The 105646-nt window shown below is 54.9% G+C and overlaps 2 protein-coding genes across 3 annotated transcripts; one reads left to right on the top strand and one right to left on the bottom strand.

Moving 5' to 3' along the window:
- The first annotated feature begins 13716 nt into the window (after positions 1–13716).
- Positions 13717–47737, top strand: POLRMT (RNA polymerase mitochondrial). The gene is made up of 21 exons (XM_074939230.1): positions 13717–13825; positions 15185–15277; positions 16309–17081; positions 19966–20096; positions 25891–26077; positions 27045–27194; positions 28033–28194; positions 28579–28749; positions 29850–30083; positions 32470–33258; positions 34294–34416; positions 37872–37994; positions 39145–39324; positions 40163–40249; positions 40791–40904; positions 42307–42359; positions 42989–43087; positions 43680–43752; positions 44303–44394; positions 45028–45101; positions 46618–47737. Exons 1-21 carry the CDS (start codon positions 13759–13761, stop codon positions 46665–46667), a joined length of 3825 nt encoding a protein of 1274 aa, XP_074795331.1. The 5' UTR covers positions 13717–13758; the 3' UTR covers positions 46668–47737.
- A 10558-nt stretch (positions 47738–58295) lies between these two features.
- On the bottom strand, positions 58296–102529 carry HCN2 (hyperpolarization activated cyclic nucleotide gated potassium and sodium channel 2). Of its 2 annotated transcripts, XM_074939483.1 has the most exons (9): positions 102060–102262; positions 90014–90437; positions 77354–77515; positions 71778–71996; positions 66098–66244; positions 65635–65875; positions 65071–65235; positions 63309–63550; positions 58296–61128 (listed from the first exon to the last, which is right to left on the bottom strand). In XM_074939483.1, exons 1-9 carry the CDS (start codon positions 102203–102205, stop codon positions 61114–61116), a joined length of 1761 nt encoding a protein of 586 aa, XP_074795584.1. In that variant the 5' UTR covers positions 102206–102262; the 3' UTR covers positions 58296–61113. The 2 variants fall into 2 exon arrangements, with proteins under 2 accessions (XP_074795584.1, XP_074795583.1); XM_074939482.1 differs by lacking the exon at positions 58296–61128 and having other exon boundaries at positions 62060–63550; positions 102060–102529.
- Between the last annotated feature and the right edge of the window lie 3117 nt (positions 102530–105646).

Genomic DNA, 105646 nt, shown 5'->3' with positions numbered 1-105646 from the left:
TAGCTATGTGTCTGCACGTATGTCTGCGTATAATGGGGGAGCATGTTTGTCTGCATTTGTGTGTGTGTGCATATGTGTGTGCATGTTTGTGTGGGCGTGTGCATGCGGGTGTACGTGTTTGTCTGCGTGTGTGTGTGTGCGTGTGCATGTTTGCGTTTGTGTGTGTGTGTCTGCATATCTGTGTTTGTGTGTGTGCGTACGTGTGTACATATGTGTGTGCATGTTTGTGTGGGCGTGTGCATGCGGGTGTATGTGTTCGTCCGCAAGTGTGTGTGTGCGTATGCATGTTTGCATCTGTGTGTGTGTTTGTGTGCATATCTGTGTTTGTGTGTGCGCGTAGGTGTGCACATGTATGTGTGTGCATGTGCATGTTTGTCCGCCTTTGCATGTTTGTGCATGTGTGCGTGCGTGTGTATGTACATGACTGTGAGTGTGTTTGGGATCATGTGTGCCCATGCATGGGGGTGCCTGTTGCCCTGTCCTTGGTGCAGTCACTTGCACACTTCCCACCTTATGTCAGCCCAGCTCATTGCACGCCACCAGGGCTCCTTCCATCCTCTGTTGCACCCCACAAGCTCCCTGTGTGACCCCCCCTCTCCTTCCCTTCAATGTCAGGGACTCCCTGCAACTGCCCCCTCAATCACCACCTTGTCATTTTACATCCACTTGGCGCTAGTGTGAATGGCTGGGCAAGGGGCAGTGACATGGAAACTCAAGCGTGTGTGTGTGAGAGAGAGACAGAGAGATGATGTGCACCACAACCTTCTCAGTTCTAACCTCAGCTCCGCCACTGACCTTGGGCAAGTCCTGTCACTGTGCCTCAGTTTCCCTCTCTATAAGAGATGGGCTATTCCTCACTTGGGTGACCAGATAGAAAGTGTGAAAAATCGGGATGGGGGTGGGGGGTAATAGGCTCCTATATTAAAAAAAAAAGCACTGAATATCGGGACTGTACCTATAAAATCGGGACATCTGGTCACCCTATTCCTCACCTCACTCACCCCGGGGAGAGACGTGTGCAAGTGAGTGTGTAGCTCTATCCTGACATCAGTGTGTCGTGTTTACCCCTAACACACACCTGAGCGTTCTGCCTTTTTCACACCAGCCACAGCTCTTCTTTGGCTTGTCGTTCCAGTACATTGTGAGGTGGAGATTTGTTTGTGTGCCCGACGGGTGGTGTGAAAATCGGTGCTTATGTTTACACGTGTGAGCGAGACACGGGAGCTGGGGTGGGGGTGGGGGGAGCCTGAGAAGAGAAACTCACCGAACCTAGCACAGAAACACGACACACAAAACTGAGTTTCTTTTCAGAAACAGGCTCTGGGTCCCCCTCCCTGCACACAAGCCAGCTACACAATTCCAAGTCCCTCCCTCTGGATCCTGAGACTGCTGACGGTGCATAAACTGCCACTTAGATACCTAATACTTACCTATCCTCTTTTACCACTGATCCTGACTCCTCCGCATTTGGAGGAGGCACTAGAGAGGAAAAGTTGTCCAGTGCTAGCCTGGGACCTCGGAGACCTGAGTTCAATTCTTCACTGACTCCCTTGGGCAAGTCACTTAATCGCTCTGTGCCTCAGTTTCCCCATCTGTTCAATGGGGGTGATAGCACTGCCCTACTTCCCAGGGGGGGCTATGAGGATAAATACATTAAAGATTGTGAGGTGCTCAGATACTAGGGCGACGGGTTATATAAATACCCTGGACAGACAGCTCTGGAGAGGGGGGAAGTTGGAAACCGCCAGACCGCTTTGGAGAATCCAGATCAGCATCTGCACGTCTGGTGCTGACCCCGTCTGACTCTCTGCACCTTCTGACGCACGGGCCCGACGTCTGAACCCAGGGATGCCCCTTGGCATGGTGGTCTCCGCTGTGACACAGAGTGTTTTACTGGGCCATGCGGAGCCTGTTCCTTCCCAGCAGCAGGAGATGAGCTTCCAGGAGGCCTCTACTGTCCTGTGTTGACAAACATTCTTCTCCCTAATTAGCAGCAGGGAGGGAAAGGAGCACAAATATGCCTGGGCTGACCTGACCAGTTTTTTAAGCGCCTAATAGCAGCCCGTGAGTCACTGCTTGTCACCGGGGGTATTTCTGCACCATCTGAGACAGAATTATGAGGTACTGGAGCAGGTCCTGGAATACCGGTGCTGCCGGCAGAGTGCAGCCTTGGGTATCGATGTGCTAGTCTCACACACACACACACTGCCGGGCATGTGACTTTGGCAACACAAACACACCTATACATGTGACTTGCATACACTGATCACGTGTCTCACGCATACACACGTAGGTACCCGCGCACAGACACACACACGACCGCTGGCCACGTGGTGCGTAGGCGTCATTTATGTGTGCACCCGCAACTGCTGGCCATGTGACTCGTGCGCACACCCCTGCCACAAGTACATGCACACGTGCACACAAACACAACCATGGGACTGGTGCGTGCACATGCGAGTGCTGCTCTGTCGTGCACACGGAGTTTCTGGTGGTGCGACTCTCATGGTAATTACCATCGGCTGCTGCCTCCGTGAAACAACCCCCGGCCAAAAGTCAATGTGGCACACCCTGGAGTTCAAGCCGGGTCTTGATGCACCAAACCCAGCAGCGAGGGCTGGGGGATACAGGAAGTCTACAGCCTTGTCCCTCCCAGCTGCAGCTGTCTTTAAACAGGCTTTCTCCGGAGCCAGCCCCCCAGCCAGTAGAGCAACTGCAAAGCCAGCACTGGCCCTGGCTGTGGCCGTGGAGTCCCAGGGCTCGTTCAGCAGGCTCTGGACCCTTTCTGATCCCGGGCATTATTAAGAGATATTGGCCCAAGTGGTGGAGGCTGGTTTCAGCTTCGCACCATGCAATATGTAACCTCCACTGATCAGCAGTGACCTTGACCTTGACTCAGGCCGCGTCTCCCTGTTGAGTCTGAGCAGCTGGATTGTGGCTTTTGGTGCATCTGGCTTCACTTTGTCTTTTTAAACAGCGGGCTCCCTGCAGTGCCCATTGCAGCCAATGGGCATCTTTTCTCTGGCTTGGGATCCAATCCCTAGGGCTGGCGACAGGTCCTGATTGCTAGCCCCAGGGGACTGAAGGCCTCTGTCCAGCAGCAAGAGAAGCTTTCCCAGTGCTGCCCTCTGTTGATGGGCCTTGCCCTGACATGCAGGGGAGAGGAAAGAGCGTCTAGGAAGCCCATGCAGGGCTTGATTGCTCAGCTGAGGCTGCCGGCTGGGGTGTCAGCTGCAGTGGGATTCATTGGTGATCCGGGCAGCTGTTCCCTAAGCTCTGCTAGCGGGATGGGAGCAGCCTTGGTCACTACCAAGGAGGGCTTGATTGGAAGGGGTGACCCGCCCCATCACCTTCCCAGCCCTATAGAGGGTCACTTTCCTCTCCCACTCCCTACCCCTACTACGGTCGCTGTCCGCTGTTCGGATATAGATATTCAGGCCTGTCTGTAAAGGCCAAACTCTAAGAATTTAAGTGTATTCTTGTCACTTAGCTAGTTCTAGAGGTATAAAAGAGAGAATCAAAATCACTGTCTGACTGTATAAGGCCTTTTCTCACTGTGACAGTCTGAGGCCCTGTTCTTAGGCTAAGGACTTTGGCTAAACAGCAGAGGCAGCCGTAAGCTGGGAAGCGACCGGTCAGATCCTCACATTCCAAACTAGTCTCATTGAAATAAGGTACAATTGGGCTGTGAGGAATACAGTCCTGTCCTGATAATGCCCATCACCTCCAGAGAAAGGGAAGTGCCTTGAAAATGTAACAGGAAACTTAGTTTGATAGCATCCTGTCTGGCAAGAACTCACTTATCAATAGCTGGGATGTGAAATCCCCATTTCTGTGGTGTTCTATCATCGTAGTCCCCATTTCCCTACTGTTTGTCTGTACAATCTCTGTCTGGTTCTGTGACTGTTTCTGTCTGCTGTATAATTAATTTTGCTGGGTGTAAACTAATTAAGGTGGTGGGATATAATTGGTTAAATAATCATGTTACAATATGTTAGGATTGGTTAGTTAAATTTCAGGAAAATGGTTAAGGTATAGCTAAGCAGAACTCAAGTTTTACTGTATAGTCTGCAGTCAATCAGGAAGTAAGGTGGGGGAATTGGAATCATGTTTTGCTAACGGGGGGAACGGGGACACAGGTGTAAGGCTCTGTGGTGTCAGAGCTGGGAAGGGGGACACTAAGGAAGGAAACTGGAATTATGCTTGCTGGAAGTTCACCCCAATAAACATCGAATTGTTTGCAGCTTTGGACTTTGGGTATTGTTGCTCTCGGTTCATGCGAGAAGGACCAGGGAAGGAAGCGGGTGAAGGAATAAGCCCCCTAACATCTTAATGCCATGACTTGGATACATCGCATCGGATAGGTGAGTGGCAGCCTGTAAGTCCCCCTCCCCAACAGTCCATGCAGCTGCTTGGAGGGGGTATCGCGAACTCTCATGATGGTAGTTGTGGGTTCTGGCAAGCCAGGGTAAAGGATTTTTTGGATAAATGGATAAGGAAGAACCAGGGCCCATACCAGGTGCAGGGGTCAATCTGGGATGAGATTAAAAAGGAAATGGAGGTAGTGTTAGGGGACCCAGAGGGATGGGGAGTGGCTGAGGAGCCCACCCTCCTTGGTATATGGGTAGCGGAAGAAGGTCCCTGCCCATGGGGCCTGGATGCCTTCCAGGGAAAGGAGGCACTTCAGCCTGCTTGTGAGAGGTTTGAAGTAAGGGCAGCATTATGGAAAGCTGCCAGGAATCTTTCAAGTTTGGTGCTGCTTCAGCAAGGGCTGCTGAAGGGCTGTAAATTAGTTAGGGGTGGTTAAAGATGATTTGGCACAGCAGGGTTTAAAGTCAAAAGCCGAGTTAACAGACGACCTTTAGAGACAGGAGCTGGGACTTGGTCCTGGGGGAGTGGAGAGAAAGAAGTTTCAAAGTGCAGAATGGCAGGGTTTGCAGGAGCAGGTAACAACCCCCACTCTTCTCCCAGAGCCAGACCTGGGGCTAAGGGCTCCCAACCGTTTCAACCCAGGGAGCCTGCTCTTGGCTCAGAGCTAGCTATGTCCTTTCCTTCTTCTTTTTCTCAGTTTACTTAATTTGCTGCTGGTAGCCTATACTTTAAACTGACCTGACCGGCTTAATTGGTTTCTTTCTGCCTCTTTCCCCACCTCTCCCCCTGCCTTTCCACACTTTTGTTTTTCTGAAGTTTTAATGGACGGTATTTTGGATACTTATGTGAAATGTTTCAGGTTATTTTGGACAAAGTATGAGGGAGGGCTGCTGTATTCCACTGGAATTTTTGGAGTAAAAGATCCATGGAGACAAATGTTTTACTGCCACTTTGAACAGTCTCAGGGTGGAGGCAGCTGTGTGGCAATAATGGTACTTGGTGGCTAAGTTGTTACAGCCAAATTGCACGACCTCAAAGAACTAAATGTAGGAGTAAGTGATTTAAAGCAGTGAGTGAAAAGTTACAAATCGCTTTTGCAAAAATTGATGATACAGGGTTTGGAGGAAAGCAAACATTTGGGAGTTGTGGAAATGGTGAAAGGTAACTGTTGTGAAGATGTTAAAGAGTAACAGTTGTGGTGTTACAAAGAAAAACTTCCTTCTTAATGATAAAACCCAGTTCTATAAATGTAACTGTGTGTGCAACTCTGTGCAGTCACATTGGATGGAAGCTTGGTAATTAAATTATCCAAGGGGGTCAGGTAGAATGGCTACTACCACCACTGTTCTTCTGTCCCCAGAAGCCTTTACAGCTGTTCTGAGGGAAAATGGGCCCTTTTCCCACAGAAATGGTCTAAAGGGACTGCTGCCGGCAGCAGGCGGAGAGAGAATCTGAGCAAAATTATTTGACTATTGGGTAATGTAAGCAAAATCACTACAGGAATGTAAGGGGTTTCTATTGGAACGTAACTTGGCTGCCCCTGGTTGTGTCTAGTTGTACAAGATGGGAGTGTAATCGGGTACAGTTGTGTAAAAGAGTAATTCCAGTGCAAGACATGTTAGGCAAAAGAGAATTTTGTGTGTCCATAGGAAAAAGAAAGGGAAAAGGGGAGGAATGATGGGAACACTAAGCCTTGGGGTGACTCTGGGGGATCGGACTGTCGCTTTGGTGGGTGTGCATAAAAACTCTGTGGGCATGGGGGAGGCAGTTACACCTTGTGTAAAATTAATATGGCTAATGTAATGTTATGGAGGTTAAACTATGGAAGGAATGTGCATTTTCCCAGGACGTGTGCAGTGTATATTGGAGAAGGGGTAAAAAAAAAAAAATTCAAACAAAACATGGTACTTAATTAAAATCCTATTAGGCTCCAAAAGGAGCCACAATAGGTTGTCCTTTCTTTTTCAGATCTCTGTGTGTTTTGGAGCAGGAGATGAAAGTGGAAAGTAATCAGAACTCTGGTGGAAGTGGAATGTTTCCCTTTTAAGACAGTCTCTGAGCTGCTAATAGCTTTGGATCCAAAAGCAAGCTAGAAAGCCTCTGTGTAAATTACCTAGCTGATGGGCACAAAGGAGCTGCAAATAATGAATACATCTGGTCAGCAAACAAGCTACTAGAAGACTCAGATTATGGCCTTCCAGGAAAGGGAGGTGAAAAAAACAAGTCAAGCTTGAAAATAAGGGGAACAGGTTAACCCTAAGGGGGTGGGGGTGGGTGTGTGTGTGTGTGTGTGTACAGCTAAAATCTAAAGCTGTCTCTTAGCTATTACCTGAGAATAAACTTAATGCTTGGTACAGCAGAGAAACTATTGCAAACCTGGTCAGTTGTACAAGAGGGGAAACTGAGGTACACCACCTCATGAATTTCATAAATGACCAGTGAGTGGGGTAATTCACTAGCCTGACTATAGAACAAAATAAGGACAGCCTGGAGGTAATTCTTCTGTTTTTCCTGCAATTAGCAAGGAAATTTGTGAAAGGAAGTGGTATTACTATTAAGCAATAATCTGTCCCCACTAGGGGGTGGTGGAAATTGTTTCTTTTGTTTTTCAGACACTCTACAAGCAAGCTGGCGCCAGTGGAAAAATAACCGAGAATACCACGGATCTATGTTTTGTGTTGTTTGTCTGTGGTGTTTGTCTTGTTGCTAGCATTGTTGTGTTTTAATGAACAAAAACCTCATGACATGAGTGGGGGATGGCTTCAAAAGGCTGACCTTGGGGGGGAAGATGTGTATGGGAATGCAAAATGCTCAACTAGGAGGCCAGCACCTGAGTAATAGCTACCATCATACCTGGAAATGGAACAGCAACTAAGGTGGTCCCCACAAGCCCTATGGAAATAATGAGAAGGGGAGGAGCTCACTGGGAATCAATGGAGGGGTATGCAAAATGGTGTAAATCAAGAGAAGATGTTTGGATGCGCCCCTCTCCTATGACTATGGAGGAGCAGGATCAATGATCTATGCAAGGGGTGGACAATTGGGTGTACTGTGTATAAGGTGTTTTGCTGGGAATGTACATATTACTGGGGGCACAATTACACCAGCCCATTTTGTATTGTTAACTGTACTGGTGTTACGTTGTATATGGAGATAACCTATAAGTAATGTAGTAAGCCCTCCCCACCTTGCAGTGTACTAGACAACCCGGACCCAACCTTCTCAGGCCCACTCGAATGGGAAGTCTGGGAGACTAATTGGAGTAGGTGTGGTATGCCCGTATGAGAGAAGGTGCAGGGCACTGTACTACACAAGGGGCAGTGGGACAAATGGAGTATCGACACCTTCCACCTTGAGGCCTGTCAGGAAATGTGTCGCCATATGTCCTATGCTTTTCCAGGGATACCTGCGCAGGAGGATCCCAAAAGGAAAAAAAGGGGGTGGAGTGTTAGGATATAGATATTCAGGCCTGTCTGAAAAGGCCAAACTCTTAAGAATTTAGGTGTATTCTTGTCACTTAGCTAGTTCTGGAGGTATAAAAGAGAGAATCAAAATCACTGTCTGCTGTATAAGGCCTTTTCTCACTGTGACAGTCTGAGGCCCTGTTCTTAGGCTAAGGACTTTGGCTAAACAGCAGAGGCAGCCGTAAGCTGGGAAGCGACCGGTCAGATCCTCACATTCCAAACTAGTCACATTGAAATAAGGTGCAATTGGGCTGTGAGGAATACAATCCTGTCCTGATAACGCCCATCGCCTCCAGAGAAAGGGAAGTGCCTCAAAAATGTAACAGGAAACTTAGTTTGATAGCATCCTGTCTGGCAAGAACTCACTTATCAATAGCTGAGCTGTGAAATCCCCATTTCTGTGGTGTTCCATCATTGGAGTCCCCATTTCCCTACTGTTTGTCTGTACAATCTCTGTCTGGTTCTGTGATTGTTTCTGTCTGCTGTATAATTAATTTTGGTGGGTGTAAACTAATTAAGAAAAATTGGAAAACGTCCAGCGGAGGGCAACAAAAGTGATAAGGGGACTGGAACACATGATTTATGAGGAGCGGCTGAGGGAACTGGGATTGGTTAGCCTGCGGAAGAGAAGAATGAGGGGGGATTTGATAGCTGCTTTCAACTACCTGAAAGGGGGTTCCAAAGAGGATGGATCTAGACTGTTCTCAGTGGTAGCAGATGACAGAACGGGGAGTAATGGTCTCAAGTTGCAGTGGGGGAGGTTTAGGTTGGATATTAGGAAAAACTTTTTCACTAGGAGGGCGGTGAAGCACTAGAATGGGTTCCCTAGGGAGGTGGTGGAATCTCCTTCCTTAGAAGTTTTTAAGGTCAGGCTTGACAAAGCCCTGGCTGGGATGATTTAGTTGGGGATTGGTCCTGCTTTGAGCAGGGGATTGGACTAGGGGACCTTCTGAGGTCCCTTCTAACCCTGATATTCTATGATTCTAAGGTAGTGGGATATAATTGATTAAATAATCATGTTAGGATTGGTAAGTTAAATTTCAGGAAAATGGTTGGTTAAGGTATAGCTAAGCAGAACTCAAGTTTTACTATATAGTCTGCAATCAATCAGGAAGTAAGGCAGGGAACGGGAACAGGGAATGGGGGTGGGGAAATTGGAATCATGTTTTGCTAAGGGGGGGAATGGGAACAGGGACACAGGTAAGGCTCTGTGGTGTCAGAGCTGGAAAGGGGGACACTAAGGAAGGAAACTGGAATCATGCTTCCTGGAAGTTCACCCCCATAAACATCAAATTGTTTGCACCTTTGGACTTTGGGTATTGTTGCTCTCTCTTCATGCGAGAATGACCAGGGAAGTAAGCGGGTGAAGGAATAAGCCCCTAACAGCCCTCTGCCCCCTTCTGTCCAACCGTGGCTTTCGGAGGAGCAGGACAGGGCAGTGAAAAGGGAATGCCAGCACCCTGTGCAGCCTGGTAGCGGGAACCCTCGTGATGGTGAAACGCTGGAGGAGCCCGTGCAATGCCCCTGGGTGCAGCAAATGGGTTGAGCAGTGACACCCTGAAATGCAAAACGGTGATCAGGCTAGAAACAGACAAAGAACCAACCATGTGGCACTGGGAATGGACCTCCGTGGGAACCCGCCGGGGCTCTCTGCCCTCTTGATTCCCTACAACAGGTATGATTCTCACCCTAGCTCACCGGCTGACCTCTAAAACAGCAGCCAGAGGATCACAGGCTGCTCCTGAGTACCCGGAATAGGCCTCTTGTCAGCAAACCAGAGCTCCCAGGCGAAGTGGGCAGGAAGGGAGTGGGAGAAACTTATTGATCCAGACTGGGGAACTGGCTTCTTGGAGCCTGGGGGCAGGAGAGGAGGGGAAGAAAGATCGACAGATGGGACTAAACTAAGACCCCCAGATCTGGCCACCCCGGATCTTTGGGGCTCAGATCCTCAGGCGAGTGGGGATGGACAGCTAGACAGACAGGATCAGGAGCCAAGCTTTGCAGCCTGTGTCCATCTCTAAGTCAGACAGACCAACTGATCTCGTTGTATCTTTTATGTTATCGCTGGAGATTAAAGGGTCCAAGGTTTGATTTCCTGCTGGGGCAATAACTCTCCTATAAACTCTCCCTGCTGAGGAGCGTTCATCTCCCTCCCTCCTGAGTCGGGCGATCAGGTAGAAAGGGTGAAAAATCGGGACATTTGTTTTTTTTCTGGGAGAAGGGAAAGTTGCCTATATAAGACAAAGTCCCTAATATCAGGACAGTCCCTATAATATGGGGATGTCGGGTCACCCTTATCCCAAGGGACCCAGTACAGCTTTTCAGGCGGGTGCCACGCTGGGGGCTGGGAGGGAGAGGGCAGGGGCCGGGTGAGTTAGGGGCCTGGATCCGGATGATGCAGAAGGTGCTGGGACCTGACATCTCTAGTGATTTTCCCCATGCTAGGGTTTGATGGATTGGTTTCCTTGGCTAAGGAAGGCTCTGGGTCACCAAACGAGAGCAGCTTACCTGTTGCCCGCTGGACAGCAGCTGCAGACGTGGTGTCTATTGCTGGCCCAAAGGAAGACGCTCAACTGGGCTGGGTGGCTCGATGCTGTCCCGGCAGCTTTGGAAACGGAGATTGATTTCCTCCCACCCCCAAATTATCTTTGTGCCAGCCAGGGATTCCTTGCAGCTCTGCTCACCTGCCTGCAATCAGTGTCACCTGCGGCTTCTAGGAGGCCTTCCGAGGGCGCCACCCACCAGCCCCCAGGCTAACCTGCCCACATGAGCATCCTGGGGGTGGGATCAGTGTCCGCCACCCAGCCTTGGGGCCCCACCCCCTGCAGTGTCACTCTGCGCTGGTGTCAGCCATCTGCAGTCTGGGCTGCCTGCAACGGGTGACACCAATATACCCCTCACTGCACCTGCCTGCTACTGAACTGCCCCCTACTGCACGCCGGGTCACCCCCACTGCAAGCTGCTTCCCCCTGCACTCTTCGTAATCAGCATCCCCAGTGTCCCCAGAACTGGCTGCTCAGGGAGACTGAGGTGTCAGGACCCCCCTGAGCCACCACCAGGACTTGGATGGGCCCCACTGCTGGCCGCAGCTCAGGGGACATCCCCTGAACCCGAAGCCCTGTCGGGTTGGGTTTCCAGACCTGGCAGTTTAACAAGAATTCCAGCCCCGTAAATCTCTCTGCAGCTGTGTCCCCTGCCCCACGTGGTTATATAATGGTTATAAAGGCTAATCTGATCTCTGTGCAGTGCCCAGGCCTTTGCGATCGGACCGGAGTGACCAAACCATGGCTGCCTGGCAAGGGATTGGTCATAGGGTAAGCATCCTCTTCCCCAAAAAGTGTAACTGGCTTCCACAGAGTCACTCCAGATTTGCGTTGGTGTAAACGCTCAGGGAGAGCAGCCCCCTCTGGCCACACCTGCCGTTGATGTGACTCCCAGCGTGGGTGGGTGTTGTGTTTTCACAGCCACACCCTGCTGGGTGTTATTCGATAGGTGCCTATGCAGATGCGGAAGCCCATTGCTGATTACTGTGTCTTGCCAATTAGCAAGGAGGCAAACAAGCCCTAATGAAGCTGGGCCAAGGGCTCCCATGATGCACCGTAGCCAGCTGGCTGATGGGTGACGCTTGTTCTAATTCTGCCAACAGCAGCCTGCTCGAGAGGGGTCCTTGGTAGATTTAAGGGTCTTTTGCTAAAGTGCTTCCCTCTGCTGTTCGGGGACATCTCTGTGTGTGAGAAATGGGAGGGGTGCAAAATTCTGGGGTTACTGTGGTCAGAGCAGTGGGCTGGGAGTCAGGACTCCTGGGTTCTGCTCTGAGCTCTTGGAGGGGAGAGGGGTTTAGTGGTTAGAGCAGGGCGGAGGCTGCGAGTTGGGATTCCTAGTTTTTATTCCTAGCTCTGGGAGGGGAGCGTGACCGTGAATTAACCCCGTCTACCTTGGGACAGAAACGCCCCAAGACGTTGGAAGAGCTGTCAAACCTTGTTCTTTTGGACATAATCTGGTCTGTAACTACAAGACCGCAGGCTGAGCCCTAAGGTGGGGGGCAGGTTATCTCACATCTGCCTCTTGCAGCATTTCTTGCACCTTCCTCTACTGCATCCGGTACTGGCCCCCGTGGCAGGCAGGAGGGTGGACTAGAAGGACCTTGGGTCTGATCCAGTCTGGCAAAGCTGAAGGTAGGACGTCGGGCGGGGGGGTTGTGTAACCATTAGCCCTTCCCACCCTCCGGCAGGGTAGGTGCTGGCATGCCCCTCTTTCAGCTCCCCAGGGCAGACCCTGGAGCAGACAGCAGCTCTTGTGTCACTGGAGGTGATGCTGACTCAGCTGAGGAGTGATCCTAATGAGCAAGAGGCCTCACCCCAAGCAGGTGGCGTGCAGCGTTCCTGCTCCTCTGTCTGCACCGCGGTGGCATTTTCGAGGCTTGCCTTGGCAGGAGTTTATTTGCAGGGAGGATTCTGGTGTCACCCAGGTGGATTGTTCCCCTAGAAATGGCTGGCTCAGAGGAGAGACCTGTGGAAACCAAGCAGAGAGTGTGGTTGACTGGTCAGAACAGGGGAGCAGGGCAACAGGACTCCTCCTGGGTGCTGTTACTGGCTCGGGGAGAGGAGCGTGGTCTAATGGTTAGAGCAGTGAGGCTGGGAGTCCAGACTCCTGGGTTCTGTCACTGGATCTGGGAGAGGCATGCAGTCTAATGGGTAGAGCAGTAGGGCTGGGAGTCAGGATTCCTAGAATCTATTCCCAGCTCTGCCAGTGACTCACTAAGCCAGTTTGGGCAGGTCATTTCCCTGTGCCTCAGTTTCCCCATCTGTAAAATGTCTGATAGCTCTGACCTACCTCACCAGGAGTTATGATAGTGCAGTATTTGGCTCTCAGAGCTGAGTCAGCTTCATCATCCCTCATTTTTCAGACAGGGAAACTGAGGCCCAAAGAGGGGAAGCAGCTCGCTCAGGGACAGACAGCAAGTTAGCGGCAGAACCCAAAACAAAACCCAGAGCACTCGATTTTCAGCCCGGTGTGCTATGGACTACGCTGCCTCCTCTAGGGTTTGCAAAGTGCTTGGAGATCCTCAGGGCCGATTAAAGCCGATTAAAACCCATGGGAGTCTGTGGCCCTGGGCAGAGGGAGAGGGTGTGTGCGCCCTCTGCTGGAACAGGGGTAAACTTCCAGCTCTAGATTTAAATACCGGCTTGATCTGAGGCCTTGGCAATGCAGAGAGCCGGTGAAGCAGAGGACGGGAGGGGAGAGAAGCAGGGGCTGCCAAGGAGCAGGCTCTTGCACCGACGATATGGGCGAGGCCTGGTGCTGCTGGACGTGGAGGATTTTACAAGCCAGGGGCCCACTCCTGCCCTCTTCCCTTCTCGCTAATGGAACTACACCCCCGGATTTGAACCGAAGCGACCTGCCGAGGGTGCCCGGCGCGACCGCGGGCCGGCCGGGGCGGGTGAGAGCGAAACGAAGCAGAGGAGGAGCAGCCCGGACCGAGGAGGAGGGCGGCTGAGGGGGAGAGGGCAGGGTAGCAAGCAGGAACCGTGACTGCCCTGCGAGCAGCACCAGCCATGCCAGGATCTCAAAGCTGCAGGAGGACACAGGGGCAGAGGAGGGCAGGCAGCAGCAGCTGCCATGGGAGAGGGTCACAGGCAGTGCCCTGCGCTCCCAGCGCAGGACACCAGAGGGCGCCAAAGGGCGCCCCCCGACACTGCACTGCATCCTGGGAGTTGGAGTCTCCAGCGCCGGAGACAGCCCCGCCCGGTCCGTGCCGCGGCGCGGTGCACGCCGGGATATGTAGTTCCGCGGTGCCCGGGGGTGGGGTCGGGCGGTGAACTACAACCCCCGGCGGGCGGTGCGGCCGGCGCGTGCGCGGTGGGGCCGGCGGCGAGGAGCGGAGGGACGGAGGGAGGGATGGCGGCCTAGCGTGGCCGGGGGCATGTGGCGGGTGCTGAGGCTGCGGGCGGCGCTGCTGGGCCGGGGCCCGGGCTGGCTGTGGGGCCCAGGTAACGGCGGGTCCAGGCGGAGCGGGGGGCCTGAGCCGCCCGCGCCCCTCCCCCCCCCAACGGGCACGGAGCCGGGGGGGGGAGCTGAACCCCCCCGCGCCCCCCTCCCCCCTCCAACGGGCACGGAGCGGGGGGGGGAGCTGAACCCCCCCGCGCCCCCCTCCCCCCTCCAACGGGCACGGAGCCGGGGGGGGGAGCTGAACCCCCCCGCGCCCCCCTCCCCCCTCCAACGGGCACGGAGCCGGGGGGGGGAGCTGAACCCCCCCGCGCCCCCTCCCCCCCCAACGGGCACGGAGCCGGGGGGGGGAGCTGAACCCCCCCGCGCCCCCTCCCCCCCCAACGGGCACGGAGCCGGGGGGGGGAGCTGAACCCCCCCGCGCCCCCTCCCCCCCCAACGGGCACGGAGCCGGGGGGGGGAGCTGAACCCCCCCGCGCCCCCTCCCCCCCCAACGGGCACGGAGCCGGGGGGGGGAGCTGAACCCCCCCGCGCCCCCTCGCCCCCCAACGGGCACGGAGCCGGGGGGGGGAGCTGAACCCCCCCGCGCCCCCTCGCCCCCCAACGGGCACGGAGCCGGGGGGGGAGCTGAACCCCCCCGCGCCCCCCTCCCCCCCAACGGGCACGGAGCCAGTGGGGGGGCTGAGCCCCCCGTCTGCCCTCCCCCCCCAACGGGCACGGAGCGGGGGGGGCTGAACCCTCTGCACCCCCCTCCCCCCCCCAACGGGCACGGAGTGTGGGGGGGCTGAACCCTCCGCACCCCCTTCCCCCCCAACGGGCACGGAGCCAGTGGGGGCTCAGCCCCCTCCTTCCCAGCAGCGCGGTGAAGGTGTGTTCCCAAATCCCAGGTATAGAAGACAATGGGGGCCACTGAGTCCCTGCCCCTTTCCCCGTTGCCCCTGCACAGCACCGGGAGGGGATCCCCCCTCTTATCCCATCCCCTCGTTGACAGCCATGCTGGGGACGGGGTGTGTGATTGGGGCATGAGCTGCTCCTCAGGGGTCGGGCAGTTTTCAGTCTCCTTTGCACAGTCCCCATATGGGGAGGGGGCTCCCCTTCCTCTGAAGCGGCAGGGTCCTTTGGGGAGCAGTGCGGGAGGCTGGTTCTCCACTCGGCTGCTGCAGCTGCTGTCCCGTCCCTGTGCTGCTGGGGCTTCTCGATGCCCAGTGGGGCACGTGCATGGAGCTGGGGGGCCTCCATGTGCGTGTGTCTGAGCTGTACCTCCATCCAGCCATGTTCGAAGCAGCGTACAGGGAATCACTGAAATGCTGGGCGGGAAGGGACCCCTAGAGGTCATCTCGTGGGCAGAGCAGTGACTCCATCCATCTCTTCCACCTCGCCCTCATTGTCCCTTTTCGCTGCAGGAAGATGGACCATGATGAGAAATTACTCCTCAGCCAGCGCAAAGGAGGAGGCCAGGAGGAGAGGCGCCTGTGGGAGGGCTGAGCTGCTGGAGGGTAAGTCGGAAATGCGGGGGAGAACCAAAGGCATCTGTTCCCATAAGAGTCTTCCCCCCCCTTCCCCCTCCCAGAGCAGTTTGGGTTTCCTGGTGAGTGGAGTTTATGTGCAGACCTGTAGCTTGGGGGAAAATGCCCCTGTGGCAGTGGGAAGAATCCTTCAGCCAACTTGACCTGCTGGCCAGCCCATACGTTGATGTCAGGTTTGAGGTGTGCTTTGTTGCAGGGGTTCTCAGCCTCTTCCCTGCTGTGACCCCAAGTTACAGTGGGGCAAAGTTGGGGAGCCCTCCCATCTAGCCGTAAGGAGGGGGAGGGTGGTTGCAAATGCTTCTCGTAGTGCAGTGATTCCCAACTGTTTGATACGGCGAACCACCAACTGCCTTTGGTCTTTTTTTTTTTTTGTGACCCACCATTACTTATATGCAGCCCCAGCCTTGCAACCCTAATCCTGGCCTGGTGTGGAGGGGAGCCCCCAGGGTGGGGGTTGGAGTTGGAGAGCAAACCTGCCCCTCATTCCCCCTCTGCTTCTCCCACAGCAGCAGCTGCGGGGCTGGGCCTGGCTCCCTGCTCCAGGCATCCTGACCTGGCATGGGGGGGTTGCAGTGCCGCTCAGGTTTGGCCTAGCCCCGCAGGACAGGAGCTGCCGCTGCAGGGTGGGCTTGCCTAAGTCAGGGCCCAGTGATGGATTAATCTGGCTCTGGATGTGGCAACCTTCTAGCCACCCCCTGGTAAGGGAGGACCCACTGCTGGGAAACACCGCTCTAGGGGGTCAAGGATATCTGTCTTTGCCCACTGGGGCACCTTGGCCAAGTCACTTTCCTTCAGTGAGAGCTGGGGATCACACTTGCTTCACCGAGGTGGGGAGGGATGACTCACTTGTGTCAAAGAAGAGTGTCAAGCTAAGAAGCTGGGGTGTGTGGGGAGCGACGAGATGCTTGATTGGTGTGGGAGGGACATGGATGGAAGACTGTCTGCAGTGACCATGTTCCCTTTAATTCCCTGTTCGCTCTCTGGCGTGTTTTCTCTGGCAGTGCTGGAGGCTCGCGTCAAGCAGCTCCAGGCTGATAACGTCTCAGAGGTGACAGTCGACCGAGTGGAGGTTGCCCCGCTGCGGAAGAGCAGCTTCCAGCGTCCTGCACCAAGCCCAGCAGGGAAGGAGCCTGCTCCGAAAGTCAGGGATGGGGGCGTCTCCTCTTCCGGGGGCCCGTCCCAGCCCAGCCGCTGGGTTGAAAAGCTGAAAAAGGAGAAATGGATCAAGCATAAGAGACAGTTGAAGCTGGAGCAGAAATTCTCCTCGGCTGCCTCACCCCGTGGTGCAGAACGAACTAGCACGCCAGTCTTGGAGCCAGGCAAGGATGCTGGAGCCAAAGAGAGCCAAGGCCGGGCCAAAGCCGTTACCCCAAAGGGAGGGACAAATCCAAAGGTGTCCGGCAAATCCAAGACCTTCCGTGAAAGCCCCAGGGCTGTGGTGGCTCCTGCCCGGGGCCCTCCCAAGCTGGGCTCCCCTGCCAGCCCCTGTGCTGAGCAGGGATATGAATGCAGCAGACTGGAGGAATTGCCCGAGATGGGGGAGCTAGAAGGGCCGATGGTGCAGTGGGAACCCAGGCCGCGGCTGGAAGACAAGGAGGGCAACAAGTATGGGAGCATTCAGCTCCTCATCATGTCCTTCCTGGAGAGCTGCCTCTTCCTCCGCCAGCCCGAGAGGGCCCAGCAGTGCCTGATGTTCTACCACCGCTCCCATGCCAGGAGGAAGCTGCTGGGCATCAAGATGTATGACATCCTCATGCACGGCTGGGCTAAAAAGGTACCTTATCCCGGTAACCCAGGCTGGTGTGATGGGGGCGCTCCTCCTCCAGTGGCCACAGCACACATAGATGTTTGAGCTAATGGCGCAAGCTGTAGCTGCCTGCTTTTAGATCCGGAGGTCCCAGGTTCGATCCCTGCAGGGAGCCCACCCCGGGCATGATTGCATCTCGTTTCAGCACGCACCCCTGAGCCAGGCCCACGTGTCTGTTTTGAACGGGGGATGGCGTGTTTCTCAGGGTGGAGTTTTCTGAGCCATTTGATCATATTAATTCATTATTGAAATGGTGCAATCGGGGGGGGGGGGGGTTGATTTAAATCATCAAGTGGGAAGCCTCGATTTAAATCATCGATTTTAATCAACTTTTCCGTTTGTACTTCAGTTATTTTCTAAAGAAAGGTGCGTTCTCATTGGTTGATATAACCATTAAAACATTCTAATTGAGAACAAAATAGAGCCTTGACGCTAGATTTGGTACATGTTTTTGCTACCTAGGTGGGTACACTATAATGATATACGTTTATCTAATCAATTATATCACACATTTTCAGATTCTTATTAATTAATTGTATGTTTTTAGTATGTTAGAAAAGTGATGCATTGCTTATTTACTAGATAATCAACTTTTTGCTCATGATTTGTGTCAAGCTGCGTTAGGATGATAACTGAAATTTAATTAAACACACACAACAGCATATCAAATTTATTTTCATTAAACAAAACAAGCCCTTAATACAGGATATGACTTATTGTGCCATATTTTTAAAGCTTGACCAAAAGTGTTAGATGTTTCCCCCCTACTTTTTTCTTTATATAGAAAAGCAGCCTTTCACTCAAAATTTCTGATAGAGGCTCATGGATTTAGCATATTAATTTCCTATTTAAATATTTTAAGAGATTGTAATAAGTTCAGGCCTTAACATATTTTGTATTAAATTCAGGTTTAATTTTAAACAGGTTTATTTTTAAAAAGAAAACAATTTAAATAGCAAAATCAAAAAAATTCAATTTAAATTGGACAAAACTAGATGTTTTTTTTTTAACCTTGGGAGTAATTAACTCAGGTGGGTTTCTGAGTAGCAGCTGTGTTAGTCTGTATCCGCAAAAAGAACAGGAGTACTTGGGGCACCTTAGAGACTAACAAATTTATTAGAGCATAAGCTTTCCTGAGCTACAGCTCACTTCATCGGCTGCATAGAATGGAACATATAGTAAGATATATATACATACAGATAAGTTGGAAGTTACCATACAAACTGTGAGAGGCTAGGTTTCAGAGTAGCAGCCGTGTTAGTCTGTATTCGCAAAAAGAACAGGAATACTGGTGGCACCTTAGACTAACAAATTTATTTGAGCATAAGCTTTCGTGAGCTACAGCTCACTTCATGGGATGCATTCAGTGGAAAATACAGTGGGGAGATTTATATACATAGAGAACATGAAACAATGGGTGTTACCCTACACACTGTAACCAGAGTGATCACTTAAGGTGAGTTATTACCAGTGGGGCGGCGGGGACGACGACGACACCTTTTTGAGTTATTATCAGCAGGAGAAAAAAAACTTTTGTAGTGATAATCAAGATGGCCCATTTAGTCAAACAGGACAGTCTCTACGTAAAAGAATAAATGGACACAAATCAGACGTCAAGAGTTATAACATTCAAAAACCAGCTGGAGAACACTTCAATCTCTCTGGTCACTTGATCGATTACAGACCTAAAAGTGGCAATACTTCAGCAAAAAAACTTCAAAAACAGACTCCAACGAGAGACTGCTGAATTGAAATTAATTTGCAGACTGGACACAATTAACTTAGGCTTGAATAGAGACTGGGAGTGGATGGGTCATTACACAAAGTAAAACTATTTCCCCATGTTTATCTCCCCTCCTCCTCCCCCCCCCTCCCCCCCCCCCCACTGTTCCTCAGACGTTCTTGTCAACTCCTGGAAATGGCCCACCTTGATTATCACTACAAAAGGTCGTGCCCCCCCCCCCGCTCTCCTGCTGGTAATAGCTCACCTTAAGTGAAAAGAAAAGGAGTACTTGTGGCACCTTAGAGACTAACCAATTTATTTGAGCATAAGCTTTCGTGAACTACAGCTCACTTCGTCGAATGCATCGGATGAAGTGAGCTGTAGCTCACGAAAGCTTATGCTCAAATAAATTGGTTCGTCTCTAAGGTGCCACAAGTACTCCTTTTCTTTTTGCGAATACAGACTAACACGGCTGCTACTCTGAAACCTGTTGACAAGAAGGTGTGAGGGTACGTAACTTAAGGAAATAGATTCAGTCTGTGTAATGACCCAGCCGCTCCCAGTCTCTATTCAAACCCAAGTTAATGGTATCTAGTTTACATATTAATTCAAGCTCAGCAGTTTCTCGCTGGAGTCTGTTTTTGAAGCTTTTCTGTTGCAAAATTGGCACCCTTAGATCTTTTACTGAGTGGCCACAGAGGTTGAAGTGTTCCGGAATTCAGCCCTGATGGGAAGGAGCGGCTTGCCAGCTGTGGGGACTGGGTCCTTGGCGCTGGTACAGCATAGGGAGTGGCAGATTGTGTGCCTCCCGCACACAGCCACTCAATGTGTCTCAGTTCTGGCTGGACTGGAAGGGATGAGGGGGAACCGGGGCTCCAATGCCCTTTCAGTCTGTCACCACTGGGGCCAGAATGAGGCCAGTTGGGATGGTGGTTTGTGGGTTGCTGCCAGTTGTAATGCCCACTGGGACTAGTCTGAGACCCACCACACTTGGCTCATGCAGGGCCCCTCAGAGCCATTCGATGGTGGAACCATTCAGTGCCTGGGTTCAGAACGAATCAGGTTTAATCTGGAAGAGAAATGGAGGGGCTTGGAGCTTGAATTGATCCCTCTCCCTTCTCTTCTCAGGGCTCCTTGAACCAGATTGGCCGGCTCTTCTTCATGCTGGAGGAAGCTGGCCTGAAGCCCAATCTCAGCTGCTACGCAGCCGCTCTGGAGTGCCTGGGTCGCGCTCGAACCCCTGCCACGGTCATCAAAAGGTAACTGGCCGGGTGTGCCCGGCGTGCTATGTAAATAATAACACTGCCTCTCCCTTTTCCACTGCTTCCCCCGGCTCGCTAACGGCTCGGGGAGCTGCATGGGATGAGTGGGGGAGGCCTGCCTTCTCTGTGGCAATGCAGATTTGGGGGTTGTAGCGAGCTGTGCTGTGGGGTTCCCATTGAACCAGTGGGCAATGGGCGGGCTGGGACATGTCCTCCCAACCTGCCGTGGGGGGACGTGCAGCTCCGTATCTCGCAGTGCGACACTGAACGGGAAGCAGAGAGCGGTGGCAGTGGGATGGGACGTTGTGCAGGTGCTCAGGAGGGGAGCCAAGAGGAGGAGGCCCACACATCTCAAGCCCCTGTATTGGTCCGTGCTAGGAACAGTGTCTCTGGAGCTGCTGGGGGATGGGAGGTTGGAAAGCCGTGAGCCTCTGCAAACAGCTGGATCTCCCGCCCTACATGCATTCATGGGCAGCTCCTTAGACTCCACTCAGAGCCTCTGCCTCTGGGATGAGCTGCTGTCCTGCTGGGTCTATCTAGGTGCATTCCTCCAGGGCTTTCTCTAGTTAAAGTCTCTTGTTAGCCATATCTTGGCAGGTGAGGGTGACCCTGCCATCTCCCCCGGTTGCTGCTTCACCATCTCTCAATGGCATTTGTGTGCTCTTTCTCCTGGTTGCTATGGATCGGTGCCAGACGCTGTTGTTAGCCCCAGGATATCAGTCCTCGGGATGACGGGTGTGGCTTAAAAAGGATTCGTGGTTGAAAATTAATATGTGGGAAGCACTGGATATGAGTCAAGGCAGCACGAAAGAGCTCTTAAAAATAATAAATAGTGTTTGTTTATTAAAAGAGTCTGAATCCAGGTGAATTTCTGTGGCCTGATGTCTGTCACCTGCCTCAAAATGGGGCCGTTGATAGTTTCCTTGCAGTTCTCTTTGCATGCTTCTTGTGACTCAGTGACTTTATGGCAGTCTGTATGTTCTTGGCCACCTTGCGTGTGGCAGACGCCTCTTGTTAACTTGTCCTGGGTCACCTGTTCAGAGCTCAATTGTGTTGATTTCTTACCTGCACAAATCTATAAAAACATTTGCATGTCCCTTTGCCTCTGAGCATGTCCTCTCCCCCCCGCCAAAAAAAAAAAAAAAAAAAGATTCAGAATGGACCATCCTGTATTCAGGACTGTGTGGTTTAATGGGTAGAGTTTAATGGACTGGAGACGTGGCTTCTATTCCCAGCTCTGCCACTGAGCTGCTGGATGGCCTTGTTCCATCTGACATCTCTTGTCTATTTAGACTGTAAGCGCTTTGGGGTGGGGACTTTCTCAACTCTGGGTCTGTAGGGTGCCTAGTGTGATAAAAGCCCCAACCAAGATCGGGGCCCTGGGTGCTACTGTAATACAGGTAGTAATTAGATATTTCCAGTGTACCTTTTGTGGATCACTCGCTGTAGTGGGGTGTTTATTGGCCAGCTTTGGAGAAAAGAGGTCACAGTGACTTGCACTGGTGTAAAGTCTTCCATCATGGAGGCTCCCAAAGTGCCTACAGTCTTTACGTACAGCACCACTGAAATGCAGTCACTTCTGGGGAGGAGTGCGGCAGCCAGGTGCACAACACGCTGCACTGGGAGGAGTTTTGGCAAAAGGTGCTGATGTAAAATGCCGTGGGATCTTTCCTGCTCTCACAGGACAAGGCAGGACCTCAGTTTTCTAGGTGATTGGTTTCACTCGCAGTCAGAGTTGAGGTTAGGATGGGGAACACACCGCAGTTCTCCCAGCAGCACCATTCATCCACCGTTCATCAGCCTCTGCAATGAGCTTGCCTGTCCTCGCTCAAGGTCAGCTGCCTGCAAATCTCCCTGCCTGTCACGTGCTGTGTAATGCTTGGGGGGCCACCAGATGGCACTCTGAGCCTGCAGCTTTGTCTGCACTCTGCCTTGCTGGTGTCCCAGAAATCTTGGTGGCTTTAAATTGTGGCTCTCAGACTCCCAGGATTGTAGCTACTATGAGCAGCAGTGACTGTTTAACCTTGGGAGCCGAAGGGCTCCGTGTACGGGAGAGATTCTGATGCCAGGGCTCTGGGTGGCTGCAGAAGAATCCCCAGGCATGGCAGCACGGGAATGGAGATGGTCCTAACCCAAACCACTGGGTTCGCCTCCTTAAGTCTATGCAGCAGCTGGCTTTTATTTGGTATTGTGGTGGCCTGAGTTATGCCCACAGCACCCCCAGGCTATTGTCCAGATAGCTCGATGGTAAACCCACAGTCCTGCTTGCTCTGCATGAGCATCGAAGATCCCACGGTGCTTATGAAAGAATAGTATCCAGTGTGCTGGTTGGCTGCTGCTCTCCACCCCAGAGCAGGCTGCCTTTCAGCACCCTCTATGCAAGCACTTGCCTCTGCCCTTCTAACAGGCATGGGAGGAGCTGAGTCTAGGGCTGCAGCATGGATATCCAAGTAGCTTCCCTTTGTCCCTCCCCTTTGATCTCATGACTCCATTGCAACCCAATCTCATGGGTTTCGAATAGGATGAAATTCCCTGGCCCTCGGTCACACTGACAGCTGTCCCACTGCCATCCTTCAGTTACACGCTCTCTGCCCTCTACCAGATGCCACCCGTCTGCAGCGTGGCTGGGAGCGAGCTCTGATGAGATGTGATACGAGGCATGTGTTGGAAGCAGGCTCCAGGGTAACAGTGGGATTTGCCTGCTTTGCTGTTAGAGTAGGAGAAGGATCCTCCAAGGGAGGAAGGGGCATATTCAGCTCATGCCCTTGGTCCTTTAACTCCGTTTTCCAGCCTCTGCTACTTCAGAATGACAGGTGGATGCATGTTTTTGGAGGTGATGAGACCTAGAGATTTTGGGGCTTCAGTTCTCTCTCCTCCCAAGCTTGCAGTTGGCCCTGTAACCCCACTAGGTCAGGCTGTGACTTCGTTGCATCTCTCCGGCTAATCAGGGTTAGGACTTGGTTGGGAGACCCTGCGAGAAAAATCCAGAGCGCTGCAGGAAATGTTACCAGTTCACTAGGAGACGCGCTGTCCATGGAGCCAGTGGCACCCTGGCTTTGCAGCTGGCGAGGTCTCCTGTCAGATGGGACATAAAACCGAGGACCTGACTGCTCGTGTGATCTTGATTGGTTGGAGCAGGTGTGTTAGCCCCAGTCGATTTCTGACATGGGTACATGAGCTGTGCCTCTGCCTGGCTTCAGATCCACTGTCCACCTCTTGTGCTAGGCTGCTGTATGCCGTTAAACAACTGCCATGCCCCAACACAGCAGCTGGATTTCAGTAATTGGTGATGTATCTCTTCACCTACGTGGGGCTGAATCCTGGGCCAGTGGAATTGTAGGTGTGGGGCACCTCTCAAGGTTTGACCCCTCATAGGTTTCCAAAGTGCCTTGTGGACAGTGCTGGGTAAACCAACACAGCAGAGCTGGAATGTGCTTGGCAAGGAAGGTGGGTCCTGCTGCAGGGACGAAGCCCCACGCAGGGCAATCAGGCCTTCGTATTTCCAGGCAGCATCCCGAAGCTTCGCCATAGGAGCTAGGTCTCTCTGCTCAGCTCTTCACGCATGGAACATGAAGGTTAAGGTGGATGCAGAGCAGGGACGGTAATGGATGTCATAGAATATCAGGGTTGGAAGGGACCTCAGGAGGTCATCTAGTCCAACCCCCTGCTCAAAGCAGGACCGATCCCCGACTAAATCATCCCAGCCAGGCCGTTGTCAAGCCTGACCTTAAAAACTTCTAGGGAAGGAGATTCCACCACCTCCCTAGGTAACACATTCCAGTGTTTCACCACCCTCCTAGTGAAAAAGTTTTTCCTCATATCCAACCTAAACCTCCCCCACTGCAACTTGAGACCATTACTCCTCGTTCTGTCATCTGCTACCAGTGAGAACAGTCTAGAGCCATCCTCTTTGGAACCCCCTTTCAGGTAGTTGAAAGCAGCTATCAAATCCCCCCTCATTCTTCTCTTCCGCAGACTAAACAATCCCAGTTCCCTCAGCCTCTCCTCATAAGTCATGTGTTCCAGTCCCCTAATCATTTTTGTTGCCCTCCACTGGACGCTTTCCAATTTTTCCACATCCTTCTTGTAGTGTGGGGCCCAAAACTGGACACAGTACTCCAGATGAGGCCTCACCAATGTTGAATAGAGGGGAATGATCACGTCCCTCAATCTGCTGGCAATGCCTCTACTTATACATCCCAAAATGCCATCGGCCTTCTTGGCAACAAGGGCACACTGTTGACTCATATCCAGCTTCTTGTCCACTGTAACCCCTAGGTCCTTTTCTGCAGAACTGCTGTCGAGCCATTCGGTCCCTAGTCTGTAGTGGTGCATGGGATTCTTCCATCCTAAGTGCAGGACTCTGCACTTGTCCTTGTTGAACCTCATCAGATGTCTTTTGGCCCAATCCTCTAATTTGTCTAGGTCCCTCTGTATCCTATCCCTACCCTCCAGCGTATCTACCTCTCCTCCCAGTTTAGTGTCATCTGCAAACTTGCTGAGGGTGCAATCCACACCATCCTGCAGATCATTTATGAAGATAGTGAACAAAACCGGCCCCAGGACCGACCCTTGGGGCACTCTGCTTGATACCGGCTGCCAACTAGACATGGAGCCATTGATCACTACCCGTTGAACCTGACAGTCTAGCCAACTTTCTGTCCACCTTACAGTCCATTCATCCAGCCCATACTACTTGCTGGCAAGAATACTGTGGGAGACTGCGTCAAAAGCTTTGCTAACGTCAAGGAACAACATGTCCACTGCTTTCCCCTCATCCACAGAGCCAGTTATCTCTTCATAGAAGGCCCTATCCACTCTGAGACCTATCTGTCATTCAGCTGGCATTTAGCCAGCCCCCGCCCCCTTCCCAGTTAGCTGCATGGGTAAGACCAGGGGGTCATGATTCCCCCCCCCCCCCCCAGTGCCTGGTCCTGACCCCACCTCTCCCAGGCTGAGAACCCCTGGGACAGTCTCCCATGGGTTGCACAATAGAAACTAGTTCATTTCAAATCCTCTTTGGCTCCCGCTCCCTCTGTTAACTGAAGGCATTTTGCAGGTCCCGTTTGAAAGGCTCCCTGTGGACTATGCCGGCGCTGCCTGGGGGAGCTGGCACTGGCCAGCCAAGCTGAGGCCCTGCCCCAAAGAGCCCATGGCTGGGGCACTGCAGCACAGATCATTGGGACGGGGTGTCTGTGGCATGAGGCTTCCTGGTTCACTTGGAAGTTCGGAGGCGTTTGGAAAGGGCAGAGGGGTGCATGGGATAGAGCCAGCTGTGCGGGGTGGCATGAAAGAAGGGCAAGGGATTACTGTGTCAGCAAAGCCGCCCCCTCTTCTGGCCAGGGCAGTGCTTCGAACCCATTCTATGTAGCTGCCCTCAAAATCCTGTCAGCTCCTGCCCCAGGTCTGTAGGTCTGGGCAGCGTGGCAGCTGCAAGCCTTGTAGCAAGTGACAGAGAGGTTCCAGCTCCAGTGCCCTGTCTCGGTAGGTGTCTGCATTTCACGATGGCCAGCGTCTCCCGTTGTGCTGGCTGACCCCTGACTGCGCTTGGGAGGAGGAGAGGCTACAGCAGACCTGGTCCAGAGGGACTGTTCCACTGGGGCTCCCCAAGGTGGGGCTGGCTCTGATCCACACGGTTCCTTTCTTCTCCTCTCTGGTGTGCATCTTGCTTAGTCTCTGGTTCCCTGTTTGCACCATCACTTGTCCCGTACCTAAACATTTATCCTTTTCCTGGGTAGATATTCCCTCCCTCTCCTCTGTCCCCCCTCCTGATCCATACCTGTCTCCCCAGATGTGTGCAGCAGCTGGAAGAGGATGGTTTCCACCTGGACGAGCTCTTCAAAGACACGGTCTATGAGGAGGATGAGCGGGAGATGGTGCTGAAGGCTGTCAGGATAATCAAGCCCAACTTTCAGCCGCTGTCTCTGCCCCACTCAGAAATCTGCTCTTCTCCTTTGCTCCGGGATTTCTACTCCAAGGTAAAGGGGGGCTGCTGGGCGCACGTGCCCTGGGATCCCGCAGGGCTAATGACAGTTTCCCTCCTTGGGATAGGCTGTTTGGGGCACGGAGCCTTTGTTATTGGGGTGATTGTCATAGAACTGGTTGCACGGACCACGAGCCCCTTGAGTGAACCAGCAGTGTGAATAGCACTGAGCACACACACACACGAGTCCTTCCAGCTTCCCCGAGAGGCAGAGCCAGCTTTAGAGATGGGGAGAGAGGAGCTGGGAGTATGTGACTTGGCCAAGGCCAGAGAGGGAGGCCTGTGTCAGAACTGGGATGAGAATTCTCAGATTCCACGCTCCTAATCCTGTGATCAGTCCCATTCTGCCAGGCTAAGAGCTGGGGTTTGGTCTCTCCTGCATGTCTGCTAGCTGGCGGTTTGGCTCCCAAGGTGCCTAGGTTGAGAGCCATGGAAAATGGGGCCTTATGTCTTGCGGGGGGGGGAATCCACTGCCCAAAACAGCTGGGAGTTGTGCCCACGCCAGGTGTGTAGGGTGCTACCTCATTGCTGGAAATAAAGCTGGCAAAGGCATGGAAGCGTGACATATGACTGCAGCCTCTGTGTAGCCATCAGTCAATCGCAGCATTTTCATACAGCGTCTCTTCTAGTTTGGCCAAGCGCACGGAAAGGGGAGAGGCTGCATGGGGCCAGCCCCCTGGCAGCTCCCTTGTTCTGCTCATGAGGTTGGGATTCATAATTGACAGGAGTGGCTAATGATGACCCTCATCTCGCTGTCAGCCCTGCTGAGGAGGCTGTGTGGGTGCTAGTCTGGGACCAGGATTTAGTGCCTTGCTCTGCCACAAGTCACTAGGGGTCTCTGTGCCTCAGGTCTGTAAATGAGGGAACTATTTACACCTGGGAGCCTCCAGCCGCTGAGCGACGGAAGCACCCGAACGCCCTGTACCTGAATCCAAGCACTCACCACCTCCGTCTCCCTGCAGGAAAAGCCGGTCTCCTACCCCAAGCTGGACTTCTCGGTGCGTGAGCTGCGGGAACGCTTCCAGCAGCAGCTGGAGATGGAGGCTTCCAACACCATAACCATCAGCTCTGTGGAGTCGGCCAAGCCCCTGACGGAGCAAGCCATCAAAGCGGTAAAGCCTGGTGCTCGGTGGAGCTAACGCAGGCATTGTCCTTGCCCCCCTCTGAGAGCAAGGGTTGTAATCGGAGTTCGGGTTGCTCTGTAGAAGACGTGTCTCTGGCTCGGCCAGCTGCATGTGGGAATAGTTGGGGGTGTTATGCAGGAGGTCAGACTAGGCGATCAGCGTGAGCCTTGTGGCTGGAGATCCCTGGCTATCCAGCGAAGTGCTGCCGGAGCCTTAAGCCCAAACTGTGCCGGGGTTTACAGCAATATTGGAAAGTCAGTAAATACCCACAATTCGAAGCTAAAGGACCTCACTAAAAACAAGCAGGGGACTACATCCCCCCCGGGTGTAACCCCCTGCTCCACTGGGTTGGGTTTGTGAATGACTCGCTCTGGATTATCTGTGGGCGTTCCATGCAATAACTGATGCCCTAGGGGTAGGGGAGTCGAGGCTGTTCTGTGCACTGTGTAAACAGAACGCCCAGCTGAGAGAATGCGGAGATTGAAGGCTGGAGGATCCCTTTGCTTGGGGAGTGCCCCCTGCTGGTGCATTCGGGGAAGCGCTTCCTCAACTCACTGACTCTATGGAGCTGCTGGTGGTTGCGTTGGAGGGCAAGAGAATTAGTGAAAACGTAGCCAGAGGCAGGCAGTGACAGAGAGGAGGGTGGCAGCGGAGTTCTGGCCCTGATACTTGGAAAGGGGGTGAGAGCCTGGTGTGGATCTCTAGAGACCAGTGGAATGGGGAAGCCCACTGGCAAACTCCTGTGCCCTCTGTTAGCCCACACCTGCCTCTGCGCTCTCACTGTGCGATCGCCGAGCAGCTGACCGCCTTGTTTGCCTGTGTGCAGCGGGAGCTGTTGACCACGCTGCGCTCTGAGTGGCGGAAGTCCCTCCTCCAGACCCTGCGGGAGTCTAAGATCCACATGGCGAACAGGAGGTCCTGGCAGATGAGCCTCTATCCCTACCTGTGCTTGCTGGAGGACGAGGAGTACGTGGACATCATGCTGCAGGTAAGACGCCTTCCCCGGCCCCATTAGGCCACTGTGCAGGAACGGAAGAGTCTCGATGCCACTGAGTGCCCCCGTGGCCGATGAATCAGGCTTGCAGCTGTGCCGTGGGGCACTGTCATGGGGGTATTTGCATCTGGGCCTGAAGAACCAGAGCTTGTGCTGTGAATCTGAACTAGGTATTAGATCAGGGCCACGTTTGCACCACGTGCTGAGTAGCAAGCCCATGATCTCTCCCAGCTGCTCCTTCATCCTGATCTTGGCTGTGTCCTGCTGGCTTTTGTCTGTCACACTCTCCCTTTGCTGTAGTGAGCCTGGGTGGTGCCTTAAACGCCCTGATTGATTTGCCCTTCTCCCCTAAGACCCTCGCTGCCTCCCCCTTTTCAGAGCCTCTCCAGCCTCCCTCCCCAAGGAGAGTCCTTGCTGGTTTTAGCTAAAGAGCTGGGCACCAAGATCTACAACAAGTATGCCGTCCGGAAGAAATCACGCAGCCGCCTGGTGGAGAAGATCCGGAAGATCTATGACGAGTACGTCCAGCTGCTGGCGAAGGATACCCAGGTAGGCCTGTCTTAGCTCCCTGCCCCAAGGGTGAGGGGTCCCCCAGGCTGGTGGGCCGTGGCGGCTGGGTGTGATAGAGACAAGGGCAGATGTAGCTTCCATGACCTGGCCCCGGGGCCTTGTCTCAGGCTCTCCAGGCGATCTGCCCCAGTAAATGCAAGCAGCTCTTTGTGGGGAAGCAGCCTGGGCAGCAGATTGCTTCCTGTGGGGGCAAAGGGCTGAGTCTCTGTCTGCAGGATGCAGGCTTGTCAGGCTTTGGTGTCCTGAGTACTGCTCCCACAACACCTAAGATGTTCGGGATTTTCCAGAGGCTTTGGGGTTTGCTGTCAGACTAACGCTCCCCACTGCAGGACTCTCGACAGCTGAGAGCTGGAGGAGTCCTTGACCTAGGACTCGGTAGGTTGGAGGCTGTCTCCCAGAGACTGCGGGGTCTGGAGGGCAGACTCTGCTTCTGCAAACGTCCAGGGCTTGTATCCTGGGAGGGCATCTCGGGAACTGCAGGTTCCGGAGAAGAGGCCACAAGAGCTAACGAAATCACTAGCCTGTCTGGTGTGCCTGGCAGTCTCTTCCCACCCAGAATGAGCTGTGCTGGCAGAGTCGGAAGAGTCGCTCGGGCACTGATTGCCCAAGCTAGATCTTGCTCTGGCTCAGGAGCGACTCTCTGGGTTTGTACAGCATAAGTGCTGCTGGTGAAGTTGGCTCTCCGAGCCATGTATATGAGTGGGAGGTGCAGATCTGGAAAGGCAAGTGTCGTTGCAAGTCCTGCTGGAGGTGGGCTGGCAGAAGCTGCTTGCAGGAAGGCGGCCCCTTTCCTGCCTGCACTGACCATGCCTGTGTGTTTTTGCTCCTCAGCTGTCCCTCCTGTTAACATTTACACAGCGTGGCTGCCCTGTGGGTGTGACGGGGGAGGGACGCTCCTCGGCATGGCTCCCAGACACAGCGCGCGTCCTCGGCTGCCCCTCTCCAGAAGGCGCCCAGTCCCCAGAGGCAGCCCGGAGGATAATCTGACCCAAATTCCAGACAGCTCAGTCAGCCCCAATTAATCTCTCGAGAGAAATAATTGCTGCTCATGCTGGGCCATTTTCCTCCTACTTCCTCAGCTGGATAGTTACCTGCCACGGGAGTACTGGGAGAAGCTGGAGGCTAGCTCGGGGTCCTCCCTGCTCAGCAAGGACTGCACCTGGCCTCACATCCTGATGGTGCAGCTGGGCGCTCACATGGTGGAGCTCCTCGTGCAAGTGATCAAGGTGCAGAGCAACATCCTGAACCCCAGCTTGGAGGTGAAACTCATCCCCGTCCTGTATCACGTCTACTCCTTCCGCAGCAGCCGGCAGGTAAGGGCCCCAGGGCGGGGAGGGGTCTGTAACCAGGCATCTGGACCCTCCATCAGAACAAACCTGCTAGATCATCAGGTCTGGCCTTCTGCCAGCGCCAGGTGTGGTCCCCTCATCCCTCTGGGGAGGCATCGCTATTAAACTGAACATAAGAACGGCCGTACTGGGTCAGACCAATGGTCCATCTAGCCCAGTATCCAATGCCAGGTGCTTCAGAGGGAATGAAGAGGCAACCATCAAGTGATCCATTCCCTGTCATCCACTCCTGGCAAACAGTGGCTAGGGACGCTTGGAGCAGGGTGTTACATCCCTGCCCATCCTTACTAATACCTGTTGATGGACTTCTCCATGAAATTATCTAGTTCTTTTTTTAACCCTGTTATAGTTTTGGCCTTCACAGCATCCTCTGGCAAGGAGTTTCACAGGTTGACTGTGCGTCGTGTGAAGAAAAACTTCCTTTTGTTTGTTTTTAAACCTGCTGCCTATTAATTTCATTGGGTGACCCCTGGTTCTTGTGTTATGTGAAGGAGTAAGTAATGTTTCCTTATTCACTTTCTCCACATCAGTCAAGATTTTATAGACCTCTATCATATCCCCCCTTAGTCATTTCTTTTCCAAGCTGAAAAGTCCCTGTCTTTTTAATCTCTTCTCATACAGAAGCTGTTCCATATCCCTAATCATTTTTGTTGCCCTTCTCTGTATCTTTTCCAATTCCAATATATCTTTTTTTGAAATCTGCGCACAGTATTCAAGGAATTGGTGAACCATGGGTTTATATAGAGGCATTATATTTTCTGTCTTGTTCTCTATCCCTTTCCTAATGGTTCCTAACGTTCTGTTAGTGTTTTTGACTACCACTGCACACTGAGCAGATGTTTTCAGAGAACTATCCACTCCTAGATCTCTTTCTTGGGGTCTAAATTCGCTGTGACCACTCATCATTTTGTGTGTGTAGTTGGGATTATGTTTTCCAATATGCATTAATCAATATTGAATTTCATCTGCCATTTTGTTACCCAGTCACCCAGTTTTGGGAGATCCCTTTGTAACTCTTCACAATCAGCTTCGGACTTGACTATCTTGAGTAATTTTACCACCTCACTGTTTACCCCTTTTTCCAGATCTTTTAGGAATATGTTGAACAGTACTGGTTCCAGGACAGACCCCTGGGGGACCCCACTATTTACCTCTCTCCATTCTGAAACTGACCATTTATTCCTACCCTCTGTTTCCCATCTTTTAACCAGTTACTGATCCATGAGAGGGACCTTCCCTCTTATCCCATGACTGCTTACTCTCTGAAAGTCTCTTAAATACACTGTATCACCCTTGTCCACATATTTGTTGACCTCCTCAAAGAATTCTAATAGTTTGGTGAGGCATGATTTTCCTTTACAAAAAACATGTTGACTCTTCCCCAACAAATCATGTTCATCTATTTCTCTGTTCTTTACTATAGTTTCAACCAATTTCCCGGAAGTCAGGCTTACCGGCCTGTCAGTGCCAGGATCGCCTCTGGAGCCTTTTAAAACAATTGGCGTCACATTAGCTATCCTTTAGGCATTGGGCACAGAAGCTGATTTAAATGATAGGTTACATAACGCAGTTAGTAGTTCTGCAGTTTCATGTTTGAGTTCCTTCAGGGCTCTTGGGTGAATCCCATCTGGTCCTGGTGACTTATTACTTTTTAATTTATCAGTTTGTTCCAAGACCTCCTCCAGTGACACCTCAGTCTGGAATGCCTCATACCAGCAAAGGGCTATGGTCAGGCACATGTCATCTTAGTTCTAGTTCCTTTCCTTCCTCTTCCCAGCTGCCCTGACGTGTGTGTGTGTGTGTGCCCATTGTGTGACTTGCATGCATGCTCCGTTCCACTAACCAAAAAACTTCCTCCTCTTCCTTCCCTCCCCTCTATTCAGTTCCTGGCACACCCCACAGCCTCCCCAGAAGGACAGAGGGTCATAAACTGCCCCCGACGGTTTAGACACCCAGACCCGCTCCAGCTGGGACACCCGTCTTGGCCTCGCCAGCTCCAGGGTGTTCAGAAGCTTCTGCTCCTGCAGCCCCACTCCCCGTAGCTGTGATCCTTGCTCATGTGCTGTGGGTTAAATGGATCAGCAGGTTTAGGGCAGCCATGTATGTTGGATGAACTAGAGTCTGTCAGTTTGTCTGACTCCGAAACGGGGACACTGGGGTGAGAGGCCCCTTTCCCCAGCAGCGAGCGAAGTGAAGCCACAATGCAGCGTTACAATAACTTTGCATTGTGCTGCCTGCCTGGACTCTCTTTGAACCCAGTCTGAAGGGAGTTGTAGCCCCCTGTGTCGCTAATTAACTTGCCCCCCGTCTCCCCGCAGAGCTTCACCCTTCTTTAATTCTGCCCCCCCAGATCGGGTTTATAAAGCCCCATCCGATCCTCACCCAGATCCTGTCAAATGCTGCCGAGACCACATTGACGTTCGACTCCTTTGTCATGCCCATGCTGTGCCCCCCGGTGCCATGGACCTCACCACACTTCGGGGCCTACATCCTCCTCCCCACCAAGCTGATGCGCTGCGTGGAGGGGGCCATCCAGCACCAGCTCCTGCTGGAGGAGTGTCCTCGCAGCAACCTGCACTCAGTCCTGGATGCCTTGAACCAGCTGGGCAACTGCCCTTGGAAGATCAACCAGCCCGTGCTGGATATCATCATCTCCATCTTCAACGCCAAGGGCAGCGAGAAGCTGGACATCCCGCCGCCCATGTCGGAGGCCCCCAAGCCATCCATGGCCCTCCACATGGGGCCCGGCACTCCCTGGAGCAAGTCATCCCTGAAACGTGAGCTGACGCAGTGCAGGAAGAAGACGGCAGAAATGTACAGCCTGCGGATGGACGCCCTCTACAAGCTCTCCATAGCCAACCACATGAGGGATAAGGTGTTCTGGTTCCCCCACAACATGGACTTCCGGGGCAGGACCTACCCCTGCCCGCCCTACTTCAACCACTTGGGCAGCGACATCACCCGGGCCATTCTGCTGTTCGCGGAGGGAAAGCCACTGGGGGCGCGTGGCCTCGACTGGCTCAAGATCCACCTTATTAACCTGACGGGGCTGAAGAAGAAGAACTCTCTGCGGGAGAGGCTGGCCTATGCCAACGAGATAATGGAGTTGATCCTGGACTCTGCTGACAACCCCCTGACGGTATGTAGCCGGGATGGTCTCTCTGGCTTTAGAGGGAGCCCAGAACAAGCCTGGCACTGCTAGCCCTCAGGGAGAGGCATCAGGAGCTAAGCGATAAAGCGGTAGCCTGGAATCCAGGACCTCTCGAGGCTGCTCTCAGCTCAGGTCCACGTTACAAGCTTGTGCGGGCAGAGCTGCGTCGGTCAGAGGTGCAAAGAGCTGTGATTTCCTGACCAACCCAGCTGTGCCCACAAAAGCCCCAGTGTAGACGCAGTTATACCGGCAGATCTGTGCTGTTACTGGGGTAGCTTGTTTCGCTCAGTGGGGCTGGAATAAACTCTGCTGGCAGTAGTGCAGGTTTGCCGGTAGAAGCTGTGTTCGCACTAGGAGCGCTTGGCTGGTATTGTATGTGGCATCGCTACCCTGGCAAAGCGCCCCTAGTATAGACGTGGCCTCCGGGATCCTGTGAGAGAGGATCTTGCCCTGTGCCCAAAGTGGCAGCCGGTGGGTGCCTGCCCACCCTGGGTGGCTTTATTAATATTCCAGTAGCACCCTGGGGTCCCAGTCCAGATTGTGCTAGGCCTAGTGAGAGACAGGCACTGCCCTGAAGCTCTTCCAATCTAAATACAGGCAACAGGAAGGGTTGAAGAGGGATACTGAGGCTGAGACCAGGTCTACACTAGAAACTTTTGCTGGTATAATAGTGTTAGTTAGGGGTGTGATCGGCAACATTTTTATACTGGCAAAAGCCTTCGTGTCAATGCGGTTATACTGGCAAAAGGTGGTACTGCCTATTTCGTTTGGGGAGCCGGAATATGGTCTACCAGCAAAGCCCGTTTTTGCCGCTAGAAGCTGTGTCTCCGCTAGGAGGCGCTGCCGATACAGCTGTACCGGCAAACCTTTTCTAGAGTGGACTAGCTCGCCGAGGGGTGGAGCGACTTGCCGGAGGTTGTGCCTCAGGTCAGTGGCCCCTGGTTCTGACGCAGTTCAGTACCCAGGGACTCTTCTGCTCTAGTGCTGAGATGCTCTTCCCTCCCCTCCTGTCCCCCTGCCCAGGGCAGGAAGTGGTGGATGGACACCGATGAACCTTGGCAAGCCTTGGCGTGCTGCATGGAGATAGCCAAGGCTTTGAGATCACCAGACCCCACAGCCTACATCTCGCACTTCCCCATTCATCAGGTAAGGGGCCCTGTGACTGTGACTGTTGGATTCCTCCTGCATGGGGCAGAGAGCTTGGGGAGCTAACAGAAACTCCGGGGGGAGAGGACAGAGGGATGTGGGAGACTCTGGGTCGCAGGGGTACAAAGGCTGTTGGAACTGCAGTGGTGCTTGGGTTCGACCTGTAAGCAAACAGACCCTAATTCGCTCCCCTGGCAAGGACCAAGCCACTGTCAAGTGCTTCCTGTTCCAGGGTATGGACAGGAAGGATCAGCTTGCACAAATCCCTGGTCTTTTCCTCATTAGCTGCCGGGCCTGTTATCTGGGTATTTATATGGCTGCCATCCCCATAGTATCTAAACCTCTCCCAGGGATCTGTAGATTCAGTCTCACTACACACTCCTGCGGAGTAGGGAAGCATCACTAACTATGCTGTGCAGATGGGGAAACTGAGTCACAAATCTGAAGTGACTCACCCACGAGTTTGTAGCAGAGCTGGGAATTGAATCCAGCCTGACCCTGTGTTGCTTTGAATCAGACAGGCTTGCTGCAGATAGCGGTCGTGGCTGCAGTTTCTGAAAGGCACTGCAACTGCTTGGTATATGCCCCTGGGGCGGGGGATCTCTCCTGCTCTGTAGCCAGAGGGCTTACGTCAGCTGTTCCGTGTCCTTGCTCATCTGGTCTGAGGGCTGGAGCGAGCAGCTCTGCTGGCTGGAAGGATGAAAGCCTGACTCTGGATGAGGGCAGAGATGGTTCCTGCTGCGCTAAATGACGTGAGTCCAAGTGCTTTGTGCTCACAGCAAGGCCAGGCCCCAACCGGGCAGTGGAAGCAGAATAACCCTTCGCTTGGTCTACTCACACTGCCTCCTCGCTAGCGGGAGCTGCCCTTACCATCCAGAGAGGCGCTGCAGTGGAAAGGCTCAGTTGCTCTCATTAACCTTAGGCCAGTCCTTTTGCCCTGCTCCGTTCCACAGCCTGAGTGCACCAGTCAGAGGTCTGTGTCATCAGAGGATACTGGGTCATTAGCATTTCCCTGCGAGAGGGTCTGTGTTTCTCCCCTTAGAGGCTGGATGGCCCTAATGGGAGCAGGGGGAGCACGTGTCAGAAACTAACCCTAATGACTCAGATCTCATTGAATGGGGATGGGGGCAGAATGGAAAATCAAAGATCAAGCAGAGGTGCCGGGAGTCACCTAACAGCTGACCCATCAACCTCCCATTGACAGAAGCAGTTCTAACGTGGGGGCAGGGCTGCCATGGGCCTGTGGATCCCACCTCACATGTCTGCGAGGCTGCAGGTGCCCCAGGTGGGATGGGGTGGTCCTTTCTCTTGGTGGCTTCAGTCCCCCCGAATATAGACGCTGTAGCAGGAATGGTGGGAGGTACTGAGCATCAAGGCCTCTGCAGTTCAAAGTGTGTGTTGCAGGGTGGATTGATTGAAATTACCAGGTGGAAAGTCTCAATTTAAGTCATCAATTTGAATTAACTTTTCTTTTTCTAAAAAAGAGGTGCATTCTCATTGGTTGAGATAACCATTAAAACGTGTTGATTTACAGCTAAACAGAGCCTTTCCATTGGATTTGGTACATCTGTTTTCTGCCTGGGAGGGACTGCTAGAAAAATATACATTTATTTAAGCAATTATACAGCTTAACATTTTCAGATTCTTATTAATTGAACATTTTTAATATGTTAGAAAACGGGGAATAATACATTGCTTAGTTACTAGGTAATTAACTTTTTCTTCATGATTTGGGTCAAGCTGTCTTAGGATAGTAACTGGAATGTAACAAAACACACAGCAACACATAAACATTAACACCCTTAAATGTTTTGGACACACAAACTTCTCTTATCAGAACATGTTTCAGATTTTCAACAGAATGGTTTATTAAACAGAGGGATTAACCACAGTCAGTGAACTAAACTGATTATTTCAGGTCAGCCTGGGAACATTTTCAGATAAGCCTAAATGAAAGTGACTGGAGCTTAAATTCTTACTTGCCTAAGTCTCTTGAAAATGAGACAGTCTCCCAAGTTACTTAGGTGGATCTTTTGTGCCATGTTTATAAAGCTTGACTTCAGAAGTTAGATGTTAGAAATTAGATTTCATTGGGGATTGGTCCTGCTTTGAGCAGGGGGTTGGACTAGGTGACCTCCTGAGGTCCCTTCCAACCCTGATATTCTATAATTCTATGTTTATTGCCCTGATCCTTTCTTTCAACGCAACGTTTTTGATAGAGGCTCATGCATTCAGCATATTTTTTGTTATTTAAATGTTTTAAGAGATTATAATAAGTTTAGGCCTTAACATATTTTGTATTAAATTCAGATTTCATTTTAAACAGATTTACGTTTTTAAAGAAAATGTTGTCGTTGTTTAAATAAAATAAGAAGAGTCTGATTTAAATTTAAAAAAACTATTTTAAAAATGTTGTTGTCAAAAACATAAATTTTTATCCACCCTGCCATGTTGCATTTTAACTACTCCCCACACCCCCCATTCATGCCAGGCATGTTTTTGCCCGTGTTGTCCCAGGCTCACCTAGGTCCTCTGGCAGCTGTCAATCCAACTGTTGTGGGAGATTACTCAGTGGCGAGCATCTGCAAAGGAGGCCTGATACCTATCTGGTCGCCTAGACTGCAGTGCCACACCTGGGACAGGTCAATGTTGGGTTTGGTAAGGGTCAGGGTGAGGGCCAACCAAAACCCTCAGAGCTGAACACCCCAGAGTTTTGAGATCTGGAGCAAAACTCTGGCTCAGATGCCTCTTTGGTTACAGGAAGGTTTTCCAAACAGAGGAGAGGCAGCCTGGCACAGTGGCTAGAGCACTGGTCTGGGAGTCAGGAACCCTGGTTTCTATCCCAGGCACTACCACTGACGTGTTGTGTGACCTTGGGCAATTCCCTGCCCTTCTCTGGGTCGGTCTTCCCTCCCACCCTTTTTGTGTCTTATCTGCTTCAATTGTAAGCTCTTCTGGGCAGCCTCTTACCATGTTCGTACAGCACCTAGCGCAGTGTTGCTCCTATAATACAAACAATACAGAATAATAATTAACATGTTTCCATTCTTTTCTTTTCTTTTTTTTTAAATTCCAGTGAAAACTTTCTATGGGGGTAGAGAGAGGGGCTGATTTTATAAACGTCCCATGCCATGTTTGCAACTCAGTCATTGCAGCATTGGGCTAGTGCTTGAGACTCGGACAGTGACACGGATGGGAGGTGAAAGGGAAACCAATGAGTCCTTTGTCCCTGCTGGAAAAAGTAAAAAAGCCAAAACGGTGCAAAGTCAGCATTAAAAATTCTTCTGTCCTGAGCAGTTTCCAGCGACATTGGTGAGGGCATGAGAAAATCAGTGGAAATGGGGTGCCTAACTCCCTTAGGCTTCACTGAAAATCCCAGCCTTGTTTTTTAACCAAGCAATGCTCCTTTAAATGGCCACGCTCTCAGTCCCACCCTTTGTTCTTCCTGCTCACAGGACGGCTCTTGCAACGGGCTGCAGCACTACGCCGCACTGGGGCGCGATGTCATCGGCGCCACCTCGGTCAACCTGATACCATGTGACATCCCCCAGGACGTGTACAGCGGAGTGGCCCAGCAGGTGGGACAGAGCTGATAACCCTGGCAGGTCCCTACGGTTCACCCCTCTGCTCAGACCCACCGTGGAGCTGGTGGTCAGTGTCCCCGAGCAGGACAGTGCAGTGGGAGAGGAGAGGCTGAGATAGACAGCACTATCCACCGAGCTGGCTCAATAGACATCAACTGACTGGAATCCAGCGCCTGACTGTCCCTCTCTCCTCTAGAGGGAAGCACTGCGGTGGCCACAATGAAAATCCAGATGAGATTGTGCTAGAAGTGGGGAGGGTGTGATCACAGTAGACAGAGAAGGAGCTGGGACCGAGAAATCACCAAGCCAGGAACCATTCCGAGGCTTCCTCTCTCTGGTTTTCCCCTGTGTGCAGATGGGGAGTTGGTGAGACAGGGTCTCCAAGCAGCAGGGAGATGCTCTTTCTGAGTTGCTAGCACCTGGCCGGCACATAGGAGGGGAATTCTCTTTCTTTTGGGCAACGTGGGAAACTAATCTCCATGGTACATTCAGTCCTCGGCCTCTCTTGCCAAGCAAACCCCAGTCTCTGAAGTTTTGCAATATGAAATCAGCCTGTTGGCAACTGGACTGAGACCTGCCACATTCATTCCGCACACAGAAACTATCCTTAGCTCCTATCTAGAGCTTTTCATCTGTGGATCGCCACGGTCAAGTATCGTTATCCCCAATTTTCAGATGGGGAAACCGAGTCACAGAGACCCGCTCACCCAGAGGGTCACTGGCAGAGCCGGGAGCAGAACCCGGGTCTCCCAAGGCTTGGTCCAGTGCTCGATCCACTCGGACACACAGTGGACCTGACAGCCATTGGGTGCTGTGCCAGCACAGGGGTGGAAAGGCTCCGTATCGTAATACCAGTGTCCTGAGTCGTGTCTCTGTGGTCCAAAAACTCCCTAGTTCCTTTAGCTAGTGGCCTCTGCTATCCAGGGTGGCTAGCATGGAGCACAGTGTCTGTCGTGGGTGTGGGGGAGGGGCAGACCGGTGGTCTTGGCTTGGTTTCTCCAGTCTGTGTAGAGGGGGTGCAGCCCAGCTGGGCCCTGGGGCTCCCTCGATGACCCTATTCCTATGTGGGAGGGTAGGTGGGTCCTGATTCAGCGGCGGCAGGATCACGGGATCTCCCCCTTGGTTCCTCTCCACGCTGCCCTAGGTAGAAGAATTCCGGAAGCAGGACGCCCAGGAGGGCATGAAGGTCGCCCAGGTCCTGGACGGCTACATCAGCCGCAAGGTGGTGAAGCAGACAGTGATGACAGTGGTGTACGGTGTCACCAGGTACGGAGGGAGGCTGCAGATCGAGAAGCGGCTCAAGGAGATCGACGGCTTCCCACAGGTAGGGCATTCGCCCCGGCTTCCCCTCTGTCCCATCTGACTGCTGCCACTGGTTCCTGGCTGAGTTTCGTGCAGTGCCCGTTTCCCTGGGGAGAGATTTCCCTTTTCTTCCCACCCGGCACGATCCTGCCCTCTGGGTGCTGCTAAGCTGGATCCAGGGCAGGGGTTTGGCTAGTGGGGTGGAATGGGAGCCAGCTTATAGGTGGTGGCCTTTTGCAGGATGGGGTGAATTCTTCAATCAGGTGTATCCTGTCCCTTTGGCTTCCAGCATTGTCATCTGTTGCCCAGCCTCTCTGGCAGTAATAGGCCTCAGCTAGTGTCTTGTACAATACAAGGCTTGAGAGACTGCTGCTCCCTCTGGGGGCCGTATTGGCCCCCCGGAGCCCCCAGATGTCTGTCTCCAGGCAACTTGCTGGTGCCTGGGCTGGGCTAATGGCACCTCCTGCAGAGCAGAGGGTTCCCCTCGGCACCTCACAGCGGTTCGTAGCCTAGCGCTGTCCCTGTTACTTACACGGCCAGTAATGCAGTGCAGAGGCCAGCAGGGTGCCTGGTGACTTGGCCCTCCTCTGTGGGAGAGGAGAGTTGTGTTAAGTACCAGAGCTCAGCTTCCTCTCTGCCCGCTCCGGAGCCAGATCAGGATTCGGATTCCCAGCTCCCCTGAGCTGCAGTGAGATCTTGGGTCTCAGCTAGCCCAGGTGGGAAGGCAGGTTCTCCGAGGCAGTAACCCTGGAGGGGAGGGAGACATGTCAGCAGCAGCTCATCCGGGCTGTGGTCCTTCGGGTGAGAAGGCAGGCATGCCTTCATCGCAGGGACTCCCACCTTGCCTCTGATCCACACAGGAGTATGTCTGGGAGGCGTCGCATTACCTTGTCCAGCAGGTGTTCAGCAGCCTCAAGGAGATGTTCTCAGGGACTCGAGAGATCCAGGTAAGGTCCCTGCTGCTTTTCTCTGTCTGTCTCTCTCTCTCTCTCTCTCCTTCCTGCTTTTCCCCTCGCCCCCCTCCTCTTCTTGCTCCCTGTATGCCGAAGAGTGCAGCACTGCAGAGCTCCTGGCATCCGCTCCGGGGAGCGCTACAAGCAGGCTGGAGAACAGGAGAGGAGCTGGGGGGCAGCCCCTAGAGATCCCGTGTCTCCTCCCGTCACCCCGGGGAATGCAGCCCACTCTCTAACGCCAGCCCTGCTCAGGAAGTGAATCGGGGCCACTAGATCCGGTGTCTCAAGCAGCAGGTCTCTGTCTGATCCAAGCCCCACAGGAGCATTCCTGACCCCCGCCCCCACTCAAGTGGAATGAACCCCTGGGGGATGGGACCAGAGGGTGTTGTGCCATCCATGGTGGGCTCAGAACTGCCTGTGGTGGGCGGGGACGTTATGGGGTGAATCTGTCCTTAGAACCCCTGGAGCCACCGGGGCTCTTGGCCCACTGAGTCCGTGCTCTGGGGAAGCTGCTTACTCCAGTCTGTCCCTGCAGATCTGGCTGACAGAGAGTGCCCGGCTCATCGCCAAGTCCGGGAACACGGTGGAGTGGGTCACCCCGCTGGGCCTGCCCATCGTGCAGCCGTACCATCGGGCCAAGTCTACAGTGGTGAGTGCCTCTCGGTGCGGAGACAAAGGGGTTTGCAGAAGTACTGGCAGCTTGTGAGCTGGGTTCTCAGTCTGGAACATGGGGGATCTAGATCGGTGCCCCGCCAGCCACCGCCCTGGGCCAAGGGCATTAAGGGGCAGCGCGGCAAAGTCTCCAGCCAGTGCACATGTGTAGAACCTTGTTCTGTATGTGTGTGCACACGTGCGTACTTGTGCGCAATGCTGGGATGTCTCCAGCCAGTGCAGATCTACACAGAACCTTGCTGCGTACACGCACGCAGAATACACCGTGCTGTGAAGACTCCAGCCAGCAGGGGTGCCAAATCTGGTTGTGTTACACATGCACGTCGTACAGTGAAGTCTCCCGTGGGGGTGTGTGAGCGGGGAGGGTTTGTGAGGGATGGGTATGGTGTCAGGCTGCTCTCTCTCCCCCCCCTCCCCACTGACTCACCGGGGTAATTAACTTTTCGGACTCCGGGAGATGAGCCCAGCACGAATCAGGGAAACAGGATGAGAAATGAGAAGTGGTTCCCCAGGATTCATGTGACTCACTCTCGCTCCAGTCCCACACTCCTCCCCGCTGATCCCCTTCCTCTTCCTCCTCCTCCCCCCCCCCCCCCCCCATCTGTACAGTCCTCTCAGCAGCTCTCTCCCTCCTGCTCCACCTGAGCTTCGCGCTAATTCAGCAGCTGAGATTCTTGGGGGTGGGAGGAGCTTATCCCTGAGAGGAAGAGACCAGAGGGGGGCTTGTATGAGCACCGACATGCAGGGATGAGTCAGCGGTGGGGCGGGGCCAACGTTGGAGCCAGCATCCTTGGGGGGCTGAAGGGTGAGTCAGCGGGATGAAGTCAGGATGGTATTTAAGAGTAAGGGAGCTGGCGAGTAACCAGGGCTCCCCAAAGGCTCAGTGACGAGACCCCCACATGGTACCGATGTGGGCATATCAGCAGGGAAACAGATTCCTGCTTGCCCACCTGCACGCAGAATCTGCCCCATCTCCTAGCCGCTGGCACGCCACGTCCCAGCAGTTACGGGGCAGTTCAGGGTGGTCTGGCTGTCTCCAAGCCGCTGATTTGTTCAGCTGCATTTCCCAGTTCTGCTGGTGAGATAAAGGCCTTTAAAGCCAGTGAGCCAGGCGCTGGGCACCTCCTGGGAGACATGCCGGCTGGTAGGACAAAGGCTCCTACCCATTTCCGAAGATCTGAAGTAGGCTGTTCTAATCTGGCCATGAGCTCCCTGCTCTGGGAGCTGGCTGGGCCAGTTCTGGTCCTAGACTCTGCACGGCGCATGCTGGGGGCCTGTTGCTGGCATGATCCGCTCTCCAAGAGTGGCATGCCTGGGACTCCCTGGGAATGGGTAATTGTGTCTCTCTGCAGCTGAGTCCAGTCTCTGTCTCTCTCTAGCTGAACAGCACCATGCAAACCCTGAGTCTGAACGTGCGCTTTGATGCCAACCAGTAAGTACCGGACTGCAAGTGCTCGGAGCAGATTCTACATTCCTTTCCCCTCAGCCTGAGTGATTTCCTCCCCGCTCCCCGCGGTGCAGCCTGGAGCTGGGGGAGCCCTTGCCTCCAGGCGGTTTGGAGACAAACCCCGCCCCCCATCAGCAGAGCTTGGCAGATGAGTCCCCAGTAGGAGAGAGAGACACTGATCAGGGCTGCTGCTGGTATTCGCACACTCCTGCTTTCCTTACCTCGTGCTGCCCAGTGCAATGCTCAGCAGGAGTATGGGGTGGCAGGGGAGGAAGGTCTGGAGGGAATCCAGCAGCGTCTGTGGACAGCGCTGCGGGTGCAGGGCCGTAGCACCCGGCATGGCTTTCCAGGAGAGGGAAACATCTCCTACTTGCTCCCTTGTGTCCATGGACCAGTGTGGGGGGCAGCCCCTAGAGCTCCCATCGTCCCAGGGAATGCAGCCCAGGCTCCATCCCCATCCGTGCTCAGCCCACTGGATCCAGTTCCTTCCGATCGTGCAGCCCTGGTTGGCTTTACCCTGACAGCAGGTCCTGGGTGCTCTGCCTCCCCGCTTTTCCCCTCCCCTGGCCGTGGCGGGCAGCCGGGATGTCTGACTGTTCCATGCTCCACTGCAGGAAACCGGACACGGTGAAGCAGAAAAACGCCTTCCCACCCAACTTCATCCACTCGCTGGACTCCACGCACATGATGCTGACGGCCCTGCATTGCCACCAGTAGGGACCCCAGGGGCAGGGCCGCCACTGCTAGCCCTCTGCGACTCTGCCCTCGCTCCCCAAACTTGGGGGGCGGGTGGGAGGGGACAGACCGCGGAGTAAACAAGGGGCCTCTTACCGAGACCTGGGGAATCGGGTCCTCGTCTGGGGCACAGCACTGCGGGCAGCAGGGAAGAGTATTTCAGAGCCAAGAGCTCAGCTGTTGATGGGCGGGAAGGGGTTAAAGCAATCAGCTGAGCGGGAAGTGGGGGATGTGGCCTGGGCGGTTGGGGTTCCGTCTCGGGTCATCTTTGGGGCTCCTCTAGCATTGGTGGAGGCAAATCCGCAGGGTTCAGCTGCCCTTGCCAGGGTCCAGCCCTGCTCCTACAGCTGTCAGCCCCTCCCCGCATGGGTCTGGGATCAGGGAGGCACCGTACCCAGGGCGCTAGGCGGTGCCCCAAGGGATGGCAGCCCCCAGTTCAGCTCATTCAGGCCCCGGTGCTGGTGCCAGCAGGAGGGTTTGGCTGCCCGAGGCAGGGGCCTGGGCTGACATCAGAGAAGAGGGAGGGTCTCTGCGGGCGACACCTGATCTGGCTGCTCTGCTGCCTTTCAGACGGGGCCTGACATTCGTCTCGGTCCACGACTGCTACTGGACCCACGCGCTGACTGTGGATGTCATGAACCAGGTAGAGACCAGCCCCCCTCTCCCCCACCCTGTGAGCAGAGCCTCTTCCACTGACCCAGCGCGTCCTCCTCGAGGGGGCTCGGCAGGTGCTGTCCAGCCCCTGGCCCTGGCTCACGTCTCCTCCCCCCACCCCAATGACGTGGGTCTCCTTTCCCTCCCCCACCCTGTAGTCTGATTGATTGGCTGTGGGTAACCAAGGCGATGCGCCCTGCAAGATACAGAGTGCCAAGATGGCACCTACTGTTCATGTGTCTGCTGATGCCCCTCAGTCCGCAGCCCCCTGCTGTCCCAGCCCTGGGCTCCCCATGCACGTAGCTCTGCCATTGACCCTCGCTCATAATGCACGGCCCTTCCTGGTGTGTTAGCCGTGGGCTTCCCTCCATTCCCGTCCCCCTACAGCTCTGCTGACACCCCTCATTCTCAACCCGCTGTGCTCTGCAGATGCACCCCACGTTCAGCCCCGTGCAAACAGGTTAAATGGAATTTGTCTCGGGGTGAGAGGGCTGCGTGCTGTTGTATTCCACTAACTTGTGACCTCCGTGCTCTGCCAGGTGTGTCGAGAGCAGTTTGTGGAGTTGCACAGCCAGCCCATCCTGCAGGATCTATCCAGGTTCATGCTGCAGAAATATTGCACTGACTCCCTGTAAGTACCCAGCTCACCCACCCTCTCTGGGGCTCCTTCAGGGGAACTTCCTTTGTTCACTGCGCTGTGTAAGTTACGCAGACCCACAGCCTCCGGCTTGGAGCCTATCCACGGTATCCTTCCTCCGGCTGCCTCTGGGTTGCTCTAGGACAAAGATGGCCCAGTGGTTAGTGAGCTAGGCTATGGCTCGGGAGACCTGGGTTCAGTCCCCTGCTCTGCCACAGATTCCCCGTGTGACCCTGGGCAAGTCTCTCTGGGCCTCAGCTCCCTATCTGCAAAGGAGGGTGAGATCGCTGCCCTGCGTCAGAGGGGCTTTGTGTGCCGAAAGTCCGTCGAGGTTGGCAGGCGCTCAGATACTCTGGTCAGGTGGGGGCAGCTAGGCACCAGAGAGCGATACTGAGATAACAAGGACCGCAGGAAGATACTTAGATGCCCAAGCGGCCACATAGGGAGACTCTTATCTTGAAGCTGATCTGATGGTTCCTTTGACACCGGGGACCTGTCACCATCCCCTTGGCTCAGAGCCATGTGCCCACAAGCTGCACAGAGATGTGTGTGTGATTCAGGCTGGGAGCAGAAAGGGCTCACGTTCCTATTTAACACCCCTTTGTGTCGTGGCTTTTTTTGACCCAGGGCTGAGTGGAGGGACAAGAAGTCCCTCGAACACAAGAGGCTGGTGGAGCTGCTGTCCAAGGTCCCCGAGACAGGTATTGTTATTATCCGTCGTGGTTATTACGGCAGTGCCTCCAGGCCACCCGCGAATGCTGGGCACTGGACTAACGCTTGCCTCTGGAGTTGGTTCCCGGGGTGGCTCCCAGGCGTGAGCCCTCTGACGCGAGTGATTGGAATGAGCCAGCCCCATAACCCTTTCCCAGCAGTAGCCATGTTTCTGATGACCAGTGTCTTTTTCAGTTCATCCCGCAATGGGCAGGAGGAACCTGCAAGACAGGGCACGGCGCTGTGCTCGGTGGGTGAAAGATAGAGGCTTGGTCTATACACCTAAAATGTAGGTTGACCTAGCTGCGGTGCTGGAGAGATGTAGTCAAGCTGAGCTAAGCCCCGGTGTAGACACAGCTAGGCCAGTAGAAGAATTCTTCTGTCAACTAGCCTCTCGGGGTGGGGTCACCCTTTCTGTCGCTGTAGCAAGTGTCTGTAGAACAGCGGCAGGGCTGGTGCCTCTGTAGCGCTGGTAATGTAGACGCACCTTAGCCTGCTGGATCCTACTGGGGATCTAGCTTGGTCCCTAGGGATCCGTCTCGCGCTGCCAGGAAGGCTGGGTGAGCGTCACTATCTTCCCTGTGCCTGGCTGCCAGCCCCGCCCACCCCAGCAGAATCTCCTCCTGGTCCTTGTCCCGAGGCTAGAGTGGCCACACGGCTGGCTGCCCTCTGGATGGGCCAGACGGGAGAACCCCGAGCTCGGCAGTGTCTTGCTGGGGCTGTTAGCACTGGCGATCTAGTAGGACATAACCCCCCCGCCCTGGTAGGACATAACCCCCCCCAGAGCAAGCTGCCTTTGGCTCCCACCCTGGCATCCAACTTGCCATGCGAGCCCAAGCCAGCTGGAGAGCAGAACCTAACTAGCTAGCAGAGATAACTGGAGGTCACCAAGCAAGCAGCCCTTGTCCTGACCCACTCTCTGTCCCTGGCTGGTTCTTCTGCGAGGCCTGGTGCACACAGAGCTAGAAGCATCCCTGCCCTAGTGCTGAGCCCTTTCACAGAGCAGCATTGCACCCACCACAGCCTAGGATGGGGGATAACTGATGTCTTGGGGTGGGCGTCCTAGCTTCTACCCCCCCGCTAACTCTCTGCCCCAGGGAACGCATTCACGTGCAATGGGTCGGGCAGCAGGAGGGGTCCTGTGAGCGGTGTGGGCCCCCGGCATGCTCTGTGCCCCAGGTGGGGTCAAGGAGAGTCAGTCTGATTGCTGCTCTGAGCTGCTCTCTCCTCCCTGGAGTGAGGGGGATCTTCCGGAGTGAGGGGGGATGGGATGTATTGAGACTTAGAATTTAAGGCTGCAAGGGCCAGTGGGATCGTCTAATCTGAGGGCCAGCATAACACAAGCCAGAGAAGCTCACCCAGCGATTCCTGCATCCAGCCCATATCTTGTGGTTGAGCTAGAGCACATAGTTGAATCCTTTCCCCTAGAATGCTAAGAGACGCCCCCGGTCTCCAACCTGTGCAGCCCCCGCTCTGACCTTCCCCCTGCTCCTTCTTCCCCTCCAGGCGACTTTGACCTGCAGAAGGTGAAGGAATCTACATATTTCTTCAGCTGAAACGGACGTGGGCAAGGCCCTGGACTGTCTATCGAACGCTGGCTAATTGGACCAGAGCTGCCAGCCAGCCGAGTCCAGGGTGGGGTCTGGCTCACAGCACCCCATCAGAGAACAAGGGGAGACACTGTGTCCAGCACCTCGTCCTAGGGGCACAGCAGACAGCTGGCCCAGCGAGGTATCCCCCAGGGGATGGATCGGTGTCTCCTCTTTGGAAACGGACCCTGCCTGGAGAGCAGGACCATGGGGCTGCCACTAGGAGGCAGGATCTCTGCTTTCCCTTATGCCAGGAGGGGCATGGCGCTGCCTTCGTATGGCTCTTGCCAGCCCAGCTCACCCGCTCCTCCCTCTGTGCCGAGGGACCTTGATCTGGAGATCACTGGCTGCTATTTTCCCTCGTGACTGGGAATCGCTGACCCAAAGACGAGATTGCTTCGCTCACCGGGAGCTTCTGGCCCCAAACTAAGGTGAAAGGCAAGGGGCTGATTGGGGACTGGCATTCCCTGTGACCTCAGCTTCTCACACAGCTGGGCCTCAGCAAGGGGCCCGTTTGCTGCTGGTAACTCAGGTGCTCTAGGCCAATTGACCTGGCGTCTCTTCCCCCTTCGCTCGCCCCCGCTCACTACCCCATGCGTCTGGGGAGGAGGGCATCCTGCAGATGGATCCCTCCAGGCCTGGCTTTGGACACCGTCTGGGTCACCCATGCCAGGCTGGAGTGCTGTCGGTCTGTGGAGTGAAGGGGGCTGCGGGTCTAGGATCCCAGTGAGACACCTCTCTTCACTGGACTCGTAGCTATAATGGTGCCTTTGTGGGCTAGCCGAGCATGCTTGGGGGAGCGAGCTAGAGAACTCCTCCAGGAACAGCAGCAGCTTAAACCAAAGGCCCCAGAGTGCTTTAGGGTTCTTGGCCAATAAGCTGCCTCTAGGGAATAACCACTTCCCCGGGGGAACAAGAACCTGCCAGTCCCTGGTCTCTGCAGCTGCGTAGGACTTTGCTGGGGTTGGCCAGGTGCAGCACTCAGCCCGTCACTCCATTTCTGTTCCTTTCCCCCTAGCGGAGTGGGGGGGGGGGGGGGAGAGAGACGGCTCCTGGGGTGCTGCACCTCACCTGGTTCCCCAGGGGAATGGTTATTCTGCACTGGGGGCAGCCAGTCACGACTGTAATCCGGAGGAGCCTCCCGTACTGATTCACCCTCTCTCCCCGGTACGTGGACTCCTTTCACTCGGCGTGCTTTCCAGCAGTGTCTCATTTTCAGGGATATCGAAGGTTCGGCTGCACAGTCTCTGGTGGGGCCGGTGTGTAACTGGAGCTGCATGTGAAGCACTGTACATTAAAGCCCTTTGAAACTTCTCCTATGGGGGCTGCTTTGTTAGCAAGTGTGATTGTATTCCGGTGGTGTCTGGAGGCCCCAGCTGAGATTAGGGCCAGTTGGGCCCAGTGCTGCACAGTGAGAGCACGTCCCCTGCAATCGAAGAGAGAAAGGGTGGCGGGGAAACTGAGGCACAGAGAAGGGAGGTCAGTGTCAAGAATATAGAACCCAGGGCTCCAGACTCCCAGTCCGCTACCCCATCGCTGGGCCACGCTGTGGATCTCATTGTGTGGAGGTGTGTACTATCTGCTGCACAGATGTGTACGCGTAGGGGCTGCCTTTACCAAGCAGTGCGCGTGCAGAAGTTGCACCGTGCTGGCAACACTGCACAAGGCCAGGACCCGAAGCCTCTTGAAATTAGAGCAGTGACTTACTCAGCAGGATGTAAGGAACCCAGCCGAGACTGCTCTCTGCTGTGGTGGACGGTACCTGGGCTAGATGTGAATCTGGGCTTTGGGCCTGATTCTCAGTTACACCAAAGCCTCTTCCCCCTCCCCCACACCAGCAACATCAGGGGGCCTTAAAGTGTCATTACACCTGCAGCCTGAGTGGCTTTAGGCTCACTGAGATTGAGGCCTGTTACCTCCAGCAGCACAGTATCTGCCGACAGTTTGGGGCGTCCGTTCAGCACAAACCAGAGGGGAAAGCGCCACTTCCCCCGGCACCCGGCTTTTCCTTGGCGGTCTCCCACCCAGTCCCCTCACTGTCCCCATCCCATGGAGGTTGAGTTCAGTGCAGTCCCTCTGCCGGGACGCTGATGAGCTGAGAGTTGGTCGGTGACATTTGATGTGGCCCCACTCTTCACACGTCCCTTTTCCAGGTGCACCCTGCCCTTGTCACCTCTGTTCTGGTGCAGGCAGCTCAGTGACAGACAATGATGGCACAGACCATGGTTTGGCTTGCTCTTAATCGACCTGGAGATACTTTGTTTTTTCCTTTGCCTCCAAAAGACATAAGCCATCCGCCATTTAACACCCTTCAAGTCTTTCTTTACAAATGTGCGGTTTTGTGCTAATTAAGAGATTTGCACCAGTGGCTAATAACGCCAGCGGCTCCACTTCCAATGGGCCTTAGATTCTGCCTTGGCTTCTAGGTGGGTTAATGAGGGACAGGTTCTGCTCCTTGGGATTTGAAAAACGGATCAGACCTTGAGAGAACAAGACTATGCGCAGAGACAATAGTGAACGTTCTGGAAGGGGATGTAAGTACTCATGCTTCAGGACTTAAGTCTACCTCTAATGGTGGGGGTCAGGAGGAAATGTTCCCTGGGGGCAGATTATTCCGTAACTGGCTACTACAAGTTTTCTTGCACCTCCCTCTGAATCAACTAATATTGGCCATTATTGGCTAGATGGGTTCCTGGTCTGATCCAGAGGACAGTTCCTCTCTCATAATCAGTATGTTAACCCCTCCCATCATGACCAGCCTCTTCTAACAGTCAGAAACTGGTTAGGAGAGGCTGGTTAGAAACCGAGCTGTAGGATGTGGCCACTCCTTGCCCTTGCCCGGGAGCGGGGGGGAAGCAGGTTGCCAGGTTGGTGCTTACAGATGAGAAGCTGAGTGCTGGAGAAACACGGTCTGCTCCTCAGCTGTGCAAGTAGCTGGGCATGTGTTCCAGCCGAGTGTGTGGAGATCTGAGTGACGGAGGGCTGTTGTTTCATTTGTTCTTTTGCTGGCGTGTTTGAGTTGGGGAAGGGGGGGGGGGGGCGGGCTGCAGATGCTGCCAGGAGCCGGAGCTCGGCATCTCAGCAGGCTGCACTGAAATGGGAGCCGCTGATGACTGTGCTGGATGCAATCAGAATGAATCTTGGGGGTGGAGGGGGATGCGTGAGGAAATGAAGGGAAAGTCCAGATGCCAGCATGGAGGAGGTAGGAGAGGCCGGCTGGAGGGTAGTTCTGGGCTTCTCCCCTTCTGCTCTATGGAGAAAGGTTAAAGATATGGTGGGGAACCAGCTCCCGAATCCCCCCTGCCTCCTCCGAAGGGAGTGTGACTGAGCGCATCTCCTCTCCCAAGGGTATTTCTGCATCTGCCTGACCGCCCTCCCCAGCTGAGTGACGCAAGCCCTTTGCCGCCCTCAGCCCTGCTTGGGCACCTTCACGGCTGGCACAGATCCCTCCCTCCTCTGCCCTAGGGCCATGGTAGCGGGATGCAGAGGGTATCGCTTCTCAGCCAGTCACTTGAACCTGGCTGGGGGCAGTCGTGGCTGCTGTGGGATGCAGCTTTGATGCTCTGGATTGCAGTGAGCTGATGGGCTCTTTAGGCTGCAGGGATCTACGTCACACCACCTAGCTTGGTTAGCAGCCTCAGCAGCGAGGACTAGACAACCCCAGTCAAGAGCGACCAGGGGCTTAGGCACCAAAGCCCTTGGAAGTCATTGGAAAGTTTCCAACTGACACTGGTCTGCTTTGGATCAGGCCCGTAGGCAGGAAGCTGTATGGGGCGAGGGGTGCGTGTGCTTTGGGGGCGGCAAAGACTTTCTCATGCTCTCCCTCCTAGCTTAGCAGCCTTATGGCTCTTTGCACCTTGGAAATGGGCCTTTTCCAGGGCTGATCCCAAAGCCAAGCCAAGGGCCCGGGATCTCCTGCCAGGAACCCATAGTGAAGGGGTTTTTCCTTGAAGCCATCGGCTCTGATTCCATGCCCAGCAGCCCTTATCATGTGTCTGTGAATTGTACAGGCTGGGGAGGGGAAGTTGAAAGCTTTGTAGGGATGGTGCCTCCTTGGGTTTAATTGTATCCATCTTGGAGGCTCAAAAATGCTCCACAGACTCTCCCTGTAAGAAGGACTCAGTTACTAGCAAATTGCAGCCCATGCTGGGGTGGGATGTGGCAGCATGAGGCTGTGAGGGAAGACTCGCTCCTCTGATTGAAGGCACAGCAGGGAGGTGTCTAGGGCTGCAGACCCTGATTAGTCAAGCCGGGATTCGGCCAGGGCGTGAAAGCGATTGGGGCAGACAGGGCCATGGGCGGCCAGGGCCTGGGTTTTATGCCCTTTTCCTAAGAATCCCCAGCTTGAGCGTGCTGGGGGCTCTGCGGGGAATGGACAGGGCCATAGAGGGGGAAATAGCAAACGTGCAGCAACATCACCAGTGGAGAGGTGGGAGTTGGCCAAGGGAAAGGTCCCACCTGCTATTGCCATGAAGGCTTGTCCCATTGGTGCGAGCCAGTTCACTAGCTCGCAGGGCTCCGGCTCGGGCTGTTTCATGGCGGTGTAGACTTCTGGGCTCGGGACCCTCGCACCACCTGGGGTCCTACCGCTTGGGCTCCAGCCCCATCCCCTGGACATGAACCCTGCAATGAAACAGCCCCTTAGTCTTCAGCTGCAGTGGAGACATGCCCTCCATGTCACTTGGGGGTGAGTCACTTCATCTCCCCCTTGCCTCCGGCTCCCAGAGGGCCCTACCAAATTCACAGGCCATTGTGGTCAATTTCCCGGCCATAGGATTTAAAAAAATCATAAATTTCATGAGTTCAGCTGTTTGAAATCTGAAATTTCACGGTGTTGTAATTGTAGGGTCCTGACCCAAAAAGGAGTTGTCGGGGGGGTCACAAGGTTATGGTAGGGGGGTTGCGGAACTGCTACCCTTACTTCTGCGCTGCTGCTGATGGCGGCGCTGCCTTCAGAGCTGGGCTCCCAGCCAGCAGCTGCCGCTCTCCAGCTGCCCAGCTGTCATAAGCATACAGCGAAGGTAGCATAAAATCCCTTCCTTGCCTGTAAGGGGTTAAGAAGCTCAGATAACCTGGTTGGCACCTGACCAAAAGGACCAATAAGGAGAGAGGATACTTTCAAATCTGTTGGGGAAGGTGTTTGCTTTGTGCTTCTTTTGTGTTCTCTCTGGAGACAAAGAGAGAGACCAAGCAAGTAATCCAGCTCCTACTGAATGATACATATAAAATTACAGAAATAGTAAGTAATAGCAAGGAAATGCGTTAGAGTATCTTTTGTTTTAGCTTGTGAATTTTTCCTGTGCTAAGAGGAAGATTTATTCCTGTTTTTTGGAACTTTAAAGTTTTGCCTAGAGGGGAATCCTCTGTTTTAAATCTTATTACCCTGTAAAATTATCTTCTATCCTGATTTTACAGAGGTGTTTCTTTTACTTTATAATAAAAGTTCTGTTTTTAAGAATCTGATTGGGGTTTTTAGTGTCCGAAAAACCCAAGGGTCTGGTCTGTGCTCACCTTGTTTACTCTCAAGCCTCCCCAGGAAAGGGGGTGAAGGGACTTGGGGGGATATTTTGGGGAAACAGGAACTCCAAGTGGTCCTTTTCCTAAATCTTTGTCTAACTCACTTGGTGGTGGCAGTGATACCGTTCCAAGGAGAAGGAAGAATTTGTGCCTTGGGGAATTTTTTAACCTAAGCTGGTAGAAATAAGCTTTAGGGGTCTTTCATGCGGGTCCCCACATCTGTACCCTAGAGTTCAGATTGGGGAGGGAACCCTGACACCAGCTCTGAAGGCAGTACAGAAGTAAGGGTGGCAATATTGCAGCCCCCCTAAAATAACCTTGTGACCCCCCCCCACACACAACTCCCTTTTGGGTCAGGAACCCCAGTTTGAGAAACGCTGGTCTCCCCTGTGAATTCTATATAGTAGAGGGTAAAAGCACCCAAAAGACCAGAATTCACGGTCCGTGACGTGTGTTTCATGGCTGTGAATTTGGTAGAGCCCTGCCCATAACACCTCTCTTCTTCCCAGGGGGGACTGCGAGGCTAAAACCCATAGCTGATTGCACAGCGCACCCCTGTGATGCTAGGGTCCGGATCAGCACCTCGGTAAGCAGTGGGAACAAAGGCCTCTTGGAGCAAGCTCTGTGTTTGGCAAGGGCGGTGCCAGTCCAACCTCCACGTATCACCCTGCTGGGCATATGACTGGCTCTCTTGCGGCTCCTTTCTCTGCAGCAGCCCCTGGGGTGGGGGGGATCTGGTGTAAATGACTGAACCTGTGAGTTGATGAGACTGCGCAAGCAAGGCCGACGCCTTTCTGAAATGCCCGTTGTTCCTGTATCTGACAAATGAAGTGACGTTTTAATTATTTACAACGCTTCTGCGTCTCCCGGCAAGTATTTTGTAGTGTGTTTTGTCACAGGAAGGGAGATGAAATCTCCCTGTCGCGTGCTCTTGTTCAGTCACAGCTCACACTCGTTGAGGGAGGCAGCTGATGAGCTGAGCAAGATTCTGCTGCAGTGGGAAGGAAAGCAACGAGTGAAACTCAGTCTTACTTCTGTTCCCGTCCCCCAGTTGTGGGGTGCTGAAGGGAGAAAAGTTTTGGGTGTAGTGATGACTAGGACTCTAGTTTGTTGTTAATTACCCTGTGGCGCCCCCAGTGTTCCCTTGCCACACGGGTCAGTATCACTGTCTCCCTTTTACAGGTGGAGAAACTGAGGCACACAGCAACCCAGTGACTTGCCCAAGGAGTCAGTACTAGAGTGTGGGCATTGACCCTGGATCCTTTGAATGCTGGCTCAGTGCCTTAACCATGCCGCCATCTTGCCGCTCAGTAGCTGGCAGCTTCATTTCAAAGCTGATTGTTCTAGTTGCAAACTCCAACTGGGATCAGACAATCGGGCGGTGGCCCAGTCATGTTCTGCTTCTAAGATCTGCAGCCAGGATGTAGCTCTGAGCTGTGAGAGCTCTGCGCGGCTAGTGGGAGGAAGGGGGATGGGTATATCAGTAAAGCCAGCTGGATAGGAGGTGAGGATGTGGAGTAAGAGGGTGACATGGTTTCATATTTGTCACTTTTCTGGCTGGAACTGCCTCTTGAAAGGAAAACGCCCCCATTGAAATCTCTTCTGAGCTGAGCTGGTACCTGTGAGTCACACCGGTCCACCTACCCACCCAGGCTCAGCGCCGCAGTGCTACTGAGTCATGCTTTCCCTGCCATGCTCCTGCGCTGGGAGCGACTCCCCACCCCTTGCAATAGCCTCTCGGTGCCAGGTACCAACGAATCTTTTCTCTTTCCCCCCCACTGCCCTTTGGGAGGCAGAGTAGAACCTAATCCCTGCACCCCCTAATTCACACACAGACTGAACAGCAGACAGGGTGCTCGGGAGCGTGTGTGTTCTCCATTATAGCCCCTTTTGCATTGCTCTGGTAGCATCAAGGGCCCTTAAAGTGGGTGGAAATGACCCCCTGAGACGATCCCATGCCCTGAGGGCATCCCCAGCTGACCCAGAACAGGTGCGGAGGCACAACCTGGCCCTACTCCCAGTCTCTGGTGTAGCAGGTGTGTTGGGGGCAGAGGCCGTGGACTTTGGTTATTCTCTGCTTCCCGGGGGAACTTAGGCAGCAGATTACAAATTGCAGCAGCCCCCAGGCTGCTCTGGTTTACACTAAGACCTGCCCAGCTCCAGAAGATGGGGAGCACCAAGGTGGCTTATTAAGACATCTAAACGTCCCCCAGCTCCTGTTCAGAGACAGGGTAACTGAGACTAAGCCATAGGCCTCCATTGCTCTTGGAGAGAGACTGAATTTGTCAGGTCTCAGCTCGAAGTGGCCGGGGCCTCCCCAGTGCTGAGACAGTGCCCGATCCGCTGCCCAGCAGACAGGTGGTTTGCTCGGGATGCGGTGAAGCGTTATGAATAATTGAAAGGAACCTGCACTTGCCAAATATCTGAACAAAGTACATTCCAGGATGCATTAGTCTGGCTGTTCTTATTCTAATGGCTCGCCTGCTCTAGCCTAGTTGATCACAGTGGCGCACCCGCTCGTTAGCGCTTGCTAGCAATGATTTTTTGTTTGTTTTGTTTTTTTTTTTCCAAATCCCCAGACTGTGTCAGCTGTCAGGCCCTGCTGCTGGTGCGATGGTTCCTTTCCTCTGAAGTGATACCCCTGCTCTCACTAGCTATTTAGGGGCTGGGATGCAGATCCGGAGGGGCTTTGGAAATTCCCAGCTCAAATGCGTTGGCTGAAAAGCATCTCACCGTGACACCTTACAGAGATGAGCCTAGATCCTCAAAGGTTCTCTAACCCCCATTTATGTCCATGGGAGTTGGGCACCTAAATACATAATTGCATCACCAAGTGCAAGGGGAGGGTCTCAGAGCTGATCACGCATCCTTGGGGTGTGTTTGGTTTTTTTTAAGGTAGAGTCCAGGCCAGGTGGATCAGCTGCATTCCAGCATGGCTTGTGGTTGGGCTGTACCTTACAGGTGGGAGATTAGCAGCAGGTACTGACCATGGTAACAGGCCTAGCCTGGCTATGCATCTTAAGCGGCTCTGAGAGAGCCTCGAGGGTGGGTGGTGAGGTGGTTTTTTGTTACTCACTGACCAAGTTCACAGGCAATTTCTGGTCATCTCTTCCAAGAGACTGTTGTGGGCTCAGGCGGTCCTGGGGGTCACAGAGCAGCTGTGAGCTGAATCCTTTCCAGGGCCAGAAGGGACCGTCTCTCTCATGCAGTGTTCACCTGGCATGAGCAGAGTGACTGCGACCTGAGTAAGAGCTTTGTGTGGGTCTGGGTCCCGACCTTTTCACCTCCTCCTATGGGCTACAGAACACCATGTTGCTCAGCAGGAGCCCCTCGCTCCCCTTTGCACAGGATGGATGGGTTTGTACAGCACCTAGCGCGATCCTAGTCCAGGCCAGGGGCACCTCTGTGCTATTGCACTACAGATAATAAACTGCCTTCCCGCTGCCTGCATCGTTGGTGCTGCCCCGTCCCCCCCAGCCTTCGCCATCTTATCTGCGTGTTTGCATGGGGAGGCCTTGGCACTGCAGCATCCCCTCCTGAGGCGGGAAATGTGTGAGGCCTGGGGCGGGACCAAGACTGGAAATAAACGTTCAAGGGTGAGAGTAATTAACCCACTGGACTGTGGGGTGGGACGGATTCGCCATCTCTGCTACTTTTCAGCTCAAGATTGGCTGGTTTTCTAAAAGCTCCGCTCTAGGCATTGTGGGTGGGCTGGTCTCTGGCCTGGGCCATGCAGGAGGTCAGACTAGATGAGCACAATGGTCCCATCTGGCCTTGGATGCTATATGGCACCCCCTCCCCCCCATGTTTGGGGGACCAGGGGTGTGGTCTAGCAGGAAGTGGGAGTCAGGATTCCTGGGTTCTGTTCCTGACACTGGGTGGAGAATGGGGTCTAGTAGTTAGAGAGGCAACTTGGGACTCTGGACCCCTGCGTTCTCTTCCCAGCACTGGAGGGGGGTGGTAATGGGAGCTGGTTTTCTAGTCCCAGCTCCGTGTCCTAATTTAGAGACCTCAAACAAGACATGTCCCCTTCTTAGTCCTGCCTTGGTGCAGGGGACTGGACTAGATGACCTAGCGAGGTGCCTTCCACTCCTCCATTTCTATGAGTCTTGCAGCCTCAGTTTCTCCATCTGCAACATGGGAATAAAAACCTTGTGAACTGTCATTAACCATGGGGAAACGTGGGCTAGGGGCTACAGTGAGACAACCTTGGCTGGGGCCACCCCAGCATGGCACAGCCTGGTCGTCTTCCCTGGGGGGGCAGGGGGCGGGAAGCTGTGAGATAGTGTCTCTTCTGCAGCCCGGGAGGATGGTGACGCAGCAGCCAGGGTGTGGATGGCCTTTCAGGTGATCAACCCAAGGCCTGAGCTGCTTCCGAAGCCGGGGTCCCATTTCCCAGCATTCAGTGTGTGTGTGTTGGGAGGTGAAGAATGGGTGGGCGGGGGGGGGCCTTGTTGCACAGCACAGCAGAGCCCATGCAGCAGGAGCGGTGTTAGCATTCGGCGCTGTCCTTGGAACGATCTTGCAGCTGAGCCGCATGGAGGCTGCTGTGGCCGCGGACAAGTTCTGCGCACGTTAGCGACGGGCTGATGCTGCTCCTGCAGCTGACTGGACTCAGCTGAGGGTGGGAACCGGGGTGGGGGAGATTAAAACACAGAATTGCATGGATCCCGAGGGCTGAGAGGATGGGGGAGAGCAGAGTGTCACAGTGTGCAAGGGACTGGACAGGACTGGATATTAATTACCTTCCCTGGCTGAGATAACGCACACCAGATAAGGCAGCCTGCTAAAAGCTTGGGTGAGCAGAGATTTTGGGGGGGGGGGGAGGAATTGGATAAAGGGCCCACCCAAGCAAATGGGTGTTAATAAGCCTGAGAAGCCATTAGGAACAAGAGCCATGTTAATCACCCTTCGCTTCCTCAGGCCAGAGATTGCAGCTGGTGCGTTGTTTTTCTTGTCCTGCTGGAAGAACCAAATTGAAAAAGATGGGAGGAGAGTCGGACTAGTCCCTCAGCTTTTCTAAAGGGGATGGGACGGGACTTGTGTTGCTGGGATCCCCGGTGGAGATGGGTGCATTTGGCCTTGGAGCTGCAGGCCCAGGAGTTAAGGCTCAACTTTCCTTTGTGCTGGCGATGCCATGAATCCCCACGCCGGCTGGATGCTGCCTTAGCGCACGGTGGCGTTACCCCGCGGGGAGCACACCAAACGCCAGGCTGGAATGTTCCAAGGTGCTGGACCGAGGGGTGTGGGTTTGAAATATCTGCCCTCAGGGTTTGCAGTTTGGTTCAATGGCTCTCAGCCCCTCCCACCTTACAAGTAGTTCCTGCACCCTGGGAAGTTGGTGCCTAGCTCATAGGACCTGAGGCAAGACTTAGGGAAGAGTTTCTGGCCTGGGAGGTTAGATGAGGCATCACATCTGGCCTTGGCATCTAGGACCCTTAGGTCTATAGGAGGGGGTGAGACTAGCCCTGGAGTAGTGTGTGTGGAGGGGGGCTAGTGCCACCCTGTGCAGGTGGAGGATAAAGATGGTCTTGGACCAGTGGGGACTAAAACACATGACGACATTGCAGTGGGCTGGGCAGCTCGGCGCAAAGAGCAGCGCGATCCAGCCTGGGGATTTCTTTAAATACAAAAATCCTCAAAATGAGGCTGTTTCAACCTTAACGTCTCCACCTGGCAACAGAGCTGGAGAGAAATGCAGCGGGGCAGTCCCAGCTGTCCCCCCTTCTAACAGCATACCCTACCGCGCCCGTGGCTGAGAGAGGCCAGGACTGGAGTAGCTAGGCGTGCCCCTTCCCTGCTCCCTACAGCACCTCCTCCTGGGAAAGGCTGCAGCTGGGGATGCTCCTCTCCAGAGCCAGCATCCCAGTGGGAGGAGCCACTGTGAGCACCCTGCCAGGCTGGGAGAGAGGGCCTTGATTTCTCGGCGATGCACTTGGAACTGTTGCGGCAAGCCTGGGGTGAGGAGCGGGGTTGAAAAGGGGGTAGGGGATAGACAGAAGCAGGGGCAGCCGGCTGGAGTGGAGATGAGGCGAGGAGAAGGCCAATGGGAATGCGACAGGCAGCAGCGAAAAGAGGACGGACTCCTGCGTAGCTCTGCCAGGGCTGTCATGTTTATTGCACAGGATGGTCTGGATGAAAAAAAAGTGGATTCTCCGACGGAAACAGGTGCCAGTGACACAATCCAGCCGTCTCCATAGCGACAGGGCGCTTTGATTGGCTTTTGTCACCACGAGCTCCGTTATACATTCAACATGAAAGGCGCAAGGATGCTAGGAATACAGGCGTTAGCGCACACAGCTCGCCTGCCTCTGCCTTCAAAAAGGTACCGGCTGCACGTTAGCATAAGAAGGATATTAGTATCGATAATAAGAAACACGTTGACCGTTTGCCCGCGCCTCGCCTTGTCCGCTGTGGATCAGACGTCGAGGATTAAACGCCTCAGCGCCGGCCAGGCATGACACAAATACTACTCACCAGGCCAAGGGGTTGGGCTGGCCCTGTCCCCCAACTCATCAGTGCCGGGACAGGGCTTGCTTTCCGACAAGCCTCTTCCAGGAGGTCACAGCCCCCACGGGCTGGAGTCTGCTGCCCCAGCTTTTGCTTTTAAAAATGCTTAAAAATGGACATTGTGTTTAATCACTCCCATCACCATTAGTCATCAGTGCCACCTGCCCTGGGGTAGTCCTAAGAGAACCGGGCATAAAAAAATTCATACACAAAGCACTAACGCACCTTGGCAACAAACTCAAATCAAAGGCGAGAAAAGCACTAAAAGGATCGTCCCCTTCCTAAAAGCTCAACTCCTGCTGGCCTAGAAAAACAGATGCTCTTCCTCCAACGCCCAAGTCAATCCCAGCACTTTGCACCGGCCATTAAGAAACCTCCCGGGGACTGTGCTTTTCAGATCCCCTTTAAGGGGAGAAAAATTATCACCTGCTTCAGCTCAGGTGAACCAACCTGAGTCTGAGACTCCAGGGAACATGTACTGTAAGGAGCCATCACAAAATGCAGAAGGATGGATACCGCAGCTCTTCCCGGTCTCTGGCTCTAAGGAGGGGAGGGGTTGTGCTGTAAGTACGTCCAGGCAACCCGGCAGTAAGTCCAAGTGCAGCTGCACCAGGCATCGTTTGCTTTACCTTCTGCATCTCCCCTCCCCACAGGGTCTTACCTGGGAGGAATCCAGGTAACACAAGAGATGGGGTGGCGCGAGCCCCTTCTCCCCTAGGCTGAGCTGGCTTTGGCAGTCTGGCCCCTACCTCAGTGGTGCAGTTTAGAACAACACCAGGGGGCCAGAATACGTTTAGGGTCCCTCGTAGCAGGGGAGCGGGTGGGGCAAGGCCTGGTGTCTGCTCTGGTGGGAGTCAGATATAGGCTGATTTATCACACACCTCTCTGAGTGGCACCTTGAGTTCTGCCTCCCCTAGGGATGCCAGCCTTGAGAAAGGGGGGCAGGGGGGCTGGAAAGCAGCAGTCCTGATGCCTCCCAGGGTGGGAAATCAGTGAGTATGAGATCTTCCCCCTACCAGCTGAATTCCAGCCCTGTACATGGAGGGAGGGAGAGACACCCCCCCACACACACATGCCCAGAGCGAATTCCTCTTTCCTCCTCCCCCCGCCCAAGCCCTGAACCAGCTTCTTCTCCCCCGCAACAACCCCTACCTTCCAGATGCGGACAATGCGGCGCCTCCCCACACATGCAGACGCACACGGGACGAAAGACGCACACAGCATGCCCAATGGCGAGAGACACATGCAGACACCACAGACCCTGAGTGGTGCTAAACACTGCGAGGCAGCTGGAAGGGTAGGGGCAGGAGCCCATGCTGAATTGCAGCTGGTCCTGCCAAGATGTGGTAACCCCACCCCAGCCATACACGCCCTGCACTTCAGCTACAGAGATGGGCCCAAGCTGCTAAATTCAGACCCAAGCTCTCCCAAGTTGGGTGTTTGGCTGTGGAGGGAAAGGGGGGGGTGTCTTTTGACCCTGCCTCTAATGCTGTCCCCTTGGCTGGTGTAGCCCCCAGATCGAGGGGCTGATGGGAAGTGAGGGCCCATTGCCAACCCACTCTGGATTCATCATTAACAAAGCCCTAGCCCCAATTCCACCACCCCTCATTTCCTTTCTTACTAAGCTAACGGGCATTTTGCTCCCCCCAGCACGACGGAAGCTCGCTCGGGAATTTGCTTTTGTAGGACAAAGCAGGAGCTGCAGGTGAAAGAGGCTTTGCCCTGAATGCCCTGCACCCCACACACAGCCCCAGCAGCCTGCAGACCAGGGGCCAGGCTAGAGGCTGAGTAGTATTTGTGTCCTTTGGCCTGGCACAACTATTGCCGTGATGAGGGCGGCAGGAGGGAATGGACGATGCTCACCGGGCCCGGCGCTTTCCGTTTCAATATTGCACTTGAAAAACAAACAGCCGCCCAGATTGCAAAGTGCTAATGTCAAGAGGGGGCAGCCACCCACGGAGAGGGTGCCCAGCTGCCTCCTGGAGCCTGCCTGCCCTCTCTGCTCTGCCAGGAGTTCCCAAAGCCAACCCTCTCCTCTTAGCATCCCCGACCATCTCATGCCCAGGTCTCACTTACCTTCAGTGTCACGGAGCAGCCTCTCGTAGAGGCTGGTATGTGAATTGATCGTACTGCAGGGACAACAGGGAAGGGATCCAGATGCAGATCCTGCAAGGGGCTGAGCACATGACTCTCCCGCCACTGCAGCGCCAGCGTCCCAGAGGGGGCACGTGGGGCCCACCGATATAGAGAGATGAGAGCAAGTTTGCCCTAGGACCCTCCCATGGGAGAGGGGGTGTTAATCAGTGCCCAAGCGGGCTGGCTCCAGGCCTTCAACTGTTCTCAGTGTGCGTCCTGTTGTCTGCAGGAGCCAGCTGGGATGCAGGTGCTAGGCAGCCGTGCCCTGGGAAGGTGAGGAGACGGGCCAGCAGAGCGCAGGGATGCTAATAGATAATAATACTTTGCCCATCTCTGTTGCAAGGCTCGCAAAGCACTTTAGTTCCCAACCCCTCGTGCGGTCACGTAGGTAAGTATTATTATCCCCATTTTACAGATGGGGAAAACCGAGGCACAGAGAGGTGAGGCGACTTGCCCAAAGCCACACAGCAAGTTGGACCAGAGCCAGGGACTAGACCGCCCAGTCCCTCGCTCTGCCCGTTAAACTATGTGGGAGGAGGATGGGAGAAGAAGGGGAAAAGGGGCGGGTGTTGAGCAGCTTGACATTGATTTTTCTATTAAAAACATAGAAAACATTCAGCGAGCGAGATGTGAACTGGGGCCTCCCGGCCGGGTGGCCCCTCCCTAGGCCCCCAGGCCAGGCAGCAGAGGCTGGAGGCCGCTCCTTGGAACAGAGCGAGGGAGGTGTAAGCAAAGGCATGAGGGAGCCTGATGGGACCCTGGGGGGCGGGCAGGGGGAAGACCCAGGCTGGGAGTGGGGCTAGGGATTGCACTAGTCCCTGGGGAAGGAGATCCCCTCCTCCCTGCCTCTGACGCCAAGGGGGTGGGGATGAGGCGAGGCGCCATGGAGGGAGCAGAGAGGGGCCAGGGCATGAGGCAGGGGCGATAGGATGAGGTGTGGGGGGGGGGCGAGGCAGAGGCGTCCAGCCCCAAAGGCTAGTCCAGCAAGGGCAGAGGAAGTGGCAGCCCCAGGACGCGCCTCTCCTCACGGGCCTTTGCAGACAGAATCACACGGCCACGGTGCCCGTCCCCTTCCAAATCCTCCCCCCCCCCATGCCCCGGCATCCCCGCGTGTGGCACAAGGGACGGGCTCAGGCTCACGTTGGACACAGGCCAGTGCCAGGAGGCAGAACACATGGGGTGGGGAACTTGGCGGGGCCTGGCAGGGGCACAGCCCCCTCCGGCTACTCCTCCCTATCCCGCCAGGCCCCGGGGGTGTGTGTATAGATATATATATATATAATATACAGATTTCATAATCAAGAGATTAACTAGTTATGGCTTCTATGGTGCAGTCAGTGGGTTCGGATGGACGATGCTCTTCACACGGGCAGTGGCAGCGAGCAATGGGTCTGGACTTTGGTCATAGATGATTCATCGGGGCGTGTGGAAGGCTCGATCGGACCTCCCCCGGCCCAGGGAAGGGCAGGGGGCCTCTGCCCACGCCTCTCCGGGCACAGCATGTGGTAGTGACGCCCGGCTGCTGTGCTCTGTACAGAAGGGGGGCAGGCCCCCGCTGGATCAGAGGCCCCGGTTGCAGGTTTCAAGTCAGGGGGTGGCGACCCCCCATGGTTGGCTCATTAACCCTTTGATTTCCACTCCCCTAGGGAGCGAGCCAGGGCGGGGCCTTCGCCAGTTGGAAACAAGCAGGCGGGAGCGTGGAGACAGGGTGGAGATTGCAGCTGCTTGGCAGCCCCACCGTTACCCCGCTACCCGGGATGAGCGGGCCTGGAGCAAAGGTCACAAGTTGGAAGAGAGCCTGGATTTGGCTGGGTCCGAGTCGGGGGCACTGGCCACCGAATCCTTCCGGGGGCCGCTCGAGTCCTGCTGGCTGCCGGCTGCCCCCGCGTAGACAGAGCCCGTGGACATCTGGTGGGATAGGGCCACGCGGGGCGGCACCGCCCCTCTGAGCCCGGCCTGGGGGCCCGAGCCAGGGGAGGCCGAAGCCTGGACCCCGGCCACGGAGGTGCTGGACTCGTGGGCCGAGGGCGGAGGGCTCTGGGTCATGGTCTGCGAGATCCCGTGAGGCAGGGAGGGCTGCGAGGCTGACAACGGCCTCGACTCCTCGCTCAGGCTGCTCGTGTGCAGGGCCTGCGTGCTTTTGTGGACGGCCAGCCGCTGGGGAGAGCCAGGAGCCGTCTGCTGAGTCAGGGAGAGCTGGGAGCCCGACTGACCCTGGGCGGCGTACGGGAACGTCCGGCTGGCCCGGGTGCTTTGGGTCGGAGGGCTGGACACCACCGAGGCGAAGGGGCCGGTGGAGGGGGGCCGGGGCGGCGGCTGCTGCTGCTGCAGCGACAGCTTCTGCTGCTGGAGCAGCACCGGGGAGATGGAGAAGGGGCCAGGGACGCCCTGGGCGTACTGCAGGCGCCGCATCATCCTGGGCGAACCGAGGGCCACGGAGCTCACCAGGGGGCTGGCCATCTGGGGGCAGAAGCTCATGGCGACAGCCTGCTGCAGGGAGGCAATGGCCGAGGTCACCTGGGGCTGGGCGGGCGCGTATATGGCCGTGTGGTGCTGCAGCTCTGCCTGCTGCACCATCTCCCGGTCGTACTTGACGATCTCCTGGATGATCTCGTTCTCCTGGTTGTTGAAGACCCCGGAGTTCAGGTCGTGCTGGACCTTGTGCAGCAGGATGGAGTTCTTCTTCCCTGCGGGGTGGGGAAGGGGAAAAATGGGCGGGGGGGGGTTAGTCACATCCCCATCATTGTCCTCCTGCATGCGGTCCCCGCAGCCCGGTCCTTTATCCCACCCTGACCCCTCTCCATGCATCGCTCGCATTGCCAAAGCCAACGTCACAGGGCAGCCACGGGCCTCCCTGTGTCCAGACCTTCTCCGCCCCGTGACGTTAACAGCTCCCCAGCCACGGCAGACGCCGCAGTCCTGGCACCCTACGTGGCATGATATTTTTCAGTTTATTCGATGAAAAGTGCCGTTCGGGTCGACCCCAAACTGGTCGCGAATTCGCTGTGAATCGTTCGGCCGATGACAAAAGGGAGGAGCGGGGAGGGTGCGGCTGCTTCACCGCCCCCCGCAATACCCTTTAGCCCAAGGGTCAGGGAACCCATCAGGGATGTGCGAGAGCCGGGATCAAATCCCAGCTCTGGGCACAGACCTAAAATGAACCTTTTCGAAGGACCGAAACGTCTGGAAAATGTTAGAACTGTCACTGAACAAAAGAATCATCATGTGCCCAGCTCTGGCCTATACGTGCTTGGCTCGTCCTCCCTGGGCGGTCCAGGGCTGGTCCTTACAGCCTAGGTTTTAAACGCCCCAGTGACCATAAATCAGCCTTCACTGACAGCCCCTCTCGCAGCCTTTGGCTCCCTCGCTAGCTGATCGGGACGCAGCCCCCAGCAAAGGGAAAATTCCCCCGGCTGCAGGGAAGGGGCATGGGGGAGTCTCGGCGAGCCAGGACTCCCCTGGGAAGGGTGGGACAGAGAGGAATGGGGCAGGAGGTGAGATTGAAGAGGGATTTGGGGGAGCAAAAAGGAAACTGATGAGCAGGTGTGCACAGCTCCTTAGTCCTCGGGTGCCCAGGCTGCCAGCTCTGCAGGACGCCCCTGGGGATCCAAAGAGGGGAAGGAGGCGGGAAACCGGAGGCAGGCAGAGGAGGCTCTCCAAGCCCAGCCTCTGCGAGGAGGGAGCTAATCTAACTGGCCGTTCCCAGCAGGATTTGTGGGGAAATTTTAAAGAGGGAACAAGGCCCTGAGGTCCAACGCCCGACTGAGATCCAGAGAGGTAGCCACCCCTCCCCTGACCTGAGGAGAGAACCCGACACAGATAGCTAGGACTGCAGCCCGCATACCAGCTCATACCCACACTCTCCCTATTAATGTCTAGTGTCCTCTATCCACCCCCAACGCCTCCCCTTGTCTCTGCTATCACTGCTTCTTCCCACTTCAACTGCTCCCTGGGACATTCTGGTTCCAGGGCAGCCAAACTTCTGCAGAGCTCCTGGAACTCAGCTCCAGAGCAGCAATTGGGCCTCAGGAGTCAGGCCAGAGGCTGTCCCCCAGGTGGGCCCCCTTTCCATCGGAGGCCTGAGCCCAGGAGTGATTGCACGGGGCCTGGGCAAGCCAGCGTGAGAGGGGATGGGCTCCAGGAGTGTCTCCCCCTCCATTGTGTCCCCAGCTCGTGGATCGGACCAGCATCCCTGCCCCCCCCGTACCTATGCGGTCAAGGCGGTCGATGGCGACGGTCTCGAAGGCCCGTCTCATCATGGGGTGCTCCTCCAGCACCTCGTTGAAGTTATCCACCGAGAGCGAGTAGAGGCGGCAGTAGGTGTCGGCCCGGACGCTGGCCGTGCGGCGGCCCCTCGTCAGCAAACAGATTTCTGGCGGGGGGTGAGTGAGAGGGGGACCAGGACGTTACCGTAAAACCGTGCCCGCCATCAGGAGACGTCACACGCTAACACAGCCAGCCTCACAACCCTCCTGGGAGACACAGGGAGCAGGCGCAGAGAAGGAGCGACCTGGCCAAGTCTGTGGCCCAGCCAAGAATAGAAGCCAGGAGTTCTGGCTCCTGGTCACAGCTTTAAACACTAGCCCACGGCCCCTTCCCGTGGGAACCAAGCGCTGTCCTAGCGGGGCTTGCACAGAAGGCCGCTCCCGCTTACCAAGGACGCAGCATCCAGCCTGGAGAACGGCAGTGCCAGCCCGATGCTTGCCATCCCCCCGCAGCAGTGTCCGCGGAATAAGGCCAGAGAGCACGGGGGCCTCCCGTGGGCACTCACCTCCGAAGTAGGAGCCGTCCGAGAGCTTCATCTCCTTGTTGCCCTTGGTGAGGACGCTCACCACGCCGTGCTGGATGAAGTACATCTTCTTGCCGATGGTGCCTTCGCGGATGATGTAGTCGCCCGGCTGGAAGACCTCGAACTTCAGCTTGGTGAGCATGGCCGTGACGAAGTTGGGGTCCGCGTTGGCAAAGAGGGGCATGGAGGCCACCAGCTTCCGGCAATTGAAGTTCACAATCTCCTATGGGGGATGTGGCGGGGAAGGGGGTGAGCGGGAGGAAGAGACGGACCCAGGTACTGAAAACAAAGGCAGGAGGACAGGAGGTGGGGAGAAGGGGGACCCTCGTTTCCCTCGGGCTCCTCCCCCCAGCCTGGCTCTTGGGGTAGGGCAGCCCCCGCCTCGCTCTAGGGATGACACCTGCACCCCGGGGGCCTCCTCCAGCCCCCAGAGAGGGCTCCTCACCTCCCGCAGGGGCTCGTTGAGCTCGCCCAGGATGCTGTCCTCGTCGAACATCTTGCCCTGGTACCGGTGTTCGTAGTAGTCGTGGATCTTCTGCCGGAAGTCGGCGGGCAGCTTGTGGAAGGACATGTACTGCTCCACTTGCTTGTACTGCCGGGGGACAAAACCAATCGCAGGCGTTGGGTGCGGCCGCGGGCAGAGAGCCCAAACGTCCCGCACCCCAGCGTTTGGTTCCGGGTCAGCCCATCGCAGAGAGCGGGGCTGTAGCGGGATGTCCCAGCAGCCTGGAGGTGTCTGGAGATGGGGCTTGGGGTCAGGGCCTCTCAGTTATTCAGACAGTGTGGGTGGGAGCTCTGTCACCTGGGGCCTTTAGCAGAGATTGGTGCAATCTCCGATCCCGCCCCTCCTGCAAACCCAGGGGCAGCAAAGGCCGGTTCCTACCTGCCCCCGCATCACAGCATCACCCATGGGCACCAAACCACTGGCACCCGGGGGAGCTGTGTGTGTGCTGCTGGGTGCTCTTGGGGCCCTGGTCCCTTTGCTGTCAGCTCCAGCCCCGACCCAACAGCTACGCTCAGAGACACCCCCCTCCCCCCGAGAGAACCACAAGCAGAGCCCCTCGTCTTTGCCCATCCACGCTCGCTCCCGGCCAGTGAGGGGCTCCTGCTCCAAGGACTCCAGCCAGCCGTTGGCAGGTCTCCTCCACCCCTGCATGGCCTGTCAAAGTCCCCAGCACATGAGTTCCCAGCCCAGTGGTGGCGGGAAATTGCTGCTTTTCACCAGCTCACCTTCATCAGAGACACAGCGACAGCCCCCGGCTCCCACCTGAGCCCCCCCCCCCACCTTCCTTTCTAATGAGCAGCATGGAAGGGGATCATAGATAGCTGGACAGCTACAGATGCAGGAAAGTGAGGTGCGGGCAGCTGAGGAAGGGAAAGGCCGGAGGGGGGTGGGGGGGCAGAGTTGGAATCTGCTCGGAGAATCAAGGGGTCTTGATGGAGGCTGATGTGCTCAATCAGCAGGTGGTTCTAGGTCAGGAAGTTGGTTCTGGGGGTTCCAGCTGGGTAAAGGCTCTGATCAGCACTTCATTTGTAATCAAAGAGGTGCCAGGGCTCAAGCAATTTTTTTTACTTTCACAAGCTATGCGGCAAACAGAGGCGCCGGGGGCTCTGACCTGCCCGGCCCGGAGGAGCTGGGGGCTCTGAACTGCCCGGCCCGGAGGAGCTCAGCCCTGGCAAGCTCTAGCCCAAATTAAGCCTGGGCTGTGATAAAGCAGGAGTTCTCAGCTGCCGTGTGCTAATTTCTTTGACTTTCCCACCTCAGCACCAGAGATGGGGTCACTTTCAGCAAGAATCTGACTGTTTGCCCAACCCCGGGGTCCCAGTGAGCTGGGGATACAAGGCCTGAACTCCCCCACCCCACCCCCCCAGCCATTTCTGAACCTCTCTCTCTCCAGGCTTTTGGGGGGTTGAATCCCAACTTGAAGCTGCACCCCAATCTCCCAGCTTGGCCCCTCTTTCTGCTATGGGCTGGCACTGTGACCCCCATTGTACCGATGGGGGAAATGGAGAAACAGAGAGCCCCAAGGTTAGACAGCGAGTCAGCAACCCAGGTGTCCGGCCTCCTGCTGGTAAGGAGGCGGGAGAATACGGGGGGGGAAGGAAGGTGGATGGGTGTGGGGAGTGGGAGATGGGGCAAGAGCTTGGGGAGTGCAAGGGAGCATGGGGGGGAGTTGGGGGGTGATAGGAGGAGTTTGTATCCACAGCTGAGCTGTCGCCATCCCACGCTGCAGCTCTCTGTAACTGCTGCCCATGAATTCGTTCCCCTCCCTGCCACGCTCCGGCCAGGCCCCTTGGCTGCTGCCTGGCGCTTGGCACAGAGCAGCTGCCTGGGCAGCCTCACTCCATTGCAGCAATTTGCCAGTGTCACTTTCTCAGCTCCAGGGGTGGAGTGGGGAGGTCACCTTGCAGGGAAGAGCCGAGAGCAGCCACCCGGGCCTGGCTGCTCCGCGACACACCAGCCTTGCATCCCGCTCCCTTTGGCAGCTGCTCCAATCTCTAGCAGCCCCGGGAGCCCCGTCTCTCCCTACAGGAGAAACCCATGCAGCGAGGGAGCTTGGTCCCTGGTTCTGGGATGGATGGAGACAAAAGGATGGAGTGAGCTGGAAACACCCTCTGGCGGAGGGACAATCATGGGGGCCAGGGAAGCTCTCCCGACCAGGGTCCCAATTGGCGCTGGCAGGGCATGGCTGCCAGGTAGTGCCCCCCCACGCTGCCCCTCCCCGTAGCTAGTGCTCAGTGGTTCTGTCCTTACTGCAGGAACGGTGACTTTTCACAAATGGAAAGATCTAAAGAATCCAGGAAAAGCCAAACCCCGCCCAGCTGGTGCCAGGAATCCAAAACTCCCCCTGCCAGCAAACCCACAGGCCCTGGCCTGGTTTCCACGCTGCATGCTCCTGACCTGAGCAGTTCACGGAGTTTGTGTTTTATGCCCGTGTTGAGCTGTAGCCTTGGAGGTACCAGCCCTGGTATCAGTGCAGTAACTGGGCTCTGCTGGGACACTGAGTTCCCCCATCCTGGGGGTACCCAAAACACCACCCCCCTTCCCAACTGCTCCTGCACTGAGCCGTCTGGCACAGCCCCCGTGGCCTGGCCTGGATGGCGTAGTTCAACCTGCCTAAGGATAATTCTGTACAACAACAGGACTGGTTTGATGCCACGTAATCCCATTGCCGCGGGGTCAGAGAGGAGGGGATGCCTGGAATGGAGCTGCAGGATGCAGGGATTCGACTCCCCATCATCACTTTATACAAACAAAAGGCAGCATTATTAATGGTTAGAACGGAGGGGCTGAGAGTCAGGACTCCTGGGTTCTCTTCCCAGCTCTGGGAGGGAGTGTGGACTACTGGTTAGAGTAGCGGGGGTTAGGAGCTGGAATTGTTGGGTTCCATTTCCAGCTATGTAGAAGGACGTGATTAGAGCAAAAGGGACCCGGAGCAGCCACAGTTCCTGGGACCGGTTCTCAGCTGTGTTCTGGACCCACAGGAGGAGGACACGCAAACCTGCGGGGGTCCGGATGGTAGCGGTGTGGGTGGCCTACAAGCACAAATTAAGCCTCTGACTTTCCTCCAGGTCACTTAGTGATACAGCTGGAAGGGAGCCCAGGAGTCCTGACTCCCAGGTCCCCGTTTGAACCACCAGACCTCGCTCCCATCCCAGAGCAGGAAACAGAACCCAGGAGTCCTGACTCCCAGCCCCCCGCTTGACCCACCAGACCACACTCCTTTCTGTGTGGACACTGTGGGGAGGAAGGGGGGACGGGGACTATTTATTCGAAGAGCTGAGCTGTGCCCGCAGCCCGAGCTGTGCCCGCAGCCCCGTGCCCCTGAGCAGCTGCCCTTCCAGGTCACTCTTACGGCAGAGCAAAGTCACCTCCTCCTCCCCACCTCCTGGCTCTGGCGCGCACCAAGGACATCCCAGCTTTGTCTCGGCATCTGTGAACAGCCCGGCTCTGTCCTGCACTGGGACTGCAAACGCCTCCACATCGACCCATCCCCTCGGGGGCTGGAAAGGCATCCAACCTAGCCATTGCCAGGGAGACGGGCACTGGGGCGGGGGCAGGAAGCTGGGTGCCCGAGGGGCCGGGAGGGAGAATGCAGTAGAAATGGGGGTGCGGAAGAGGCTCTCTCAGTGGGCCAGATCCTGGAGTCCTCACTAAGGAGCTCAGGATCTGGCCCCCTTCTAAAGGACGCTCCGTCTGTGGTGTAAGGCTCGTGGGGCACTCGCCATACAAATGCAGGCCCTCCCACCGAGGGAGGGGTCTGAGCCGTGAGCAGGGCGGTCCGTCTGCCTGAGCAATGCAGGGTGGGCAGGCTCCTCCAATGAGAATCTCTCCCCCCCCCCCCAACTCCAGGACCCAAGAAGCAGCTGCATCCCTGGCTGCTGGAGGAGTGACTGCCACGCGCGCCCAGCCCCACGGGAGCTCTCAGGATTCCAGGCCTGTCTTGACGAGCTCCCCAAATGCTCCCTGGGGAGGCGTATGTGGAGCAGGACGTGTTCCGGCAGCGCGGGCTCCCCCGGGACACCGGCTAATGAAGGGAAACGGCAATCTGGTGAGGATGTAAACTCCGGGGTTAGCAGCAGGATGATTAGTCGCCTTGCGGCTCACAGACCGCCTGCCTCTCGTAACACAGCCAGGATGGGCCAGCCCCCTGCCCCCACGACACAGCCGGAGCAAAGGGAGATGCAAGTTTTCAAAGCCAAGATCCGTCCCCAAGAATGCCACGCAGCCAAAATTCTCCTGCCTGAACCAGGGGCCATCTGCTGGCGTTTTCCTAAACCTTAGGCCCTGTTAATCTCCCTCTATAATGCCAGGCTGCGTTCAGCCCAGCACTCAGCCTGCATCCCCCGACCCCTGCAATACGACGGTGCAGCCCACAGACCCCATGGTTGCCCTGGCTCATCTTGCGTGGCCCCAGCTTTGATCAGGATGCCCCATTGCACACTCGGATCTGAAGTCTCCATGGGTTATGCCTGTGTTTTAAAGGTAACGGGAGATGCACCTACTCTGTGTTATTTAAAAGAGTTGCATCCCTTGGGCATCTGGTCAATTGCGCTCTTCCAACACGCCTCTTGCCTCCCTGTTAATATAAGGGCACTGGTTCCCCCTTAATATAACAGCTCAGTTCCTGCACTTGGGGTCATGATTCTGACGATGGCTGGGGCTTGTGTCTCCATGTGCAGGTCTGAATCCCCCTTGAGCTACTGATCCTATTGGAGACACTATCTCTGTCCATGGTCCTGGACTCAGCGCTATTAAGTGGAGGTGACTTGAAAGTCTCCCTATCCAAGGTACCCAGTTCCACCTCAGAGAAGGATGTTGTCTTAGTGTCAAGAAAACCCTCGCTCAGCACATTCTCTGAAGACAAGGGTCGCTCCCTGGAACTCATTTACAGTGGACTTGAACAGAGTCAAAGTCTATCCACAGTGCAGTAGGACAAAGCCCCAGTTTGCTTCCAGGCACAGATTGCAGTTACAGCAATAAAATACATAATATCCTGTATCCCGAAATGGTGAACACGTGACACCTAGGGATTCAGTTCGCCTCCCCATGCAATGCAGCCACCTCTGGGGTGAAACGGGGGAGGAGTTTGACAACTGCACTGAACATCAGCTTGGAAATGAGGAAAAAAACCCGCACCCAGCTGAAACCTCAGAGGGGGAATTCAGGGGGCAGAAGGTAATCATCCAGGCAGGAATTCAGCCCAGGCACATGGGCTAACATCCCTGCTCTTGCAGAATTCCCAGGACCTGGGGATCAAGTGAGCAGGGCCTTGATGGGACATTCCATGGGTAGATAGTGCCCCCAGGGCGCAGCATCCCCCACTCCCCAACATGTGCTTTTGGGGCCAACACTGAACAACCTGGGCTCCCCTTGAAGCCAGCTCAGGAGGTGCTCAGCAGCACTTCACAGGATCGGGCCCAGCAGAGCACTGGTTCTGTGATCATCATCGGAGGAGGACGTGGTTATCACAGTACCCCCAACCAAAGCGCCTGGGTCAGTCACGCTGCATCCCAGCACCCCGCAGACCTGCACCGTCTCCAGTGTGAAAAAATCTTCCAGGCTTCCCACTCAAACACAAGCCGCAACCCGCCCCTCAGCGTGACACACCGCGCTTCCTTACCTTTTCCTGGTACTGGCGCCGGGAGGAGTCCAGCGACTGGATGAGGGCGGTGGCGTGGCCAATGAACATGGCATAGCAGGTAGCTCCGACGATCATGCTGAGCATGGTGAGCCAGATATCCGTCATGCTCTCGGGGGCCTGCTTCCCGTACCCGATGCACAGCATATGGCTCATTGACATGAACAGGGCAAAGGAGTACAGCTCACTCCACGAATTGTTCTGCAAAGACAACATCAGCAGCGACGAATAACTCGCGTCAGAGGCATCACTCAGCGTGTGCGCGCACCTGTGTGGCTGTGGAAGGAGCTGCTCAGACCCAACTCTCCACTTCCTGGAGACCAGCTGATAAAAGACAACTGCTTTCTGTGTGTGTGTGTAGTGAGCGAGTGAGAGATTGTGTGTGGAAGCGGCTGCTCAGATCTTCCTTGGGACCCGCTTTTAAAACACAACCCCTCTGCTAGCGTCTTGCTGGGGCGCCAGGAGACATGATTTTGGACCCAGCGTCAGGAAGAAATAAACACAAGGCGGTTGGAGGTGTCCATAGAACATGCTGCCTCTCTACACTTCTTGCATAGCATCAATGGAAACAAGGCGCAATCAGTCCTGCCCTCCCCCGCCCCGGTTTAGTTATTTGGTTGTTTTTACTGGTTTATGAAAACGCATGCATCCCCGAGCGCATTTTACAAAAATGAAAATATTATCCATAATTTATTAACGACCGTCAACAACGCTCAGAAGCAAACCCGAGCTTTTGGGAAATGACTCTTCAGCCTAGAATAGCACAAGTCCGCGTCATCAGCCAAAGGCTTGAATAAACAGATGGGGCCTTATACTATTCTGGGTGACTGAGGAAGGGAACAGAGCATAGAGACGAGGGCTGGGCAGACAGGGTGAGCAGCCCAAGGTCTAGGCACCACCCCGAGTGGGATCCACAAAGGTAGTTAGGCGCCTAACTCCCATTGATTTCAATGCAATTTAAGCACTGAATTCCACCCCAAGTCCCCATTATGTCCCACAGAGTAGCATCTTCCCTTCCACGCCAAGGGCCTGATCTTGCAGTCCTGCCTCAGAGGCAGGACTCTCACGAAAAGCATCTTGCGAGACGGCAGGATCAGGCCCAAGGTGCTAGCCCAAGTCCCAGCTGCATGGGAGGGGCCGGATTCTCCTTCTCTGGTGATTGGAAATGGGAGGAGCCACCAGGCCATGAGCCATAAACTCCAGGGCTGCCCAGCTTAAAAGAAGGAGAAAAAACAATCAGTCTGGCGTAGATTCACATAAACCGGCTGGGTTGAAATCAGAGGGAAGCGGCAACCCTGTGGGCCAGGCTGGGAGGGGAGAGGGCAGTTAATGGAATAACACACGGATCATTCCTGACCCTTCCGGATTGGCTGGGGAACACGCACGCACGCACAGACCCCATCCACACACGCACGGCCATTACAACGCTCTCACACACTCCCCATCCACACACGCTGGGCAGCTTAATCTCCCACTGTTACTATTACCACGCACTCCCCCCTCCCACTCTCTATACACAGACTGCAACGACTCTCCCGATCAGCACTGGCAGACATGTACACAGCTGAGTCACCACGCACGTACACAACCATTGCCGCATGCATACACAGACACCCCCAAATGGCCATGCACATGCTCTACCATACACCCCCCTCCCCAGGGGCAAGCCAGCCTCTCTGCACACGCCCCAGTGTTTGCATCCGGGCAGCAGGGCGGAATCCTATGAGCATCCACATCCATGTGCAGACACATCGGTGCACCACATGACCACGCACGCATCCCTGGTATTAACGATTTGTTTCAAAATGCAACTGACCCAGCCTCAGAGGTCACATGTTTAGGTTCAAAATAAAGACCAGAGCTTGGAAGGAGAACGCCCGAGTCCCTGGCAGCCAATGGAACTCCAGCAGCAGGGGGCGCTGCTTTGCGTCGGCAGCGGTCGGAGCTGCATAGTCCAGCTTGCAAAGGCTCCTTCGAAAGATCTGCTCAGTACATTTTTCCAGAGGCCTTTAATGCACCTGGACCCTTTTGTTCAGTGTCCGGTTCCCAATCTCCTGTCTCCCTATCACCCCCACATAGAACCACCCTTGGCTTGGGAGCATTTTGTCTTTACTCTGCCTGTCACTTGGCTCCCAGAACCAGGCCGACGTGACAAGGGCAGGTTTATATAATCTGTCAGTGAGCTGGGACTCTGCCAAATCCTACTGATGGATGAGGAGCTAACAGAAGCCAGTTCGGTTGGGAGGGAGGAATGCGGGTCCCGGTGAAGAGAATGAGCTCAGACAGTCTGGAGGGCACCGAGTTTATTAAAGTATTTGTGCTGGAATACTTGGCTTGTGTGGCAGGAGAGAGAATGCAAGAAATGAAAAGCTACCAGTGTGCTGGGAAAGCAGGATGTAGAGGGGATAGTACATAGACACCCGTAAGCGGGGACTGGTAAGCATGCCATTCTGGGGAAGGTGTGTTATAATGGTCAGAGCACAGGTTTGGGAGGCAGCAATTCCTGAGTTCCAGCTCTGTGCCTCAGTTTCCCTTTCTGTAAAACAGGCAGCGCACCTCACCTGCTTCACAGAGCGGTGTGATGCTCAATTAGTGCACTCCTCGAAGCAGAGAAGTACGTGGAATTAAAGCGTTGCACTGAACTATTCCTGATGGTAGCTACATCTGTGATGGGTCTGTGAGGGAGAGAGAGATCCCCTCGAAGACAGGGAAGCTTCATTATTCCTTTCCTCTGTGATTACACAGTGCCACAGAGAGGACAAGTGACTTGCCCAAGGTGACACAGCAAGTCAGTGACAGAGCTGGAAAAAGACCCCAGGAGTCCTGACTCCCAGCCCCCAGACTTCATCCCATTCACTGTAACAGAACCTGGAGCCCAGAGCCAGAGAGCAACCCACACCTTCCAGCCTTACCTTGCCTTGCATATTCTATTCTGTTCTCACTAGAGTCTTATACTGTGCCCATGAACATAGGAGCTGAGCTCCTTCCAATGAGGCATAAGCAACTGGGCTAGCATCTGTCCCATGTGGTTTGTTCTCTCATCCTCTCCCCTAGGGGAGCAGTGTGCATGGGAGTGTCTTGGTTTGTCCACAGGTTGCTCCATGCTGATGTTAGAGAAGGCAGATCAAAGGACACTTGGAGTAGAAGGTGGGGAGGTTTGGGATGGTCCTCGTTTCCTGGAGGAGTTCGTCCCGCAGTCTCATACCAGACCCCAGACAGCTCCGTCCTCCTCACAGATGCACTTTCCCCTTATGGCAGCCACTAGAGCCCCAACCTTCACCCCATGGTGACCTGGGGTTATCTTGAGGCTGATCGCTGGCCTTTCCTAACACCAGAAATGCATCAGAGGCAATGGCAAACTACCCTTGACCAACTGGGCCCCGATCTCGGTTGGGCCTCTTGTTAATTCTCACGCTGTCATGGACAGCGTAGGTACCATCGAATGTGTTATGTGCCTCCATGATGTTCTGTCCTAAGCCCAATCTGGCACGTGACGAGGTAGGATGACTGTGATGGACAGGAGTCTATCAACACCGTGCAGCCATTGTGTTTCAGGTCTTCCGTGGGGCCTTTTCCATCTTTCTTGCATTAGGTACACGTCCAAGGTGGTTCTCGCCGGGAAGCTGATAGGCATTCGGAGCAAAAGGCCGTACCACCTGAGAACACTGGGCAACAGTTGGAGAGAGCAGGACCTGTTTAGTTAGAAGATGGATCTCTTCATTTGACTTGAATTCGAACCATTAGACGTTTTTGATCATTCGGCGATGCTTCCCTTGGACGGTGTTCAACTTCTTTCCAATCTAAGTGCTACAGTAATACATCTAACAACCACTCCTGCCACTGGCCAGCCAGCATCTCTGTACATGCCCCAGCATTTGTCTCCAGGCAGCGGGGTGGAATCCTATAAGCATCCACATTCATGTGCAGAAAGTTACGTGCATCACAATCCCACTGCACGACACACACACGCACACATAAAGGCATGTGCCCGCCCCATCAATAACACTGACAGGGCCCGACACTCACATACGTGATATGCCCCAAGACACACACCGGGCTTGTTGTGCTAGGGGCTTGAGTTTCGGTTTCAGGTCGATCCTCAAGGTCGTGGATCCTGCTGAGGAAATACCTTCCCCTTCCTAGAACTCCTGCTTGGGTTGGAAAAAGCCTTTCTTGTGTCTCAGTCATTGCAAGGAAAGTGGGGGTGGAGGGGAGAGAGAGACGGAAACCGTAAGACACGGAGGAATGAAAGCGGATGAGGTAAACAGAGAGGGGAGGAAGAAAGGGATTGAAACAGTCAGAAAGAGAGGAAGGCAAGGGAGAAAAGGGGAGAAAGACCCAGATGGAGGGAGGAAAACACAAGGAGAGAGAGAGGAGGAGATGCAGACTGGTTACAGGGGATAGATGGAAAGAGAGGAAGGGAATTGTGCGTAGGGATGGGGAGATCTGTTAATGATGTTGCTGCAAGGCCGCGATAATGCAATTAAAAGCACGTCCCATTATTTATTAATAGCAGTTTTATTGCTGGAGGAGAACGGCGGGAGGAAGCAGAGAGAAGCCACAACATCTCTGCTCTGTCTGCTATTGCTTAGCTCCCCTGAAGGAGGGAGGGGGCTGTGTACTTCCAAGCCGTAGCTCTCTGCCAGCGACACAGCGCCCGGCCTCAGGGCATTGATTTGGCTTCCAGCCCCTTTGGCTAATGACGCTCCAGAGCGGGAGAGGAACAAGCCCTGCTCCTGTGTCCATGACATCACAGCGAGACATATCCTCCTGTCTCCCCCAGGACAGCTCAGCCGGGAGACTGGCTCCGCTCCCCACTGCACCAGCTGGCTGGGGGCTAACTATCACCGGCCCCATAGATCACAGCCAGGATCCCGGAAGCTGCCCCCACAGCAGTGGGGAGGGAGCATCCTCAGGGAGGTTTGAGACTCTGCCATGTGGAGTTGCCAGAAAGGGGCAGGGATGGCAGAAGGCGAGTGTCTGCCCATCACCTTAGCAGGAGGAGAGGGGTTCTGAATGGGTCTTGGCTTCGGGAGATCCAGCTCCCAGCACCCTTTGGAGCTGATGCGACTCCAGCCCGAGAGCACCCAGATGCCGGTGTGCAGCGCCCCTTGGCACCAGAACACAGGGGACGAAACCGGAGGGAGCAGAGGATAAAAGAAAGCATCAGAAACAATGAAGAGGTTTGCAGGGGCTGCAGGACTGGACAGACCTAGGCTGGCTAAGCGCCGGGGACAGGACATACCCATCTACACACATGGGTGGGGTTCAACCCCAGGCAGGGAGAGGAGCCACTGGGGGGCACTGGCCAGCAGTCACGGGGTGAAACCGATCAAAGGCAACTTTAGGCTGACGGCATAAGGCTGGAGGAATCGTCTCCTACGGGATGCGGTGGGAGCCCCGTTCGCTCGGGATACTTTGAACTAGAGCAGCCCAGCCCCAGGAGAACCGGGAACCGGCCAGCCCTGGCCGGGGAAGGGACCTTCGAGCCGGCCCTGCTTAGCACCGTGTCCTAGCTCTATTTGCTGAGCAGGAGGTGGCTCCCCCCCGGCACTCACCACCATGCCGTTGATGGAGACCCAGCAGTTGCTGGGGAAGTCCTGGAGCATGGGCACGAGGAACTGGAGACAGCCGTCCCAGTGACACAGCAGCAGCATCATGCCGATGAGGTTAATGATCCTCATCACCGCGCTGGCCAGGTCGTAGGTCATATGGAAGATCTGCCAGGGGGGAAACAAACAGCATGAGACCATGGTGCCCAAGCCCAGCCAGTCCTCCCCCTGCTGTCCCAACCTGCACCGGCCCACTCCAGGGGGCGGCTGCAAAGCAGTGCCCTGTACCAGGCACGCAGCAGCAGCTTCCCTAGCGGAGATGAGTTGCAGGGTTCACTGGGGCCTTTCACTCCACTCTGACCTGGGAGATTTGCAACCCCCTCCCCTGAGCATCAGGCTCATCACACTCGTGTGGCACCTGATTCCAAGCCAAATCTGGTGCTCTCCAAGGGTTCCTGAACCTGGGCTGAGCTGGGAGTTTGCAACCGAAACCGGGCAAGCTCCGCAGGGCACCGGCAGCAACGCTCTGCACGGCTCCAGGCCCAGCTGCCCGGCATTAGGGAGCCTGGGCTCAGGAATCACCTGCTGTATGTTAACAGAGAGGACTGATTTCCTTCTGCCCCTCACGTCCTCTTACACGCAGGACCAGAATCAGGGGGTCACACAACATGGGCAAACTGGTGCCTTGTTAGCCTGCAGCCACCTGGCCAAAGAGCTAGGGACTATTTAGCTGCCCTCATGGACCATCTGTACTGTCTCCATATGCCCGATAGCAATCGGTCGGTCTGTCTCTTTCTCTCTCTCTTTCACACACACACCCACCCACCCCCTCTCGCCGCTTGCTTGTTATATACACAGTACAGAGAAAGCCATTTCACATGGGTTCTGATTCATAGCTGCTTATGATGCTAACGAGCCAAGACAGGGCTGCTTAGCACAAGAAGCGCCCGCTTCGAAATTCCCAGATGCTCAGGAACCATGGGTTCAAATCCCAGCTGGGTTAACTGAGCCGGGCATATTTTGAAGGGGAAAAAATCGACTTCCGCGCAGTGCGCTGTGAGTGGAGGAGGAGACTTTAAAGTGCAGAGTTTCTGCACCGACATTAAAGACACCAGGGCTCTTTCTTTATGGGAATATTGGCAAGCCAGTTGGGCCAACAGGGCAACAGGCTCCTTTGGCATGAGTGGCACTGTTTATATACAGGACGGACACACGGCTGCACGATGCTGGCAGATGCTGCGTTCTTCTTCTCATGAATAAGAGCAGGAACTCTGCAGCCAGCGGCCGTTGTGGGCCCGTCTTTTCACTGACATCTGTTCGCTTGAAAGCGGTCTCTGTTCCCAGCAGGAGCCTGCCGTTATTTTAGGCACCTGGGCTTCCCCTGCTTCCACTGACATGTGCTTTGCGTTTAGTCTTCCTACTCTTGGGCCCCGATCCAGCAAAGCTTGAACAGCAATGATCCCTAGCTCTCCTCAGCAGATCGCAAAGTGCGGGCAGTACCATTACCCCCATTTTACAGACGGGGAAACCGAGGCACGGAGCAGGACGGGACTGGCCCAAGGCCACCCAGCTGCCCAGTGGCAGAGCCTGAAACAGAGCCCAGGTGTCCTGAGTCTCAGCCACTAGGCCACCCTGCCTCTCTCTCCAGCCTGTAAACTCTGCTGCCTAGAAGGGATGAATCGCGGGGTTTATGGAAAATGTGCTCTCTTGCAGCCACTTCCCTTTCCAGTACCCTGGGCTCCTGACGGATTAAAGGTGTGTGGGCACCACAGGATTAAATACATTGGTCTCTGGGGTAACACTAGACTGCAAGCATCGTATCTCCCTGTATGTTTGTACCAGGCCCTCAATAATGATACCACCTCGCACTTTCCACCCGTAGATCTCACGGCACTTTCCAAAGGAGGGTCATTACCCCATTGTATGGATGGAGAAACTGAGGCACGGGGAGACTTGACTTGCCAAAGCTCAACCAGCAGGAGTAGTACCTAGGTGTCCTAGCCGGTGAGAGGAATAGACTCCAGGGGCCCTAGCCCAAGGAGTCACATTGCCTCTCTACTACTAACAACTACTCCAATGACTCCATTTGAGTTACGCTATGGCTGGATTTACCCCCCCATGACCCCTCAGGGGCACACCCAGAGCTCCCCCAAACTGAACAGGACACAAAGCACTTGGATCTCCCCCCACTCCCAACCCCATTTCAACATGCTTTTCACCCCATAGGCCTGGCAAATCAAACAGAGAAGCCCATCCACCAAAACACCAGACTGACCCTTTCCTCTCCTTCCCCCACCCCCGCAGCCAGGCAAAGGCCACCCTGAAATCAGGGCATGTGCGGGGGGGGGGGGGGGAGGGAAGGAAATGATGCCATCCGAGTACCAGCCTCATTGACAGCAGAGATGGTGCAAAATTCAGAGCCAGATTTGCACCCTCAGGGCTGTTAGGATCCTATTCGGCCTGTTCGACACATGGGGCTGAAATGCGAGCGGCCTGTCTGGCTCCAGGTTCGAATCCTGAAAGGCCCAAAGCATAGGGAAGTTTGCTTTGGAGGGCGGCGGTTGGGGAGTCTCTAACAGAACAAGCCAGCAGAGGACACGGATATGGGAGCGGGTTCTCACCGCGGAGCTAGAATCATTCGTGGTGTAACTCCCAGGACATAACCAGGTGTGATGGAGTCCCAGGAAGGAATCAGACCTCTGGCGTGGAAATTCACTGGTTAATTTCGGTGCTGGGGGATAACAGGGCTGGTGATGAGAATATGCGAGAGTCCCATCACCCGGGGACTCTGCTAGCAGCCCCCACGGGCTGTGGTTAGCCAGCTGCTGTGGGCCCAAGTCCCAGCAAGTTAATCCCACAGCAAAGCTCCCCACCCCCAGATCCTTGGAATGGGGTGGAGAAAGCCAGGGGACTGAATTTCCCCTCTCACACCAGGTGAGCCAGAGGGTGGGGGGCTCATGGTAGCAGGTCTCAGGAGAGAAAGAAGCAGCTGTTTGCTATGCTGGCATAACCCTGTAGTGTAGACGCAACCTACAGTGATAAAAGGGGTTGTGCTATAACCACCCAACCTCCCCGAGCGATGGATTTTTCTCACCCTGAGCGCCGTAAGCTTAGACCAGCCGAAATCTGCACCTTGCACAGACAGATCTTACGTTGCTGCCCCGTTAGGGACAGTTAAGAGCTCAGCACCTACCTAGAAATGCAGAGCCCGCAGCATCACCGGCCACCCTCCAGGAGGCAGGACTGCACACAAGTTTTAACCTGAGCACGAGGCAGGGGCCAGCGATGTGAGCAGACCCCGGGGAGCTGGGATCCTCCGTTGTAATGCAACAGCGCCCCCCCACTTTGAAGACCGGGGGCACATCATTTCAGCCACCGCTTTCCAGCACCGCCTTTCATTGGGGAATCCAGCTCACGCTAGGGCCTGACTTTAACACATCGCGCTGAGCTGCCCCTGCTGCAGCGGAAGTTGCCAGGAGTTGTGGGCGCTCTGAAAATCAGCCCCCAGCCCTCTCCAGTTGGGCGCTAAAAACATATACCACTTTCGGGAGTGTGGCCACTAGTCTGCCTCAGGTTTCCCCCCCCTCCCCTCCCGCAGGAATAACAGCATCTCCTGCCTTGCCAGGCCTCTGCGAGAATGAGGTTGCATTTGCCAAGCACGGGGAAAGATAATTAGCACAATTTTATCAATGAGGGCTAGAAATGGACCCACGCCCACATGAATGGGCATCCTTCGGCTTGCCAGGAAGATGCAGGCCGGGTGCCTAAATCTGCATTTGCTAAAGAGCGGTTGTGAGCAGTGAGAGAGTCACTTTGGGAGGAGACCTGAGCAGGCTAGAAGAGGAAAGGGGTGGACCAACCTTTCGCACGGTGCAGGCACGGGGTTTCAAAGAGCCTGCATCCTGCCAAGCTCAGAGGATAAAACCTGGGCCAGGCTGACTGGGGGATCACTGGGTCTGACTGAGGCCCCCAGCCAGCTCCACACAGGGGCCTGCCCACATGGATCAGGACCTCAGGCTGACTTGGGTCTCACACCCAAGGGTGCATCTAGGATGCATCTCACAGTAGTTAATGCACTGATCGTCACAGCAGCCCTGGGAGTAGGGAACGGCTGTTAACCCCATTTCACAGATGGGGGCTCAGACCTGCAAAGGGATGTAGCGATTTTGGAGCACTCGGCCTTCAGTGACTTGCCCAAGGAAGCCCGGGGCAGAGCAGAGAATTGGACCCGGGTCTCCCAGGGGCTAGCCACGGAGCCACCAGTCCTCTCTCGGGCCCATGCCTAGGGTTAAGATGTGAGGCATCACAGAGGGTTTTAGCCTCTCGAGCTGACAGATCTGGGGTTCTCTCAGGGAAGCTGCTTTGCGTTTCACTCTCACTGAAGGAGCCGCTCAGCTCAGCTTCCCTCACTTATCAAACACCGGGGGCCGGGCAGGGCACAGCGGATCCAGCCATGGCCCTCTCCGGCAGCAGCCCTTTCCCACTGGTGGTCGAACTCCCTCCTCCCGAGTGGGGCAGACGGGACAGGGCCGCATTGGGGATGCCACTCCTAGGGGCACCACGCTCTGCAGCCCACCCCTCGCCCAGAGCACCCCGGCAAAGTGGAAACTCAGTGCAGCTGCCTGGCTCCTGAATCCCACTGGGCTTCTGTTTCCAAGGCCAATGAGAGGCTCCTCCCCTGCCTGGGGCTTTTCTAATACGTGACACTTTGTACGGCACCACCTGGCTGAGGATCTCAAAGCAATTGACAAACAGGGAGCAATTAAGCTTCACAATACCCCTCCCCCAATTTTAGCCCTGTTCCACAGATCGGGAAACTGAGGCACAGAGCAAGGATGTGCCCACTGTCACATAGCGAGTCAGTGGCAACTGGCAAAAAGTCAGCTGGGACTGGACCCCAGGAATCCTGCCTACCAGCCTTGTGCTGTAGGCACCAGACCATCCTCTTCCTCCTTCTCGTACTACAGAGGGGGTGCAGAGCAGGGGATGCAACACATCTAAGATCACACCACACACCAGGGGCTGAGCTGAGAATAAAAGCCAGAACACTTAGGCTGGAGCTGTGAACACTTACCCCTGTTCCTCCCCAGCATTGGGTGCATCCTAGCAATTCCTACATGCTTCCCCTGTTGGATCCAGCATTGCCCCCGCCTGAATCAGGATACGGGACAGGACTGACCATTTTACCCAGGACTGTCCATAGCCACATGACAGCACACAGGGGACTAACCCGTGCCAATGACTCATGGCGTGTGGCACAGGAATTAAAACGTTTGTTCCTTAGCTCAGAGCGACTGTTGTTAGCTTACACTATGGCACGACAAAGTCCCCAGCTTGAGAGCATCATGAGTTTACCCCCCTTTATCACCGGTGACGTGATCCAGTGGTTAGAACCAGGGGGAGGTCGGGGTGGGAGAGGAGACAGTCCAGGACTTGCTTCTGCAGGGGTCTTGACAGTGTGAAAACACGCATGTCAATAAACTCAGAAGATAGGAGCCAGGAGGCAACAAACAGGCAGGAACGTGTGTGTGTGGGGGGGGGGGTATGGGTGTTTCATAGCACAGTCTCCCCGCAGCTTGAGGGTAAAACTCCCCCGTCTCCAGGAACCACAAGAAGGATCCTGCAGCTCAGATCTAAGCTAAGGCTTTTCCATAGCACGTCCAGATGCAGGGGATTTTTGCATTATTTCCCAACCCACATCTGCACTGCACCCAGCATCTTGCACTGTTTCAAAGACCCCAGAAGGGAGATATTAAACATGCTTCAAATCCTCTCACTCGCTTCTACCTAGTTTAATGCCCAGACCAAGGCAGCCCTCCCCCCCGTACCCCCCCCCCGATATCACTAGTGAGCGAGCCTGGCACCCCCATCCCACCGCTGCAGGGCTGGTCTCTGGAGCCATCCCTCCTCAACCGGCTCTGCGATCTCCCAGCAGCGGCTTGATACAGGCTTGTAACTGCCATGTATGAAATCTTAACAGTGGGAGACGCCCGCCTCCGGGGCATCAGTCGCCTGGCAGGCCTGGGCACAGCTGGGCACTGTGGGACATGGACCACTCTGAAACCGATGCCGGCCATACCCCACAAGGGCACTTCCGGGAGAAGCCAGGGGAGCCACGTTTTCTATCTAGGTTCTTAGACCACAGCCCATCCCTGTGGAATCTGAGCCCGCACACCTGCTGGCAGGACCGGGGCGAGCAGAGGGAACGCTACTCTGCACTGCGAGAGGAGACAATCCAGGGAGTCTCTGACAACAGAGATACCGCTGAGTGCCCACAGCAGGGCCTGGGGTAGGCCAGCATGTCCCAATGGGCGTGTGTTTAAAGGGGAGGGCGGGGGGCAAGGACAAACCTCTCAATTGTTGGCCATCATCCAAACTTCCAGTAAAAACCCCCAAGTCTCTACCTGTTAGAGCAAACCTTGTAAACACGCCCCACATGGGGCCAATGCAGCAGCATCTGCATGAGTCTGCAGAGAGCCTGAAACAATTGCTCGGAGGTGGGAATGGTCCTTTGTTTCCAAGGGTGACAATGACACTGTAACGTCAACACGTCATTATGACCCTGGGTCATCCAAGGAGAGGAAGGATGAGTCCAGGCGGGGAGAGAGATGAATGAAGGCCTTTAACACAGCACGGGGCGGGGAGGGGGCATTCTCTGGTTGTCAGGGCTCAGCTTTCAGAACGGTGGGACAGAGGCACGTGGGCGGACCATGCTCACACAGCACGCAGGGGATTGACTTCCCCGCTGAAGGACATGGGACACTGCAGGTAACCAACCCCCCCGCCCTGCAACATGGCAATGTGTCTCAGAGCCTGGATCAACTGACTGACTCGCGGGGCTCACACTACAGGGCTAAAAACAGCAGTTTAGACGTTCCCGCTTGGAAGGAAGGAAGCAGGCGGCACGAAATTAAACATTTATTACAAACGGCCGCCCGCCATGGTTATTAATAGGAGCTATTTGATGGGGAGGGAGCTGGCCACAGGCAGGGCTGCTGCATCCATGCATGACACTGACAGGAGCGGAAGGAATTACAGACGGAAGAGATGGAAAAGAGTTAACGGAGCAGCTAGTGCTGCCGGCCGAGGCTGGTTTCATGCCGTCGTGCTCCTGGCAGGTTAAGGAACAGGGGATCCAGGAGATGGGGGTTCAGTTCCCAGCTCGGACACCAACTCCCTTGGGCCAGTCCCTTTCTCTCTCTGGGTCTCAGCTGTAAGCAGAGATAAGGAGTCTTCCTTTCTCCCCAGTTTCAGCTCGTTAGCTGGGGGCTTGAAGTAGAGGAAAGCCCCACTTGAAGGCTCCCAAACTATTGAAAGGGATATTACCCAATTCCTATGTACTACCCAGTGGTTCTCAGCCAGGGGTACTCATACCCCTGGGGATGCGCAGAGATCTTCCGGGGAGCGGTACATCCACTCAGCTAGAGATTTGTCTAGTCTTACAACAGACTACATAAAAAGCACTAGCAAAGTCAGCACAAACTAAAATTTCAACCATTGACTTGTTTACACGGCTCTGGGTGCTGCACACTGAAACTTAAGTACAGTATCTATATTCCAATCGATGGATTGTATAATTATATGGTAGAAATGAGAAACAGCCATTTCTCAGTCACAATGTGCTGTGATGCTTTTGTATTTTTACGGCGGATTTTGTCAGCAAGTTGTTTTTAAGTGAAGTGAAACTTGGGCTACGCAAGACAAATCAGACTCCTGAAAGGGGGACAGGAGTCTGGAAAGGTTGAGAGCCCCTGTGCAGGGACTCAGGGGGAAGGGCAGGATGGGAGAGACGGTGGATGATGGCACAAAAGTGAGGCCCAAAGCAAGAATCTGGATCCGCTCTGTAGCCCTGCATGTGTCAGCATCAGCTCCCCTGCCCATCAGGTGCAGGGAAGCAGCTCCCCGGAGCTCTGGGCAACAGGGGGTCCCACAGACCCTGTGCTTAGGCAGAAGGAGTCTCCCGCGTCCAACAGAGACAAGGGAGTGACAGCGCTGTGCTCTCCCCCTATTGAGTTGGGTCACGGTGCAGGGCCACTCTCCCCGCTGACAGGACTCGACGGCAGTGAGCGGGCTGTCAGCTCTGATCCAGTGTGAGCGGCGCTTCCCTGGCGGGGTTCCTCGCAGCATGGAAACCTGCAGCAGGCAGCATGGGGCAGCTTGGGCTTTTTGGGTCCCCTGCCGAGCGTTCCAGCAGCGACCCAAACCAGGGCCCCGTGTGTGGGCCAGGTTCAGCAGAAAGCAAACCCAGAAGCCCATGCTGCCCTCAGAGCTGGGTGTGACCCCCAAATCCCAATCTCCCTTTAGGGCAGGGGATGCCACTTGGATCCCAATCCCTGCCCAACCCCAGCAAGGAATCGGTGCGCTCCCTCCGGGCAAGGGTCAGGTGAGACCGTCCCTGCTCCTGGCCTTGTCACACCCACAGCCTGTGACATCATGCTTATGACATCAGATGCGACATCACAGCCGGCAAACTGCAGGATGGTCTCTGCAGGCCCCAATCATTCCCAAGTTCCCTCGGATTCAAAGGCCCCATCACTGTGCTGCGTCAGCCTCTGCTCTGCAATGTGCCAGGGAAGGAATCTAAGTGCCCGATCCTTGTCCCCATTGCCACCCAGAGAGGGTTTAAGGATTAGGTAAATGCCATCCCTATATTACAGGTAGGGAAACCGAGGCACAGAAAAGCAGCGCAACTGAGGCAGTTTGGCCCAAGAGTTGGGCCAGAGTCAGGTTTAGAACCTGGCAGCTCCTCGCTCTGGGCTCTGACCATTGGCCCCCCCACTGGCCCCTGTTCCAACTCCCTTTAGACCCAGATCCCATTGCCAGGAAATCCCCAATTCAGATGCCACTGTGAACATGGAGCATAAGCACCGACCCTGGTGGGAGGCAGACGCACGTGCGTGAAAACATGGCGGGACGTGCACAGACGTATCCGCTGCTCTTTGCTAATCAGCCACTGACAGCCAGTCTCCACGAGGCTGTGTGTGTGTGTGTGGGGGTATCACGGGTGTGTGTGTGTGGGGAGCATTTGGGGTCACCTAGGCAGAAGACAGCCAGTCATAGCGTAGGTGGCACCATCCATGTAGGACTTGGCCAAGGCTCCCTTCCCAGAGCCAAGCGTCGGGCATCCGTGGAGCAGAGCTGAGATCGGGTGGCTGGCTCTGGGTCATGGGAAAACTCCTCCTAAAGTCTGGGATGAGGCCCAGCAAACCTGTCTCTCCACAAGGCCATGAGGAGCCGGGCGGGGAGCCCGGCAGAGAAAGGAGAGTCCGGGGCAACTGAGGCAGGCCCCTGCCGAGGAGTCTGGGGCGCTTGCTCCCCTTCCTGCTAGCGGCGAGGCAGATGGGGATGGTTTTGAGAGGCCATCTTCGGATGGGAAGAGACGAGGGAATTTAGGGACAAAGCAGCCGCCTTTCACAGCCCCCCGTGCACGGAGATTTGTGGGGTGAAGCAAGGGGGCTGGGCTCAGCCAGCACCGAGCTAGGCATTTCAATCAGTCCCCTGTCAGCAGGAGGGCCAGGGCCCGACTTTCAGAAGGCGGCCCCAGGAGCCAGGAACTCCCAAATCCTAACTGTTTATTAGCACCCCCCTGCCAAAACAACCACCCAGCAGGGGCAGAGAGAAGGGCACCCGCCGGGTGGCACTACCCTAGCACTTGGCTCCTGTTTAGATAGGCCAAGGTTGGTGGTTTGCAGCCCTGGGTGGCCATGACCTTCAAAGCTCAGCCCGGTCGGTCGGCTTCTCTGTGCTAGACGCGGCCTCGGGCCCTGGAGCTGCCAGCTGCAAAACTCCAGCCCAGAGCCCCCGACCTCGCCAGGCTGGACTGCAGCGGAGAGGAGCGGCCGGGAAGAGCCCGGGGGGGTCGGGCTCCTCTCTCCCGAGCTGATGTCACTGTGCCCAGCCTCCGCACTGCAGATCCTCTCAGCGCTGGCTGGGCGGCAGAGCCATTAGTCAGTCCCATCCCCGCTGCCGCTCAGAGCCGTTCCCTGCGAGGAGAGGGGCGCCGGCGCTGCCTTCGCACCCAGCGTTCCCTCACCCGCTGGCTCCCCAGAGAGAGCAGCGAAGGGCGAGAGACGCCAGGGAGCGGCAGGTAGTTCACGGCCCACCTCGGTCCTGTGCCAGCTCAGGGAGCAGCGGGCGAGGGGCCCCGCTCTCCGTCACACAGACGGCGCTCCCACCGCAGCCGCCAGCTCCTGCAACACCCAAGCAGCAGAGCGGTCAGGAAACTCAAACCGACACGCGCCGGCAACTGGTACACAACCCGCCACACACAGAGAGAGGCTACCACCACGCACACCAGTAACTGGTACACACACACACCCACAAAGGCAACCAGTACACACACACACACACACACACACACCCCGAGGCTACCGCCACGCACACCAGTAACTGGTACACACACACACACCCACAAAGGCAACCAGTACACACACACACACACACACACACACCCCCCGAGGCTACCGCCACGCACACCGGCAACAGTACACACACCATACAAAGGCAACTGATATACACTCTGACACACACACACACACACACACACATTACCGCTATGCACACCAGCAAACAGTAAACACACCACACACAAAGGCAATCGGTACACACAATCACAAAGTACACACACCGGCAACAGATACACCACACTGGCAACTGGTACACACACCAGCAACCGTCACAGACACCCCACACAGAGACAACCAGCACATACACCGGCAACTGGCTACACACACACACACACACACACACACACACCCCATACACAGAGGCAACCGCCACACACACACACACACACACACGGCAGAGGCACATCCCAGCTCACCCACACAGCCCCAGGTGTACATAACACCCCCACCACCACCTCGGCAGCGTAGATGAGGGTAAGGGAGTTTTCCTACTTCTCAGATGGGGACTACGGGGTTTAGTGTAGTCTACCCATTTCTTTTTTTACCGCTACACCCCTAGCCACACAGCTACACGCCAAACCCTCACCTGCCCCCAACACCCGCATTTACAGTCACTCGCTCTGTAGCATGTTCCTTAGCACTTACACAGCACTTTGCAGGCACTTAAGTGCTATGGAGGCAAGAAAACACAGCAATGAATCCTCCCAACCGTCTTTGTGAGACAGCCTGTTTTACAGAAGGGGAAACTGAGGCAGAGAGCGGGAAGGGATTTGCTCAAAGTCGAGTCAGTGGCACTGGTGCTCCGGTTCACTAGTCCACGCTGTCTCTGTGCACGAGGGTGTGAATGTGCACACACAAACACCAGGGCCTAGACACACGGAGACACGCCCAGCCACACACGGATGTCCATTCACATCTCTAGGCACACAAATGCACAGCGCACACTTATCAGATACACAATCCCGGAGGTACTCGCATCTCCCCGTGTGCGCACACAGCACACTGAATCCACACACGTGCTGCAGACACCTGCGTATTAGACTGTCAGTTCTCTGGGGCAGGGACTGGTTCTGTTTGTACAGCGCCTAGCGCAACGGAGTCCTGATCCATGACCCGGGCTGCGGGATGCGATCCTCTCCCAGGGCTGACCTCCACTGGAAGGATGGGCCTGCCCAATTCAAAGGGAGCCTCAAAAGACACCACCCCCAAACACACACACTCACACACGGTTGCAATGTACGCCTCAGGTAACCACAGCTCACACCGGACACGGATACGGAACCACAGGGGCGGGTGCCTGCGGGCTTGTCAGCTGGGCGACGCTCAGCCCGGGGCGGGAAACGGGGGGCGATGATACACACCCTAACCATTCCCCCCCCACCACCACCATCACCAGCCTCTCAAGCTGGGGAGGAGCTGGTTATTCAGGCTGGCACCCTTAAGAGACTGGTGTCCCCAACCATGCCATCTCTGGGGGGTGGGGTGCAGGGAGCAGGAGGAGATGCAGTGGTAGTACATGGGCGGGGTGGGAAGGGCTTAACAATAATCCAGGGGGGCCACAAGCTGAATGAAGGCAGGAGTGCTCTCTAGCAGCTAGAGCAGGAGACCGGAAGTCAGGATTCCTGGGTTCTATTCCCAGCTCTGACAAAGTCTTCCCTGGATGACCTCGAACAAGTCATTCGGTGCATGTGCCTCAGTTTCCCCAGCTATGGGGGACACCGCCAGGAGAGACTTAGACTTAGAGACTTATGGGAGACTTAGCTTAGGGTTGTAAAGCACTTTGAGCCAGCGAGACAATAAGTTAGACTCAATCCCATTATTACTACGATGACAAGAAAATCCAGGCCAGGACAGTTTGTATTAGTGGCAGCCAGTCATCACCATCTGACGGCAATTTGGTGGCCTGTGTGAAATGAGTTTGCCAAGTCTCAGTCCATTCCCAGCAGGCAGGGGCCCATATCAACAAAACCCACTGCACGTTTGGCAGCAAGGACCGGCTTTGCAGAGGGGCTGATGGCATAGGGCTCTTCGGCTGGCGTTCTAAGCAACCAGCACCTTTGGCTACGGAGCCATAACTCGCCCCTGCTTAGCCACCTCCTCGAGCTGAGGGGCCTGAACTCATCCATCTCAGCCCTTTGGACTCGGGGCGAGAGCGCCAGAAGAAGCTGCCTGTGCGCTGATGGAGGAAGGGAATGCAGCCCAGCCGGCCTCAGAGGCAGGCAGGTGCCCAAAGGCCATCGGGCTGAGAGAGACCCCTTACCTCTTCCCACTGGTGGATGTAGCGGATAAGCCGGGAGAGCCGTAGCAGACGCAGCAGGCTGAGGATCTTGGTGAAGCGGACGATGCGGAGGGCCCGGGCCGTTTTGTACACCTCCGAATCGATGCCCTTCTCCACGATGAGGAAAATATAATCCACAGGGATGGAGGAGACAAAATCCACCACGAACCAGGTCTTCAGGTACTTCTTCTTAATCCTCTCCGGGTCCAGGATGATATCCGTGTTGTCCTCGATGACTATCCCCGTGCGGAAGTTCAGCACCAGGTCCATGAGGAAGAACGTGTCGGAGACCACATTGAAGACGATCCAGGGGGCTGTGGTCTCCTCCTTGAAGAAGGTGATGCCCACCGGGATGATGATGAGGTTGCCCACCATGAAGAGAAGCATCGTGAAGTCCCAGTAGAACCTGGAGAGGCAGAGCAGAAGGAGACATCACCGACAAGCCCTCTGGGTTCCCTCTTCATTTACTGTGCTCCCCCGCCCCTGCCCATCCTCACAACAGCCTCCTGCAGGCGGGACCCTCCTGGGAAGCGGGTGTGGGAGGCCGTGCAAGGGGAGAAGCAGCTGGAGCTCTCCCTTGCCAGGGGAGGAGGCATCGCCCATGTGAAGGGAGCTCCTGGGCCCTGCAGAAATAGACTTCCGGTCGGGGCTCCGAGCAGCACAGGGTGGGGAGTCACCATGTAAAGGGTCGATTTGCCAGCTCTGCCCCGGAGGGGTGGTCTGATGGCAGCATTTAGGCACAGTGGGCACCATGCCATGTGGTGCCTTGACACCAGACAAGCCCTCATCCCACTCCCCTCTCCTCTCCCTTGCCCCCGCTCCCTGCCTCGTACCTGCTGTCTGGCTGCTGGGAAAAGCTTCCCCATGTGTCCCGTCCCTCCTGCCCCAAACCCAGCTCTCTGGAACCTGCCCCCCCTTCTCCTCCCTTCCTCCACCCTCCTCTTCATGTGGCTCTGTGCTTGTCTTGTGTAGGGCCTGACTGCAAACACATGCAGTCCAAGGGCTGGATGAGGTCACCCGTGGTGGGGGTGTCTGCAGGACCCCCCTGCCCCGCAGAGTGTGGATTTTCTAACGCTAGGTCTGTGCACATTCAGGGTGCTGGATCAACATGGGGCTGGACCATAAAACGGGGGCTAAGGGGATGGAAGGGAGACGGAGCAGCAGGAAATGGAGTGAGATCCTGAGGGATCTGCAAACCCCCATTGCTTGGGACAACCAACCAGGCTGGGGGAGGCACTACTGGGCAAGGGACATGGACCCCAGTTCAGCAACCTGGGGTCTACTGGCCACTCAACTTCCTGAGCTCCACACGGCTCCTTCGTCCTTCCTGGCCATGCCGGGAAGGCAGTTCTGGAGCTGGGAATAGAACCCAGGAGTCCTGACTCCCAGTCTCCTGCTCTAACCCTTGAGAGCGCTTCCCTTCTGAGAACAAACAGCTTCCTGCCAGATCGGGGCCCTCTGACCAGGGGCCATCCAGGGCCGAGAGGTGGAAACTCTCCAGAACTGACTCCAGAAACCCCATCTCCCCAGAGCCTCCCCACAGCTCCACATGGAAGGGGGGAAGGGAGCCTCGCCTCGCTCTCTCAGGGACTGCGTGGCCCCTCGTGCACACAATGCTGACAGCAGCACGGGCTGGCGTGTTGTGTGGCAATTTATTCAGGTGCTTTTGCCTCCAGAGAGAGGCTGGGCATACGCTGGTTTGAATCACGTACAACTGCAGCTTAAGCCAATGCTTCCTGCAACCTCCGTCAGAAGGAGGGAGGCGGGCGGATTAAGGTTGGGGGGGGGGTCTACTCTCGCCTCCCCAGTGTGTTTTCTACCTGTCCCCAACTCCCCCGGCCCTTCCCCACACCTTCAGGCCAGCAACGACCTTTCCCAGGTGCCTGCAAGGTCGAAGCAGAGACCCACAGCCCCATCCTAACATCAGCATGCTGCTCCCGTCTCCTCGTTAACATGGTGCTCACCCGCTCAGGGAACGCACCAACCCCTTGCAGCGGAGCAATCATGTGTCTGCACAGGGGGGCTGGGGGGGGGGACAGAGAGACTGCTGCGGGTTTAACAGGCCGATGCTAAAGAAAAACCCTTGCACACCCTCCTCTCTCCGAATCAAGGAATGCAGCCAATGGGCCGGCCCTCTGTCTGACCTCAGGGGGTCTCTGAGCAATTGGCCGTGTCGGCTAATTCCCAGCCTCTCGTCCCCCGTGCACCAGACACCCGGCTCGACAAGATAACGACACGGGGCCGGGATGCGTTTTTTGCCGCCGGGCGTGGTGCTGCGGCGCCGACGACCCTCGTTTTCTGCACGGGAGACGGCAGGGATGGCATCACGGCAGCTAACGATGGCAATTTATTCGTGCAGTTCCTGGGGGCACCTCGCCGCACAAAAGGTCTCAAAGCCGCAGGACTCAAGCAAAGGCAGGCGCAAGCCACTGAAAACCCAGAGAGGGGGAGCAGACGGATACATGGTCACTGCAGGCTGAGGAGCTAGTGTACATTTGGGGAAGGGGGGCTGGCTCTCCTCCCCCCCCTCCCCCCGGCCCCGATAAAGGCTGGCACGTGAATAGAGGTAAACCTGCATCTTTCAAAGGGAAAAGCAAAAGTCCTTTTGCAGCCAGCCCCCTGGCCGTTCTCCAGCGACAGCCTGCACCTGAGACGTTACCGAGGCAAGAGTTAGTGAGGTCACCGCTGCACAATTATGACGTCAGAGCACAGCGAGGGGTGCATCTCCAAGGTACCCTTCAATTATCCCCAGAGGCTGCAGAGGGAACAGACACAGTGGAGAGGAGAGAGAGGCAGTATGGTCTAGTGGCTTTGTACGGGGGGGCCTGGGTTCTATTCCCAGCTCTGCCACAGCCTTCCTGTATGACCTTGAGCAAATCACCTCATCTCTCTGGGTCTCAGGGTCCCCCTCTGGCCAGTCAAAGAGGTAGCGACGGGTGACAAGAGAGCTCCACCAGGACCCCCTCAGGGGGCGAGTATGTGGTTGGGATTCCAGCTACCCAGGCGTCACAGTATCCGAGTGCCTCACCTGTAGGAGCGAAGGTAGTCCCGTGACTCAGGTATTATCCCCATTCTACCAACAGACACCTGAGGCAGAGAGCGGGAAGCGAACCCAGGGCTCCCAAATTCCTATGTCGCACCTTAACCACAAGACCACCCCCCTTCCTCTTCAAAGTCCCAGGGGGGACTTAGAGTTCAGGGAACGCTGGAGTAGGGGGAGACTGATGGAGGTGAAAGGCCCCCAAATCCATTAACAACTGCACAAGCCATCTCGCCCCCTTGCCCAAATTCTACACGCTAGATCCAAAAACACCCCAAAGACTCTCGAGGGTAGCTCTGCCCGGCGAGTCTGCAGCAAAATGCTCAGGATTCCAGGGGACCCGCCGAAGCAAAACTTTCTGTCCTGGCCTCCGCCACGGGGTCTGCATGCCACCTTTGAGCCTGCGTGCCTCTGGCTCGCTTTCTGGGCATGCCCAGCCACTTGGCGCTAACGCTCAGGGTGGACGGCAGCCAGCCCCGTTCACACAACACCAAGAGGCCCCACAGCGGTCGCTGGCCGGGACACGAGGCGAGTGATGAAGGCAATGGAAAAGCTCTTGCAAACTGAGTATTTAGAGAGCTGCAGTGGCTCTGGCAGACCAGGCTCCAGGCTGGCACTTGGGGGTGTAGCTGAGAGGTGGAAGGTCTGGGGCGAATGAAACGGCTGATGGACTGAAGGAAGAAGTCTTCCTCCAAGAGGCTAGAGATGGAGGGGGCAATATCTTGCATTGCTGGCCGGGAACAGAACTCCCAACATAATACTTCAGAGCCAGTCTTTAAGTGCTTTACAGAGAATTCATTGAGTCTAACAGCACCCCGGGGAGGAAGGGAACATCGTGCCATTTGATGGGGGGAACAGAGGGGCAGATCCCCCAGTGTAGCTCAGGGCCAGATTGCCAAGGGCTCAGCACCCACAACTGGAGACAGATTTTCAAAACTGCTCCTCCCCTGTGTAGGCACCTAATGAGTTGGCCAGAGCTGCCCAGCACCCAATGCATGGGGCTCTTGGGAGAATCTGGCCACCAATTCAGGTGCCTAAGTGGAAGCAGAGCTCTTTCGAAGGAAAGTTTGGCCCAGAGAGGTTCAGGGACTCACCCAAGGTCAGGTAATGAATCAGTGGCAGAACCAGGTGCGCAGCTGAGGGCTCATTGTAAACTGACCCCTGTTTACGCTGCAAGTCCCAGTGGGCATTAGCCAAGCAGAGCTGTGAAAATCGGAGAGAATAAATCTAGACACACTGGGAAAAATTCTCCTCTGACCTGAATCCCATTGCAACCCCATGGGAATCAGGGCCAAATATGGCCCACTGAGACTGACAAACCAGCCCTGATCACTTACTGTGTTTTCAGAAGAGCTATCCTGTGTAATCACATAGCAGAGCTGGGTAAAGCCTAGTTAGTAAGTATTCCTCAGGGGAGAGTGAGCACGTGGAAGGAGGGATCCATTCCACACTACTGAAAATATAGTTTTAAAAGCGATTAAAGATGGGATATGAGCATGTAAATTCTGGGCACCTCTTCCATTAGGCACCCTGCTCCCTGACTTAACAGAAACCCAACGCTCAGGAGAGAATACAAGATTATGAAGACAATGGATTGTAAATTCTGCGGGACAGGGCCTGTGCTTTTTTGCTGTGTTTGCACAACACCTAACACAATGCGGTCCTGGCCCATGACAGCAGGACCACCCCAATACAAATCGTAAATAATAACAGCACTGCCAATGCCAGTGTTCTCAGGGAAGGGTGGGAAGGGAGTTACTTGTCCCAGAGGCTTCAGAGTTCTCAACTCCCTCGGCGCAGAAGCCTGCTGCAGAAGTTTGCACTAATCCTTTTTAATTTTGCCACTGGAATTTCAAGACTGCAGATGCAACAACAGAGCAAACCAGCAGATCATCCCCATTCCCCCTACAAGCACTACTTCTAGGATGTATTAGCAGGAGTGCTGTAAGCAAGACACGAGAAGTGATTCTTCCGCTCTACTCCGCGCTGATTAGGCCTCAGCTGGAGTAGTGTGTCCAGTTCAGGGCGCCACGTGTCAGCAAAGATGTGGACAAATTGGAGAAAGTCCAGAGAACAGCAACACAAATGCTTAAAGGTCTAGAAAACATGACCTATGAAGGCAGATTGAAAAAATTGGGTTTGTTTAGTCTGGAGAAGAGAAGACTGAGAGGGGACATGAGAACAGTTTTCAAGTACATAAAAGGTTGTTACAAGGAGGAGGGAGAGAGATTGTTCTCTTTAACTTCTGAGGATAGGACAAGAAGCAATGGGCTTAAATTGGAGCAAGGGAGGTTTATGTTGGACATTAGGAAAAACTTCCTAACTGTCAGGGTAGTTAAGAACTGGAATAAATTGCCTAGGGAGGTTGTGGAATCTCCATCATTGGAGATTTTTAAGAGCAGGTTGGACAAACACCTGTCAGGGATGGTCTGGATAAAACTTAGTCCTACCGTGAGTGCAGGGAATTGGACTAGATCACCTCTCAAGGTCCCTTCCAGTCCTCTGATTCTATGGTATGATTCCTCCTGGGCAGAAATCTCAAGCGCATTAGATTTCAGCACCACGGACAGCTCACCGTGGTCAGAGATTCAGAGCAGGGAACATTTGTAAACTAAACCCCAGCAACAGAATGCCAGAGAAAATGAAACAGTGCAAGCAATCATCAAATATTTTTCCAGCCCAGCCTAAAATATGCTTCATTACCAGAGTGCAGAAAGCAGAAATTTTAGGGTGAGTCAAAAGAGTAAACAAGCAACACATGCCAGTTCTTTCCCTTCTATTACGCGAGTCATCCCCCCTACCATTAACCAATGCAATGTTTAATTCGCCATGATGCTGCTTGAAGATTAATAGCCATCAGGATAAATAAGGATTTAAAGACACAAAGAGCAAGGTCCTGATTTTCAGGAGTGCTGAGCCCCCACATCCTCAGCACCTTTTAGATGAGGCCCTAAGGCCAAAAGGGTCATACCAGTTGTCTAAGGTTAGGCTCCTATATCAATATTGAGGCACCTAAGTACAAACAGCCTGTTTTTCAGAAATGCTGCACACCCACATATCCAACGGAAGTCCATGGGAGCAGTGGGCCATCACCGCTTTTGAAAAAAGGAATCGGGCCACTTATTTAAGTGGGTTTAGGAGCCTATCTGTAGGAACCAGGTTTGAAAAGTTTGGCCCAGGTGTTTAAGATACAGTGAGCCCTACATTATTGAACCCGATCTCAAACAGTCAAGTACGCAAGGTTTCCAACACAGCTGTGTGTGACATTTCATCGGCTACCAATTTCCTTTACGGATCCTTTGGGGGTTGCTTTGCAGCATTCTTAGCAGTCATAAAAAAAAGTTTCCAAACCCTTAAAACATGTCCCTGAAGCAGTAGCTGCTAGCTCATGTTCCTGATGAACAAACTACTAAGTCCGTCTCCCGTCTATCAATTATGACCACTTTGCATTAATTCCACAGCAAGGAAGAATCACCAAGGATATCAGTAATAACCAGTTCATCAGAGTGGTCTCTCAGCTCAGAGAGAGAGGGCATCACATAAATATGCAGCTAAGATGTCCCTTTAAAAACACCACCACCAGAAACAACAGGCCAGACATCCCAGGGAAGCAATACAAATTCTGGTAAAGATTACTAGACCAGCAGCTGCATGCTTTGCAGCATCAAAAGCCACATGGGCAACTTGCCATGGGTATAAAGGGTTCAGCTAATTGGCACAAAATTGTTTATCTAAAACACACACCTGCCATAGCACTTGCTTTGACATAGCCCTGCCTGGTAGTTCCAAAGCTATTGCAGGGTTTTCTTTCGGGTGAGGTCCTGCTGGTAAAGCATCTTGCTCAGGTTTATTTCCCATCTGCAGTTGCAGGGAAATGGTGCCTTTGAGTCAGATGACAGGACTCCCAGTCACTCCCTTGGCAATTTTTGATCCTCCGAGTAAACTCCGAGTATATCTACACCAGACAGTCCCAAAGCAAATACACACAGAGACACACACACATTTGCCACTGCAACTAACGGACTCATCCAAAGTGTATTGCTCTCGTTTCTAACGTTCCGGGGTTGCATGCGTGCTTCAGGACTTAAACCAAGCTCTAACTACTAGAAATCAGGATGCACCCTAACGTGGGGACAGATTATTCCACATCTGTCTACTGTGGGGTTTCCTGCACCTTCCTCTGTAGCACCTGGCACTAGCCCCTGTCAGAAACAGGATACTATACTAGATGGCCCTTGTGTCTGCCCAGTGTGTTTGTTCCTACCAGCTGGCTGTAAAACTCTTTTATAACAACACTTGGTGCTATTATAGTGTCTTATATATCCACAGATCTCAAAGCATTTAACAAACATGCTTTGGTGTATTACATCTCCTGACCCTCCTATGTCTCAATTTTACAGAAGGATAAACTGAGGCTTAGAGAAATTAAGCAATTTGCCCAAGGCCACTGCAGAACTGGGAATAGAACCCATGAGTCCTGACTCTTAGTTATCTGTCCCATCTTAGCTTTAAAAATTTAGCTTCAACTGGAGATAAAAGTGCTAACTAGACATTTTTTAAAAGGCACCAGGAACAGGAAATAAATGGAGAGGGTAACACAAGACCGCTCATCACTGGGTGGGTCAATTCTGCATTGTATGTTTCAGCATGTAATTTACAAGGTTTTTATCAGATTTGCAACTAGTGATAGGAAACAGCCACCCTGTTGCCTCCTAGTAATTCAATATTTGTGTAAATAGGAACTTTAGCTCCTCGAGCATATCTCCCCCTTGCATTTTGCATGAATAATTATAGTGCTCTGCCCGTGATGAGATACATTCTGCAAATGGGTGCGATTATGAAGTGATGTCACATATGCAGATGGGAATGATTTTATCTTAAAATGAGAAAATGGATCTTGCAAGGAAAACATTGCTGGAAACATATTCCATTATCCTGATCAGATTTTGGGATGAGAAACGGCATGTAGAGTGGAAATCAAATAAAGCCAAATCTGTATGCACCTTGATATGATTTCTTCACAGATTTTGCTCTCTCTGTGTATGTATCAGATCAGTGTATATGTTCTTTTTATTCTGCACTTAAAGGCCCCAGGTGAGAGTGGAAGCCATTGCACTAGATACTAGCGAATGAGTCCCTGTCCACAAAGGGTTTATAGCCTAAATAAACAAAACAGACAAAGAGTGGGAGGGGGAAAAAAAAACACAGAGAGGAAGTGATGTGCCCATGGTCACACAGCAGGATGGTGGCAGAACTGGGAACGGAACCAGTGCTCTTGCCTCCTAGTTCTTTGCCCTCGCTGCTGCCTACCAGATGACCTTGTGATTGAAGCACATCACAACAAAACACACATGCATTTTTATTCCCAATTCTAACACTGACTCACTGCATAATCTTGGGCAAATCTCATAGTCCCCATTTCTGCCAGGAGCTCTGCAAGAGCAAAGCCTGGTGCCCAGGCAGAACCCCCCTGGCATCCGGAGTTTCTGTAACCAGGACATGGATTTGCGGACACCGAGCCCATTGCAGAATCAGGGACTTCAGTGTCTTGTCTGCCGTAAAATGGGATAGAAGAGGAGGAGATGTTTCACTGGGGAGTGGAGCTGCACAATGGATAGTGTTTGCAGAGCACTGAACAAAAGCGCCACAAAAGTGCAAGGCACTGTCTGCCCTCGGCTCTTGTTAAAACACAATTTTAAAGAAATGCTTAGAAATGGTCCCAATGTCTGACTGCGAGAAATAGCCCATGGGGAGCAAGTGTGTTCTTCATGGCACTATTAATTCCTAATTCTCTTAAACACAGGCCAAGCATTGCCACAGTGATCTCATTATGACAAGGTCAAGACAGACAATGGAGATGAGAGTACAATGTCAAGATGAAACAGATGTCAATGCAAGTTGTGGTCTAATATCATTTAAACGCACCACCCCAGATAACGTTAGAACAAAGCTACGACAAATGGAATGAAGGCGGGGGGAAGGTGGGGGGGGGGGAACAGGGGAGAGAGACACTCAGGGGCAAATTCTGACCTGAAACCACTGGGACTGAATTGATTTCTATGGAGTTGATCCTTCCCTTCTACATTGGTGCGAATCACGCTTTTTATGTTAGCTGCTTGTTCTGCATTAATGCCTCAAGACAAATGATGTGTGGTGGTAATTGACAAGGAGGGCAAAGGTAGAGCTCGCTACAACAGAGACTCATAGAAAAAGATTAATGACCCTACAGGTTGTTAGAATGGGATTAGTGAAGGCCATATATCAGGGAGCCTTTCCTCTGAGTATGTCAGTCATGTTTCAGCCCTGCAGCATATATGGCCCCTTCCCCGAGAGGGACCCACACCATGGGGAGTGGGGGAAGGGGATCCACTGGATAGGACCTGCTGGAGAATTCCTGTAAGGAATCACAGTCAGCAGACAGGAGCTACAGTCTTCTGAACAGGGGAAACACTCCAGAAACATTGACATGCACTGCGGCAAGCATGTAACCAGAGGTCACCTACCAGACAGCCTGTTCCTCCAAAATCCACAGCCCGATCCAATCCAGTGCCCCCTCTCCATTGGGAGTCAGGAGACCCGAGTTCCATCCCTTGCTAGGACACTGGCCTGCTGTACGACCTCAGCCAAATCATTTCCCCCGGATTCTCCTCCCACCCTTTGACTGCCCTGTCTCTTTGGGGGCAAGGACAATCTCTCACTACATATGTGTACAGCCCCTAGCACCACGGGGCCCTGATCTTGCAGGTGCTGTTAGGATACAAATAATAAGTAAAAGCGGCAGAGTCCTGTGAAAACCCACGAAAGCTTCTGTGCCAATACGTCTGTTAGTCTATAAGGTGCCACAGGACTCTGCTGCTCCTGCGGATCCAGACGAACACGGTGACCCCTGGGATTAATAATAAGGAAGATCCTCCAAAATCCCCACACACAGCTTTGGAACCCAGTTCAATCCTCTGCCGAGATGCCCATATAAACAGACAGAAAACAGCAGCAGAACCATGAAGGAAATAAAAGAGCCCAGTGGTTCAGGAAACAAGGTTAAGCGGCTACCACGACAGAGGGGCTGGAACGAACTGCAAGACTGTCTGTCCGCTGCATGGGTGCTCTGGATCTCCTCCTCCCCAGAGGTGGAGACAGCCGGCATTGCTGTTAGACCCCCCCCAGCCACCAACTTACCAAATGCTGCCGGAGAGAGATGCAGGTAGAGCAGGAATAGCAAGGGAAGGAAGAAGAAAATGGTACCTAAGCGGGCTTGAGCACCCAGATGTCTGGTGACCGCTGCATCTTCTGTGCAGCTTTTTGCCTTGGAGAGTGTGGGTCGTGGGCCATTTTTCAGCCCCCCAATAACAACTGCAAAAACCCACATAGCTGTACAATATTTGATCAGATCATACGCCTCCCCCCCCAACCCCCCGAGCAGCTTGAATTTAACTCTGCAAACACTGGGAGCATTCAAAGCTCTCCCGAGGGCTTGGCAAAGGAGGCTTGGGGGGGACGGGGACAGAATACTGTATGACATGCCAGATGGAAAGGACACAGACTCTGCTGCAGTAGCTTGCGTTCTGCTTTGTGACACCCAAGGGGCTCTAGTCCCATGGCGCTGGATGAAAAATCTTGCTGGAAACCCTCGGCACTGAGGACCTGGCTTCACCCACCTTGGAGAATTAAAGCTCGGAACACAGTCTGGCCTCATTAAAACATCCTGTAGTGCAGGGGGGGAGAGGGGCAGAGAGAGACACACAAAGCTGCTGCATCACTGATGTTTAAATAAGGGGAGAGGCCAGATCCTCAGCCGCTGCTGTGCTCACCCTACCTTCCACCGCTCCGTTTACGTGGCCAGCCCAGTGCTGATGGCAGGGAGAAGGAGACTGCCCTAAGAGGTGCAGCTTCCCTGCACCAGCTGTGGAATGTTAGACCGGGGGGGGGGGGGGCCACCATCGCCCACTGGGCTGGGCCACATTTTATTCCTGCTCCTTGCAGCTGCCTTCCCATTTCTGCCTCTCTGGGAGTGACCGTGGACAAAGCTGGGTCTCTGAACACTGCTGGGTCACTGTGATGGCTTCCTGTTTGGTTACAGGCACCTGGGCGGGAGGGCAAAGAAGTTCAGAGGCCTCCCTGGGCGGAGGAAAAGCCCAGCCCAGGGGCAAGGTGAAGGGATGCCCTTGTCAAAGGCACCCAGCTTGGATTCCTCACTCCCTGTCCCCAAGGGACGCCGGAGGCCTGGTGCCCGCTCAGATGGGGCTCTGTGGGGCTCTTGCGGCTGCTTCAGCTGGGGATCAGGGACCCCGTGCCCCCAGGGCCAGACAGGAGGGGAAGGTGTAAAACGGAGCCCGAGCTCCTCTCAGCCCCTCCACTCTCCAGGCACAGCTCAAGGTGCCCTCTCACCAAAGTGTCGCCCAGCCTCCCAGCCAGCCCTGGCCTCTCCCCCTGGTGCTCAGCCGCCTCCCCACCCTGGAGGGGCTGATCAGTGGGATGGGGCGAGGGCAGGGGGGAAGGAGATAAACCAGGTCCCCCTGCCCCTCTGGCCTCGGGCTCCCCCAGAACCTGAAGTCGCTGTAGTGGTGGATGGTCCTGTTCCCTCCCCCAACCTGGGCTCCCTGTCTCTCTCTTCCCCCTCCCCCATCCCGGGTTCACCCCCCTGGGCTCTCTGCCCCTCTTTTCCCCCCCGCATCCCTCCCCGGCCTCCCCCTGTATTTGAGGTCACTGAAAGGTTGATCTTACCCCCCTTCTTTCCCCCACCCCCCTATGCACGCCTAGGCTCCCTGCCCCCCCCAGGATCTCCATCTGCCCTGGGGGTCTAGTACCAGAAGTCACTGTAGGGGTGGATGGTCCCGGTCCCTCCCCCAACCCTCCCCAACCGGGGGTCCCTGCCCCTCTCTCCCCCCCACCCCGGCCTCTCCCCCCAGCCTCCCTGCTCTTCTCTTCCCTCCCCATCCCGGCCTCTCCCCTCTACAGCCCCCCCCTCCCCCCTCCCCCAGGGTCCGGTACCTGAAGTCGCTGTAGGGGTGGATGATCCAGGCCCCCGCCGACTTGACCCGCTCCTGCTCCCGCTCCACCGCCTTCTGGGAGCCGAACATCCGCAGCGAGAACTTGTTGACCCCGGGCTGGAGCATGGCCCCGAACTGGCGCTGCATGAAGCTCGCCTGGCTGCCGCGGGGCTCGCCGCCCTCCTCCCCGCCGGCCCCGTCCGGCCCCCCGGGGGAGCCGCTCTCGGTCTCGGCCCCGCTGCACGAGAAGGAGACCTTGGGCTCGCGGGGCGGCTCGGCCTCCGGCTCCCCGCGCCGGCACTCCCCGTTCGGGGAGCCCTTCCCGGCCCGCCCGCCCATGCTGCCGCCCCGCAGCTGCTGCCCGCGCTTGGCCCCCGGGCCCGGCTCCTCCCCGGCCGCCGGCCGCTCCTCCGGGCCCGGCGCCCCGCCGCCGCCGCCGGCCGCCGCCTCCCCGCCGCTGCCCGTCCGCATGCTGCAGCCGCCGCCTCCCTCGCCCTGCCCGCCCGAGAGCCGCAGCCGGCAAGTGGAGAGCCCAGCCCGGCCGGGGGCGGGGAGAGGGGCGGGGAGAGAGAGAGACAGAGACTGGGAGAAGAGGGGGCAGGAGGGAGAGACAAGGAGAATAAGGGGAAGGCGGCAGGAGGGATGGGGAGAGAGAGAGACAAGGAGAATAAGGGGAAGGCGGCAGGAGGGATGGGGAGAGAGAGAGAGACGAGGAGAAGAGGGGGAAGGAGGCAGGAGGGATGGAGAGAAGGAGAAGAAGGGGAAGGAGGCAGAGAGACGAAGAGAAGAAGGGGAAGGAGGCAGGAGGGATGGGGGGAGGGGTAGGATAAGGCAGGAGAAGGGGTAAGACAAGGGGAGAGGGAGAGGGATCAGACTGAAGAAAGGAATCGAGAGAGGGACGGAGACAGGAGAAAGGGAAATCAAGTGGAGCGGGGTGGCAGGTGGAAAGAAAGGCAAGGAGAAAGGGAATGCTGGAGGGAGAAAGAAAGGAGAGAGAGGAGGGCCCCAGGAGGATAAAAGAGAAGCACGCAGCAGTGAAATGAGGGCCGGGGAAGGATAAGGCAAGACAGGAGGAATGGGCAGAGGGGATAGAAGAGTGAAAAGCTGGGAGGGAAATGTGAGAGGTAGAAGTTCCACAGGGAAAAAGAATTCAGGTTTGAGCCTTCAGTCCCCCTGCAGTCCCATCTTGCTGCCGGGCCTTAGCAATGCAGCACAGCCCCCTCCCCGCCCCCAGCAAACAGCTGAGGTGTTGTGCATGAGTCCCAAAGCCATAGAGGCCTAGAATGCTGTCAGTGTCAGAGCCCAGGATAGCCAAGTCCGGGAGTGCTAAGGATGACCCTGCCACACCTGGTACGAGTTGCAAGGGTCTCAGCGGCAGGCTGCGGGATTATGGAATTACTGTCTGTGCCTCACCAAAGTGCATTAGCCTTGGCCCGTTTGTGCCGTGCCTCCCAGCAACTGTGTTTGATTTTCTCTCCTTAATGTTTGTTTAAAACAACAGCTACCTCGTGGCCGTACAGGAGGCACTGCAGGGGCTGGAGGCCGTGCATGCTGTACCCAGTGTCTAGGTGATGGAAGCATTCAGAGGTAAAGTACTTACAGCGAAATGTTCTTACTCTGCATGAGTAGTAGCTTCCTATCTGGTCTTGCAGCTAAAACACTGGCCTGGGATGCAGGAAATCTGGATTCAGTTCCTGGCTCTGCCACAGGCTCCCGGGGCAGGTCACTTAATCGCCAGAGTTGACATCTTCTTAACTTTGCCATTTCAAACAAAACCAAACCCAGTTTTGAAATCTGCCAGCCCAGAAAATTATAAAAATGACTCTCCGAACACTATGCGGTTGGGAGTCCCACGCAGTAGGCTCTCTCTAGGCTGTTCTGGACCAATTTTCCTCCATTTATCAACCCTAAATTAACTTTACACCCTGCAAACTCAGCCTGGAAACTGGAGACTCTGCAGTGGTTGACCTCACTGCCACGAGGAACAGAAGATTCAGCCAGAATTCAGGTGACAAGTTTTCTTGATGGTGCATGAAGCAAAAAATAACGTTTTTCAGCCCTGATAAAGGGTTCGTCTGTCATCTCAAAGTGCTTTACAAAGGAGGTCAGCATCATGCTCCCCATTTTACAGATGGGGAAACTGAGGCACGGAGCAGGAAATGGAAATGACTTGCCCATGGTCACCCAGGCAGTTTGTGACAGCCCAAGAGTCCTGTATAATAGTGCAGTGCACTGTCCACTGCCCCTCTCCCTCTGCTCTGCAGAGCCAACAGGATTAGCAGCCATTTCACGCTAAGAAACTAACCCGCTCTGACACACGCACAAACAGGGAGCCCATACGGTCCGCACTTTCATAGACAGACACACCCTCGCTATTGACCTTCCCTTTGTTTGACACCTTCGATGACATAAAACCAGCCAGATTGGCTGGGGGCTGGGACTTCATTCACCATCATGTCCATTTTTGCAGTTGAGACCCTGATCCATAAAACCCAGGTTTCATAATGGAAACCACTCGCAGATCCTTAGGCACTGCCTGATGCTGCTCTGCTACACAGAGTTAATCAGGGCACCATTGGCCTTGCCCGGGAAACAGCTAAGACTCGGGGAAAAGGTGACACTGTGGAAAGATTTCGTCTTCCCACACCTGGTGTTTTATATGAATCCTTTGCCCACCTTCGCATGTGTAATAAGTGGATCCAGTTCGGAAGAAAAGTGCATTTTATGGAGGATTGCTGCCATTTTGGGGTTGAACACAGAACTATGGGCATTAATCATCCACTTTATAACTCCTGGGGGAATTTTGAGTGTAGGTAGTACTCCTGATCTCACAGCCCTGAAATTGACAGACCCACCTTCCGCTGCAGGTTCCCAACCTGGCCTGGGTTGGAAGGGAATGGAGATTAATAGCTTTCTTGGTGGCGCAATGTGTAAACATTCCTTGAGGGTTGCAGACAGTTTAAGAACTAGTCGGCCAATTTTCCCCTTTCTCTGGATAGCCAGGAATAGGCAGGGTGAGGAGTCACACTGGATCCATCATGATATATACATGGACTGTATGTTTCCCGAATGGTACAATCTCCTCATTTGTTTGTTACAGAATTACCTCTGGCTTGACACAGCTTAGTCTCAACAATAGTAAACAGGCAAAGCATTTTAGAGCATACACGGGAATTGCCTCACGCCCACCATTGAAATGCTGCATCCCACCATGAAAGCAGCTGCAATTGACTAGCACAGCCTCCCACTGCGAATTAGAACAAGGAAGACAGAAAAATACTGTCTGCTTGAAACTGCAGTGGTGGTGGGGAGTTAGAGACCAGGGGATCCAGCTGGAATATTCAGAGCCAGAGCCTGATTTTGAACACACTGAAGATTGGCTGGGCCTGTCGAATTTTAAGTAGGGGACTCAAGTGGTCAGGACCTTAGTTTTTACATCTCATCTGAAAGACTCCAAGTTCTTGCTAGCCATTGGGAGGCGAAGAAAGCAGAGCGTAGGTTAGAGCAGCCCTGTGATTGCTCTCATTTAGGCTGCAGGCTGGGTAGGAAACAATAGGCATGATTACACTAAGCCCACGGCCTTGAAGT

Source organism: Natator depressus, chromosome 25 (genome assembly GCF_965152275.1).
Source record: "Natator depressus isolate rNatDep1 chromosome 25, rNatDep2.hap1, whole genome shotgun sequence".
Classification (NCBI taxonomy): Eukaryota; Metazoa; Chordata; order Testudines; family Cheloniidae; genus Natator; species Natator depressus.
The sequence above is the reverse complement of the archived record's forward strand: the minus strand, read 5'-3'. Positions and strand labels throughout refer to the sequence as shown.

What these genes read in the sequence shown, in the direction of transcription:
- POLRMT (XM_074939230.1), top strand. Translation starts at nt 13,759, where the DNA reads ATGTGGCGGGTGCTGAGGCTGCGGGCGGCGCTGCTGGGCCGGGGCCCG. An exon ending in TCCGGGATTTCTACTCCAAG is followed by an intron (nt 26,078 to 27,044) that starts GTAAAGGGGGGC and finishes GTCTCCCTGCAG; the next exon opens with GAAAAGCCGGTCTCCTACCC. An exon ending in GTGCGCTTTGATGCCAACCA is followed by an intron (nt 42,360 to 42,988) that starts GTAAGTACCGGA and finishes GCTCCACTGCAG; the next exon opens with GAAACCGGACACGGTGAAGC.
- HCN2 (XM_074939482.1), bottom strand. Translation starts at nt 102,529, where the DNA reads ATGCGGACGGGCAGCGGCGGGGAGGCGGCGGCCGGCGGCGGCGGCGGG. An exon ending in CACCCCTACAGCGACTTCAG is followed by an intron (nt 90,438 to 102,059) that starts GTACCGGACCCT and finishes CTGCCTCTCCAG; the next exon opens with GTTCTACTGGGACTTCACGA. An exon ending in ACATCCACCAGTGGGAAGAG is followed by an intron (nt 77,516 to 90,013) that starts GTAAGGGGTCTC and finishes CCCCCCTGGCAG; the next exon opens with ATCTTCCATATGACCTACGA.